Below are 110,709 nucleotides of genomic sequence, written 5' to 3' on the forward strand. Positions count from 1 at the left end.
CCTACATGCAGTTGTGGCATTCAAATACCATAATTTAACAACCGGTTCTCTGCACTAATGATTTCTTCCAAAAACCAGTTCACCAAACTGCTCAAAAGGTTAACAACTGGTTCTCCCGGAGTAGTGCAAACTGGCTGAATCCCACCACTGCCTACTTGGCTTGATGCTTAGATTATTGTATTGTATTATTTTATCCATAGTTCAGTTATTAAATATTGTTTTGAAAGTTATTTATACTGTGGGTATTTATTGTTGAGATTCAACCTACTAACAGATTTTGATTACTATTTTTTAATCAATAAATGGCTGTCACAGAGTAGCGAGAGACCTGTTAGGGATATCAAAGATGATTGTATGGTTTGATATTAGCCCACAACAGAATCACAATTTCTTGGATTTTTGTAGGAATTGAAAGAAACGAATCATGCCTGAACCAGTGACTCTGTACAGCATTAAGAGAATTGGAGAAGATAATTTGGCCTTTGAATCAAATGAGTCACGTAAGCCTTTGAACTCAGAGCATTTCTTGACTTTGTATAGTAATTAGTAAACCTGATTTGTTTGTATCATTCCTTGATTACGGGTTATTGTATGGTCATTGTTTATTACAATAAAATACCATTGACAATAGATTAGATCCTAATTCACAGCGACATAAATCAAATCTTCTCCCTTTTTGTCTATTTAAACAAATGTGTGTTGAATTAAATGGTCATGAAAAGGCTGATTGCTCATTTTTGGCATAAATAATAGTTGTCAACTCTTTTCAGGGGTAGAATAGTGCTCGCACAAAAGAAAACAACAAAACGGATCCACTGATTTTACTAAAACTTAAAAAAAACCCTCTCTCAGCAGCTTTATAAACTTAAATCTTTTACCATCTTTTCCCAGAAGAACACTTCATATTTTGCATGAAAAGTCCATGTCATATGAAGCATATTTTCCCCTTTAAATCAGGTTTGTCAAACTTGTGATGACACATTGTTGTCCAGTGAAATATCACAACCTTTCCCCGCTTTGCTAAAATGGGGGTGGACGTGACCAGCATGTGATGCATCCAGCCTGCGCAGCGCAAGTTTGACAGCCCTGCTTTAAAATCAAAAGTCCTGTACAGGCCCTGTTAGTCACGTAGCAGTACATTGCAGTGGCCCATATATTCACAGTATATAGACTGATTTTGCTTTTTTTAAAAGTGCCATTATCTTTATCAAACATCTAGCCTTTAAGATGTATTATCTTTAAAACTCTTAATGGCTTGGAGTCCAGGTGTTTACTATCCACCTCAGAGATGGTATTCTATTTTCTTTCGGTTTGGTAGCGGGAATGTGCGTGTCTGAGCATGCGCAGAAGATCCTTGATGATGTCTGGGTGGGTGGGCGGAGCCTCGTGCCACAGACACTACCGGTTTACCTGAACCAGTGTGAACCGGCAGCATACCATCCACTGATCCACCTGCCTGGTTACCTAGTGAGGTCAGTAGAGAAGGTCTTTTTAATAGCAGTTAGACTTATATACCGCTTCATAGGGCTTTTAGCGCTCTCTAAGCGGTTTACAGAGTCAGCATATCGCCCCCACAGTCTGGGTCCTCATTTCACCCACCTCGGAAGGATGGAAGGCTGAGTTAACCTTGAGCCGGTGAAATTAGAACCGCTGAACTGCAGATAACCGTCAGCTGTAGTGGCCTTCAGTACTGCACCCTAACCACTGCACCACCTCGGCTCCCTAAGGACCCTCTCCCTTCCCTACTGCCAAAACTAGAAGGGTCCTTCTCCTGAGAAGTTCTCTGGTGGGAGGACACACTCCCTGGGAAGTTGTGTTTGTCCCAATATTCAGGAAGATAGAAAAAAGGCATCTCTTCTAGCAAACGTTTAATAGTTAATGCATTTTAATGTTTAATTTCAACTCCAATTTTTACTATATTAATGTTCTCATTTTGTACATTTTTTAACTCACTGTTAAGTCTTCATGATTATTTTTTTTTAAAAACCAACCAACCAACCAACCAGAAAAGCAGGGTGGAAATCTAAAATAAAATGCTTTATAAAATGGGCAGAGTTAGATGTCTGAGTAGGCAAAGGCAAGATAACCGAAAGCATAAGGGGTTTGCGGAGGCACCAAGCACGGATTTCTGAATTAGGGAAATGTGGAAAGCTAGTTTTCCTCCTATCTCAAAAGTGCTTTTTCAAAAGGCAACTGGATTGTTTTTTCCTTGAGGAAGTAGTTTTCGTCCTACTTGAAGAAGAAGAAGAAGTAGTTTTCCTCCCACTTCTCTTGACAAAAGGTCAAAACTAAAATTGGTGTTGTTCTTCCTCGCACATAAGGAACCAGTTTAGTGAAACAGAACCAAAACTGGAGATGTTTCAATTTGGTCTATTCACCATTTTTACAAAAAGTCATGAGTACAAATGCCAGGGAAATCCTCAATCAAGCACTGCATTGTTTAACGAAAAGATCAATGTAGTGAAAAAAGCCAAAAGCAAGTATATGCGTATAGTGATGGGTAGGAGAAAGAAAAATATCTGACTAAAGATTTCACTTCCATATTAACTTCCATGTATTTCTTCCCCAACAGATAACGGCATCAGCAAAACAAAGTAAGTCAGAGCTCTAGAAGGGTGTAGAAGTGAGACCTGCAAAACATGTTGGATTTGGGGCTTCTAATTCTTCCAGATGTCATCTACTCTGGCTCTTTCCCGGGACATTCCCGCTCATTTTCTCTGCCTCCCTTCTCTCCTCATCCACTCCCTACATCCCTTGGTCTCTGAGCATGCTTATCTCTCAACATTTTTATTCTAAGTTGTTTTGCTCTCTGACAGACTCTTGGATCCTCTGAGCATGTTGGTTCTCACACCTTTTGAAGGTCCTCTGTGATGCATGTGACTTCATTGAGGCATTTTGTGCAATGCAAACAGCCTATTCTAAGGCTTCCCTTAGCTAGGAATAGCCTTCTGAATGTGTCTGCCAGGGGTGTCAAACTCAACGCATCAGGGTTGTGTTTGATCTCAGGGGGGCTGGAAGTGGTCATGGTGGGTGTGGCCAGGGTGGGCATGACCAGGGTGGGCGTAGCTAGCTCGACATCACTCGTTGAGGCTCGTTTTCAGCCGCAACAGCTTCCTGTAGCCCTCTGCTGGCAAAAATGGAGCTCAGAGGGCTGCGAGTGCCCGGCCTGGGCTCCGTTTTCACTGGCAGAGGGCTGCAGGAGGCTGTCACAGCTGAAAACAGCGTGACCCGTCAAAACCGCGTTCCACAAAAGTGCGGTCGACGAAATCGCGTATGTGACGTCATCACAACGCGACAAAAAAGATCGAAAAATTGAAATAAAAATTAAATTACAGCAAGCCGATTCACATAAAGGTAAGCGTTAGGTTAAGGGTTAGGGTTAGGGTTAGGTTAAGGGTTAAGGTTAGGTTTAGAGTGTTAGCGTTACGTTTAGCGTTAGGTTAAGGGTTAGCGTTAGGTTTTTCGTTACGTTAAGGGTTAGGTTTAGGGTTAGGTTTAGGGTTAGGTTAAGGGTTAGGTTTAGGGTTAGGTTTAGGGTTAGGTTTAGGGTTAGGTTTGGGGGGGTTAGGGGAAGGTTTTCGCTTTATTTTTACATTTTTCGATCTTTTTCGTCACGCTGTGATGACGTCACATACGCGCTTTCGTCGACCGCGATTTTGTCGTCCGCGGTTTTGTGGTGGAACCGAAAACAGAGCTCGGGAGGGCCATGCAGAGGCTGATCCTTTGCTGTTCCCAGGGTGGGCCAGATCTAAGCACCCTGCAGGCCTGATGCCGTCCGCAGGCCTTGAGTTTGACACCCCTGGTGTATGCCCTTGCTTCAATCCACTAACTGCAACAAAGCAGCTATTTTGCTCTGCTGTTTAGAAGCTAGAGTCCTGTTGCTCAGCTTCAAAGGAGTGCTTTGTCCAAAGTAAAGTATTCTGTTGGAGATTTGGACAACCCTTCACCTCCTTCCCACTCCTGCCAGTTTTTCCTCTGTGCTCAACCTCCATCAATAATCAGTTTGCCAAGTGTGCTAAACTTGGTCCTGAATCCCACTCTCTTTTGAAGGGGGGGGGGAAAGACCACACTGAAACAGGCTTTCCATTCAATTTAAAGCTTATTCTGAATAAAACCCTCTTTCTTTGTATTTCAAGGCTTTTCAAATAATATTTTTTTAAAGATAATATTCCTTCTGAACTCTAACACACATACACAAACACAAAAGCTGCAGACTATATTTAGAGGAAGGTTATCTGTGGGATTGACTCTGAACAGAACTGGACCATTAATCCTGCTCACGGTGAGAAAAATGTATTGCTTTTTGCAGGAATTTTGGTGGGAAGCATGAAGCCTCTTCAAAGAACAACGCAAAGGAACACAAGTAAGACCATTTTTCTTCTTTTCTAAAAGTGCATTTGCTGATTTCATTCACTCCATTAAGCTTTTTTGGGGGAGGAGGCAGGATGGAATAATGCCAAGAGAATAAAACATTTTAATATGGTAATGCAAAATATTAAATAGTCCTCATACAGATGCCTGAAGAGGTTGGCTTCTGCTTAAAATATCAACCCATTCTTTAGAAAATACTCTTACCCTTTGAATCATAGCCTTTGGACTAATTATCTACCGCATCTTCCTCTTTTCCCTGGAAACAGTTGCCTGCGTGTCCTCATGTAACCATTTAGTATGTCAATCATTTCCCTTATCTACTTCAGGACGAGGCTTACAAAATCCTAATCATAAGGCCACTTTGTTAGATCACTGAGTCCAACCATTGGTTTGCAAAAGCAATAGCTTGACTCCCCTCTGAGAAATTGTTCGGTTCCTGAAGTATTCTTATCACGAAGCAGTCTTTTTTTTCCCAATGTACAAAATATGTCCTCTTGTAATTTAAAAATCTAGTCCTGCAGAAAATCACACAGGATCCTTTTTCAACAAGATCCTTCCCCAGAACTCAGAGTGCTACCATGCAGAGGTGAAATTCAGCAGTTTTCTGACAGGTTCTGGAGAACTGGTAGCAGAAATTTTGAGTAGTTCAGAGAACTGGCAAATACCACCTCCGGCTGGCTCCAGAGTTGGGTGGGAAAGGAGATTTTCCAATATCTTTTCCCCTGGAGTGGGGTGGAAATGGAGATTGTTCAGTATCCTTCCCCTGCCACGACCCCCAAGCCATACCCACAGAACCGATAGTAAAAAAAAAAAAAGTGAATTTCACTACTGCTATCATGTCAGCTCCTCAGCCTTCCTTCCACAGAACCTTATTAGGACTTGTCCTCTATTTTCATTTTGTTGCCTCATTCTGACCCAGTTCTAGTCTGTATTAGTCAGGTTTTTTTTTTTCCAAAAAATACCTGGAGCCCAGATTTAGCGTATTAAATACTGCCCACTTTTATATAACATGGGACAATTAGTCCCCACCATTTGGAAAGTCAGGTTATACGGATGCTTCCTATAGTTCCAGTGTTTCTCCAGCTCTTTCAGATTTGCTCAAGTGCAAGGCAACTGCAGAATCACTTGGGACCACAGTAAGTCCCAGGAGTAGCTAATATGCAAAAAGTTCAAAAAGTAAAGAAGCTGAATAAGAATGTAAAGACATGAATTGGTGATGATTCAGTTGTGAGTTACTAATTAGACCTTTTCAGAGAATTCAAACTTATCTCTTCAGATTAGATCAATTTCCCCAACTTGTTATTTCCCAATTATCTGATACTACAACTCCCATAATTGCCAGCCTATGCAGCCATTAGCAAAATTCCCCTTTGATTTTAATATGCATCAGCAAGGTACTTCCTTCCAATAAATTACGGATATCAGAATAAGGGTGTAAACTCTTTAATATGTTACTACAAAGAGTTGATAGTTCCATCAATTAACTGATGAGATCTGGGCACCTGGGAAAACCGAATTTGTGCAACGATGCTTAGGCTTCTTATTTATGAAGCATATTTCTGTGCTGCTGCAATCAAAATGACTTTCAGCAGATTACAATTTAGAATGTGCATGGTGCAACCATAACACAACAAACACATGATAGTACCATGATGGTGTACCTATGGCATGCGTGCTGGAAGTGGCCCGCAGAGCCATTTCTCTGGGCATGCGAGTCATCTCCCGTTGCTCTTCTGGGTTCCAGAGAGCCAGCCAGCTGGTCTTCACACACGTGGGAGCGCCGTAAACCGGAAGAGCAGCCGCCTGGTGGCATGCGCACCAGCCAGCTGGTCTTTGTGCATGCACATGCCAGAAACTGGAATATCATCTTCCTGGAGTGTGCATGTGTACCAGGCGGCTGCTCTTCCAGTTTCTGGCACGCTAGTGTGTGCACGCTCTCATTTTGGCACTTAGTGCTGAAAAAGTTCGCCAAGGCTATGATAGTACGCAAACCTAAAGATAGCAATGTCAGTCTCAACTTAGGGAAGAGCTCTCGGGAGCAGTTCAGGCTTTACAATTTCCTTAAAACCAATAGTGAGGGAACTAGCAGCCATTTCATGAGGCAGCCATTTAACTGCATCAGGGCTGCCACAGAAAAACAGCGCCTCCTATCTGAGCTCGCGGCAGCCCGCCTGAGCTCTGCCGCGAGCTCAGGCGGGTGAAAGAAAGTGCTTTAGTCAGTGGGGTGTCGCTGGAGAGGAGAGAATGCCTGAGCATTGCATTTATTAAAGAAAAAAGAAAAAAAAGGAAATTTGAAGGAAAAGAGGAGCGTGGGGTGGGGGTGGGGGTGGGGGCCATCAGAAACGGAGAAAGAGAGGAGGAAGAGTGAGCACGACGCTGCAGCTTTAAACAGAATGACAGAGTTGAAGCCTCTAAAAAATGCGCCCTCTACTATGAGACAGGAGAACTGCGTACCTCAACTACCTCGGGATTTTTTTTAGGCTTTTAACCCTTGCTTTAACTCTGCTAAAAAGTCAGACTAGATGAGGCATGCAGTTCTCCTGCCTCATGGTAGAGGGCGCTTTTTAGAGGCTTTTTTAAACAGGCAGTCATTCATGGTGTGGCAGCAGCTAGCTAGCCTAACCTCAGCACTCCCTTTTCCTGTTTACATTTTTTTTTGCTTTTTATGATTGACAGTGGTGAGGCTGTGCCTCCCCTGCCTCCCCTGACTGCACGTAACTGTCCTGTCTAACCTTATGACATTTGTGACATTTTACTTTTTTAAAAAAAATAAAGACACCTTTTGGGAGTTGCAAGATTGGAAGCAAAAAAAGGAAGGAGCTTCTCCATACCCTTCAAAATATTTTAACTGCTGGGTTGATTTGAATGGGAGTCATCTGTGAGGCAAAACGGCTAGTAGGAAAACGTTGTCTTCCATCTTGGGATGTCTGAAGAAGGTCCTGGCGGATCTACTACCAGTAGAAGGAGAGAAACCACGTGTATAATGCCCCTTGTTTTTTCTTTCTTTGAAGGATACCAGACAAGAGAAAACATGAAATTCGAATTGGATTCTTTCAGCTGGTAATAGCATTCCTGGTCGTCATTATTTTTCACATATTATAGCATGTTTCTTGAGACCAAGGCTCACAAACGTTTCTATCTAGTCCCACCAGTTCATCTGTGGCAGAATCTTGTCCAATCAAAAGAGAAACAAAAGTTCAGTTTTCCAAGAGAGCACTCTCTGTTATTATATTTATGAGGGCCACCTTGGTGGAGGTTGAGGCATCAGGCTAGAAATTGGAGTTCTGGTCCCACCTTAGACAAAAAGCTATCTGGGTGTCCTTGGGCCAGTCATTTTCTCTCAGTCCTAAGGAGTCTATGCATAGCAGTTTTGAAAAGCCTCGCCAATGATTTCTCCAGGCAATCTCTGAGAATCAGATACAATTGAACAGGAAGATACATCTATGTTTGTTGTATGCATGTATACACATTTTGCACAGTCTGTTAAGACTGGGTATCTAACTTAAGTTCCTATATCATCAGTTGTGAACCATGGTGTCAAATCAAGGGGGTAGAAGAGGAGAAGGGAAATTCTTAACTTAATCAAACCTCAACATTTACAGGATAAAACCAGACACAAAATAACGACAGGAGTATGGCCTGGAAAGTGGTTTTCAGAATCAAAAGTGACGTCCCAGTCATTTCACCACACAAAATCAAGTTTCTTTTCTTCCCTAAATATTTTACTGGTACTCCTCATTTAGCATCTGCTTCCTTTAGCAACACTTCACAGTTACAACAGTGATGAAAAATCAATCTTCACATTTACAATCTTTTGCAGGCCTTTAAAGCAAAAGAAATCTGAAGATTGTAAGCATAGTTGTGATTTCACTTAACAACAACCACTTCAGTTAGTGACCAAAATTGCATTATTATCTTTACAATTATCTATGCTGGGGGGATTTAAGTGAGAAAGTCCTCTGTTGCAAACTGAAGTTGGGAACAGGGACCTGTTACACCTGAAAGGATGCAATGCTACATTGTTAATAAAAATAATGGATTAGTAATATTGTAAGGTTCCAGCAGTTTCCCCAAGCCACTGAATTGCAGAGAGAGTGAGTATTGAGATAAGGCTTGCAAAAATATCAGCTTTTATTTATGGCCATAGCAAAAGATGGGCAGAGGTAGGTTCCTACCAGTTCGCACCTATTCGGTAGAACCGGTTCGTCAAATCTACCGAACCGGTTAGAAGAGGTTCCACCAGTGGACCCAGAAAGCAGGCCACACCTACAGAAGGGGTTCCAAATTTTTTTCAAACCCACCACTGATCCTTGGATATGATTATTCTACACTATCATGCTCATATTTATAAAACTCAGTGCCTCTGTGAAAGGTAAGGATGACTACTGCGTTTGTGGTGCAATCAGAACATTGTGTGTGTTGAAGTTGTTTTAACGCAAACCAAAGATGCCTTTTAAAAAACAAGTTTACATCATATTCTTATGCATGCCAGTGCTGTGTGTGAGGTAATTTAAGGTGGTTCTGACAAGTGTCGTCGGCATCTTCATATTCGGTCACATGGGCGGCAAGCCACTCCCATCCGGTCACATGGGCAGCAAGCCACTCCCACAAAGGAGGCCACACCCACAGAGTAGGTTCGAATAATTTTTGAAACCCACCACTGAAGCTGGGTGACAAAACTATATCCAAATCATACAAACAAATGCATGTAAGGAATAGCCACTCATCTCAAGAGTGGCTCAGAGTATTATATACATTTTAGACAGATAGAAACAAAGTTTATCCAATCAGAGACAAAGATTTGTTACCAATGTGATCTTTAAAACATTCTTTTGTTCAAGCTCCTGTCTCTGTCTACCTTATCTATGGAGTATTCCTATAGCCTTGTGTAGGGGGTGGCAGACCCCGTTTGCCAAGTTGTTTTTTTGGCAGAATGCTTTAAGGATTTCTGAACCAGGAAAAATCCCTAGTTTGGTTCCTTTATCTATGGGGCCTCATATTCCCGTGTAACAATTTCTTCCATGTTTTCAAGAATGTCCCTAGCTTTGAAGCTAAGAATAGAAGCGAGACGCAGCAGTGAGACAACATTTGCAGTAATGCCATCCAGTATTAAGGTTACAATTTGCTAGGCTAGAAAACAACTGATTTCTGACAGTATACAATAATATAAGCAGAAGCCAATAACAAAGCTTAATTCTTAATAAATGATTTCTAGCAGCATATCTTATCAAACAGCAAATATTGGTTTAATCAGGAACAATTATATAGTAACATAAGCAATTCATAATAAAAGCAAATAGCCAATATTGATTCATATTGATTCATATACCCCTTTAATATAAAAGGAAATGATGTGAAAACTACCGATGAACAAACCCTGCCTCTTATTCCTTACAGTTCAGATTTGCTTCTTCAACTGAGATACTGATGATGCTCTCAGGGGGTATCTGTGCCATTCTTCATGGAACAGCCCAGCCAGCCATGCTGATTGTTTTTGGGATCATGACGGACACATTTATTCAATACGACATTGAAAAACAAGAGCTGAACGACCCAAACAAAGTGTGCATGAATAACACAATAGTTTGGATTAACAGCTCCCATCATCAGAATGTCAGCAACGCATCGATGAGTTGTGGGTGAGTGAGCACAAAAGACAGTATCTTCAGTTTTATCAAATGGCGTCAGCTCAGTTCTTAGGGAGTTTATCCGGTGGGTTATCTAAATCAGCAAACCATTTGGCCTACTTTTGGCAGATAATTATTCCGTTAAACTAAGTGCCAGATTTGCACCCTCTGTGATTAGAGAAATTAATATGTTAAAAACAAAAGTGTCTGACCACATTCCACCTCATTTGGTGTTCAAACAGATCTTGACACTTCCCCAAAGAGAAGAGATATTGCTACTTACTCAAGAGTTGATAAGCGCTTGTGTTTATAATCTACTGCCATCTACACTAGGGTTAAAACTTAGATGAACTATCGACTTTAACAGAAGATCTCAAAAGGTTATGTTGCACAATCACCTTTAAAAGAGTTGGCTATTACCCTGAAATAAAGAGGGAAATCGGCTTGTTCTGTCACTCCCCCCCCCCTCAGTTTCTATTATCTTGCAGAGGAAGTAAGAATAATACATTAAGACTTCAGGGTGTATCCTTTGGGGCTTCAACTTCTAAAGCCACAGTGTAGAAACTGATCATCGCAGAACAACTAGATCCGAGATCCAAAAACCAGAGTAAATGTGAGGTGCATTTCATTAGGCAAAACTTCAAAGGAGTGACTTGATTCAGTGGTGTAATTGAACCATCACATCAAAGCAGTTTGCAAACCAAAGAGTGGCTTTGCAGATTTCTATGCTCCCTGTGGTTGCCATAGATGCTTAGCATATTCCAATTTCATATGCGGAGAAGCTGAAGAAGGGTTGACTAGTAGAATCTAAGTATCTTCTGTGTTTATGGAGATTCTCAGTCATCCAGGTCATGGTTGTCCCAAAAGTGTTTTTTCAAGAGTTTCTGTTTATTCTTTGAAGACCCTTTGCTTCTCATTCAAGAGGCTCTTCTATTCTAGCGCTGAAGAAGCCTCTTGGCTGAGAAGCGAAACGTCTTCAAAGAATAACAAGAAAGTTCAGTTGCTTCTTGAAAAAGCACCTTTCTTCTGTGTTGTTGGAGCCTGAATCTGTGGAGGAGGACGAGCTGGAGCCGATGGAGATCAAAGGGCTGCTTTCGGTGGCTTTGGAGGCATGTGGAAAGGAACAGCCCAGGGCCCCTCAGGATTGGGACAGCTTTTTAGCAGGGAGGAATGGGGGCAGGATGACTGAGAGAGGGCAAGCAGTGGTCATGAGGAGTGGCAGAGCTCAGGCAATCAGCAAGGACTATCCCCTCCTGATCCCTGGGCATGGTAAGTGGAGAGAAGGTGGGAACAGTGCAAGCTGACCAGATGATTTGGGAGGAGAGCGCCCTGCCGCTCTTCACAAGGCACATCTGGGGACTGAGATTTAAGGAGACACTATGGGGAATTGGTAGAGTTTGGTATGCCAGTACAGACATTTGGAGTTTGCAGAATTGCTTGCTTCTTCCTGACTTCGTGGACTCAGTGCTTTGTTCCTTACTTTGTGGACTTGTTGTTTGTTCCTTGTTTCGTGGACTCATTTCCCTGTTCCTTTGCTTTGCTGGACTGCATGCAGCCAGAGGTTGCCGTGTACGTGCACAATTTGCTCTGGGACATGCCAAGAATGTGGGAGTGTTTGGAGAATTTCGGAGAATTAAAGGGAAGTTTGAACTCTCAGCTGGCTGTGTGGCCTTCATGCCTTGTCCCAGGTCATCACATGTATTGTGGTCACCACAAGCCTTCATCTTGCTTTCTCTTGCATTGAACAGATGTTAGAGTGGTCCTGCTTGTTCTGCCCACTTAGCTGTTGGCACTCTGCATATGGGCTCAAGACTGACTAGTACATACTTTTTGAAAGGGATATCCACAACTGTGAAATCAAAACCCTGCCCCTTTTTCCTGTGTTTGTTATAAATGCAAAAGAACGGATGGGGCTTCAGTGGTACCCAACGTCTTGGTTTTTTCATCCACTCCCTGTGGATGCTCTTGTTCTTAGATCAGATTTTGAGTCGAGGCAATTTCAGTCTTTGGAAAAGGGCTGAAAGAATAGCAATGCTAAAATCAAACAGGTTTGCCCTGGAATTGTTTATTGCAAATTTAAATGAAAACATGGCACTATTTGAATCTCTGCTCTTCAGTCTGAACCGAATCAAGTTGATTTGCATGGAGTGATAGTAGTCAAGATGGGGTGTTGGGAGAAGAATGTTCTCTTTCTGCAAGTCTTGAAGACTTGAACACCGGACCCTACGAAATTCAATTTAGACAAAAGTGAAGACCTACACTTAGGTAAGAAAAACCAAAAGTACACATATAAACTGGGTGAAACCAGGCTTAATAAAAGTGACTGTGAGAGGGATCTTTAAGTCTTATGGACAACCAGCTAAATATGAGTTAATAGTGTGAGGCAGCAACCAAAAAAAGCCAATGCAATCCTAAATTGCATTGACAGAGGGATACAATCAAGATCAAGTGAGGCACTCTGCAAAGCCCTAGTAAGACCACACCTAGAGTATTGCATGCAGTTTTGGTCCACATGCTATAAAAAAGATGTTGAGACTCTGGAAAAAGTACAGATAAGAGCAACCAGGATGATTAGGGGAGTGGAGACTAAAGTATATGACGAACGGTTGCAGGAACCGGGCATGGCTAGTCTACTGAAGAGAAGGACCAGGGCAGACATGATAGCAGTGTTCCAATATTTGAGGGGCTGCCACAGAGAAGAGAGGGTCAAGCTATTTTCCAAAGCACCTGAAGGCCGGACAAGGAATAATGGATGGAAACTGAACAAGGAGAGATTCAACCTGGAAATAAGGAGAAATTTTCTGACAGTGAGAACAATCAATCCGTGGAACAGAAGTTGCCTTTGGAAGTTTTGGGAGTTTCATTACATGAGACTTTCAAGAAGAGACAGGACTTCCATTTGTCAGAAATGGTGTAGGGTCTCCTGCTTGAGTGAGGGGTTGGACTAGATGATCTACAAGGTCCCTTCCAACTCTGTTAATCTGTTAAGAATGGAAAATCATTTGGTTGATTTGCTGCCTGAGATAATAGCTGAGAAAATGGCAAGATGGGTTTGGGGAGAAAAAGGTTTTAATTTTTGTCTGTTTTCTGTTGTTCCTTCTATAAAGATGGTAGAGGTTGTCTGTCACTCTTGCCTAAAAAGGAAGTTTAGGAGAGTAACAAAATGAAGGCTGGTACCAAAGATTATGCCTCCCCCACTTCTAAATTAGTCTGGTTGTTCCAGCTTTAGTGGAGATTGTTTAAATGACGGCTTGAAGATGTTTGTAAGAAATTGTTAATATTTGCTGAATATCTTTGTCAATAATAGCACATCAAACTCCGCAGTTTGTTTTATTTTGCAAACAATACAATGTGATTAATAATTAGTTCCCATGGATTTTTTCCCTCTTTTGGCAAATAAGGGACCTTGAGTACGTGAGAGTTGACACAATCTTTTTTGTGTGTACCTCACATAGAAAAGGGACGCCTAGATTACATTAGAGTAGACTTTAGTTTTGCTCTGAGAAAAAGCAGATGTGCTTAATATTTTCATCCTAATTTCCCCAAAACAGAGATTGAAGTAGCTTCAGGCAATTCAGCCTTCTCTGTTTTAGCCTAGAAACATCTATTCTGTCAATTGATTCTTGCAGTAACTTGAATTGGAATTGGATTCTCTCTGAATTGGAAAGTTGCATCTAGAGTTTTTATTGCAGTCAAATGTCAACTCATTCTCATAGATTTAATCAGTTAACCTCTCCTGTGTGCAAAGGCTCATTTGCATACACAGGAGGAAAAGGTTGCTGGGAAGATGCCTTTCTTCCCTTTCTTTTCTGGGAAAAAAAAGGACTGGGAAATGATCAAGGTGGAATTTTTAAAGGAAATCCTTATTTTTCTTTCCCAACATATCTCTTGTAGACATGGCAAGGAAAATTCCTGGCGCTCTATGGCAATAGCCCTTAGACCTGTATACTGCTTCACAGTGCTTTACAGCCCTCTCTAAGCGGTTTACAGAATTAGCCTCTTGGCCCCAACAATCTGGGTTCTCATTTTACCCACTTTGGAAGGATGGAAGGCTGAGTCAACCTTGAACCCCATCAGGATCGAACTGCCCAATTGCCAGCAGGCGGCAGAATTACCCTGCAGTACTGCATTCTAACCATTGCGCTACCACAGCTCATCATGCATGTTGTTTCACACCTTGGGAAAAACTCTACAAGTGTTTTTCTATAGCCTGAAAGAATGACTAGGAAGGTATCGAGACTGACCTCTGGAATACTTGTAGTGTTTTTCCCCAATGTGTAAAACCACATGCACCAGGTACAATGGCAATAGTCTATTGTGCAAGAAATAAGGAAATGGGTGTTTAGGCATAGCTTTATATAATGTATGAGCTTAGATACGCTTTTTCAGTTTTGTTTCTTTTGCAGAAGGGTATTGAATGTTTGTTGTTTGAATGTTTATTTCATTTGTATGCCGCCCTTTTCCCCCGAAGGGGGACTCAGGGCGGCTCACAACTCAAACCAGGGAAGGGGAATATAGACAAATTAACAACAACACAAAACAATACATAATTTAAAACACGCAATAATCATACCATTCGAGATAGGGGCAACGGTTCTTTAGCCCCAGGCCTGTCTGAACAGCCAGGTTTTAAGGGCTTTGCGGAAGGCCTGGAGGGTGGTGAGGGTGCGAATCTCCATGGGGAGTTCGTTCCAGAGGGTCGGAGCAGCCACAGAGAAGGCTCTCCTCCGGGTAGTCGCCAGTCGACACTGGCCGGCGGATGGAATTCGGAGGAGGCCTAGTCTGTGGGATCTAATCGGTCTGGTGGAGGTAATTGGCAGCAGGCGGTCTCTCAAGTACCCAGGCCCAATACCATGATGCTAAAGTTGTTTATAGCTTCTGCTTTGATTTTTGGGAAGTATATGTGTTTGGTAATCCTAATGCTTTATTTTATTGTTTTGGGGAGTCATAAATAAATGTCAGACTTTATATTGACTTGAAATGTGATACAGATAATCCCCTTAGAGCCATTTGTTTAGTGATCGTTTGAAGTTACAATGGCACTGATAAAAATGATTTATCATTGTTTATCAGACTTATAACTGTTGCAGCATCCCCATCGTCACATGATCAAAATGAGGGATGCATGGCAACTGGTGTGTATTTATGACGGTTGCAGTGTCCTGGGTCACGTAATACTCTTTTGTGACCTTCTGACAAATAAAGTCAATCTGGAAGCAAGATTTACTTCACAAACATGTTACTAACTTAACAACTGTAGTGAGTCACTTAACAATGGTGGCAGGAGAGGTCATAAAATGGGGCCAAACTCACTTAATAACTGTCTTGGGTTCAATTGTGGTTGTAAGTCAAGGATTACCTGCATTTAGTGAATCAATTTGCTCTGGTAGTTAGAGGCTAGAACCCAGAAAACCGATATAAGTTCTAATCCAGTAGTGGTATCCTATTTTCTTCACTACCTGTTCAGTAGCGGGAGTGCGCGCACATGCACAGAAGGTCCTTGATGGCGTCTGGGTGGTGGGCGGAGCCTCACACAGCCGCCACTACCGGTTCGCCCAAACCAGTGCAAACCGGCAGCATACCACCTCTGTTTTAATTTTGTTTTAGGCATGAAGCTGGTTGGATGACTTTAGCCCAGTCGTTCTCTCACAGTCCTAGAAATGGTAAACCACTTCCAAAACTGCAGGGATTTGATTAGTTACCAGAGAACAAGACAGACTTGGAGGAATTTAAATAACAAGCAGCTGTGTGAAAAAAGAGTCCCATGCCTGTTAGTAAACTAATCCCCAAGGGTTTTTTTTAAGCATTTCTAGTCTCACCAGGCTCAAGGTTGACTCAGCCTTCCAGCCTTCTGAGGTGGGTAAAATGAGGACACAGATTGTTGGGGGCATATGCTGAGTCTGTAAACCGTTTAGAGAGGGCTGTAAAAGCACTGTGGCTAACATTATTCCGATCAGGCCCCTATGTTTTTTTCATTCTTTCCGTGAGGTTGTCTGAACGCCATTTTTATTCACCAAAAACTGGAGCAGCTGAGCCATTCTGATGCTCTTCCATGGGATTGGTTTAAACCCTTGAATCACAAACAGATGTATTTGTTGTATTTTGCTTTTGGGTCTCCAATTGGATCTGATCATATTTGCATAGGCTAATGAGATTTGGGGCGAACTATTATGCTTTCCTTCCTCTGAATGCAAAGGACCAGCCTGTTGTACCCCTTGCAGAAGTTGCTAGAAGATGCCAAAGCCAGAGTTGTCTGAAAGAAAACCTGGAAGAATCTAAGTGGATTCAGGAGAGAAGAACCTGTTCCTTCCATTACGTTTGAATACATAGCTTACTCTGCTTTTAGTATAGGTCAGGGGTGTCAAACTCAAAAGCCTGCGGGCCGCATCCGGCCCACAGGGTACTTAGATTTGGCTGCCCTGGAAGCAGCAAAGGACTGGCCCGCGAGGCCCACGCATGACCCTCCCCTGCAAAGCTCCATTTTCGCTGGTAGAGGACTAGCAAAACAAATTAAAACCAAGACAAAACAAAAGGAGAATTGTTTCCCATTTTGCCTTTGAGCATCCAAGAAGGGACAGAAAAGGAGAAAGGGAAAGAGGAAAGAAAAATAAAAAGAAGGGAAGATGGGAAGAGAGCAAGGAAGGAAAAAGAAGGAAAGAGGAGAAGGAAGAAGAAAGGAGAATGAAGATGGAAGGAAAAAAGAAGGAAGGAAGGAAGGAAGGAAGGAAGGAAGGAAGAAAGAAAGAAAGAAAAGGAAGGAAGGAGATTATAATGAGAGGGAGGGAGGGTCTGAGGGAAGTCCTGCCTTAGCACTTAGCACCACAGGGGCCCCCAACACGAGTGAGGTCGAGCTGGCCATGTCCCCTGGCCACTCCCCCACTCCCCAAGGTCAAATACAACCCTGATGCAGCCCTCAATGAAATCAAGTTTGACACTCCTGATATAGGTAGTTGAGAAGATGCTCAATTCAATGTATCCTGAAAGACAAAGATGAACAGGGGGCTTCAGGGTTTAATGGTTCATCAGGTTTTTCTTTAGCACTATAGGTGTGGCACTTTTGAGGGATGGGGTGTGGATTTGCTACAACTGTTCCGGAGTTGGTTTAAATTTAAGCTTTTTTTCTTTGAAGGACTAGCTTTGTCTCTTTTAAATCATTGATGCATTAATATGCTGCAGTTAACATTATAATACATTGCTGAGGCTTATTTGGAATGAGGGAGTGTGAGTTGCAAGAGAGCAAACCTTATCAATTGATTGTGAAAGGAAGATCAATCATACTGTTACACAAGCCTCTAGAGGTTTGTTTGGCTATGTTGGTAAGAGGGCATGGCTTACTTAGGTCAAGCCTCACAGATTAGTCATATTCCTTGTGGAAATAAGGACATATGACTAAGGTAAGAACAAGCTCTTTGGTTGTCCTGCTTCTGGAAATGAGGACCGCGACTTAATTTTTATCCCACTCTCCCAAGAACCTGAAGCAACAGTAGACATATTGATAGCTTTATTCATTCCAACATAAGAGAACGTTGAAAGAAAATTATTAAAAGTTAGGAGTCTGTTTGACATAGAGATAACTGCCTAGAACAGAGTCAGATTGAATTTGACATGGGGAGAACTTACTTTTAAAGCCCTACATGGTATCGGACCTGGGTACTTGAGAGACCGCCTCCTGCCAATTACCTCCCACAGATTAGGCCTCCTCCGGGTTCCATCAGCTAGCCAATGTCGACTGTCGACCACCTGGAGGAGGGCCTTCTCTGTGGCAGCTCTGGCCCTCTAAAACGATCTCCCCATGGAGATTCGTACCCTCATCACCCTTCAGGCTTTCTGCAAAGCCATTAAGACCTGGCTGTTCCGGCAGGCCTGGGACTGATGAGTTCCCAGCCCCACTTGAATTGCGTGGCTGTTGCGAGTTTTTTATTCCGTTTTCTGTATTCTGTTTTTTTGTCTTGTTGTTTTCTTTATATTGCCCCCATTCCTTATGGTTTGTTAGCCGCCCTGAGTCTCTCCTGGGAATAGGGCGGCATACAAGTTTAATAAACAATAACGAGAACGAGAAGCCAGTAAAAGGAAGATGGGATCCAGATCTAACCAGGCTGTTTATTGGGGGGGGGGAGATAACCCCTATGCATCCTTATAGTAATAGCACTTATATACTTATTTAACACTTTATAATACATTACTTCACACTCTGGGTGGTTTACAGAGTCAGCATATTGCTCCCAACAATCTAGGTCCTCATTTTACTGACCTCAGAAGGATTGAAGGCTGAGCCAACCTTGAGCTTGTCAGAATCAAACTGCTGACAGTGAGCAGAATTTGTCTGTAATACTGCATTCTAACCACTGTGCCACTATGGCTCCTTATGGGAGAAGCCTAGGAGGAGGAGTTTGGAATGTTACCAGTTCCTAGGTTCCAAGCCCCTTTCCATTCCTTCTGGTCATGTGACCTACAGAGGTCCATCTATTAAGGAAGTTGGGACTTACTCTATTTTCTTTTAGTGATATATCAAAGCCACTCAAACAAAAATTGGTTATCCCTTGACGCTTGAATTGTACACACGACAGGGAGACATTTCCTCTTTGGTTTGAGTTAAACCTAATTTGATTTGCATTGGCCTATCAAGATAGGGTTTGGGCCGAAGAATATGATCTCTATATTCCTCTCTATGCAAATGACCAGCCTCTATTATCTGCTGTAGAATTGCCTATCATTGCCCAAGAAAAGGGAAAAATCCAAAATGGAGCTTTGGTGGGGAAAACATGAGCTGTCTCCACCTGTACTTGTACAATTTGCCACGTTCAGTCTTGCAGAAGTAAGTGTAAGGGCCACCGTAAACTGAAAGAGTGTCTAAAATTATCAAAAGAGAGAAGAATATTTTTTTAAAAAAAAATTGTATAAATGGTTAGTCTATTATTAAAGAAACTCTGGAAGATGCTGGCCTTACTATTTGGGGGGAAAAAGATCGAAGACTAGCAACAATTGTCTCAAAAGTGCTTGTCCAAAAGACAACTGGATTTTCTCATTTTTTATTTTCTTTTCTTTGGAAACCTTTTGCTTCTCATCCAAGAACTGAACTGAAGAAACTTCTTGGATGAGAAACAAAATGTTTTCAAAGAAAAAACCCAAGAAAGTCCAGTGGCCTTTTGGAAAAGCACCTCTGGGACAGCCATGACCTGGATGATTGAGAATCTCCATTGACAAGAAGCAACAATCGTTTAAACAGTTCTCGGAACAGCAAACTATGACTAAATACTAGGCATGTCACGCGTTCCCTTCTGAATACAATACCATAGGTCAGGCAGTTAATGTTTTATTTTATTCTTACTCCAAAATCTGCTTTATCCCTTTGAAAAATAATAGGACAGAGTTATTAAATCTGAAGGCAGAAATGGAAGCTGTGTGCCCCTCTTGTTACAATTCCTCTGCTGCCTTGGCAGCCCTTTCTGGTGTCATTGGCCCAGCCCCTCCATGCCAGTTGCCCCTTCTGTCAGCCAGCCATCTGTCTGCCAAGCTCTCTCTCTCTCTTCTGATGCAGTTCTAAGTTCTCTCAACCAAAGAACTCTTCTTCCTTCTGAGCTAGCTATCACCTACCAGACCTCTTTCACTCTTGCTCCATTTTGGCACTATCTTTCAACCCTGAACCAAATATACCTTTTCCTTTATGCCCTAAGTTGGCACAATCTTTGAACCAGGGGTGGGCTTCAAAAATTGCAGCAATGGGTTCACTGCCCTGTTGCTGGGTAGACATGGTCATGGTGGTTGTGGCCTAGTCAGCCTCCTGCATCACGGCAGGAGGGGGGCATTTTTCGCCCTCCCCAGACTCCGGAGGCTTTCCACGAGCCTCTGGGAGGGCAAAAACTGATTTCCCCAGGCTCCCGGGGCCCTCCAGAAGCTGAAAACAGGCCCGTTTCTGGACTTCCAGAGCTTCCCAAGCCTCCGTGCAAGTCCTGCACTTGCCTGGCATGATGAATGGGCCACGTGGGGGATTCCTGGGAGGGGGGGAAGAGGCAGGATGGCCGTGGCCAACCAGGGGTGGCATTTGGGAGTTTGCCAAACTGAACAGAATCCTAGCTAGAGGCTCACCCAAACCCATGCGAACCCCCAGCAGCCCATCCCTGCTTTGAACTCCAATCCAGGGGTATTTTTCCTCCATGTTAGCTCTCTGCCAAAATGGTGTCACTTCATAATTCTGAGAGGCTGGCATTTGTGTCAGGAAACTCAGCTCTGGTTACAGAGGGAGAAAAAAAACCTCACCAAGGACCTCCCTTTAAATCACGGAAATAGAACAAATCCAGATGGGATCAAGGTCCTATTCCTTCGGATGTGCATGTGGCCTTGATGTACGAAGGGAGGGGTGGGCTTTTGACTTCCCATTTGCTGCGGCCATCTTGAGCATCTCAGGGTCTTCCTGTTATTGCCATTTTGCCACAGCACGCTAACAGTTCAGGGCTAGCTAGATCAGATTGCCGATGGCACCGTGGTGCCCACTTGGCTCATATTTCATTTTTAATCTTTCTGCAGAATGGGGAGCAGTTGAACCGACCTCTCTTTCTGGTGAGGATACGGCTGCCTAACTAACACTAGCAGTTGCTGCTTCAAACAGCAGTTGCTGCCTTTAAAATGGGAATGGCAGGACTTTAAGAATTGTTCCTTTTCTGTGCCTTGCATATTTGGTTTTTCTTTAATTTATTCATTTCCCACTTTTATTGTTTTTTATTTTTTGTAAATAAATCAAGCTGGGGAACATACTTAAATATTCTTTTCTCCCCCTCTTTTCACCACCACCACAACAGCTATCGTCCCTAAGGCAGGACTAGAACTCACAGCCGCCTGGCTTCTAGCTTGGTGCCTTCACCACTAGACCAGACTCACTCTCTGGAATTGTACGATGCTGGGCCACCAGTTCTGCTTTCTCTGCCCTGTACTATGTTGCCAGCTATGTAGATCATCTTGCCACCCCTGAAAGAGTCAGTGATGAGGCACAGCAAAACTTCAGCACCCCATAAAGTATGCCTGTGGCTAGAGGAGGAGCTGACATTGCAACGACACGACGTGTGATCTTGGAGCTCCTAGATCGCAGTCGATACTTTTGCTGCTGGACGGTCCTTTTGGACTTAAGCCATCCTAAAGAGACAGTGACAGGGAAGAATATGTCCTGCTGATCTCAGGGACACTGCAAAGTCCCTGATTGATCCAGGAGAATCTCTTTTTGCCAGTGACAGAAGCAGCCATTGAAGCTGCTGAAGTTGGGACAGCTTTGGAATGGAGGAAATGAAAAGAGAAAGTGTGCCCGTCTGGTGAGGAAATCTTATTATTATAAAAGAGACTACCCCCAAAAAATTAAAGCTAAATTAAATTTGAAAACAGAAGAGAACAAGTGGTGAAATTAAGCTACATTATATAGTGTGTTATCCTTTTTAAAAAAATTTATTTTATGGATGGAACTTTTGCAAATGTTTCCTATTCTTTAAATTGAACAGATTAGTTTTTCTCTTCTATTTTTTATATTCTTTTTTTTATACCTTTGGATTAAAAATCTTTTCCTTATTTTTATAATGCTGGATTGGATGGGGTTTTTTTTGTTCCATTTAAGAATTTTGTTTTCTTTAAGCCTGGAATATAAAGAAGATATAAAAGGAATACAAAGAGGGCTGTAATAACAGAAGGAAAGGAAGTAACACTTGGAGGCTTGAGGCTTGGAAGGCTTGGAAATATTGTCTTTTCTTTTTTCTCTTTGATCATTTGACTTTGCATTTCAAGGTTCCTCAGCTTGTTTACAGAGCGTGATAGTGAGAAGAGCATGGGTTATTTATACAGGTGCTCTTCGGGAGCTTTATTGGCAGCGGGAGTGGAGTGAAAACAAAGCCTTGTCTTGAAAGATTATAAATGAACTTGCTTTAAATTTAATAAAAAGTTTTGAATGTCAGAATGGCAGTGTTTACAAGTTGGAAGAATGGTGCAACATGAAAAAGAAATATTAACATTGCAAAAGATTATGTTTGAGATTCAAAAATTATTAGAAGTAACAGAGAAAATTGAGAAGAGATTGGAGAACATAGATCGCAGAACAGTAAAATTTGATGGAAAAATTGAGGATGTTCATCAAATGAAGAAAGTAGAGGTCAGAGTTCTAAAAACTGAAGGAAAAAAATAAACAAAGAGACAAGAAAATTGTTGATACTGACAGTGAACTGAGTGTGGTTGGAAATGGAAAGAGTGGAATATGGAAAGGGGCGATAGATGGACTGGAGCTCTACCCCAGAAGAAGAAAAGAGAGAAGAATTGAGGGAACTAAGGAGAGAAATTTTGTCAGAAGCACTAGTGATGACCAAAGATAAGCTGATCAAAGAAGCAGATGGAGGGTTTCGAGCTTATACAAGATATGCAATAAGTTGTGAAGAGAAGTCAATACAAAACTTACTAAGGAAATAACCAGAATACTAATGCCACAAATGGCAAGAGACATAAGACTGCACTATTACTGGAAAGACACAGGTTGATGTAATGAAAGCTTATAATAATAAATTAAGTAAAATTTAGTTAAATTTAGAGCATTATGTATAAAATGAAGTGATAATGGATACAGTTAAATAATTGATTGATAATGATAATAATGGATATATATGTATTGGTTTGATAAGAGGAAATTTGATATAAATTGCAAATGGTGACTACGAAAGGAGGTTTAGAAACTGTTATTAAATATAACTAATTTTTAGTTAGAACATGTTATAAAGATATAATGTTACTGGATGATATTGGGAAGAGCTAATGGAATGCCATTATGTGGTTTTGCTTTAAATCTGGAATATTTTATATAAAAGGACATAAAAACAATTATAGTCAAATGAAGGTTGAGATATGATGATAGTAATATATATAAATATATTTGATTTAAAATATATGATTTGATGTGAATTGTAGGTGATAACAGTGGAAGGGATGCACAGAAGTTTTTGTAACCAATTGACACACTTTCTACAATTTGTAATGGAAGATGGTTTTGTGGGTTTTTTTGTGTTTTCTCTGTTTGTGTTTATTCAAAAATTAAAAAAAATCTTTATTAAAAAAAAGTATGCCTCTGGCTATTCTGAGTCCTGCTTAGAAGCTGCTCAGCCTGGCAGTCCATCAAGGCCTGGGGGTGGGGGGGGGGTAGGCAGCATGGAGGTGGGCAGGCTTACCAACCCGCTATACCAACCCTTGTGGTGCCCCAGAAGCGGGAGACCACAGAAGGGGAATTCAAGCTTGTACAGCAGGGGTCAGATCAAACCTGATATCCCAGCAAAGCAAGACAGTTTTGGAAAACTTTCAGCTTAATTTGATTTACAGCTAAAAGCCCAAAGTTTTAGAAAATGTGTGTGTGTGTGTGTGTGTGTCTCCATATCTGTATCTATATCAATGGTGAAATTCAAATTTTTTACTACTGGTTCCCATCCCACTCTGGGGCCAGCCAGATGTGGTATTTGCTGGTTCTCCAAACTACTCAAAATTTCCACTATCTATATCATCGATATCTATATCTATATCTATATCTATATCTATATCTATATCTATATCTATATCTATATCTATATCTATATCTATATCTATATCTATATCTATATCTATATCTATATCTATATCTATATCTATATCTATATCTATATCTATATCTATATCTATATCTATATCTATATCTATATCTATATCATCTATATCATCTATATCTATATCTATATCTATATCTATATCTATATCTATATCTATATCTATATCTATATCTATATCTATATCTATATCTATATCTATATCTATATCTATATCTATATCTATATCTATATCTATATCTATATCTATATCATCTATCTATCTATCTATCTATCTATCTATCTATCTATCTATCTATCTATGTATCTATCTATCATCTATATCTAATATCTCTCTGTCTCTCTCTCTTGCGTGTGTGTGTGTGTGTGTGTAGTCCCTCTTCGGAGAGGGGTGTAGCTAGGCAATGGGGAAGCTGTTTATTTCTCTTTTCTTTTGAATTGTGATAAAAACCATTGAATGTAACCGGTTGAAATTTGTCAGGGTTGATGTCTATTAAAGAGACTTTAATGTCTGCTATTTTCAGCCTATTCTGCCAAAAAACAAAGCAATTTCAGTTGCTTTGAATTTTCCCCCAATAGCCTATGGAGAAATATGGAGGAAAATCTTGATGAGCCTCTCTTCCGTATGCAAATGAGCAATCTGTTCCAGAGGTGGAAGGGAAATGCTGCACAAACTGTAGCCTAAAAGGATGTCAGAGGATGCTGGTATAAATTGAATCACTTTAGAATACAGCAATAAATGGTCAGCAATAGGATAATAGTAAGATTTAGAATACGTCTAGTCTCATTTGTTTTTGTTAGTATTTGGTGGACTAAATCTTGTAAGTGTGGTTTATTGTGTTGTGGGTGGTGGTGGAATAAGTAAGATTGCACTAGATGCAGGTTAGTTTTATTTCTTTTGTAAATACTGTAAGAACAGCTTTATTTCTTCTATTAGATTAGATCCCCTCGAATTTGCTTTCCTCCTTGAGAACATGAGCCCACGGTTTAACACTAGAGCAGGTCAAAACTGATAGTCCCTCAGGGAATAACAGGCCACAGTTTAACATCATCTCGTGCTGCTAAAAATTAAAGCAGCCACAAAGGTTAGGATGCTTTCTTGTTAGACTACAGATGATTTTTCTGAAACTAAAACGCTGAACCTGGAATGAAATCCCTTTGACCTCAATCGTCAAGACTGAAAACATGCCTCCTCTTCTTCCATTACATTTTGTGTCTTCAAATTGAAATGTGTCATGACTGATTTTTGCAAGGAAGAAGGAACCATATTATTTTTCTGCATGGAAATGAGCAGCCTGTTGCATGTAGTGGCCCGCCAGCGAAGCTGGTGACGGACTCGGACGATAAGGAAGTTGGGGAAGAACTTGGGCCAGTTCTGGGGCCTGGGGAAGCCTCGGATGGATGCTCAGTGTTGGACACAGAGATAGAATCAGGGCCGTCCGACATTTCCCAGCCACTGAAGAGGCAGCTGCCTTTGGAGGCTGCTATGAGTGAGAAGGAAGAACAGCTGGGGCCTGTTCCAGATGCACATATGCACAGAGCTGTTAGAAGAGGAGGACAACTGAGGACAAGGAGTCAACTCGGGAAGCAAGGCACACGTGGACGCTGAACAGCCTCTCCCTGGCTGGGGAATAAATAGAAGGAAAGGGGAGTGGTTGTCATAGGAGACAACAGTTCGTATTTCTGCTCATCTTGTTTCGTGCCACAGAAACTGCTTGCCTGAACTTAATTTACAGCCTTTCAGCTGGGAGCTCAGGGCCTGGCAATTATCACAAGGAACTGATAAGCTCTTTTACTGAATTGAAGGACTATTGCCTGGACTTTTCGGGGTGTGAATGCCATTCATTCACAAGAGGTAAATAAAGAGGGTTTTTTTGTGGCAAGGAGCCTGTATCTTGTTTCTGCTAAGGCTGGGCCAGAACATTGCATCTCCAGGAGGGGTTGCTGGTAAGATGTTTGGGTCCCTGTACCTTGAAATGATGGCTGGAATTGTATCAGGGTAGAATCACTGGACAACTGTGTTTCTTTAAGAGCATTTGTTGAGGAGGTAATATACAATTCTTGTTTTTTGCTTATTAAGTTCACTGTGTACTTCTTCAGTAGCAGTTTTGTGCTTGGGATGGGATAGTTGTTTGTTGTCTTGAGTTATAAATGACATCTAATTTTTGTAATGTATTTTGTCTTTTAATGGCCCTGTCATCCCTTGCATCGGGGTGGAGTCGTGGTAACTGAATGGAGCTGAGTGTTAACTGGTCGGATGGCCTTCCTGTCGTCAATGCAGAGTTTGCAGCAGATAGGTTCACATTGTGCCCAGAAAGAGAAATATCTGCCACTACCTAGGATCGAACTCACAGCCTCCTGATTGTGAGGCGAGAGCTCCACCTCTAGGCCACTGCACCATTTTAATTTTTGTAATGTAGGAGTAATTTATTTGTTTCTGCATAAAAAGATGACCTGAAAATCCTTTTCCAGACATCATTGAATATTCTTGGTGTTTCTGCAGGAAGTCCTGACTGGGAGAAAGTTGATGTTCATTTAACTCTATTTGGGAACAAGAGGCCGTGTATATATCATTTTAAGCCAATTTTATTCAGAGGAAAGAGCCATGTCGTAGTGTTTCTGGGGATAAAGGTTGTTGGTATGATTAAGCTGAGCTCCACCAGTTTACTTTATAAGCAATCTTCATTCAGTGGCATTTGTGGTTAGAATGGTGTTGAAAAAGTAGCTTTAAAATGCCTCCCATTTATGATCTTCACAGATCACGTAAAGCAAATAAAAGCTGAAGTAAGATCAGGAGCACGGTTGCAGTTTCACTTAATGACTGTTTTGCTTAATGACCAACTTGCCAGTCCCAATTGTGGTCACTAAACAAGACTATACTACCTCTAAGAGTAATATAGTGTATTGAATGGGAAACATTTGTCCGGTCTTAAATATTTAGTGAAGGAATAGAGGCTGTAATAAACCTGGAACTTTAGAAAGCCAATATTAAGCTCTACCTCATTTATATGCAAATCATCAACCTATTATGGGAGTCCTTGCTGAGAAAATACCAAAGCCAGTGTTGTCGGAAAGAAAAGCTAGAAAGTGGATTTTGGATCTTTTCTTCCTCCATTCTATTTAACTATCCCACTGTTTGAATAGATGGAAGATTTTTTTTATCCCTATATCCTAAAGGAAAGGTGGAGAAAGTATCAACAAGGGATATTAGAAAAAGAAGAGAATTAGTTGTTTTCTGCTTTGGGATCATATCTTAAATAGGGATGGGGTTATTTTTTGGGAAATGGCAGGTTGTACATTAATATACATAGAGATAGAGTGACTTCTTGGAGATGCTTTGATTTCTGTAAGATTACAATTGTGGACTTGCTTTGTTAGCAAAGTGTTGAGGGAAGTCACCACTTCTAGAAGAATGAAGTATTTTGAGAAATATTTTAAAAAGGCAGAATATTATATTTCCCTAAAGGAGAAACATGCTCTTGGAAAGCAGCTCCCACCTTTCTTAATAGCCCCAGCAGTACTGGGCCAGCCTATCTACATGTATGTATGGCCAGCCATACATACCCCTCACTCTCAACTCCAAGTGGTCAGCTGCACCTGGACCATGTGCTATCTACAAGACAAAAGACTTCCAGCTCCAGGGTGATGGGATTAAGACATGACCCTCCAGGACATAATAGGATTAACCCATTACTTGGAAACATTGTATCACGCAGTAAACTTCAACCAAACCTGGGATTCAGACAACCTACAAAATTAGCTATGACCCCTAAAGGTAAAGATAAAGCTTCCCCTCGCACACATGTGCTAGTTATTCCCGACTCTAGGGAGCAGTGTTCATTTCTGTTTCAAAGCCGAAGAGCCAGCGCTGTCCAAAGATGTCTCCATGGTCATGTGGCTGGCATGACTAAACGCCAAAGGAGCAGAACACTGTTACCTTCCCACCAAAGGTGGTTCCTATTTTTCTACTTGCATTTTTACATGCTTTCGAACTGCTATGTTGGCAGAAGCTGGTACAAGTAATGGGAGCTCACTCTGTTATGTGGCACTAGGAATTCAAACCGCTGAACGGCCGACCTTTCTGGTCAACAAGATCAGCATCTTAGCCACTGAGCCACTGCGTCCCTTTTGCTATGACCCCTACAGCAGCCAATAGAATACATGTTTTTGTACAGGAACAGTAAGCTCAAGTGCAAAGCCCAAAAGAAGGTCTGTGTGTATGTGTGTATGTATGTATGTATATATACTAATACACTAATACAAAAAAAAATGTAACAAAAAGGCAACAGTAAAAATATTGGGTTTCTGCCTGGATGGTCTCTTGTGACGAGCCGAAGGACAGAGAATGGAAGTAGTGATCTTCCTCCCACATTTGAGCATACCGGGGGTCGTAAAAATCTTTATATATATATAGCTGGTGTGTGTGTGTATATATATATACACACACACACACATACACACACACATACAAACACACACACATACACACACACATACAAACACACACACAAACACACACACACATACATATCCCTCACTCTCAACTCCAAGTGGTCAGCTACACCTGGACCATGTGCTTGGTGGTTCTGTCACCATTAAACCCTCTGTCCAATCAGCCTCTATTTTTCCAGTGTCTTTATCCTGGGTTGGAACTGAAGCAGATGGATATTTCTTCCAACAGTGTAATAATAGGCAATATCAGGATAGGCCACAAAAGAAATGCAGAGCAGGGGTGGGTTGCTGTCAACATTACTGCTGGTTCCCTTTGCGCACATGCACACTGTGTGTTACTTGTGCATGCGCATTGCCTTTGAATTGTTTTGTACATGCACAGACTATTATAAAATGACAAAAAATATTCTGGCAACAGCATGGGTGACTGGGGAACCAGTTCAGGGACATGGCCAGCCTGCCGTACCTGCTGGTTTGGCGACCCAGTCGCAATCTCCACTACCAGTTCGCCCAAACCGGTGCGAACTGGTAGCAACCCACCTCTGATGCAGAGCTGTATTTCTTCATGGCCCGTGTGTTCACCTTATCCTGATCAAAATTGAAATAGCTGTAGGTGGCATGATGTCTCCTTAATTATACTCAATTGACTATTTTCTTTTTGAATGTAATCTTTGAAGAAGGTTGGTCAGTTTTTGGAACAGAGCCATGCCCTTTCAAATCACACATTTTTTAATGTGAATCTAATTACAACAAAATTTAAAATGAATTTGAATTAATTGACTGCATATTGATTTTCAAGTTCTCAGGTCACCGTACTTACTCGGAAGCATCTTCTCTCCTTGCTGCCCCCAGGAAAGGGAACTGTAAAAATTGCATACCCCCCCCCCCATCTTATTGAATATATGCAAATACTGCCCTTTAATTTGTTAGTGAAATCAGGAGAGTTTTAATTCCTAAAACTGTAACTGCTTAAAACAGTGTCCTACTGTCATCATCCCATAAAGGTCTGAAATTCAAGAGTGTATAAATTTTCTGTAGCCTTAGGAAAGTGCCTGCTTTCACAGTGCAATCACTGGCATATGGTAATGCATATGGGTAATGCATGTTATTGGATATTTGGCATTTAAAAGCATCCTTGTCAGTATTGCCGTTTGAAATTAAAGCACTTTAAAAAAGAAAGAATTCTGATTATTTTTCCTGCTTTGCTCTTTATTTTTAAATAAATCACCCTTTAATGCTGGTGCGGAGTTACAGAAACAGAAAATGGATGGCTCCGTTTTGACAAACTGTCTATTAAAGTCATTTTATTTTTTCATTCTACGCTCATGCTGTGAATTATTCTGCCCTCCGTGGATTCATGAATGATCTTTGAGCAATCAATTCAGCTCCTGTAGTTGGTCCTAAGACAATTCCAGTTGCCGCACTATTCGTTCAGCCAATTTGATCCGTACATTTCAATTGATTCGCTAAAATGATAAACCTTAAAGGTAAAGGTGAAGGTTCCCCTCGCACATATGTGCTAGTCATTCCCGACTCTAGGGGGCAGTGCTCATCTCCATTTCAAAGCCAAAGAGCCAGTGCTGTCCGAAGACGTCTCCATGGTCATGTGGCTAGCATGACTAAATGCCGAAGGCGCACAGAATGTTGTTATCTTCCTACCAAAGGTGGTTCCTATTTTTCTACTTCCATTTTTACATGCTTTTGAACTTCTAGGTTGGCAGAAGCTGAGACAAGCTCACTCCGTTACACGGCGCTAGGGATTTGACCCACTGAACTGCTGATCAACAAGCTCAGCGTCTTAGCTGAGATAAGAGCCGAGATGGCGCAGTGGGTAGAGTGCAGTACTGCAGGCCATTTCTGCTGACTGCTAGCTGCAGTTCGGCAGTTCAAATCTCACCGGCTCAAGGTTGACTCAGCCTTCCATCCTTCCGAGGTGGGTAAAATGAGGACCTAGATTGTGGGGGCAATATGCTGACTCTGTAAACCGCTTAGAGAGGGCTGAAAGCCCTATGAAGCGGTATATAAGTCTAACTGCTATTGCTATTAGCCACTGAGCCACCGCATCCCTTGTAAACCTTAGAATATAACCTTGGAATTCCAAAATTATATCCTTTGCTTATATTTATTTAACCCCAAATAAAATGGGCTTTTCATGGGGCTTGGCTCTTGAGATGTTTCGGTCCTGATTAATTTTTCTTCTTTTCTTCATAGGTTGCTGGATATTGAAAGTCAAATGATCTATTTTGCAAGTTCCTATGCAGGAACAGGATTTGCTGTTCTGGTGCTTGGATACCTCCAAGTCAGTATTTACTTCTAGTCCTTCATTTCCCACCCCACTCCAGAAGAAAAGTCAGTTACCGTATTTATCAAAGTTTAAGACGCACCCCTTTCCCCTTCAAAAAAGAGGCTGAAAATCTGGGTGCGTTTTATACACTTAATACAGCATTTTTTTGCCTCCCCAAACCCTGCCTCCTTCATCAAAATGGCCGCGCATAGCTTTTAAGAGGTTTTCAGAGTGTTCCTGAGGGTTGGGGGAGGGCAGAAATGAGCAAAAAATGGGCAATTTTTTGCTCAATTTTGCTCCCCCAGCCCCCAGGAGCACTCCATAAGCCTCCTAAAGGCCTTGCATGCCACTGTTTTTGGGGGGAAACAGGCCCGTTTTCACGAAAAACAGGCCCTTTTTGCTCATTTTTGTCCTCCTTCCCGAGCACCCTACAAGCCTCCTAAAGGCTATTCATGCCCTTTTTTTTGGAAAAAAATCTTGGCCCGTTTTCGTGAAAAACAGGACATTTTGGGGAGGTCTGCAGAGTGCAAAAAAACGGTTTTTTAAAAAATTTGCCCCTACAAAATCTTTGTGGAAATAGGAATTACATGACTTCTACGTTTTGATCAGGGACAATTTTTTGTACTGCCTTGGAACTAATATCAGCTTTGGGGCTGAGGTGACTGAATAGACCAGGGGTGTCAAGCTGGATTTCTTTGTGGGCTGGATTGTTCTGACTTTGGCTTCCCAAGAGCATGAAACTGACTCCTCATCCTGATAAAACCTCTTTTATTTAGGTTAAAGGGAATTCCTCTCCAGCGAAGTTCCGGCCAACAATCTTTCACAATTACAGATTTTTATCAGGCTTGGAGAGCTGCCAGGCCGATATCTTCCAAACGCCATACTGTAGCAGCAATTACTTGGCAAGAAGTCAGGAACAGATCTTCACCCTAATGAATTGAACTTATTGTCTCCTGTAAACTCTCCTCCCCTTTCGCTTCTCTTTATTCACTATGGGAGGGGCCATTCACTGTCCACCTGTGCCTTTACTCCCGAGTCGGCCCTTGTTCCTTAGCTGTTCCCTTCTCCTGGCAGCTCTGTGCATGCGCACATCGAGAACAGGCTCCAGCTGTTCTTCTGCCCCACTGATATTCGACTCCAAAGGCAGCTGATAACTGTCTGCACTGGCTCCATCTCTGCCTCCAATGGCGAGCGCTCATCAGAGCCTTCCCCAGACTCTAGGATTGGCCCAACCTCCTCACTGTCTGAGTCTGGTGGGCCACAACATAGATCAACATTGTAGTTCTTCGCTGGCTGGGGGAGAATATAGACATATACAGCCTCCTGCAACACTCTGCCAGTCAAAATGGGGCACGAGGGGCTTTTTACCACCCCCGCATGCCCTGTTTTCAGCCTGAATGTCATCCTGCAGCACAAAATGGCCCCATTTTCGCTGGCAGAGTGCTGCAGGAGGCCGTCCAGCCTGAAAATGGGGCACTGTTTTCACTAGCAGAGACACCACAGGCCAGTTCTTTGCTATTTCTAGGCCAGCCCCATGGGCCAGATTTAAGCACCCAGTGGGCCAGATACGGCCTGCTGACTTTGAGTTTGACATCCCTGGAATAGACATTACTTTTCTTATAAAACACAGGGATCCATTGCAGGCCAAAAAAGATCCTTCAACATAATCTATCTATGCAGTTGAAAGAAAAAAGTCAAATTGAAAAGGAATAACGTGATGAAGAAAAACATTGTAAGGAGTTGGTCCTTGTTACGACACTTCATTTAATGGGCATTATGATATCACTGCAAAAATTGGCTTACCACCGGTTGCAAGATAATGGTAGCAGAAGGCATAAAATCAGCGCTAAGAATACTGAGATTATGATTATTTTCCATTTATATTACTGCCCAATCAGTTTGGCATTGTTTTTCAGTAATCAAGGAAAGTTTATCCATCTTCTAATAGTGTTTCTCCACCCCATCCCGCTCTTTTTGTTGTTGTTGTCAGATCTGTTTGTGGGTAATGTCAGCTGCTCATCAGACCCAACAGATCCGAAAAGCCTATTTTAGGAAAATCATGAGGATGGACATAGGCTGGTTTGATTGTACATCAGTGGGGGAACTCAATACACGGATTTCTGAGTGAGTAACCTGAGATAGCCACTGACAGGACTACATGCCAATAAACAGTCTCTGGAAAGTCAGGGAAGGTTTTAAAAAATTATTTCTGTTGATGTTGATAGGGCCAGCCCTGCCATTACCACCTGCTTGAGAGGCCCTGTTTCTTGCCAATATTTCACAGGACCATTGAGATGTCAATCTGTGTGTGTGTGTGTGTGTGTGTGTGTGTGTGTGTGTGTGTTTGTGTGTTTCAGCATAACTCTGGAATGCCTTGAGCAATTTCAACCAAACAGATGACTTACTCTCTGGAAAAAATACTGTGTGGGGTAAAACACCCCTAAAACCCCTCAGGGTGTGTGTTCTGTTAAGATACAGCCTGTTGTGCCTTAAAATAGCTTCTACTGTACTGCCATAAAATGGCTTCCACTGTATAGCACAGTGGAGTTGCCATGATAACTGCTTCACAGTATTCCACAAGGGAGCTCCCTCTGGTAAGGGGGAAAATCCAACATTAGAAATTAGGTTTGATCTGTACATTTCCCCCCTATAAATAAATACCCAGGCAACACCAGGTTATTGGATAGTGTGTAATAAAAATAGAGACAACCCTAGATCTGGCAGAAAGTGGTCAAATCACATGGAGCTAATCTGTTTTGCTAGATGGTCAAAAATATCTGAGAAGCGTCCATTTGGCCAGAAGAAATATGATCCTTTCAACCTCTCTCCCGCCCCCCCCCCAATCCTGTCAGAATTAATCTTTCATAGAAAATTCCAGCAGGGCAAAATACTTGGAAATGTATAAGCCCTTCTGCCTGCACCGAGTTTAAGGTTAATCTTATATGCAGGAAACAAACTCCTCAGATAAAAGAGTGATCAAATGAATAACTACCACCATACATCATCCTCGTCCACATCCCTTCCCCCCCGCCCCCGTGAAAAAGGAGCGATGATCATTTTGTGCGCATTGGGAATTGCAATGAAGGCCCAATGGATCTGCTGCTTCAACTTTTCTTGTTCTCCACAGTGACGTTAATAAAATAAACGATGCTATTGCTGATCAAGTCGCAATCTTTATCCAGCGCTTCACCACCTTTGTTTGTGGATTCCTGCTAGGATTTGTCAGAGGCTGGAAGCTGACCTTGGTTATTATTGCAGTCAGTCCTCTAATTGGCATCGGAGCTGGCATAATTGGCCTGGTATGGAAGAATGTCCTTACTTATTGAAAGAGCTTACTTAAAGGGATTTGGGGATATGTGGTGGTGGTGGTGGGGAGATTCCCCCAATTAAGGGAAGTTGGGGAAAGATTTCTAAGTTATGGACCATTTCAGGAAGTGCCTTGGTAACCCTCCATCATACCATTTACTACTGCTTTTTTAAAAAAGTTAGCAGCCATTTCTTTGGCACAATTTCCTAGCAGTAATTTTTGTTGTTCCTTATAAGAACTGATAGGTGGGGCACCTCAAGGAACCATTGATTTGCCATTTCTTTATTCCGGAGAAGGAAGAAAGCAAGGAAGAACTGACCCCAAATCATTTAGCGCAGGGGTCTCCAAACTTTGCCACTTTCAGACCTGTGGACTTCAACTCCCAGAATTCCTCAGCCAGTTGGCTGAGGAATTCTGGAAGTTGAAGTCCACAGGTCTTAAGGTGGCCAGGGTTCAGTGGTGGGATGCAGGTGGTACGTCCCGGCATGGGTGTACCGGAGCCTGCCCGGAGCACTGGATACCATTCAGGTATGATGCTCCAGAGGTCCCACCCGCCCGCCCGAGCTCCTTACTGGTCTTTTAAGTCTTCGGGGATTCTGTGCATGCGCACGGCATGTACAGCACCTGTGGGATGCTCCGCTGAGCAGCTGGAACATTGCAGAGGCTCGTGGAGATGCTAAGACGCATGCACACGCTGCACACGTCCATGTGGACTCTTCCAGGCCCATTCAAACTGTACTGGTTGGAACGGGATCCGGAACCCATCACTGCCAAGGTTGGAGACCCCTGATTTAGTGAACCTCAGGCCTAGGGCAGGACTAGAACTCACAGTCTCTTGGTTTCTAATCTAGAGCCTGAACCACCACTGGCTTCCATATGCATACAACATTTTCTTTTGTTTCATGCAACCAAGGGAGAGAACTCTTGATGTATGACAGCTTATATTACAGAAGGTGGAGTCACCTTTCAAGGACCTCACGACTCTTTGCTGCTTCATACGTCAATGCGGAGTCAGTGTTTCTTGTTTAATCAACATGGTCATCACCTTGAATTTTTGTCTCTGCAAAGGCAAGCTTTTAACTTATCTCAGCTGTACTTACACAGAAGTTTTCCACGAAGCCAGAAGGCTGGAGAAAAACTTCCTAACAAGCAGATTCTCCAAAGGCACAAAATAGGGTGCTGATGTTTCATTAATTAAGTAATTTAGTTAGACCAGTGGGTTTTTTTAAAAAAAGTAAAACCTGGCCACTTAGAACCTCTCAGAATGGGAGTGAAAGTTCACCCATCTTAAACTGGCCAAGTCTGAAATACGCCGAGTTAGATTTTGGCCTGTACAACACCAACCTTTAAAAAGTGACTTTGTGCCACATTCATTCTTCTTGTTTTTGTTGTGTTAAAGTCTGTGGCAAAGTTGACAGGTCTAGAATTAAAGGCTTATGCAAAAGCTGGGGCCATCGCTGATGAAGTGCTCTCATCGATCCGAACTGTGTCTGCATTTGGAGGAGAGAAAAAAGAAGTTGAAAGGTTGGTTGCATTATATATCAAGTTTGTTTCTGAGCACCAAAGAAGTCAGCTGAATTGAAACAGGCCATGATTGCTTAAGGGCTAAACATGAATATTTATTGTGACAATTGAAAACAAGCTCTTTCTAGCAGTAATAGACTAAAGCTGTGTCTAGGAAGACACTGTGTTTTTATTCTAGTTTCTTGTGCTAGATGCATGAAATGGAAAGGCTTCCTCAGATTTAGCTGCTTTGATTGTACCAGTAATATTATACAGTTGGCCAAGTATTAGATAGGTGAGTATTAGTGATGGGATTCAATAATTTTTACTACCGGTTCTGTAGGCGTGGCTTGGTGGGCATGGCAGAGGGAAGACTACTGCAAAATCCCCATTTCCTCCCAATCAGCTGGGACTCAGGAGAAAGAGAATAGATGGGGGCGGGGCCAGTCAGAGGTGGTATTTACCAGTTCTCCAAACTACTGAACATTTCCGCAACTGGTTCTCCAGAACTGGTCAGAACCTGCTGAATACCACCTCTGGTGAGCATGTGTGCTACCTGTCACACAGCCTTCTTAATTAGACTAGCATCAGATGTGATGGTAATTATTCTTTTGTTGCCAGTATCAAAATTTTCTTAGCTCACCTGGAATCCGCCGAAAACCAACTTGTGCTTTGCCTCATGTGTGGTGCGGACCTAGAAAGCAGCTTTAATCTACATGAATCCTGTGGTGCCCTTAATTCGCTCTTTTGCAAAGTGGATGGCTTCATCCATTATGCTTTTGTAAGAACATGGAGTTAGTTAGCTTTGAATAATGCAACAGCCATTAGGGAAACATCTACTTAGCCCAGAAAGATAGGAGAGTGTGTGGGAGAAACTCAACTCTCCTCTGTCTTGACTTTCTTTGTGATAAGTGTGAATGAGAAATAATCTCTCCCAGACTTACTTTATTGTTATCTCTCTATATAAAAGGCAAATACCTTTCACTCATCACAAAACCTGCAGAACCATAAAGCCTACAAACTTGAAATTTGGCACGTATGTTCCTTTTGACTTCTAGATGCTCACCAAGAAAGGATTTTTTAAAATGACCATCAGATCATTAGAATTTCTTATACATTAATTAACACACTTTGATGCTAAGGAGTTCTACTCCCCCTCCCCACCTGAAAAGAACTCTGCTCCAACTGCCAGTTACCTTATATTAACATGTTCTGATGCTAAGGAGTTAGACATTCTACTCCTGTTTCCAACCTGAAAAGAATTCTGTTCCAACTGCCAATTGCCTCACATACCGTTACCTCAGTTCAAACTGGCAGATGTTCCACATCTTCACTCAGGAGCGGTCTGAGGTTCCTTACAGTACTAAACGTCGGTATCTCACCAAAATGTCCACTTATGGATCTGCTTCCGGACTCAAGGCAGCAAGAATGATGTTCTCTTATATGTTTCAATCACCAACCACCACTGAGCCAATTTATCCTGCATAGCCCAATCACATGGTTTCATCATGAAGCATGGGTATCCAGCTAGTATAATGTAATAACAAAGTAGAATGGTAGGCCTAGTAGAAAGTAGGCCTTATGGTGTCTGGTTCCTACCTGGCCCATAGTGCTAAGCCAGAGGTGGGGAACTATGGACCCTTCATGACTTGTGGACTTCAACTCCCAGAATTCCTGAGCTGGAAGTTGAAGTCCATAAGTCATAAAAGGGCCATAGTTCCCCACCCGTGTGCTAGGCAATGGGTATTTGACCATAGTTTTTGATTAATATGTGCAACAAATAAGGTGGTAAACCAAAGGCTAGTAACCACAATGGCTGAGCATATGCTAAACCAAAATTAAACAGATCACATTATGACTTAGCCTCATATCAGATGTGGGTTGCTGCCGGTTCAGCCTGGATCAGCTGAACCGGTAGTAGCAGTGGTGGGAGGCTCTGCCCACCCACCTGGACTCTTCTGCGCATGCGCAGAAGTGTTGCGCGTTTGAGGGAGCACACCCGAACCGGTAGTAAAAAAAATTAGCAACTCAGCTCTGCCTCATATGCAAACCTAGTTACTGATTGGTCAGCAAATCATCAGAATTTAGGCAAGGTGTCAAGGTTCCAAATAGCATCCAAAAGTACACCAGAGTCCAAGGCAAAAAGTATTGCTCAAAGTTCCAATTTATTAAGAGAGCCATGTTGGCACATCTGGGAAAACCTGAATCTGAAAGCTTCCCAGTTTTCCCCACCAGTTGAAAGTTCAGGATCTTGCCCCCACACCCACAAGTCCATCCCATGGTCCAATCTTCCACTGCCATGCACGGTCAGGTGCAGAAGTGAAAAGACAAAGGATGACCTTGGCTTTCTAGAAAGAATTTTGTTATGGCTACATAGCATCCAACTCCGTACAATCTCCCCTCCCATTTTCCCACAATAGAAAATGCATAGTAGAATAATAGAAAGTGTGGCAGGCCAAAGATCCCCCCAAAAAAGATGGCTGCAGGCCGGACACAAGGTTCTTTCCCAGCCTTTCTTGGAAATGCAGAGAATGGGCTATGACACCACATGACAAGCAGTTTTCCTATAAAATATCCCAGTACTTATTTTTCAGCAATGAACTCTAGCAAGTGATCCTTCATTTGAATCAATCAGAAATTGTGTTTTTTTTAATGTCCTCTTTTTTATTTTTCTTTCTTTTTACAGATACAACAAAAATCTGGTGTTTGCTCAAAACTGGGGGATCAGAAAGGGAATCATAATGGGATTTTTCACAGGTTACATTTGGTGCATCATTTTCCTGTGCTATGCGCTGGCCTTCTGGTACGGCTCAAAACTTGTCCTTGAAGACAAGGAATACTCTGCTGGCACCCTTTTGCAGGCGAGTGCTTTCTACATCTTTTCCTGTACTTCGCGCAGAGTCATTTAGATATGGGGAGAGTCGGCAACACTCTCTGGAGCCAATATTTTATAAACTGAATATTTTTTTAAAAAAAATGGTAGACCTCTGTAGATATCACTGAGATAGCCATTTGCTTGGACCCCCCAAAATACGAGAAGAAACCCATCCATGTAGGTTTTCCTATTTTTTTTCTTCCTGCCGCAGTGTCCAGTGTTTCCAAAAAGGATTGGTGACAAGCCAAAATGAAGTGAAATTTGTAGAGCATAGATATTGCAGAACCTTTCTGCTGACACCCGGTATGGGTTGGATCTAAGCCCTGAAGAAACCAAGTCAGTTTCACTCTTTAGAATGTGGCTCTGGTAGGGATGAGTCCCTGCAGCAAAATGTTACAGCGCAACATGCCACTGTTGGCAGACTCTTTCCATTTTAATGCTATGCAAATCACTAAAAGCACTGTCCCCTTTGGGGACAGAAATGAGCCATCTCTTTTCCAGCTGTAAAAGCAGCTGTGCCTTTTGTAAAGTCCATGCAGCTGCTTCAGAAGTGATTCCCAGATGCTCTCATGCAGAACCAGTTGACTTCAAGCAAATACTTCTTTCTCCAACCTTACTTAAATCCATATCCTTTTTGCCATTGGTTCTTCTCATCCCTGCTGACCAGTAGCCTTCCGTGCTTGCTAAGCCTTTCTACTGTAAATACATCTGTTTTTTTGAGTTGGGGAGGTGTTTCTTTCTTTTTCTGAAGATGCGTTTGAATTTCTGTAGGCCTTGCAATTTAAGCTGATTAATGCTTCCGTGTTGTGTAGTGATACACAACAGACTCAGTAAATTAGCTTATTAAAATAACAGAATAGGATGGGACCTTGGAGATCTTCTAGTCCAATCCCCTATTCAAGCAGGAGACCCTATACCAGGGATGTCAAACTTGCGACCCACATGTCAGATGCATCACACACTGGCCACCCCCACCCCCATTTTAGCAAAGGAAGAAAAGTCGTGATTTGTCATTTGACGACAACATGACACAGCAAGTTTGACACCCCTGCCCTATACTATTTCAGACAGGTGATTGTCGAATCTCTTCTTAAAAACCTCAAGTGATGGAGCACCAGAGGAGGGTTGCTGCCGGTTCAGTCCAGAACGGGCAAAATGGTAGTAGTGGTGGCGGGAGGTTCCGCCCACCCACCTGGACGCGCATGCGCGCATCCATAAGCGAACTGGTAGTAAAAATAATAGAAACCCACCACTGTGGCGCACCCGCAATTTCTGGAGACAAGTTGGTCCAGGGATTAATTATTCTGTCCGGGAACGTTCCTTAGTTCTAGATTAATACATAGAATAATACAATTCATACTCTCTTAATACATACCAAGTATTTTCTAGACCTCTAAAACTTGGCTTTGAATTAACAGTCCAGTCCAGAGGTGGATTGTTTCCGTTTCAGCCCGATTTGGCCGAACTGATAGTGGCAGTGGTAAGAAGCTCCACCCACCTCTCTGCCCGTGCAAGAGAGTACTCATGCGCATGAGCGAACCAGTATTATGGTACAAACCCAACACTGGTCCAATCCCAGACTTGAAAATTGAAATAGCTTCCTTAGGTTGGAAGGTAAAAGAATCACTCTATCCCTTTAATTCTATTCCTATTCCTACCTTCCGATAGAGAGGAAGAGGATCCTTGATGTTATTTCTCAAAAGAACAAAGTATTTTATCTGCCTTCTACTGTTTTGGGGCATCTATAGCTACCGATTGTAATTTAGTACTGGCGTGCAGAAACTAATTCTCTCCCCCCCCACTTTATCCTTCTCAGGTTTTTCTCGGCGTCCTAATAGGTGCCTTAAATCTTGGTCAAGCGGCCCCTTGCTTGGAAGCCTTTGCAACAGGTCGAGGGGCTGCCACAAATATATTTGAGACAATAGATGAAGTAAGTAACCACTGATTTGCTTTGGGAGAGTTTCAAGGAATGTAAGCTTAACTTTTGCCAAGAATGCAAATGAGAAATATTACAGTGATTAAAAGAAATTGATTGCAAGTTAAAGCAAACCAGTATCCTGCCTTGGTATTTACAAAGAGTGCAGTCATCCAAGTGACATTCCTAAGTGATTTTTCTTATGAATATTCAGCTTCTCACTGCCTGCCCCACTCTGTCTGTCAAAGAGGGCTATACTTTATAAGGTACCTGATCATCAAGAAAGGCAGTGAGACAATTTTGCAAATTAAGTGGTTTCAGGAACTCAGTCATTCTGGGCCCTCGGGCGTGTGATTATAAGAAAGAAAAGGAGGCCAGAAGCTCGGGGAAGGAAATGAATATGTATAGCACTGCCAAGCCTTCAGAATTTTGCAAGGACAAAAAAAATAAAACACTCATTAAATCTTTCCCACAATAATTCTGCAGATGCCAACAAGCTATGGCTGCAAAAGCCAATAATATTCCATTAGTTTTATTCCTTGCTTTGCCAAAAAATAAGAGTGGAATGCATATAAATAGACAACTCTGTATGTTGAACAAAGCCAGCGTGGATGGGTGGTTAAGGCATCAGGCTTGAAATTAGGAGGCCATGAGTTCAAGTCATGCCCGGGGCACAAAGCCAGCTGGGTGACTTTTCGGCCACTCATTCTTGCTCAGCTCTAGGGAAAAAGCCAGGACGAATCATTTCCCAAAATTCTTGCCAAGAAAACTGCAGGCATTAGACCAGGCAGTTAGAAACTGACCTGAAGGCAGGGGTGAAATGCTACCGGTTCACACCAGTAGGGACCATTGTCATTTCTTCTGTGAACCAGTAGTAACAAAAAAGGTTCCCAGGATTGTGCAGCTCAGCTGTGAGCTGTGAGATCGTTGGAAGCTTTCCTCCCCCCCCCCTTTTTAAAGCAAGCATTTATCCCTGCTGGTTCAGGCGGATAGGCAGGAAAAAATGCTTTAAAAGTGGGGGAGGGAGGTTCTATGACAATCAGCTGTGCTGTGTGATCGTGGGAACCTCTATTTTTTCACTAATTAAAGCATTTTTACTATCTATTCGCCCGAACCGGTAAAGCATTAAAAAATGCTTTAAAAAGTGTGGGGGGGGGAGGGGGAGATTCCCACAATTGCACGACACAGCTCAACCTTTCCCCCCACTTCTTAAAGCATTTTTTACTACCGGTTCAGGCAAATAGGTAGTAAAAAATGCTTTAAACATTTTAAAAAGTTGGCCACGCCCACCCAGTCACATGACACCCCCATCAAGCCACGACCCCACCAAGCCATGCACAGAGAACTGGTGACAAAATTTTTTACATTTCACCACTGCTTGAAGGCATCAAAAGAAAAGAAAACAATATAAAGAATAGCAATAGCAGTTAGACTTATATACCGCTTCATAGGGCTTTCAGCCCTCTCTAAGCGGTTTACAGAGTCAGCATATCGCCCCCACAGTCTGGGTCCTCATTTCACCCACCTCGGAAGGATGGAAGGCTGAGTCAACCTTGAGCCGGTGAGATTAGAACCGCTGAACTGCAGATAACAGTCAGCTGAAGTGGCCTGCTGTAGTGCACCCTAACCACTGCGCCTTCTCGGCTCTTATAAACACACTTACTGAGCTGTTGATTTAAGCAAGTCTCTTCTACACTGGAACACACAACCCACATTCTCGGGTGTAAGGCTTTGAGATGATTGGCCCCTCCCATAAGACATAAAGAGGAGCAAACAGATGTGAGCCTTTGCAGGAAGCAATTTTGTTCGTTCTGGTCGGTTTAAACTCTGAAGCTCCGTTTGACTCTATGCTCCGTTTGACCTTGCAAAACTAATGGACAATTAGGTCTTTGGCAGTGTTTCAAGGGAGATAAAGGTGGGTGCTTATCAGCCTTACCCTGAAAGACTGTGCAGATTTCTGTCAGACTCTTTATAAACATAATTCACAGCCGTTGAAATAAAAAGAGAGTTTTTGGGACTAAGCGTGTGTCTCAGGAAGCCTAGAACAAAAATAGGAGGGGTAAGTCCTGTGTGTGCCACCTTTTCTTCCTGAAGGAAAGGCAGGATATAAACTAGCAAGACAATTGCTTGTATTTTCTAAATGTTCTTCTGGTGCCATAAACGGATGGTGCAAATCAGTGTTTCCCAACCTTACCGCTTGAAGATGTGTCCCATAATTTCTCAGCCAGCCAGGGTGAGGCTGGGCCCTGGATGTTTCATTTAGGGTTTCAACACTTTGACACTTTCCTTAACTAGGAACTAGGTGGTCCACCCAAACATTCATGGAAATGTTAAGTAATGTTAAGCAAGCTGGGGGTGGAAATCAATAAGAGATGGAATTATCACAAGGGCAGTTCAAGGGAGGAAAGATAAATCCTTCACATAGAGATGTGAAACTAGCTACTGAAAGAAAGCAGCTTCAGAAAAAGCAAATTGAGTGATCTGATTAATTCTACCCCAGAAACCTAAAATTGACTGTATGTCAGAAGATGGCTACAAACTGGATAAAGTCCGAGGTGAAATTGAATTCCATAATGTAACCTTCCATTATCCATCCAGGCCCGATGTTAAGGTAAGAACTCAGAGGTTCTATTCTGCAGCATTATCATAATTTCCAGATTTATTTTGGGTACCTAGCTAGGCCTTTTCAAACACCATGCCATTTTCTTTCTTTCTTTCTTTCTTTCTTTCTTTCTTTCTTTCTTTCTTTCTTTCTTTCTTTCTTTCTTTCTTATCCAGATTTTAGATAATCTCAGCATGGTTATCAAGCCAGGTGAAACCACCGCCTTTGTTGGTCCAAGCGGAGCAGGGAAAAGTACCACAATTCAGCTGATCCAACGCTTCTACGACCCTACAGAAGGCATGGTGAGGCTTTGACCTAACTCTAATATATTTCTTTCTTTGGGAAAATCGTGAAAAAACCTATCAATGCTTGCTACATAATTATGTTTGCAATTTACTATGAAGCCATGCTCTTAGCCTCCTAAACAACCGTTCTTTGGACTCAGAGAGCAAAATAACATTTATTTACTTACTTACTTATCAAACTAAAATGGCCACCTAAAATGGCCACCTAAAATGGCCACCTATCTCAAATAGTGATTCTAGCCAGCTCATAATAATCAATACAAACCAGAGGTGGGTTCCTACTGGTTCGGACCGGTTTGGCCGAGTAGGTAGTAACTTGGCCTGCTACGTCCCTGAACCGGTTCTATTGGTGGCCATCTTGATTTTCGGTTCTGTGCATCTGCAGAAAAATCTTCATTGCAAAAATGTACATTTTTTTCATTGTCTGACGTTGTGCACATGCGCAGACCTTTTTAGGTACAAATGCGCACGCGCATGGAACAAATTTTTTTGTGTGCCGAACTGGGAGTAATGTTGGCAGCAACCCACCCCTAATACAAACAGAGATACAAACAGATATAGAAACCAAACCATCTTTCCCATCAGATGTCAGACCAAACAGCTTCCTCACTCAACCTCCATCCTAGCCCAACGCTTGATAGGAAGAGTCATCTCTTCATGGCTTTCTGAATGCTAAAAGGGTAGAGGACCCTTGAGTCTCATAGAACAGGGGTTATTCCAAAGAATAGGCACAGCTGCTGAGAAGATATGCCTCTCAGGTCCCATCAAATGACAATATTTAAGGGACTGGAACGTACCCCCCCCACTCTACCAAATCTCGTAGTTGGGCAAATCACCTCAGGGACTTGAAACATGTCAAAGAGGACTGAGGCCACATTCAGATTTATTTGAGAGAATGCCAGGGTTTCAAAACTGGGAAAAATGGAATTTTTAAATATATGTATAGAATACATTCTGTAAATAGGCTATTTGATAAAATGGGAAATGTATCTTGACAGGTAGTTCTGTCAGGGCTCAGAGCAGTTAAATTTAATACTTTGCAGTAAGCTTCATGAACCTCATTAGGTCAAAATTTGCCTAACTCTGATTTTGTTGAGGAAGTTAGCTGGGTACCCATACTTCATTAGGATAAAATGAAGAAAAAAATCCATTATGATGTGCTCCAGGACATGGCACAAGCCATCTGTGCAAAAATATTTTAAACTTCTTTTCATCATCTTTTAATATCCAATCCACCTAGGTAAATGATATTATTAAGTAACATTATCTCACAGGCTGCATCTGAATTAAAATATCCACTAAAAGAACATTCATCTCTGGAAAATTCAGAATTGGTTTGCACAGCCGCCCTAAATACCGGTACCTAGTATTGTATCATTGCTCATTTCATTTCGTTTCATTGCTAACCAACTCTCACATATAGTATTAAAAAATTAAGTAGATGGTTTGTTGTGTTAAAGACAACAACTGGGGTTTTTCAGCATATCGATACAATGATCAGAATTCAAATAATTGAGAAGCTAATGCCATGTGTCCAAAAAGACCTTATATTATCACCTCCCTGCAAGGGATACTCAGATGCTGTAGAACAAATGAGGTTTGAAACCAAGAGATGAGATAAAAAGAAAATTATGGAAAATTAATTATCTAAGACAGGGGTGTCCAACTCAAGGCCCGGGGGCCGGATCCAACCTGCGGGGTAGTTAGATCTGGTCCACAGGGCCACCCTGGAAACAGTAAAGGACTGGCCCATGATACTTCTGCCAGAGAAAATGGAGCTCGGGGGGGGGGGGATGTATTCACCCCCATTCCACCCCGTTTCTGCTGGCAGAGAGTTGCAGGAGGATGTTGTAGCCAGAAATGGAGTTCATGAGGGCCATGGACAGCCCCCGAGCTCCATTTTCACTGGCGGAGAGTTGCAGGAAGCCATTGCAGCTGAAAACGGAGCTCGGGAACCCGTTTTCACTGGCAGAACACTTGGGCCACCACAGGGCATCCCTGATACGAATGATGTGAAACTGATCATGCCCCCCCCCCGGCCCACCCAAGGCCAATCCAACCCTCATGCGGTCCTCAATGAAATTGAGTTTGACACCCCTGATCTAAGCTAAGCCTCAACAGCTGTTCTTCCAGGCATTGTATGTAGGTATTAGACACGAAACTGGGAGCACAATGGAGTACGGTGCTGCTGTTTTAAGAAGCAGCTTCCTGTTAAGAGAGGAAGATGTTGACTTGAAGGTACAGGTGACCATAATTTTTACCTATGAACTGTTATTGTGCAGGTTACCCTAGATGGACATGACATTCGTTCCCTTAACATTCAGTGGCTGCGTTCTTTGATGGGAGTGGTGGAACAAGAACCGGTCCTGTTTTCCACCACTATAGCAGAAAACATCTCCTACGGCCGGGAAGATGCCACTATGGAAGACATCGTCAGAGCAGCCAAAGAAGCCAATGCCTACAATTTTATCATGGATCTGCCTCTGGTAAAAGGAACTTCATCTTATGCCTTCTCAATCCTTTTCCAAGACTGTCTCTTACACCACATCTGTGTAGTTTGAGAACATTAAATCATGGGTGGGCAACATGTTGTCCACTATGCCAAAGGTGCTTTTTTCAAGAGGCAACTGGGCTTTCTGGTTTTTCTTTGAAGAGGTTTCGCTTCTTATCCAAGAAGCTTCTTCAGCTTTGACTGGATGGTGGGGAATGGAAGGATTGTCCCAAAGGTGCTTTAGCCATCCAATCAGAGATGAAGAAGGAAATGTCTTCAAAGAAAAACCAGAAAGCCCAGTTGCCTCTTGTGAAAAAAATACCTTTGGGAAAACCATGACCTGGATGACTGAGAATCTTCATAGACATGTTGTCCTCTAGTGTCAAAGCAACCATGGCCCTCGATGTTACTTTCATTAAATGATCACTTCTAAGAAATGACCAGCATCTCAAGACCTTCTTAAATCTTAAGAACTCTTACCTACAATCTCATGTAAGTTCAGGTGAGAGGGGGTAAACTTTTATCATCCATATCCATATTACTAGATTTTTACTAAGGGTTTGCGGGTAGAAGGAGTCATATAATATCATGCCAGGCTGAAATGATTGTTCAGCCCTGCATTAATTTAAGATAAAAACCCACCATTCTGCAAGACTTTTATCGTTTTCCTAGCTGTTGCTGGGGAACTTAAAAGTTGTTGCTAGGCAATTAAAAAGGGAAAATTAGGTAGGGTGATAGATTACCATACAATAGCAATAGCACTTAGACTTATATACCGCTTCATAGTGCTTTACAGACCTATCTAGGTGGTTTACAGAGTCAGTCTATTGCTCCCAACACTCTGGGTCCTCATTTTAACCACCTCGGAAGGATGGAAGGCTGAGTCAACCTTGAGCCTGGTGAGATTTGAACTGCCGAACTGCAGCTAGCAGTCAGCTGAAGTAGCCTGCAGTACTGCACTCTAACCACTGAGCCACCTTGGCTCTGGTTGTCCTCAACTTACAACTATTCATGTAATGACCATTCAAAGTAACAGCCCTGAAAAAAGTGATTTGTGACTGGTTCTGCACTTACAACTGTCATAGTGCATTCATGGTCACGTGAACAGAATTTAGGAGCTGGGCAACCAAGATGTACTTATGATGCTTGCAGCATGCCAAGGTCATGTGACGGCCATTTGGGACCTTCCAGCTTCCAATAAGCAAAGTCAATGGGGGAATCTGGACTTGCTTAATGACATGATTCACTGAACAACTGCAGTGATTCACTTAATAACCGTGGCAGAAAAAAGGTTGTAAAATTGGGTATGGCTCACTTGCTTAGCAATGAAAATGTTGGTCATAAGTGGAGAACTGCTTGTAGGTGGCTAATAGTTGGCAATTCTCACTGTAATGATCATGTGTGTATCTAGTGGAACTTATCAGATCATTTCTGTTTAATAGCTTTGCACAGCACGCCATTCGGTGTGCTTCATCTTATCCCTTCTGGACCTGGGGTAAAGGATGGTAGAAAAGACGTTGCTTCTGGCAAAGGAATAGTGGTGATCCAGTCTTCTACCCCTGAGATTTTTCCTTGAAAAGCTCTTAAAGGAGATTAAAAGGAGAAAAAATTAAGGAGGAAAAAAATTCTTTTAGAATCATAATCTGTATGTGGATATGCAGATAAGGTTATGCTTTATCATGCATGCATAACATGAGTTAGAGTTATTGGTATTTTTTCCATGCAAATCGAAGATATATATCCTCAGTTTATACATATACACTATATTGCCAAAAGTATTCGCTCACCCATCCAAATAATCAGAATCAGGTGTTCCAATCACTTCCATGGCCACAGGTGTATAAAATCAAGTACCTAGGCATGCAGATTGTTTTTACAAACATTTGTGAAAGAATGGGTCGTCCAGCGTGGAAGTGTGATAGGATGCCACCTGTGCAACAAATCCAGTTGTGAAATTTCCTCACGCCTAAATATTCCACAGTCAACTGTCAGCTGTATTATAAGAACGTGGAAGTGTTTGGGAACGACAGCAACTCAGCCACGAAGTGGTAGGCCACGTAAACTCATCCAATATCAGTGTGTGACCTCACAAATGCGCTTCTGGAAGAATGGTCAAAAATTCCCATAACACACTCCTAAACCTTGTGGACAGCCTTCCCAGAAGAGTTGAAGCTGTTTTAGCTGCAAAGGGTGGACCAACGTCATATTGAACCCTATGGATTAGGAATGGGATGTCACTTACAGTAAATTCATATGCGAATAAAGGCAGTGAGCGAATACTTTTGGCAATATAGTGTATATGCATAGATGCTTGCATCTGCAATCATATATATACTGTATGCATGCTTGAATTTGGGCAAATAAGCATGCTACTGAAAATGAATTCCAGTAGTCGATAGTACCTTCAGATCTCATACACAATACATATGTCAAAACTCATTGTGATTGTTTTCAGGAATGATTTCTTAGGAGTTATAAGTATAAGTATAATCTTTATTGTCATTGTACTTAAATACAACGAAATTGGTTAGACTTGATCTAAATCAGCACCTTATCTTAGACCAGCCTTTGATGCTTTCCATAGATACAGGTAGTCCTCGACTTATAACCTTTCATGTAGTGACCAAAGTTACTGAAACAAGCGACTTAAGACTGTCTTTTGCATTTCCAACTGTTGCAGCATCCCCATGGTAATGTGATCAAAACTCAGGTGTTTGTCAACTGGTGTGTCTTTATGATGGTTGCAGGGCCCCGGAGTCATGTGATCACCTTTCCTGATGAGCAAAGTCAATGGGAAAGCTGGACTGACTTTACAATCGTGTTACTAACTTAACCACCGCAGTTATTCACTTAACAACCATGGCAAGACAGATTGTGAAACTCACTTAAGAACTGTCTTGCTTAGCAACATAAATCCTGAGCACAATTGTGGTTGTAAGTCGAGGACCACCAGTATTGGACTTAACCCCTGGGGTTCCCATAACCTCTAGACAGTGAGCATAATAGTGAGGGATTAATGGGAGATGAAGCCCAGTCTGGCTAGAGCCGTGATGGCAAACCTATGGCACCGGTGGCACGCGGAGCCATATCTGAGGGCACACAAGGGGTTGCCCTGTGTCAGCTTCATTGTGCATGCACACACTGGCCAGCTTGTTTTCAGGCTTCCAGAGGGCAGGGGAGGCCATTTTCGCCCTCCCCAGGCTTTAGGAAAGCCTCTGGATCCTGTGGATGGCGAAAAACAGGCGCAACGGGCCCAAGTTTGGAAAACGAGCCGTTTCCGGCCTCCCCAGGCTTCAGGAAAGCCATGCATGCATGCGCAGGGGCAGCCGGTGGGGTTGCACACGTATGCACAGGTGGGCACAATGGGGGGTATTTAATTATGGGTGTGGACACGTGCATGCACTTTTGGCACCTGAGGGGGAAAAAAGGTTCACCATCACTGAGCTAGAGAGTGGCAGTTGGGAAGCCCTTTTCCTCTAGTATCCAAGAGTCATACAATTGTGGCCCAACAACCTCTTTTTTTTCCTGACTTGACCCCATATTTTGCTTTTATCCTGCCCCCCAGACCTGGAGTGATCTTAGTCCCTCCATCCTGGCCCCATCCAAGCAGCCTCACAGAGGGTGACATCAATTAGGCTTATAGAAAAGGCCTCTGACTGGCCGTGGCCTGAAGCAGAGGCAGGGTAGAGATTAATAAATCTCATGCCAGGATAATTTTCTTCCAAGTCAAAGATTTGAAGAGCAGGACCAGCTAAAGCGGGGGGGGGAGCCCTTAGGACCCGTGTTTTCCCATTCCGCAAGGGTTGTTACAGGATTGGCAGCAGGCTTCCCTCGCTCTATTCTTGGGCAAAACTTGCTGCCACATCCTTGGTTCATGAAACACATGGAGCAAAGATCCTTCTTGTCCACCCCATCTTTGACCAGGAGGCCAATGTCCCAGGTATCCCAGGGCTGCTTCTCCGTCTTATCCCCTTCAACATAATAGTCATGATTGAAGGGTGGGGAACGATGGCCCCTTTGTGATTCGAGGACATCAACTTTCAGAGTTGACGTCCACAAGTCATAAAGGGGGCATCGTTCCCCACCTCTGACCTAAGGGAACTGAGATGAAGGTGCTTTGTAACTTTTTGCTCTTTCCACGATTTCAGCAATTTGACACCCTTGTCGGAGAAGGTGGTGGCCAAATGAGCGGAGGCCAGAAGCAGCGAATTGCCATTGCTCGGGCTTTAGTTCGAAACCCCAAAATCCTGTTGCTGGACATGGCGACATCAGCGCTGGACAATGAAAGTGAGGCTACTGTGCAAAAGACACTTTCCAAGGTTGGCAATGTTATTTTATGTATTTATGTTATTTTTATTTTTTATTTTTTATTAACAAACATGTAAAATACACACACACAAAACCTAGACGTACACCACATTTACACAATACAATACGAACAGGAGCTTCCTGTTCTTTCTAATATCAATTATCAATCGATACCGCTCACCTTATATTATTTCCCCTTCTATTATATTTCATTTGGATTTCACCATTCTTAACCCTCTTATTTTACTCATAACTATTATTTTTTGAGTTTTGTTATATTCCTTCATTGATCCTGGTTTCTTTCCTCCATCCACCTATACCATTTATCCCATATCTGGTAGAATTCTGATTCCTCTTTTTCCTGGATTGCTTTTGTTAGTTTGTCCATTTCAGCACAATCCATAACCTTTCTTATTATTTCATCTTCGCTTGGAATTAATTTGTTTTTCCATTTCTGGGCAAAGGCAATCCTTGCCGCCATAATTATATGTAATATTAAATACTGAATTTATTTTTTATATTTCACAGTCATTATTCCTAATAAAAAAATTTCAGGTTTCCATTCTATTTTAACATCTGTTATTACCTCTAGCCACTTTTTGATCCTTTTCCAAAAAAATTTAGCCTCCTCATAGGTCCACCATAAATGGTAATATGTTCTGTGTATTGATTCGCATTTCCAACATTTGGGGGAGGTATTTGTTAAGATTTTAGCTAACCTTGTTGGTGCCAGGTGCCATCTGTAAAACATTTTGTACTGGTTTTCCTTGTATGCAACTGATAGTGTCATTTTTAAGTTTGCTCCCCAAAAATTTTCCCATTTGTCTAATTAAATATTATAGCCAAAGTTCTGTGCCCATTTTATCATTTGTTGTTTCACAATTTCCTCTTCCATTTTATACTTCAGGAGGAATTTGTATAGTCTCCCTATTATCTTTCTATCTGAGCTTTGAATAATTTTATCCAATTCATGTGGTTCTGTTTCAATGTCATATAATTTAGTATCTTTATTGTATTGAGTTTTGATTTGGAGGTAAGTTAGCCAGTCAACTTTCATGTTCTAATCTGCCAATTCTTCAATTGTTTTTAAATTTCCCTGTCTATCAATTAAGTCTCTGTATCTTAGCATTTTGTTCTAGTCTATAAAATTTGGGTGAGTCGTCCTTTCTATCGGTGATACCCAATTCGAGATTTTCACATAGTGGATTTTTTTATTTTGAGCCATTTTTGCAATAATGCTCTTCTGATTAAATGATTTTGAAGGTATTTGTGTCTTTTATTTTTATCATCCCATAGGAAAGTATGCCAGCCTGCTTGCAAATCATGGCCTTCTAAGGTCAAAATTCTTTTATTCTTTAGCTCTATCCAATCCTTCACCAATGTTATTGTTACTGCTGATGCGTATAAATCCCAATTTGGTAATGCTAAGCCTCCCCTCTCCTTGTATTTATGTTATTTTATGTATTATGTATGGCCTCTTTTACAAACAGAGGTGATTCTTTTCCCTGGTTTTTAACAACAGCTCTGGGATATAACATTAGGATTAACATGGTAAACTGGTTGGAGTCTCGGATGAGGAGTAGGAATTTCTTTCTGACTTTTCCATCCGCCACGTAGGCAGATGTTGGCCAATTTCCTACAGTGCACTAAGCATGTGGTTTGCCTAGCTTTGTCTTTGCATCAGTGATGAAATTCATTTTTTTTTTTTACTACCGGTTCTGTGGGTGTGGCTTGGTGGGCGTGGGAGGGGAAGGATACTGCAAAATATCCATTCCCACCCCACTCTGGGGCCAACCAGGGGTGGTATTTGCCAGTTCTCTGAACTATTCAAAATTTCCACTACCTCTCCAGAACCTGTCAGAACCTGCTGGATTTCCCCCCCTTCTTTGCATGCTATATGAATTCAGATAACATCATCATCTTTTAATGACCCCATAATCCCTTGTGGGGTGGAGTATGGGCAACTGAATGGAGCTGAGTGCTTACTGCCCTTCCTATCGCCAATGCAGAGTTATACATGGCAGATATAATCTCACCGTGCCCAGAGAGAAAAATACCTGCCTCTTCCTAGGATCGAACTCACAGCCTCCTGATTGTGAGGCAAGAGCTCTACCTCTAGGCCACCGCACCACTGTATGAATCCAGACATCATGTTTTGTAAATATGATTTATAGCTTAGTTAAGTTTGTGATGACAACTATTCTGTTTTATTCAATTTAAATGATCGTTTAGCATAATCGATGAATTTGAGCCCTCTTTTAATTGTGGTAGAGGATGCAGTGGCTCAGTGGCTAAAACGCTGAGCTTGTTGATCAGAAAGATTGGCAGTTCGGCAGTTCGAATCCCTAGTGCCCCCGTAATGGAATGAGCTCCCGCTACTTGTCCCAGCTTCTGCCAACCTAGCAGTTCGAAACATGTAAAAATGCAAGTAGAAAAATAGGAACCACCTTTGGTGGGAAGGTAACAGCATTCTGTGCACCTTTGGCATTTAGTCATGCCGGCCACATGACCACGGAGATGTCTTCGGACAGCGCTGGCTCTTCGGCTTTGAAACGGAGATGAGCAATGCCCCCTAGAGTCGGGAACGACTGGCATATATGTGTGAGGGGAACTTTTACTTTTACCTTACTTTAATTGTAGTGATGGTAAACCTTCAGAGAGAGTAAACCTGTAGAGAGGCAGCTTTACAGTATTTCATCTAAAGACTTTTGGGAACAACAGCATAAAATGAACATGGTAGATTTTCTTTAGATTTTGCCTTATCTCCAATGCACACAAGCTGTTGATCGCTACAATCTTCCTTTGAAATAAACACGGCAGCTCTTGCGAACAGAAGGGCCTGTGGGCATGCTGGAACTCCATAAAATTTTGTTTAAAAATAATGACAGAGGTATATTTCTTTTTTTAGAATAACAGAGTTGGAAGGGACCTTGGAGGTCTTCTAGTCCAATCCCCTGCTCAGACAGGAAACGCTATGCCATTTCAGAGAAACGGTTATCCAACATCTTCTTAAAAACTTTCAGTGTTAGAGCATTCACAACTTCTGGAGGCAAGCTATTCCACTGATTAATTGTTCTCACTGTCAGCAAATTTTTCCTTAGTTCTAAGTTGCTCCTCTCCTTGATTAGTTTCCACCCATTGCTTCTTGTCCTGCCCTTAGGTGTTTTGGAGAATAGTTTGACTCCCTTTTCTTTGTGGCAACCCCTGAGATATTGGAACACTTCTATCATGCCTCCCCTCATCCTTCTTTTCATAGAACAAGATATACCCAGTTCCTGCAACTGTTTTTTATATCTTTTAGCCTCCAGTCTCCTAACCATCTTTGTTGCTCTTCCCTGCACTCTTTCTAGAGTCTCAACATCTTTTTTACATCGTGGCGACCAAAACTGGATGCAGTGTTCCAAGTGTGGTCCTACCTTACATTTCAAAAAATTTAAACCTCACATGCATTCACTGTCCATCAGATGGGCTTGCAGTTTTCAGAGAACTAGGTTTCAGTAAGAATGGGTGGCAGGACAGTATCTGAAGCTTCAGAGATGCTGGCAAAAAGTATGTAGAGCTATTCAGATCAGTTCACTTGATGGTTTTTTTTTCACACCCTGCATTAGCGGGGCAAGCACTCTGGCCCATTCAGGTTTTGCAATCAGATTTTTCTCTAAAACCTTCTTCTGTTTTCATCTATAGCTTTGCTTAAGGTAAGGAAACTCTGTGCAGTTTCCTACTAATGTACACATTTGTTACAGATTTGCTGGAAAATTGAATGCTGCTCTCTGTAGCAACTACCTTTGATCTCCTGAAGCTTCTGCAAGCCTCATTTTCAAAAGAGGGTTGGCTGAGAAACGGAAGGAGAGTATCAGTATAGGGAAAGAAGTAGTCCTTTACTTCCTCTACAGCTTTTGTATTGAAGAGTTTTTATCATTTTGAAAAAAGGACAGATATATTTGCCTCCTTTGTCTGCTACAGTTCCATCAAATTACTCTCTAAGTTACGTCCTGGAAATACTTGATTATTGTTGTTTAAAATACATTTCAAAAATTGGCGTGCAAATGCTGAACACGCAGACCTTGTTTTTCTAAAAACATTCTTCGTTTGAACCCGATATGAGGCAGTGTTTCAAAACTGCAATCACCCAGAAACAGCTGTGTTATTAAGAAAGAAGGGTAGAATACTCCGTGTGGATTTAATTGGGGATTCAGTAAGACTGCTTATTTTATTTTATTTTAAACATGATTAATTCATTCGCACCTATCCAGGTGGACTTCTCTGTTAACTGATTTTCCAACTTTATGGAAACTTAAATTCTGAAACAGATATAGGTAAACAACAGAGGAAAATTAGGTTGAAATTAGCAGGGGGAAGGGAAGACTACGGGATTGCTTTATCTTCTTACAACGAAAATGTAGAGGAAGATTTGGCAATAACCGTTTCTGTAGCCTCCAACCTCCAAAAACTGTACTGTGGAAGTCTTTTTTTTTTGCAGTGTCATCTTCCTTCTGTAGATCACAGAGCCTTTAAATGATAGGAAAAACTGTGCCCCAGCAACCATGGAAGGTGCCCATCTCAGCACTGAGTAATACAAGGTTCCCAAACAGGGATCTGTGTGAATGAATGTCCTTGCTCACACCTCCCTTGGAATTCTTGGGGATTTGAACCAGTGGTGAAATTCAAACTTTTTCCCTACCAGTTCTGTGGGCATGGCTTGGTGGTCATGTGGCTGGGGTGTGTGGCTTGGTCATGTGACCGCGTGGGTGTGGCTTGGTGGTCATGTGACTGGTTGGCCTTTGTTTGGTTGTCATGGCCTGGTGATTATGTGACTGGGGTGTGTGGCTTAGTGGTCATGTGACCAGGTGGGTGTGACTTGGTGGTCATGTGACCAGGTGGGTGTGGCTTGGTGGTCATGTGACTGGGTGGGCATGGCTTGGTGCAACAAGCAAGAATCTTACAAAGTCACAGTGAGCTCAAAAACAAACTATCACACTTTACAGAAAAATAACACAAAAGCTACACAACTGACTCACACCCAATCTCACACATGATCAGCTGTGCCAATCAACTGTGCCATGCGATGGTCTGAACCTTTTTTTTACTTCTTTAAAGCATTTTTACTATCAGTTCAGGAAAATAGGAAGTAGGAAAATGCTTTTAAAAAGTAAAAAAAAAAGTTTCCAACAAACAGCTGATTGTCAGAACCTTTTAAAAACTTTTTAAAAGCATATTTTTTTACTACTGGTTTGTGCGAGTTGGCCCGAACCAGTAGCATTTCACTCTGATTTGAACACCAGCTATTGTTTTCTAGCTATTGCAGCTATTTTATGACTGAGCATGGGTGTCACAAGGCTGTGATGGCAAATGTCATCTGGTACATTAGCCATTGTATTCTGCACACATCGAAGCTTCTGGATAGTACCACATCTGGTGTACTGTGAAGCCCACATTCCCACATCCTGGATTTGCTCTTTCAGGGGAAATGCCTTCCTACCTCATTGCCAGAGAACGAATGAACAATTCCCGTCAACGCTAGGACTTTGGTTCAGAGAATAACACAGTTCAAGTATTCGGGCCACAAAGGTTTATTGTAGATATTTTGCTTTTATTAACAGTAACTTTTAATATGTGACATGGCCAGTGGAGGTTTCAATTTTTTTTAGAACCTCTTCTGTAGGTGTGGCCTGCTTTGTGGGAGTGGCTTGCCAGCCATGTGACTGGATGGGATTGGCTTGCCAGCTTTCTGACCGAGTAGGAGTGGCTTGTCAGTCATGTGACTGGGTGTGCGTGGCCAACTTGTAAAATGTGGTGAAACTCACTTAACAACGCTCTTGTTTAGCAACCAAAATGTTGGCTCAGAAACTCTGGCATTTGAAGCATGCGAGTTTTAAAGCTGTCAAGTTACAAGACCCTTGCACCCCTAACTCTTTAGAAAAAAAATCCCCAGGGGTGTTCAAACTTGACAGACTTGTGGACTTCAACTCCCAGAATTCCTCCTCTCGCTCTTCATCTTGATGATGTGTGGACGGGTGGGGGGAGGGAGCTGGAACCGGTTCTAAACGGCCCTGTAGATTTGTGGAACCTCTTCTATAGAAGAGGTTAGAACTGGCAGGAACCCACCCCTGGACATGGCACATCAGTCCCCATGTCGCTTTGAGGAATCTTTTGACATTTATATACAGCATCCAGACTTGTAGAGAGAAACCAATCAGTTAAGGTTAATTCCATCCTCTGGGGTAGGGGTGGATTCTGGCAGCCCCTACTGCCGGTTCTCTCGTGGTTGCACAGAGTGTGCATGCTTGATACGTGTGGTGCGTGCATGCGCAATACTATAAAAAGGCTTCTGCGCATGCACAGAAACAAGATGGCAGTGCGTATGGCACCACTGGGAGAACTGGTTCGGGGAGGGAGGTGGCAGACCTGGGTCACTACTAGTTCCAACGACCCATGCCACCAAACCACTACCAATTTGGCTGAACCAGGCTGAACTGGTAGGAACCCACCACTGCTCTGGGGTGACAGAAGCATAGGCTGAGCTTTCATGAATGGTGCACCTCCAAAATTCTTCCTTTCATCGCTGTAGGCTCGTTTTGGCCGCACCGCAATCTCCATAGCTCATCGCTTGTCCTCAGTGAAATCTGCTGACGTCATTATTGGGTTTGAGCATGGAAGAGCTGTGGAAAGAGGAAAACACGAAGAGCTGATCGAACGGAAAGGAGTGTATTTCACACTAGTAACGTTGCAAACCCAAGGCGACAAGGCCCTTATGGAAACATCAATGCAAAGCAAGTACCTGATTCTGTATCTTTGATGTTCCTCACTCAAAGAATTAACTTTCTATTAATGAAGCTTAAGTTTTATTCTTATTTTTTGGGGGGTTCCACAGAGAATTAGACTTTGCATATTTCATAACCAAGGAAGCTGTCCACTTTAGGTTCAAACAATTTCTTCCTGTACTGTATTCGATATTATTTACTCTGATATTATTATTCAATTGTATCACAGCGGCCAGTTGTTTCGCCGGATTTGGCATTGGTTACTAGTCGGGCCCCACCCAGGGGCCTAGGATGTCGTAACGTATTTTCGTAATATGCGTGCAGATCCAAGCAGTGCGGCTTTTTGCATTTGACTGATGGTGATTTTGTCAATTTTTAACTGTTTTAAATGTAATTCCAGTGCTTTTGGAATAGCACCCAGTGTGCCATAATAATTATAATAATACTCTGATATTATTATTATTATTATTATTATTATTATTATTATTATTATTATTATTATTATTATTTTTATTTATTTATTTATTTATTTGTCTTGTATGCCGCCCACTCCCGGAGGACTCCGGGTGGCTTACAAAAGACAAGGGAAAGGGGGGAACAAGACAAAGACAACATATTAAAAACAAAACCAACATTCACAATTTCTATGGAGGTAGATGCTTCTCAGCTCCCCCCAGCCTGCTGGAACAGCCAGGACTTGGTGGCTTTGCGGAAGGCCGGGAGGGTAGTAAGGATCTGGATCTCAACAGGGAGATCATTCCAGAGGGCTGGAGCTGCAACAGAGAAGGCTCTCCCCTGGAGAGTCGCCAGCCGACATTGGCTGGCAGATGGAATCTGGAGGAGACCCAACCTGTGCGATCTAATTGGTCTGAGAGAAGTAATCGGCAGGAGGCGGTCTCTCAGGTACCCAGGTCTGATGCCATGTAGGGCTTTATAGGTAGCGACCAGCACCTTGAAGCGGATTCGGAGACTAATAGGTAGCCAGTGCAGCTCGCGGAGGATAGGTGTAACATGGGTTTATTAACTCTCTCAAGGGACTTAAAAGCCTCCCATTTTTCTTTAATTGAAGATGCCTAGAGCTGAAACTTTAGCTTTGTGCATGTAACACATGGCTCTACTACTATGCAACAAGCCCTATAAAGAATTGATACAGCGATTTGTAGAAACATACAGATACCTTCAGGCAGAGTTTGCTGCATATGTCCAGTAACAAAATCCATGAAATAGTTCTTCTAAAGCATTTTTTTGTCTTCATCTAATGTTCCGAAAAGTGCTTCCCTTCCCAACAGGAATAGCATTTAGACTTATATATTGCTCCATCATGCTTTACAGCCCTCTCTAAGTGGTTTACAGAGTCAGCATGTTTTCCTCAACAATCTTGGTCATCATTTTAGCGCTCTCGGAAGGATGGGAGGCTCAGTCAACCTTGAGCTGATCAGGATCGAACTCCTGGCAATCAGCTGAATTAGCCTGCAATAGTCATTCTAATCACTGTGCCCCCAAAGCTGCCTTTGTCCAATGATAACCCATCTCCAACTACTTACATTTATAGTGCAGGATCTGGTTGGTGCAGAGGCTCACAAGGCAGACTGACTGCTGCTAACAACTACCTGTTCATTAGCATCCCTAGCAGCACCTTAGAACCATCTGCTCAGGGTTCCTCCTTGTGTGTTGAAATTTATTATCAGCTATGTCATTGGAAAAGGGCTTTATTTAACAATATCAAAGATAGATTGCAGAGAAGAGCAACAAAGATGATGAGGGGACTGGAGGCTAAAACATATGAAGAACGGTTGCAGGAATTGGGTATGTCTAATGAAAAGAAGGACCAGGGGAGACATGATAGCAGTGTTCCAATATCTCAGGGACTGCCACAAAGAAGAGGGAGTCAAGCTATTCTCCAAAGCACCTGAGGGTAGAACAAGAAGCAATGGGTGGAAACTAATCAAGGAGACTTAGAACTGAGGAGAAATTTCCTGACAGTTAGAACAATTAATTAGTGGAACCAACTTGCCTCCAGAAGCTGTGAATGCTCCAACAGTGGAAGTTCTTAAGAAGATGTTGGACAACCATTTTTCTGAAGTGGTGTAGGGTTTCCTGCCTAGGCAGGGGGTTGGACTAGAAGACCTCCAAGGTCCCTTCCAACTCTGCTATTCTATTCTAAAACAGGCAAATTTGCCAGGCTGTTCCATTTTAGAATGGAGGAAAAAAGCTTTCTCCATTTAAAATATTTTTGTCCCAGAGTAAGTGGCATTGGATTAACTTTCCTCTTGACTTTCTTGTGGTGAGTTGGTCATGATAGCTTGGTAAAGGGGTGGGCTCAAATAGACCCAACTGGCTTCTTGCAACATGAAATGATGCAACCAAGAACAGCATTTCCTTGCACCTGGTGAGGAGCTAGATGACCGGCTCCGGGGTTTCACACAATTGTAAGTGCATGGGACAATTGGTCTCTTTAACACTCCTTTGCAAAGTTCAGCGTTGCTGTAGGTTATGAAAATTCCCGCATGGAGAAGAGATGAGATGCCAAATGAGCAGAGCTTAAGAAGGGGCCTTATCAACTGTTTAAATGATCAGAGAAGAATGACAAGGCTTGAAATGCAAGTGTTAAGTACTGTACATAAATGTTCGGTCTATGGAGCTTCTCAGTCATCCAGGTTCTGGTTGTCCCAAAAGGTGCTTTTTCAGGAGGCAACTGGACTTTTTTCTTTCTTTTTTTTTAAAAAAAGGCATTTCTGTTCTGCCCTCACTACACATTAGTCTGTCTCAGTGGTGGGTTTCAAAAATTTTTCGAACCTACTCTGTGGGTGTGGCCTCCTTTGTGGGAGTGGCTTGCCAGCCATGTGACCTGGTGGGAGTGGCTTGCCGGCCATGTGTGTGTTCTCTCTCTCTCCTCTCTCTCTCTCTCCTTCCTTTTGTTTTTCTGTCCCTTTTTCCTTCTTTTCTTTCATCTCTCTCTCACTTTTTCTTTCTTTTTTTATTTCTTCCTTTCTTTCTCTTTCTTTCTCTGTGTGAGTCTGTCGGTATGTGTGTGTGTGTGTCAGTGGTGGGTTTCAAAAATTTTTGGAACCTCTTCTGTAGGTGTGGCCTGCTTTCTGGGTCCACTGGTAGAACCTATTCTAATCGGTTCGGTAGATTTGACGAACTGGTTCTACCGAACTGGTGTGAACTGGTAGGAACCCACCTCTGGTCTGTCTGCAGCTCAACATGCAGCTAAACCCACCTATCCTCCAATAAAACAGACCGTGTGGATCTGAATGTTTTATTGAAAGAACAGGATTTGGTGAAACTAGGAAAAATAGGGATACATATATAGAGACCCAAATACAAGATAGGCAGTATTGAGTTACTGCTGAACATAACAATGAATAAATACAAGCAAATTAAATCTCACAGCATGTGGGTTTGTCCTTAATCTGTACCACAGATTTAAGATGAAATTTTTCTTTGTGCTTCTGCCTTCTCCAAATGCTAAAGGAAATGGAGTCTGGCTTCCCAGCGTGCACTCGGTTTGAGAGTGCGGGCTGATGGGTAAAATGGGTGGGGTCAGCTTCAAATAATATACTTGGTATTTGTCTCTCAACCACTAGATGGGACTAGAGAGCAACAACAGTATATAAAAATCGCATGTAAGGGCATATTTATCCCTCTGGCCACTAGATGGGGCTAGAGAACAACAACAGTGTATAAAAGTTATATGCCGGGGCATGACAGTTTCCAAGAAGCTTCTTCATCTCTAACCCGATGATGGTCAGGTGAACCCACCTTCCAGTCAGAGCTGAAGAAGCTTCTTGGATAAGAAGCTAAATGTCTTCAAAATAAAATAAAAAACAAGAAAGTCCAGTTGCCTCCTGAAAAAAGCACGTTCAGTCTTATAACAGATGTGCTTGATGTTCATGTAACGTGACCATATATTTCTCTCTCTCTCTCTTGGATTCTCTTACCTTTGATTGTTGTCATGAATCTTCTATTATTGTATTTACAGCAATACTTGAAAAAAGGCAGCCTTTCAGCAGGGGAAGCTATCAAGCAAGCTTACGGTAAGCCTGATCGATCTAAAGTAATCTTTGAATTTAAACAAGAACATATGGCAAAAAAACATTTGATAACACCTACCTGTGTGAAGGTTCGAAACCATTAGAAAAGGAAGTAGATCCACACCGATGGCTATAAATAATGTAGTGTTGAAATTCTCTTTGTTCTTTACAAGTGCTGAAGCAGAAGCTTCTGGTTCTGAATAAAGATAATATTGGTAATAATGGATCCCCTCCCTTCCATTTGATGATATTGTTGAAGGGGATGTCAGGTGTGGAGTTCAGTCTTATTTTGCAGAAAATACTATCCCAAGAAAAGTGTCTGGTTTTTCCCTACCCACATCCTGCATTTCCTTTGAATTCTTCTTGGACCATCGGAAAGGAAAAAGGAAAGGAATTGGAAAAATACTAGATCTAGGACAGTGTTTCTCAACCTTGGCAACTTGAAGATCAGGGGTGGGTTTCTCGCCCCGTTCCAACCGGATCGGTTGGAACGAGGCTGGGGGTGTCCTCGCGCACGCACGCAGCGCGCGCGTGCACGCATGCAGCGCGCGCGTGCACGCATGCAGCACACGCATGCGTACTAGCGTCTGCGCGATGCTCCAGCTGCTCCTGGAGGATCGCGCAGGCGCTGTATGCGTTCTGCGCATGCGTGGAAAGCGCAGAATTCGTAAAAAACGGGTAAGGAGCGGGCGCAGGTGTGCGGGCGCGCGCGGGCGCAGGTGTGCGGGCGCGCGCGGGCGCGGGGGGGCGTCGCCGTTCCCGGAAGTTACTTACTTCCGGGTTCTGCAACCAACCGGATCGCAGGGACCGGTGCGAACCGGTCGAAACCCACCGCTGTTGAAGATGTCTGGACTTCAACTCCAAGAATTCCCCAGCCAGCATTCGCTGGCTGGGGAATTCTGGGACTTGAAGTCCAGACATCTTCAAGTTGCCAAGGTTGAGAAACACTGATCTAGGACATATAAGGATGAAAAAATGACAGTATATAACCTATATATTGGCATTGCCTTGAAAGCAAACAAAAATATTGTAGATCAGAAATCCTTTTATATTTTCAACGATCAAAATAACTCAAATTATATCATGTTTTAGACACCCCAATTCTAAAGATTTTTAAAAAAAGTTAATTTATTTGGGGGAATCTGAAAGTTTTATTTTGGGATGATGGAGCCCTGGCCCAAGAAATGGTAGAGAGTGTGATGTCTTCTCCCCCTGGATATGGTAACCTGACCTTCTCAATTTCCCTACACACCTAGACAACGGGGATTTTAGAGGGGTTTTTTTTAAACCCTCTCTTAAGCTGCAGTTGTGTGAGAGACATGGAACTTTAAAAAAATCATTTATACCAATATCATGAATTCAGGCCATAAATATTAAGACTGTGTGCACTATGTATAATTAGTATTAGTATTTAATAAATTTATAGGCCGCCCAATCCCGAAGGACTCCGGGCAGCTTACAGAAAATACATTTTTTTAAAAATAAAGAATTAAAAAAGACAGAGAAAGACAGATTAAAAACCACATCATGCACTCAATCTAGTCGGGGCTGGACCTCAGTCATGAGGTCAACAGCCCCAGGCCTGCCAGAACAGCCAGGTTTGATAGCCTTTCGGAAGGCCATGAGAGTGGGCAGGGTCCAGATCTCTGGGGGTAGTTCATTCCATAGGGTTGGAGCGGCTACAGAGAAGGCCCTCCCCTGGGGAGCCGCCAGCCGACATTGTCTGGTTGGTTAATAGTGAAAGGGGAAGGTACTTTGGATCTTTTGTAGATGCAGTACCTCCATTTTTTTTTCTTTTTTAGGAAAGGTCCCTTACTTTATCCGGGTTTCTGCGCAAAACTGGGGTGGGGGGGAATTGGGGATTGCTGCCATACCAAGTAGATTCCTCAGGAATATTAACCTTTTTTTTTGGCCTTGAGGAATTTTTGTCACTTAATTGGGTGAAAATGAGATACTCTGGATCTCTGGATAGCAATAGCAATAGCACTTAGGCCAAGATTTATATACCGCCTCGTAGTGCCTTTACAGCCCTCTCTAAGTGGTTTATAGAGTCAGCCTATTGCCCCCAACAATCCGGGTCCTCATTTTACCCACCTCAGAAGGCTGGAAGGCTGAGTCAACCTTGAGCTGGTGAGAATGGAACTGCCAAACTGCTGGCAGCCGGCAGTCAGCGGAAGTAGCCTACAGTGCTGCATTCTAACCGCTGTGCCACCACGGCTCTTAGCTGATGACTTAAAATGAACCATGAATCTCAAGTATCAGATGCAATTAGAATAACAGTGGCATCAGAACAAAGCTCATGGTGGCATTTCATATTATATAATAAAATTGTACGATGAATGCATCATTTCCTGAACTCCCGAGACAGACAAGAGTGTGATTGGACTTTTCTCTGTTTTGTAGAGCATCTCTTCGACAGCGTTCCAGATCTCAGTTGTCCAACCTAGTCCCGGACCATCCAGGATCAATTGTAGGATCTTATTCAGAGCACAAATGTAGCCTATCTCACTATGAAGAAGATGGAGGACCATTTGAAGAAGATGGAAGACCATTTATCAAGGTCAGTCAGAGTCACCGCACGACCAAGAGAAGCTTCTGTTTTATGTTCCTTGGGTCGCTTCTCATCTCATGACACCACACCTGGCCTCAGTGATACTTTTGTTGGGATCAAATGATTGCAAGTCGCTCTTCTGGAGGCCTCCAATGAAGAGTCTTTGGAAAATGTAATTGGTTCAAACGTAGCAATGACAAGATTATTTGAGCGTTACAGGTTGGGATAAAATATCACCCTGTTCCTGTAAGTGCTGCAATGACTATTAATTTGACTGTAAAGGGGCTGTGGTGATATTAAAGGTCTGCATTAGGTTGGTTCCAGGAAGCTGGGTGGGGAAGCACAAAGAAAAGGCTTTCTTGGTGGCTGCACTTAAACGGGGAGGGGGGGGCTCTTGCCAAAATCCATGTTGATAACCTCGCCTTTGTTAGAAATACTGCCAGGTGATTCCCTCAAAATCTAAAGATCTATAATGAAGCAGAGATGTCTGCTGGTCTGCAGGCTTTCATAAAAACAATGAAAGCAGCATTGTGCCACTATCTCACATCCTCACCCTTTTATGTATGTGTGTGGGAGATGACCCCGTGTGCAGAAAAGAGGCAAAGGCTTTGCATCATAATGTTGCAAGCTGCTTTCCTTATTTCTCCTCTCCTTTGGATTTCATCCTGAGGAAAAATTGCAGGGTGGGGGGGAGGGCGGTGATGAAGAGCCATTTGCTTTTTTCCTCGGGTAGTAACAGTCATGAATACTAATGTTTCTCTCTTTCCTTTTCCAAAGGAACGGATTCATGAAAAGGTTGAGGAAGAAGTCGCACCTGCTAACGTGACCAGGATTTTGAAGTACAACGCTCCAGAATGGCACTATATGGTGCTCGGATCTCTTGGGGCAGGCGTCAATGGGGCAGTCAACCCTCTCTATGCCTTGCTCTTCAGTCAAATTCTTGGAGTAGGTCCAATGACTAGTGTCCTTTGCTTTGTAATAAATGATACTGAGCATCCTATGTTGTGCAGGAAATGGTGTGCAATGGGCTGACATAACAATTTCCTTTCTGTTATTTTCTCTCTTTCTCTCTCTCTCTCTCTCTCTCTCCCTCCCTCACTCCCTTACTCGCTCCCTCTCCCTCCCTCTCCCCTGAAGATTTCAGAAAATTTTTGCAAGCCTTTACTGCATGAATTCACACATCGCTGTAAGCTATAAAGTGGTTTCTTTGGTTTGTGCTATAGTCCTGTAGTTTGTAAACTGTGGCCTACCGCTTAGGGTGAAGCTGGAATGTTGCCTAACATGTGGCTTATCTAAAAAGCCACTGTTTAAAAAATGTACCTTGATGCAATGGGGAAGTCTAACTGCTGTGCCTGCGTATAAACAAAGACACGTTCTGAAGAAAAGTTTCAGACTGGTTCTCCAAGCAGGCCCTGTTATCCTGCCAGCAGTATTTTAGAGAAAGAAGGAAAAGACAATGTGACTGTTTCATTAATGAGCTCCAGATCAAAATGAGTCTCTGGAATGTAGCTGGCAATTCAAAATTCTGTGGAAAAGCCCATGTTTATCTGAAGGCTAGTTTTCCTGTCAGTTTTGCTTTTAGCACACGAGGAAGCAATCCTACCTCTCATCTCAACACAATTCAGCAGTTTCCCCCCCATCTGTCTGCACAAAGATGTTAGAGATGCTATTTTGGGGGGAGAGGCAAGACACACATGTGGCAAAACCTGTATGATTAGAGCTCCTAGCACTTTCTTTTTTCCTTTAAAGTTTTTGAAAGGGGGAGATTAGACATGGTTTTTATTTTATTATTATTTTTATTTTATTATTTTATTTTATTTTTATTATTTTATTTTATTATTTCATTTTATTATTTTATTTTATTATTTTATTTTATTATTTTATTTTATTATTTTATTTTATTTTATTATTTTATTTTATTTATTTCTATTTTATTTATTTTTATTTTATTTTATTATTTTATTTTATTATTATATTTTATTTTATTATTTTATTTTATTTTATTTTATTTTATTTTATTTTATTATTTTATTTTATTTTATTATTTTACTTTATTTATTTTATTTTATTTTATTTATTTTATTTTATTTTATTTTGTTTTGTTTTGTTTTGTTTTGTTTTGTTTTATTTTATTTTATTTTATTTTATTTTATTTTATTTATTTTATTATTTTATTTTATTATTTTATTATTTTATTATTTTATTATTTTATTATTTTATTATTTTATTATTTTATTATTTTATTATTTTATTATTTTATTATTTTATTATTTTATTATTTTATTATTTTATTATTTTATTATTTTATTTTATTTTCCCTAGTGAGTAAATGGGCAGGAGGGGAGTAAATGGCAAATTAGGAGCCCCTGTGGTGCAGTGGTTAGAATGTAGCATTGCAGGCAGACTCTGCCCATAGCCTGGAGTTCGATCCTGACTGGGTTCAAGGTTGATTCAGTCTTCCATCCTTCTGAGGTTGGTAAAACGAGGACCAAGATTGATGGGGGCAATATGCTGACTCTGTAAACAACTCAGAGAGGGCTGTAAAACACTATGGTATATAAGTCCATTGTATATAATGGACTTATATACCTTATATAACAAGTATATAAGTCCATTGCTTTTGCTAAATGTCTCCACTTAACTTGATGGGAATTCAGGGACAATTTTATTCCTATGGGTGACAAAGAAAAGGGGGGCAGATTGACCTAATCACCCTGCTGGATTTTCTTCTGACGAATCATTAAGTGTTAAACTTTTAAAGGGCTTATGACTTTCTGATTCTTTCTACTGCGGTCTCTTACTCCTCTTCAGAGCTGCATGGCTTTATCTGATCCAGCATTACTTTCTTTGAACTTACTGTTCTGACCTAGGCTTCCCGAGAGGGTGAAGCCAACTCCTTATCCTGACAAAAACCATTTTTATTAATTTACTGTGAATTCTGCTCATTCACATTCAGCAAAGTCTTTCCAGGGAGGATTTACAGGCACATACCTTATCTGGCTTGGAGAGCTGACAGGCCGATATCTGCAAAACCTGGCAAGGAGTCTAAGAGAGTCACGGACCAATTAAGTGAACTAATTGCCATTTGCTCCTCTTTTATTTCCTCTGGGAGGGGCCATTCATCGTCCACCTATGGCCTTACTCCCAAGTTGACCTCTGTTCTTTAGTTGTTCCCTTCATCTGGCAACTCTGCGCATGCGCACACTGGGAACAGCATCCAGCTGTTCTTCTGCCTCACTGAAGTCTGACTCCAAAGACAGCTGATAACTGTCAGACGGCCTTGGCCCCATCACTACCTCCAACACAGAGCCTTCCCCAGAATCCAGGACTGGCCCATGTTCCTCCCCAACCTCCTCACTATCCGAATCTGCTGCCAGCTCTGCTGGCTGCTGGCAGGCCAAAACACTTACTAATAATACCTGCCTTCTCAACAGATGCACTTTTCTTCTGGTGTATTTCATAAGGAGTGGAGTGGGCGCAGTGTTAGATTTCCTAGAACCACAGCAATGGTTCAACAAACTTTCAGTGTTAACACTGGATATATCTAGGATGGGATAATATGCTGTAAGAAAGATGCCCTCCAACTGGGAAGGGGTCAGAGAGGAACAAACAAGATAGTTACTAGCATGGAAGGAGCATGGTGGCTCACATGGTTAGGATGCTGGGTTGGAGGTTAGCAAGCCCATGTTCAAGACCCAGCTGCTGCCGTGGGGGTGAGCTCTCATCCTTTGCTGCAGCTCCTGCTGGGTACATGGAAGGAGCCCCCATCTGGGCATCTTCCGCCAACAGTGGTATCCCTGGCTAATATTTTCAACCTGGAATTCCCTCGAGTGACTAGCATGGAAAATGTTAATACTCAGATTCTGCTCTCTGGCATTCATTCCTTTACACCCAATGATGTGGCCAGCTCTGTTTACGAACCATTTCAAATGCCTTGCTGAAATGAACAATGATTAGACTACACAAGCATGTGCTTTTTCTACATCGCTGTGCCCTTTGGCCTAAATGCAAATTGAAAACTCATCATGTGCTTTCGACGGCACAAACTTAACATTGAATCTTACCGAATTTCCTTTTCTTTCCTCAAGACCTTCTCTGTGACTGATGAAGAAGAGCAAAGAGCTCAGATCAACGGTGTCTGCTTGCTCTTTGTGGTTGTTGGACTCGTATCGTTTTTCACCCAGTTCTTGCAGGTGATGACAACCAAATAACATTCTCAGCCTGAGGGTGCCATTCACGGGTGAAATGCAGCAGGTTCTGACAAGTTCCGGAGAACTGGTAGCGGAAATTTTGAGTAGTTCGGGGAACCAGTAGCGGAAATTTTGAGTAGTTCAGATAACCAGCAAATGCCTCCTCTAGCTCGCCCTAGAGTGGGGTGGGAATGGAGATTTTGCAGTATCCTTCCACTGCCATTCCCACCAAGCCACGCCCACCAAGCCACACTTCCCCCTCCCAAACCACGCTACGCCCACCAAGCCACGCCCACAGAACCGATAGTAAAAAAAAATGAATTTCACCACTGGTGTCATTCTCTTGCTACTCTCTCCCTGCCCTCCCCCCTCCCTTGTTTTTTTTTTTCTTTTTTGTACATGTGGACGGATGCTTAGTTTTATACTTGTTAAAAATCCTTTGCAGGGCTATACGTTTGCAAAGGCGGGAGAATTGCTGACACGGCGCCTAAGGAAAATTGGCTTCCAAGCGATGTTAGGCCAAGAAATTGGTTGGTTTGACGACCATAGAAACAGCCCAGGGGCCTTGACTACGAGACTAGCAACTGATGCCTCTCAAGTTCAAGGGGTAAGAGATTTTATTTAATAGTCGTTTCCCAAACCATCCAATATGGTTTGCTTCAGAATGAAGGAAAATAATAATTGTTGCTGGCAACTGTGTGTGTTTTGGTAACCTGATAAAGGAAGAGTATACAATTTGAGTCCCTCCTGGGGCCGTGGACACAACCTCCAGTGTAGTTGTAATATTCCCAATGATTTATAATTATTAATGGGATAAAATAAGAAGCTTTCAAGGCATTATTAATACAAGATATGCAGATCTCTGAAGCATCTAAAGCCCACTTCTCGTTGCAGCTATAAATCTGTATCTTCATTATAACCTTTTCATCAGCCAGTGGAAGGCTTTGTTTGATTTATTCTGATTTATTTTATTAAACCTTTCTTGCCTGTTCTTCTGCGGCAAATGCCGCTGCTCAAAGCAACTTTATAACATTTAAAATGATGATTTCATCAAAACAATCATGTAAAACAACGAGAGGAGACAAGGCTAGCCATTAAAACCCCATTGTAAAATTATTATCTGCCCCTCCAAGGCCACAAAACAGTCTTCTAACAACCGGGTGGAAAAATGAATGAGGAAAAAGATCAGCTGGTAATTTTGGGAGCAATACTTTCTATAATATAAGGCCTTTGTCTTCGCTCATTCATTCACACCGAGGCTCCCTAAACAGTTTGTCTATTGCAGTGTCTCTCAACCTTGGCAACTGGAAGATGTGTGGACTTCAGCTCTGTTGAGGTCTACTGGAATTTATCCTCCCTGACAGGAGAACTTTACAGCCTTTTCAGGGAAAGAAAAAAAACCACATTTTCCTTAATCATCTTCTATAGAACACACATAGGGAAACCCACATTTTTCTCCTTTGAAGCTCCACTTCTGGTCTGAAGTTGGGAGCAAGACATTCTGTTTACATGCAAGGAAATAGAACAACTATGTGAGTAGACCAAAGTAGTTTATTGTTGACCGCTTCTTGATTCAGTAAGAGTATTACCAGACTGACTATATTCTCTCAGGAACAGACAGATAAAGGCTTCAGTAGTCTGGCCTTTGCCAATTCCTCCCATGGAGTGATTCCAAGCTAGACTAGCTTTTTACTCTAGCTGATGATTCTACCACCGTAAAGGAGACTTTGGACCAATTTTGTCTTTGCTACTCCTCTTGTGCAAGACTATGGTTTTCCCAGTTGCAATGTATGGTCTTGAAAGTTGGACCATAAGAAAGGCTGAGTACCAAAGAATGGAGGCCTTTGAACTATGGTGCTGGAGAAGACTCCTGCGAGTCCCTTGGACTGCAAAGCAATCAAACCAGTCAGTCCTAGAGGAGATCAACCCTGACTGTCCTTTAGAAGGCCAGACCCTGAAGATGAAACTCAAGTACTTTGGCCACCTAATGAGAAGGAAGGACTCCCTGGAGAAGAGCCTAATGCTGGGAAAGATTGAGAGCAAAAGAAGAAGGGGATGATAGGGAATGAGGTGGCTGGATGGAGTCACCGAAGCAGTCAGCATGAGCTTAAATGCACAGAAGCATCTGGGTAGGTGGGTGGGACCTCCCGCCGCTGCCACTATCGGTTCGACCGAAGTGGGGCGAACCGGGAGCAGCCCACCTTTGAACTGAGCCCAAAATTGTTAAGTGAATGTCTTCCATTTTACCACTTTTCTTGCCACATTTGTTAAGTGAATCACTGCAGTTGCAGTTGCTAAATTAGTAACATGGTTGTTAAGAGGATCTGGCTTCTCCATTGACTTTGCTTGTCAGATGGGCGCAAAATGACTCCTGAGCACTGCAAATATGAGTACATTGTCAAGCATCGGAACGTAAATCGTGTGACTATTAGAATGGGTGCCATGATCCTAAGTGTGAAAAACGGCCATGAGTCACTATTTTCAGCGCCGTTGTCACTTTGAATGGTCACAAAATGAACTGGACTTCCTGTACATAGGTGAGAAAAATAAAAAGAGATAGCAGTAGGTCAGATGGAAGCCATGATCTTTTCATTCTTCCACCGTTTTCTACTAATGGCGCCTCTATGCTTTTCATGAGAGAATAAGGCCAGCCTAAGATACTCCAAGATGGCTGCCAAAATGGCTCACTCCCGTCCATGTAAAGAAATGGAGTGACTTTCAATGCCAGTGTCTGAGTAACAGAATGGAGTAAGGCAGATGGTGGGACATACACACCCCTGTCCTGAAATATTGTGTTGCCTCTCTGAGCTCTCCGGCATCTGCTGCAGAGAGCCAAGCCTGGTCAGAGAGAAGCTTTGGGTGATTGACTGATTGATCTCCTTTCTTTCCTAGGCAACCGGCACGCAGATAGGCATGATTGTGAATTCCTTCACCAATATTGGAGTGTCCATTATTATCGCTTTCTACTTCAGCTGGAAACTCAGCTTAGTCATAACCTGCTTCTTGCCTTTCTTGGCCTTGTCGGGAATGGTTCAGTCTCGAATGCTGACAGGCTTTGCATCTCAGGACAAGAAAGCAATGGAAGCTACCGGAAGGGTAATGGGCTTTATTTCTGTTTTACTCTTAAGACTGAGTGAGACGATGAATAACTGCTTGAGGAATTGCCTTGGTTAGGTAATTGTATCTATATCTCTCCCTCTCCCCCCTCTCTAGATCTATCTATCTATCTATCTATCTATCTATCTATCTATCTATCTATCTATCTATCTATCTATCTATCTATCATCTATCTATCTATCTATCATCTATCTATCTATCTATCTATCTATCTATCTATCATCTATCTATCTATCATCTATATCATCTATCTATCTATCTATCTATCATCTATATTGGTCTTATTGTATTCGGGTCTTTTCCCATGTAAGATTGAGATTGTCTTGGCAACATTTCGGTGAAGTCCCACTCGCCATCTTCAGGCTGGTGTTTTCAGCTTGGTGCTTGTGTGAGTAAAGCATGGTCGGAGCTGCTGTCTTTCTATAAATCTTGGTGGGGTGTGCGTGTGGAGTGCTGGCTTTGTTGCTGTAAGTGGGTTGATTGGTAAATGGAGTTGATGTTTGTAGATTGGCCGGCTGTTTCGTATCATCCTCTGTGGGGCTGAGCTGCTGGCTGTGTGTCCGTTGTTCTTTTGAGTTGTAATGACCTGGGTGGTGGTTGGGGCTCATTTGTTGACTAGGGCTGGTTTCCAGATGTTTGGTAGGCGGGAGGTATCATCACGTTTATTCATGTTGTGGGGGTGTTTCTCTATTTCAATAGCTTTCATAATTATTATCGAAATAGAGAAACATCCCCACAACATGAATAAACGTGATGATACCTCCCGCCTACCAGACCTCTGGAAACTAGCCCTAGTCAATAAACAAGTCCCAGCCACAAAAACCAACACAGGACCCAGAACAACACAGGACACCATCAGCAATCACCAATCATTATTGAAATAATGGATGTTCACGGATTTTAATTTCTGAAGGTATACATATACAGTGCAAGTTGTCCTTGACTTACGACCACAATTAAGCCCAACATTTCCTTTGCTAAGCAAGACAGTTGTTAAGTGAGTTTTGCCCCATTTTCCAACCTTTCTTGCCAAAGGGGTTAAGTGAATCACTGAAATTGTTAAGTTAGTCACACTGTCATTAAATCTGTTTTCTCCATGGACTGTGCTTGTCGGAAGGTTGCAAAAGAGAATGACAGGACCCCCGGAACACTGCAACCGTCTTAAATATGAGACAGTTGCCAAGCATCTGAATTCTGATCACATGACCATGGGGATACTAAGTGTGAGGACTGATCATAAGTCTCTTTTTTCAGTGCCATTGTAACTTCAAAGAATCACTAATTAAACTGTTGTAAGTTGAGGAGCTTCTGTAGTTACATTGAGGTAATTATTGACTGAGAAACAGTTTGGTCTAATAGTTAAGATATAGAAACCAGGAAAGGGTGAGGTCTGCACTTGCCTTAGACATGAAAGCTTGGGCCAGTCCCTTTCTCTCAGTCCTATAAAGAAAGCAGTGGTAAATCACCCAAAATATTGCCAAGAAAACAACAGGGACATGTCAATTTAGGGGGGCAAGACTAACATAAACAAACAAAAAAACCACCTCACTTAAGTCTTGGAGCCTTTGATACCTGTATATAAAATTTTTTGTTTTTTCATTTTCATAATATATAACCCCATGTATACTATTACAGAGCCAACATTGTATTGTATTATTAAATGTTCACATCAATTCATCTTACCATGAACTCCCCAAAACAATTATTGGCTCTTCTGCTCACCATACACCATATCTGTACCTTATCTATCCCTTTCTTCTCCCTCTCTCCTCCTCCTTCTCCCTCCCTTCTTTCTTCCCTCTGTCATCCTTCTCTACTTCCCCTTCCTCTTCTCCTCTCTCCCCTTTCCACTCCTCCTTTCTCTCCTCCTCTTCCTCCCACCCGCCCTCTCTCTTATCCCTCTCTTCTTCCCTTACCTCTCTCCTCTACTTCCCACTCTTCATCTCATTTACTTGGTGTATTTCAGCTTCTGAGCGAGCTCCATTTTATGTTGATGGTATTTATAATTTCTTTTCAGTATATATATTTAATTTTAACATATATCTTCCTCCTCCTTTTTTAAAAGAATAGAACAAAAAAGTAAACATACCTAGTCATTGTGCTTTTAAATACCAACCCATGTCTTAGGATCTTGTCATTTGCACATTTATTTTGAATAGTGGAACCAAATATTGGGTGAATGTGATTGGCACATTTTCTACAGTTTCTTCATCTAAAGTTCCTATTCCTTTCTTACTGCTGCTTCAAGGAAATGCAGAGAGGTGCCATGTTTGTGCCCTTCAATACATCCTTTTGCCTTGCAAGCAGAGGTGGATTCCTACCAGTTTGGACTTGTTCAGCCGAGTTGATAGTAACTCGTCCTGTCACAGCTCTGAACCAGTTCTATCGGTGGCACTATATGCGCCACCATCTTGGTTTTTGCTTCTGCCCATGTGTACTGCGCAGGCATGCATAGCGCACATCAAGCACACATGCACAAAGCACGTCCCTGAGCGAATCGGCAGTAGCAGCAGCCGGAACCCACCCCTGCTTGCAAGTGTGAAGTCCTGCATAGTCCTGATAAAGGAGTCCCTGCAGATTTTACTTGCAAATATTTACTTTGCCAACTAGAGGAGGCAGTGCCCATCTCTCTTTCAAGGCCATTGAGCCAGCACTGTCCGAAGACATTTCCGTGGTCATGTGGCCAGCACGGCATCGCAGAGTGCTGTTACCTTCCCATCAAAATGGTACCTATTTATCTATTCGCATTTGCATGCTTTTGAACTGCTAGGTTGGCAAGGAGGGAGCTCACCCTATCATGTGGCCCTTGGGTCTTGAACCCCGGCTGCCGGCTTTCCAGCTGAAAAGCCCAATGTCTTAACCACTGAGCCACCGTGCCACCATAGTCCTGGATAGTCACAAATAAATTCATGTTCTCCAATATTCTTCTTGGATGAGAGAATGTCTAGATCTCAGTGAAAGAGGCAGTACCTGAATGGTGTTTGGATCTAAATGTTCCCACATTAATCATTTGTTGCTGGTTAGATGCCATCCTCATTAGCATTTCCAGCGTAGGCAATATGTGCATTAAATAAAGAATACCAAGGCTTGCAATTCTGGGGCTATATGTTATGTAGATGGCATATGACTCTCACCTTCTCCCATATACAAGTCAAGGAGTCTCTTGTGCAAATCCATGTTGTTGTTTTGTTCTTCTTCCTAGAGGAAGCTAAAGGCCTAAGTGTTTCTTGTTTAGCATTTTCCTTCTTTTCTTTTAATGCTGCATTAGGTTGGTTCCAGGAAGTCTGCGCCATCTGAGCAATTAAAAAGAGAGAGAAAAAGAGAATCACTAAATTGGACAAAATGCCGTCTTTCCGCTCATCTATTTTTAAATTCATTTTTAGCAGCATTACAATTAACATTTATTGAGAAAACAGTTATTAACTGTAATGTTATAGCTAAATGAAATAGCTTTAAAATGATATCATTTCCCGCCTGTCCCCACTGATAAAGATGATCTCCACATACCCACGTACAATATTTGCAAGGGAGGTAAAAAAAAGTTTTTGAACTCAAAGGCTTCGAACGCTTTCAAAATGTAAGAGCTAATCTATCCATTTTTATTGTATTTATTGATCGCATTTAGAAACTACCCGTCTCCTTGACAGAGAGATCCTGGGTGATGTACAAATGTTTCGAAACATGAAAACCGAATTCTAACTAGGGCAAGAATGATGAAAAATTTAGGTTTGAAATTCAAAATAGTTTGAGACACTTTGCTGCCAAGGTTTCCATTTTGAAAGTAGAGTGATTTTTGCCACAAATCGTGTGCCACTAGATAACTTCTTTCATGCACTCTTTATGCTGAAAAAAACTGTTAGGAATAATCCCGTGTTGTGAAGAAAAGATGGTCGTTGGCAGAACTAGAACAATTTTCAACCTATTGAGTCTTCCACTTACGAACACTTGTTTAGTGTCCTTTCAAAGTTATGAGGGCAGTGAAAATAGTGACTTCTGACCATTTTTCACAGTTACGCAGGGTTCAGCATCACATGATCAAAATTCAGGTTCCTGGCAACTTCTTAGTGCCATGAGATCACCATTTGTAACAGGTGGGATTCAGCAGCTTCTGACCAGTACTGGAGGACTGATAGCGGAAATTTTGAGTAGTTCAGAGAACCGGCAAATACCACCTCTGGCTGGCCCCACCCCATCTAGTCTCTGCCTCCCAAGTCCCAGCTGATCAGAAGGAAATGGGGTTTTTGCAGTATCCTTTCCCTGGAGTGGGGAGGGAATGGAGATTTTACAGTATCCTTCCCCTGCCATGCCCACCAAGCCATGCCCACAGAACCAGTAGTAAAATTTATTGAATCCCACCACTGATTTGTAACCTGCCCAGCTGGCTTCTGACAAGCAAAGTCAGTGGGGGAAGCCAGATTTGTTTAATGACTACTTGATTCCCTTAACAACTGCAGTGATTCGCTTAGCAACAGTGGGGAAAAAAGGTTGTAAGGTGCGGCAAAACTCACTTAACAGCTGCCTTGCTGAGTAATGGATATTTGGGATGCAACTGTGGCCGTAAGTCGAGGACCACCTATAAAGGTATATTCCTAGAGGCAGGAATTTTAACCATTGCTCAGCTTAATAAGGATACATGTCTTGTCTACCATAAGATCTGGATGTAATTTTATTTTGGTCCTTGCTCCTTCCTTCTTTTTTCTGTGTTATACAATAGAATGGTTAAAAACTATATCCTGAATTCCAAAAGATATATTTGTTCTCAGACAAATGTGGTACCAGCCAAAGTTCTGGGAAATGGCTGTCTAACTTATGTTCAGTTTATTGTACTTCAGCTGTGGTGGGATTCAATTTTTTTTACTGCCAGTTCTGTGGGCGTGGCTTAGTGGGTATGGTGTGGCGGCTTGGTGGGCATGGCAGGGAAGGGATACTGTAAAATCTCCATTCCCTCCCCACTCCAGGGGAAGGTTACTGCAAAATCCCATTTCCTCCAGATCAGCTGGGACTCAGGAGGCAGAGAATAGATGGGGGCGGGGCCAGTTAGAGGTGGTATTTACCGGTTCTCCAGACTACTCAAAATTTCTGCTACCGGTTCTCCAGAACTGATCGGAACCTGCTGAATACCACCTCTGACTTCAGCATAAGGATACAAAGAAGGGAAAGGGGTTTGGAGAGCACCTTTATGACCCTGGGTCCTAGTTTAGATGTTCTGAAAATGCAAATGATATAAAAAACAACACCTTTGTGAGCCTGAAAGAGCAGCCATGCTCCTGGCTAATGTGAACAACTTGAGCACAGAACGAGTAGGGCGAGTCAGCCACAGCTTGACAAAGTTACGTGCGGATAAACAAGGTGTGCCTGTAATTCAGATGAAAGAATTCGTGCCACATGCTACCAATTACAATAATAGTTTTGACCCAAATAGGGAAACTCATCTCCGGAATAATTATAGTTCGAGACTGAATTCAGTTCTGGCTACAGCTGAAGAGTAGGTCTGGCCTCTTCATGGGAGGCCAACCAATGAAGGGTAGTAGATCAGAATTGGAAATCAGGTTTTAGGACAGTGTTTCTCAACCTTGGTGACTTTAAGTCCTGTGGACTTCAACTCCCAGAATCCCCCAGCCAGCTATGCTGGCTGGGGGATTCTGGGAGTTGACGTTCACAGGACTTAAAGTCACCAAGGTTGAGAAACACTGTTTTAGGAGAAGCAAAGAGTTTAGGCTGAAACGTTCCCCATATCTATTCAGTAAAACAGTTGCTCAATCTAAGGAAATGGTAAGACTGGTGTTGCAATCCCAACATGTGACAGGACGAGGTGGAAGGGAAACATGTTTAAAGATATGGGGAATGTTCTCACGAACAGTTATATAATATAATTTAAATATGAATTCAGATGACATCAAATACCAGATTTTCCCTGCTCCTGGCCCTGCCCACTTCTTTGACCTAAACTTATCTATTTTTTTATAGTTATTCTCACACAAGGAAGGGGGGGAGGGAGAGAGGGAGGAGAAAGAAGGAAAGGAAGGAAGGAAAAAAGAGAGAAAGAAGGAAAGAAAGAGAAAGAAATAAAGAAAGGGAAGAGAAGGAAAAAGAGAGAGTGAAAAGAATGAAGGAAAGAAGAAAGGAAGAGAAAGAGGAAGGAAAGAAGGAAGAAGAGAAAAAGAAAGAAAGGAAGAAAGGAAGGAAAAAAGAGAAAGGGAGGAAGGAGAGGGGGGAAGAAAGAAAAAGAAATTAAGAGAAAGAAAAGAGAGGAAGGAAACAAAGAAGGAAGGAAGAGAGAGAGGAAGGAAAGAAGGAAGAAGAGAAAAAAAGGAAAGGAAGAAAGGAAAGAAAAAAGATAAAGAAAGGTAGAAAGGAAAAAAGAGGGAAAGAAGGAAAGAAAGAGAAAGAAATAAAGAACGGGAAGAGAGAGAAAAAGAGAGAGTGAAAGGAAGGAAGGAAGGAAGGAAGGAAGAGAGGAAGGAAAGAAGGAAAAAGAGAAAAAGAAGGAAAGGAAGAAAGGAAGGAAAAAGGAGAAAGAAAGGAAGGAAGGAGAGGAAGGAAGGAAGGAAGGAAGAAAGAAAGAAAGAAAGAAAGAAAGAATATCTCCATTATCGTTTGCGGTTAGCAGGCTTACATTACAGCTGGAAGGTATCTTAAACATATTATTCTTCTAGAGTTGCCAAGAGGCAGATTCTTGGAGACAAAGGAACAATAAATTAATTAGCATTTAGCCTGGTGTTCCATAGAGACCATCTGAGCCAGCTGTGGATGGTTTGCTGTCTGCTTTGGATTTGCCGATTCCTACTTCGGATGTCATGCAACCCCTGCTTTACTATGTAAAAATCCTAATTCTGTAGTTCTCTAAAGTGGGTATAATCATTCACAACCTTTCTATAATCCTTAACAGATTTTTCTTTTTCTTTGGGAATCAGATTTCCAACGAAGCCCTTGCAAATATTAGGACCATAGCTGGGATTGGAAGGGAGAAAACTTTTATCGAGGCTTATGAGAAGCAGCTAGAAGTCCCCTACACAGCGGCTATTAAAAAAGCGAACGTTTATGGAGTTTGTTATGGCTTTGCCCAGTGTGTTTTGTTCATAGCCAATTCTGTCTCTTACCGATACGGAGGATTTTTAGTCGAAAAGGAAGGACTTCACTACAGCTACGTATTTAGGTAAGAAACCATTCCCCCCCCCCTTACAGAGGTACCATTTCTTCAAACACCACAGAATCTATGAATTCTCATATGGTTACAGACAAATATCTGACTGGGAAAGCTAAACAATGTTCAAAAAGATGAAGAGGGGAGGATATAAAATATTGTGATCACTAAATCAAGAATGGTCCTCCATGTCAGGAATTATTTTACAAAGATGTGCAAATAGAATAAAATAGCAGAGTTGGAAGGGACCTTGGAGGTCTTCTAGTCCAACCCCCTGCCTAAGCAGGAAACCCTATACCATTTCAGACAAATGGCTATCCAACATCTTCTTAAAGACTTCCAGTGTTGGGGCATTCACAACTTCTGGTGGCAAGTTGTTCCACTGATTAATTGTTCTAACTGTCAGCAAATTTCTCCTTAGTTCTAGGTTGCTTCTCTCCTTGATTAGTTTCCACCTGTTGCTTCTTGAACTACCCTCAGGTGCCTTGGAGAATAGTTTGACTCCCTCTTCTTTGTGGCAGCCCCTGAGATACTAGAACACTGCTATCATGTCTCCCCGGTCCTTCTTTTCATTAAACTAGACATATCCAGTTTATATGTTTTAGCCTCCAGTGCCCTAATCATCTTGGTTGCTCTTCTCTGCACTCTTTCTAGAGTCTCAACCAGAGATGGTATTCAGCTGGTTCTCTCCGGTTCGAGTGAACCGGTAGCTGTGGCTGTGGTAGGCTCCACCCACCTGCCCCAACATAATGTGTGACCTTCTGTGCATGCGCAGAAGGCGGTGCGTATGGCAGAAGGCAGTGCATGTGAGTGAAGTGAGTGAGTGCGTGCACCCGCTCACTCACATTTGCAAACCAGTAGGGAAAGTAAGTAAATCTCACCACTGGTCTCAACTTCGTTTTTACACCGTAGCGACCAAAATTGGATGCAGAAGTGTGGCCTTACCAATGCGCCAATATGTAATTTAAAATCAAATTCTGAAGACTAGGCAAAAAAGGGAGGGAGGCTCTAATTTTTACTTGTCAGCTTCTCAGTTCCAATTTGCTGATCCTGGATGGCAACCCAACCAGAGGCTTTTCAGCTGATTCAACAAGGCTTTTTTTATATGTATGTATGTATGTATGTATGTATGTATGTATGTATGTATGTATGTATGTATTTTGTGTCACAACCCCTGGTATGCCTCCCTTTATTTATTTATCAGCACAAATGCAACACGTATGTATGTATGTATGTATGTATGTATGTATGTATGTATGTATGTATACACACACACACAAAGTGTCCTGCAAACTGAGACATGTCTTTTCCAATTTCAGGGTGATTTCCTCCATTGTTACTAGCGGAACCGCTTTGGGAAGAGCGTCCTCTTATACTCCAAATTATGCCAAGGCTAAAATAGCAGCCGCCCGTTTTTTTCAGCTGGTGGATCGGATTCCCCGAATCAGTGCATACAGTGACGCCGGAGAAAAATGGGTAAGAAAATAATTGCTGTTATTCGAATCACATAATTGTAGGATTGGAAAGCTGCAAAGGTCAGGCAGTCCCCTGCCGTCCTCGAGCAAACGAGATTACAGTGTGCTGTGTAATCTGTGCCAGGAAATGAAGGGGAAAAGAGCAAAGTGTCCTGGCATCTCTCTGGTGGGCACAATGTCAGCTCAGTGTTGAGCAAATAATACATATTTAGACAATAGTGAGGCACTCTGGTGCCAAGGTTGGATGGTATAATATTTGCTCTTAGACACTGTGATTATGGCTTGACTCTTTCAGTCCTGTTCTTTATATCCCAGAAGACATAATATCCACGGAGAACTGCTTGGTGTAATAGTTAAGGTGCTAGATCAGGAGCAGGAAGTGTCAGATTCTAATCCACCCTTGGGCACAGTAACCAGCTGCATGACTGTGGGGCAGACATCATGTCTCAAACTTGGATAGGGAAGTCAAAAAACACCTATTTGCACTGGAAACGTATGCAGCCACAGTGGCACAATGGTTAGAGTGCAGTACTGCAGGCTACTTCTGCTGCCTGTCAGCTGCCTGTAATTTGGCGGTTTGAATCTCACCGGCTCATGGTTGAGCCTTCCATCCTTCCGAAGTGGGTAAAATGAGGATCCAAATTGTTTGGGCCAATATGCTGACTCTGTAAACTGCTTAAAGAGGGCTTTAAAGCACTTTGAAGTGGTATATAAGTCTAAGTGCTATTGCTATTACAATATTTGATAATAATAGCCATGGCAACTGATAATGTTTTTTTTTAATGAAAGTTCTGGATAATTTTTGCTTCCCAATGCCTGTCTGGTCCCTTATCAAAATCTGCCTACTTGTTTCCAATTTTATTCTAGTCCTCCCATTAGAGAACGTCTTAAGTCACTTTCAGATGGGATTGTCCTCAAAACACCAGGAGAATTCATGCAACGATTATAGTCAACCAGTAAACCAAATTAGCAACGTTGTGCACAAGCAATAAAACCAAAACTGAAGTACAGGGAGTCCTCAGTTAACAACTGCTCTGTTTAGTGACCATTCAAACTTAACGATCATGCTGAAACAGTAGCTGTACAACCAGTCCTTGAACTTACGACTGTTGTAACATCCTTATGTCATGTGACCAAAATTCAGGCGCTTCACAATTGCCGCTTCATATTTGTGATGGTCACAGCGTCCTGCGGTTACATCGTCACTATTTGCAACCTTCACAGCTGTCTCCTGACAAACAAAGTCATTGTGGAAGTCAGGCAGAAAGTCGCAAGTGGCGGTCTAATGACGTTAAAGGATTCGCTTAACAACTGTATCAGAACTGATGTTATAAATTGAGCACGGTTGCATGATGTTTCCCTTAAGGATTGAATTGTTCGATGATGGAGTTGCTCGCCCCAGTTGCAGTCATTGTGTGAGGATGACCTGTAGCCGAAAATAGCCAATAAACCTAAAAATATCCTGTGCAAATGTCTTTATTTTGTAGGTCAGGATTATAGATTTCCTTTCAGTGATTCTGAATCAGGGCAGAAAGAAGCGGTAGTTATGTGGGGGGGGGGGGTTACCTTGTAATCTGATAAATCTGCCGGAAGCAATGTTTCATTGTGCCTCTGGTTGGGAGTACTGGCGGAATTAGCCTCCCAGCTCAGTTGCCCCATCATCAAAATGGGGGAGAGATCAGTATCTAGAGGACAGAAACAGCTATTTTACCTCTATTAATTCCCACCACACCCATACACCTGTGGTGGGTTTCAATTTTTTTTAGAACCTCTTCTGTAGGTGTGGCCTGCTTTGTGGGAGTGGCTTGCCAGCCAGGTGACCGGGTGGGAGTGGCCCACTTGTAAAATGTGGTGAAACTCACTTAACAATGCTCTTGCTTAGCAACCAAAATGTTGGCTCAGAAACTCTGGCATTGAAGTGTGCAAGTCTTAAAGCTTGTACCCCTAACCCTTTAGAAAACCCCCCAGGGATGTTCTAACTTGACAGCTTTAAGACTTTAAGGTGTAGATAGGACTCTTAGAGGCAGGTGGGGTGATTGGTGAGCCAGCCAATCAGGGAGCGGTGGGCGGGTCAAGCGTGGTGCGCACAGGCGGGGGGAGGGAGCTGGAACCAGTTCTAAATGGCATGGTAGATTTGTGGAACCTATTCTATAGAAGAGGTTAGAACTGGCAGGAACCCATCCCTGACATGGTTCACTGACAAAAGGGCGACCGACAAAAGCATGCCCAACTAAACCGCAGTGACAAAACCGCGAGTTCTGAACCGCGCCAATGAATGAGCATTGAATCGCGCCGACAGAAGGGCGCTGTAAACCTAAACCTAAACATAACATTAACCCTAACCCTAAATGTAACACTAACCCTAACCCTAACCCTAAACGTAATGCTAACCCTAATCCTAATCCTAACCCTAACCCTAAACCTTAACCCTAAACCTAACCCTTACCTTAACTTAAATCGCCCTTCTGTTGACGCGCTGTTGTATATCGCCCTTCTGTCGACGCGCTGTTGTCGGCGCGTTGATGACGTCGCGGTTTTAACGACACGGTTTTGTCGGTGTGCTTTTGTCGTGTGCGCTTTTGTTGGGTCACGCCCTGACACACACTCATCATTAAAGCAGTCTCAGGGGATGGGAGTTTTTCTGTGCTCCACTTTCAAAGTGCGCTTTTCCTTGTTGCGTTGTTTTGAATGCCCCGGGCTTCAGCCCTTCAATTGGTTACAAGTTAACCCCAACAGTTCATTCTCTATTTTGCAGCCCTCAAAATGCACGCACGCACACACACACACACACACACACACACCACACTTTAATTAAACCAATGCTTTCCATGCTCCATAGACCACTTTCATGGCAACCTTTTGCTATTATACACATTATAATGGATGCCAGCAGTAATGGTTGCTGTAAGGGTTAGGGTTTCCAAACAGTGAGATGTACCTCCCCTCTGGGAGGAGGTTTCAGAGTATTTCTAGCAGGAATTCTGCCAGATTCTGTAACCGCTTTGTTCCCTATTCCATCCGTCTGGTAAACTCTCAGGATTCTTTTTTCTTACCATGTACATGCATAGAGCTGAACTAGACTGTGTTGTTTCCCTGTGTCATGTGAGTATGTGGGTATATGCATATTTGTTTGTTTGTCATGTTTATGTAGTGTATATTGGAGGTGGTAAAAAAAAAGGTGGTGACCCTTTGAGAGTTGTATGCAACTAAATTTCATTTTAATGTATGCCGATTAGTGTACATTTAAAGCAGTGGTGGGATACGACCCGTACACTCCGGTATGGGTGTACCGGTGCCTGATGGGAGCACCAGTTATTGTTCTGGTATGGTGCTCCAGAGGGCTCACCTGCCCGCCCGTTCTCCTTACTGGTATTTGAGCCAATTGGGGCTTCCGCACATGCGCACAGAGCGTACAACGCCTGTGCAATGCTCCGCCAAGCAGCTGGAGCATCACGGAGCATTCCAGGCAGTAAGTACGCATGCGCTGCTGCGCGCATGCCTGTGGTAGACCCCTGGCCCTGTTGCATCATACCAGTTGTACCGGGATCTTGAACCCACCACTGATTTAAAGTGACAATAAAGCTATTCTATTCTATTCTATTCCAGAATAGAAATGACAATCATTAGCTTCCTAAGAGTCATTTGCAAATTCTGAAGCAGGATTTTCTTTTCGTTGTTGTATAATCAGGATAATTTCCATGGAAGAATTGAATTTATCAACTGTAAGTTCACATATCCATCTCGTTCTGATACCCAAGTGCTAAATGGCCTCTCGGTGTCTGTGAATTCCGGGCAGACCCTTGCCTTCGTTGGAAGCAGCGGATGTGGGAAAAGCACCTGTGTTCAACTTCTGGAGAGGTTTTATGATCCTGATGAAGGAGAAGTGGTAAATAGCCTTTGTTGCTTTGATGACATAAAAGTACTAATAACTGAATATGCAATTCAGTCGTCATATATCAGCTGTACGTTCCATGACCTAGACTGGTGCTTCTCAACCTTGGCAACTTTAAGACCTGTGGACTTCAACTCCCAGAATTCCCCAGCTGTCCACAGGTCAAAAGTTGCCAAGGTTTAAAAACACTGCTCTGCAGATTAACAATGCCTCTTTTTTTTTTAAAGGCTATTTGAAATCCTTGTAATAATCCTTTTAATTCCTTATAAATACGCATTCCCATCAATCAATTTCTCAGTGCAGGTTCCTTTGCAATAATAAAGATTTGCAAATTAATTTATATATAAATAAATACATTACCTGTTTCATATAGATGCCTGTTTCATTTTTAGGGATTCTGGGCAGCTTACAGTAAAAGAAATGAAATACATAAAATACACTGTATAAAAAGCAAATAAAAATAAAACATGTAGTAACCATGAAGAAAAGAACACTATGTATGTTCACCCCTTATAAAGTTACTTATAAAATAATAAAGGCATGATAAAAATTAAGTCAATCAAAAAATAAAACCAACAGGGGTGGGATTCAAAAATTGCAGCAACGGGTTCGCTGCCCCATTGCTGGGTGGGCGTGGCCATGGTTGGCGTGGCCTTATTGGCCTCCTGCACCACAGCAGTGGGGAGGGGCATTTTTCTCCATCTCCAGGCTCTGGAGGCTCCTCAAGCCTCCGGGAGGGCGAAAACTCTTCCCCTGGGCTCCAGAGGCCCTCCAGAGGCCAGAAACAGGCCTGTTTCTGGACTTCCAGAACCTACAGAAGGCCCTTTCCCCCACTCCTCGGGCCTCTGCGTGGGCCCTGCACTTACCTGGCATGATGAACAGGCCGTATGGAGACTCCTGGGAGGGGTGGCGTGGGAGGGGAGCAGCAAGGAGAGTGGGAGGGATCAGCCAGGAGTGGGATTTGGGGGTTCGCCAAACCACGCAGAATCTTTCCTAGAGGATTGCTCAAACCCGTGCGAACCCCCAGCAGCCCATCTCTGAGAACCAATCACCCACACAACCAAGAAGTCTATGTCATGCCCAAGGCCCCAGATTCAGGCACAAAGCTACATTTTTTTTTAAGGTCTTACAAAAAGCCAACAGGGATAAGACCAATCTAATCTCTCTCTTTCTGGGTCCTGCCAGCCAACACTCTCTAGCACATGGTACCCAGAGTATGTTCTTTGTGCCAGATTTGGTGGAAGCAGTTGGGGAGAGATGGTCCTATAAATAACCTAGTCTTTTTTGGGGGGGGGGGGTTGCTTTGATTTTTTAAACTTCTCATTGTACAATCCTGATATTTCCCAATGACTTTCCATCCAAGCACTAAATAGATCTAATCTAGTTTAACTCTTTGAAGATCAGGTAGGCTGGCCGAGGATTGGCGTGGGATGATAGATTGCATAGAATAGATTTCACATGTCAATATTTGGTTTTGCTTCTCCCACATAGATCATGTAGGTAAATTCAGCAGAGACCAGTGGTGGGTTGCAGGCGGTACGCCCCGGTACAGTGTAGTGGAGCCTGCCCGGAGCATTGGATACCATTCCGGTACAGTGCTCTGGAAGGCCCACCCACCTGCCTGAGCTCCTTACCAGTCTTTGAAGTCTTTGAAGTGCACGGCATGTACTGCGTCTGCGCGATGCTCCGCTGAGCAGCTGGAGTGTCGCGGAGGCTCATGGAGGGGCTAAGATGCATGTGCGTGCACTATGTACCGGTTGGAATGGGATCCGGAACCCACCACTGGCGGAGACCTTCAAATATCTTTAATTCCAGAATTAGACATGGGTGTCCACAGGGGGCAAATGCCAAAACAAGTGTCGTGTGCATGCATGCATGGTTGTGCCACATCACTCATTTTATCATTGTGACAAAAACCCTGAGATTCTGCAGGACTCTTAGCTTGCAAATGTATTTTTTACGGATGAACAGCCATGCAATTCCTTACACACATTGTGGTGCTTAAATTGCACACATGTCAGCAAATACAAGCAAAGGTTTGAAAAAGAAATCTTAATTTTGTAACCAAAGACGTTTGGTGTGTTTTGTGTTTTTGATGTACAGCTGATAGATGGCCGTGACACCCGGCAAGTAAACATCCACTATCTTAGATCTAAAATAGGAATAGTTTCTCAGGAGCCTGTGCTGTTTGACTGTAGCATTGCCGACAACATTAAATACGGTGATAACAGCAGAGAAATATCTATGGATGAAGTGATAACAGCTGCCAAGAAAGCCCAATTGCACGAATTTGTGATGTCACTCCCCCAAGTAAGTGCCATTTTTAAAACACTATGTTATAGAAAGAAGAACTGGTATGAACATTCTCTCCACTGTTGATTTAACATATTGCTCGGTGGCTAAGACGCTGAGTTTGTCAATCAGAAAGTTCGGCACTTCGGCAGTTCGAATCCCTAGCGCCGCATAATGGATGGAGTGAGCTTCCGTTACTTGTCCCAGCTTCTGCCAACCTAGCCGTTCGAAAGCATGTAAAAATGCAAGTAGAAAAATAGGAACCACCTTTGGTGGGAAGGTAACAATGTTCCGTGTGCCTTTGGCGTTCAGTCACGCAGGCCACATGACCACGGAGAGGTCTGAAGAAGAGTGTTGGCTCTTTGGCTTTGAAATGGAGGTGAGCGCCGCCCTCTAGAGTCGGGAACGACAAGCACATATGTGCAAGGGGAACCTTTACCTTTATTTTATTTTGTTTGTTAGAAAACGGAGAGTAGTTCGCCCTCGGCTTTCATTCCTTCTATTGTGAATTGTTTGACTTTCTCACCTATAGATCTATATCTATGATAACCTAATTCAGGAGTCCCCAATCCCCAGTCTGTGGACCGGCACTGGGCTACCGCATGTCAGAAACTGGGCCACACAAACAAGTGTATTTGCAGGGTACAGAAAGAACATGAAACCATGCCCCCTCCAGTTCGCGGAAAAACCTCTCTCCACGGAAGTAGTCCCTTGGTGCCCAAAAAGTTGGGGAACACTGGCCTAATTTACTGTCCCAGTTAGATTTGCTCACTTCTTTAGAATCCTGGAATCCCCTTGAGAATATCTGCAGCGTTTCTCTTGCTTGTTTCTTAATTGACTAATCGCTACTGGAAAGATGACCAAAAATCCAGCCACTGAATCACAAGTTCCAAAAATGTGTTCTCAGAACTATGAAAGAATTGTTACATTCCAACTGCATGCCTTAATCATCATGTCTTTTGAAGTGTGTTCATGAAGAGTAGGAAGCCACGCTCTTAGCTTAATCTCTCAAGGGGTTGTTGTGAGGATAACATGGGAACCAAAATCCTGTCTCCTGTCTGTTGTGATTGGTGGGATAAAAATATCTTGTTAATAAAGCAAAGGAGCCCTTTAGCTGACAGAATTTAAAGCTATGTGCCTTTTTCATGGTTTCCCACTGAAGAATTAATCGGGACAAACTGTGCTTAACTTTGGACCTCAGTTAAGGCCATGTTGTGAACTGCATGATCTATCTTCAGCCCTGGGGTCTCCGGGTGGTCTCCCATCCAAGCAGTAACCAGGCCTGATTTGCTTCACTATTCCCAAGATCAGCTAGCTGGTGTCACTTGCTGTGACTATAGAATCTCTGTGACTGTAGAGTCTTTTGGATAACATTTACCCTAGTTAAGCCAAAGCTCATTCTATCTAATAATATAAGTCCATTCATTTTCTTTTTAAAAAATCACTCAGAGACTTTTCATGGCTTACTTATAAAGCATTCCGCTAAAAATACCCAGTTTCAATAGAAAAAAATCAACACAGAATTACAGTAATAATAACACACGGACTTTTTTCAGTTTGCTTCTTAATTGAAGGTTGCTCTGCCCATAAAAAAGGGACGCAGTGGCTCAGTGGCTAAAACGCTGAGCTTGTCAATCATAAGGTAGGCAGTTCAGCAGTTCGAATCCCTAGTGCTGTGTAACAGAATGAGCTCTCATTACTTGTCCCAGCTTCTGCCAACCTACCTGTTCAAAAATACGTAAAACAATGCAAGTAGAAAAATAGGAACCACTTTGGTGGAAAGGTAACAGCGCTCCGTGCACCTTCAATGTTGAGTCGTGCTGGCCACATGACCATGGAGACATCTTTGGAAAGTGCTGGCTCTTCGGCTTAGAAATGGAGATGAGCACTGCCCGTAGAGCTGGAAATGACTAGCACAGATGTGTGGGGGAAACTTTATCTTTACCTGCCCATAAAATAAAAGAATGTTAGAATAAAAGCGATGAAGTAGCTTCATTTTCTCACCCTCCCTAATTGTATTTTTGTTCTTATGGTAAACAAAATCAGCGAGCCAATAAATATTGGGGGGGGGTTGTTTTTTGCAGCAATATGAAACCAATGTTGGGTCTCAGGGGTCCCTACTGTCTCGAGGGCAAAAGCAGCGCATTGCCATTGCACGAGCCATCGTTCGAGATCCTAAGATCTTGTTACTGGATGAAGCAACGTCTGCACTGGATACAGAAAGTGAACAGGTAAATGAACCTAGAGAAAGAAATGCTGAATATCAAGAGGCAAAAACAATTCCCTTTTATTATGTTATTCATTTATAGTTATTCACGCCCACAAAGCCACGCCCACAGAAACGGTAGTAAAAAATTTGAATCTCACCACTGGACTAGAACTCACGGTCTCCTGGTTTTTAGGCCAGCACTTCTATTCAGTACTATACCAAACGGGCTCTAAAATAATATTACTGTGTTTCCCTGAAATTATGACATGTCCTGATAATAAGGCCATGCCACATTTTTCTGGTGGGCAAAAATATAAGCCCTCCCCCGCAAATAAGCCCCCTGGACAACCCCCCCACTTCTGGCCAGGCAGAGTGCCGCTCACCAACCTAGCGGTATCCCGAAGGTGCCAAGCCGCGGGAACCGGGGGGGGAGGCAAAGGTGATCGCGTTGCTTAGCACCTTCGGGATACTGCTAGGTTGGTGAGTGGCTCTGTGCCCAACTGAAGAGGGGGGTTGCTGGGCAGCTGCTCTCTTGCGAGCAGGCTGCCTCGTGGGCGAATGGCTGTGTTGTGCTGTCGCAGCACCGCAACACAGCAGCCATGAAGTGACCACACTCATGAGCAGCCACCCGACAAACCCCCTTTCTAGCTGGACACAGCGCCATTCACTGACCTAAGGGAGACAATTAGTTCAGTCCTGCATTCTTGCCAAGTATTGTGGCATCTGTAAGATGTCGGCTTGGCTACTCTCGAAGCCTGACAAAGGTTGGTAATTGTGAACTAACTTGTAGGCCGGAACTTTGCTGGAGAGGAATTCACTGTACATTAAATAAAAGGGGTTTATTGGAACGAAGACTCAGCTTCGTGTTGCTGGGGAAGCCTAGGTCAGCACAACAACTAAACTTAGTTGATGAACGCCTTTCCCAAAACAAAGTGACCTAGAGAGACCAATTGGCTGTGTTCATATTCATATAACCCTGTCGTGATGACCATGTCATGACTCCTGCTCTTTCTCTTTCTCCACTTTCCCCTTCAGACTGTGCAAGCTGCCCTGGACAAAGCTCGAGAAGGCAGGACCTGCATCGTCATTGCGCACCGCTTGTCCACCATTCAGAATTCGGACATCATCGCTGTCATGTCTCAGGGAGTCATCATTGAGAAGGGCACTCATGAAGAACTGATGGCCCGGGAAGGGGCGTACTATAAACTGGTCACCACGGGGGCACCCATTAGCTGAGCCTCTGCACTCCCTGGGGGAGGGGGGGGGTTGTGTTCATTTTCTTAAGGGACGTGCTAAAACCATTATGAACGTATCAACCAGCAAAAGACGGCTGTGCTGTGATATGGAATGATGCACCTCTGTGGGCACAACCACTTTAATTGAGAAAGTGAAGCCCTGGAGGCCGGCTTTTGACTGAGCTGTCCTCTCTCAAACCACTGCAACTGTTGTGAAGAAAATGGCAGCCATCTTCTGGAGAAGTGAGATTACACATGAAGAAGGCTCAGGAAACTTTTCAATAATGAAGTGCCCATAGGTTATTTTTATATCTATTTCCATTGCTCCCGAATTTGCAATACCAAAGAAGCCTAATGAACTTCGTTGTGGATCCAGAGGGAGGCTTCATTCAACATTCAGTGCAAATGGTGGTGGCATTGAGCTGTATTTCCTTACTGCTCCATCATCATCATCATCATCATCATCATCGCACCCTCAATGATTCTGGTTGGTTCCCAACAGCCAAAGAAATGACAATGAAACCAATAAAAATGAATAAAATAAAATAAAAGATGGCAAGGGAGATAAAATGAGGGATCTCTCTCTCCCTTACCAAAGACCTCCCTTACCAAAGATCCTGATCCTCCTAGCTTCTAAACAACAGTAGAGTAGGGGACCATCCACATCTTGGAGGACTCTCGCTCCAGAGGGCAGGTGCTGCAACAGAGAAGGATGTATTCACCATTGTGATGGGGAAATACGAGACACTGATTCTTACATCCATAAAAGAGCAATATTGAAACCTGACTCTGCGAATCTCTAGGGACTCCCTTATGTACAGTATATAATGTCTTCTGTGTGTAATGGTTCTCTGCATGGTGTTAAAAGCACTTTGGCCAGATTACAAAATACAATTATTCTATTCACTGCCAGTGAGACATTTAGCCATTGCAATTTCCCAAAGGGTCGCCATTTTCTTTTGCAGGGAAAAAAAAAACTCTTTACAAAATAATACATTTATTAATGTATATTACTGTCCGCTAATCCAACACCTACAACAAATAGACTGAATGCATCTCACTTCTTAGATGAGTGTCCCATTAAAGGGTATTTGATAGAGAAAGCCTGATTACTGTATATAGGACAGAAACAAACAACAGCGGGGAAAAGAATAAAAACTCAGAGAATTAGGCAGCAATTCAGGCCTGCTACTTTTAACGTGCACGGAGAAATTCAACGGGAGATTAAACCATGCTTGAAAAATAATGTAAGCAGGGGGTAAAGACTGTTATTAAATCAAGCAGTTGTACTTTATTGAATCCCTTTATCCAAAGCAGCTGAATCAACTTTGTCAGTGGATTCCTAAGGGGCCTTTTGCAGTCTTGCTGCCTTACATCCTTCAACGGGAGATCCTTACAAACCAGGCCAAAAACATTTCCATACAAGAACCTGTACTCTACTGCTGGAGTTCATTCTCTAGTGGCTGAAGTTTCTTTGTCAAAGTTGCCTTATCTCAAAACAGGACGGGACAACTCGCCGTGGCCAACTTGGCACAGGACCACGCGTGGGACAATTCAATAATTCATTTAATTATTTAAAATATTGTAAAAAAATCATTTTGGTTTTTATTTTGTCCCTCCTTTTGCAGGCTTTTTAAAAAAAATGATTCTGTTTCTTCAATATTAGTGTAAATCTTGTTCCGCAGCGAGTTGGCCGTGGCAAGTTGTCCTGCGGCAAATTGGCTGCAGTGAATTGGCTGCAGCAAGTTGTCCTAAACCCAGGACCAAGCCATGCTCCGTGCTAAACCCTGTCCTTGTGTAGACCCATAAACCAGAGGAAAACTGGAAAATCAACAGGGCTGTTTCTATCAGTGCTGTAGAAATTGGAATGCCGGGTGGTGGTGGGGGCGTGCTGGAAGTTCGCATGGGTTTGGGCGATCCTCTAGCTAGGATTCTCCCCAGTTGGCAAACCCCCAAATGCCACCCCTGGCTGGCCCTGCCCAGCCCTCCCCTCCCAGGAGTCTCCATGTGGCCTGTTCATCATGCCCCAGGTAAGGGCAGGGATCTCGGGGAGGGGGGAAAACGGGCCTACCGGATGTTCCGGAAGTCTGGAAACAGGCCGGTTTCCAGCCTCTGGAGCCCGGGTGAAGCATTTTCGCCTCCACGGAGGCTGAAGCAAAGCTTCCGGAGCATGAGGAGGGTGAAAAAAGCCCCCGCCACGCACTGTGGTGCAGGAGGCCGACTAAACCACACCCACCATGGGACACGCACACCCAGCAATGAGGCAGCGAACCCATTGCTGCAATTTTTGAAGCCCACCCCTGTTGGAATCTTGTGAATAAAGAGGCTTGAAATAACTGATAAAGGCAAATACTCCTTGGAGGTGAGGAAGGTGGCTTGTTCCTAGATTACCCTAACCCTGGGCTCCATTTTTGCTGGCAGAGGGCTGCAGGAAGCAGTTGAGGTCAAAAATAGGGCCTGAGGGGCTTTGCATGCCCCTTCAGCTCTGTTTTCACTGGCAGAGGGCTAGCAAAACAAACTAAAAATAAAACAAAAGGAGAAACGTTTCCCTTTTTGCATTTGAACATGCATAAGGTGACCAGACGTCCTGATTTTGGTGGGACAGTCCCTCTTTTGAACAATTTGTCCTGCGTCCCACGGTGTTTTAAAAAAGTCCTGTTTTTTTTTTTTTAAGCACAAAAGGAAAAATCTGCAAAAATTCACGGGGAGCCCCGGGGATTGTTCCTTGCAAAGCATCATGGTTGCAGAGAATGCAAATGAAGGTGCTTATCTCCCCGCCTGGCTCCATGTGCTTGTATTCAAATCGGAGCCACGCTGAGTCCCATTCAGAAGGCGGAGGGATGCTGTGCTTTTTTTTTTGTTTTACCTATGTTCTCACAACCATGCAAAGGTGGGTTTTGTGCTACAAGGATCTTTCTTTCCTTCTTTCCCTGTCTGCGGTTCCGATTACAGTCATCCTTTGCTTCAGATTAAAGCACCGTTTCTCATTCCTTGCAAAACTGGGGAAACGGCAGGGCCGCCGCCCTCCCCTCTTTCCTTGCAGCACCCTCGGTTGCAAAATGTTCCCCTGCTTTGGTTTATATGTTCGCAGCAATGCGATCCAACAAATAGGAAAGTTTTAATAAGATCTTCTGACTTTATTTGGTCTCTGCTGCCCCCCCACCCCCAACCCCGTTAGCCCTTGGGTTTTGTCCCCTCCCAAGGAGAGAGTGGGAAGGAGAGGAAGGAACGAGGGAGGGGGGAAGGAAAAGAAGAAGGTAGGGGGGAAGAAGATGGAAGGAGAAAAGATGGAAGGAAGGAGAAAGAATAGAAGGAAGAAGGAGGAAGGAGAAGGAGGAAGGTGGAAGAAGAAAGGAAGGAAGAAAAGAGTAAGGGGGAGAAAAGAAGGAAGGAGGTAGGAAGAGAAGGGGAAGAGAGGGAAAGAGCAGAAAGACAAAGAAGATGAAGTTGATAGGCAAGAGGAAGGAAGAAGGAAGGAAGGAAGAAAGAAAAAGGGAGGGAGAGAGGAAAGAAGAAAAGATGGAACTAGAAAGGAAAGAAGGGAGGGAGGGAGGAAAGGGGAAGACAGGGAAAGAGCAGAAAGAAGGTAGAAGGTAGATAGGCAGAAGGAAGGAAAAAGGAAGAAATAGGAAGGAGGTGAAGGTGAAAGGATGGAAGGAGGATGGAACAGAAGCGAAGGGGAAGAGAGAGATGGAAAGAGCAGAAAGACAGAGAAGGTAGATAGGCAAAAGAAAGGAAGCTGAAAGAATGGAAGGAGGAAGGAAGAGAAAAGGAGGAAGGAAGTGAGTGAGGAAAGAAGAGAGGATGGAACGAGAAAAGAAGGAAGAGAGGGAAAGAGCAGAAGATGGATAAGGTGAAGGTAGATAAGCAAGAGGAATGAAGGAAGAAGGAAGGATGGAAGGAGGAAGGAAAAAGAAGGGAGGGAAGGAGGAAGGAAAGAAGAAAATAATGGAAGAAGAAAGGAAGAGAAGGGGAAGAACAGAAAAATAAAGAAGAAAGGGAGGAAGGAGGGAAGGTGAAAGGATGGAAGGAGGAAGGAAGGGAAGGGGAAGAGAGATCTAAAGAGCAGAAAGACAGAAGGTAGATAGGCAAGAGGAAGGAAGGAAGGAGAAAAAATGGAAAGGGAGGAAGGCTAGAAGGAAGAAAGAGGGAGGGAGGGAGGGAAGGAAGGAAGGTGGAAGGAAGGAAGGGGTACTTCCACTTGTAGGCCTGGGACTGAATGCAGGAGGAGTCTCTCCATAGGATCAGCTGCTCCTCTGATCATGGTCTATGAAAATGTTGCTGCCTGCCTGATGCAAATTTAGACAGACGGTGCTTTGGGCTGCCCCTCAAATCCCCCCTTTACTCCTCCCCCTGTAGAATTCAGTCCCCTGAGTTTTACCTTTGGGGGGCATCTAAATTAAGGTGACCAGACATCCCGCTTTTGAACAATTTGTCCCGCATCCCGCGGTGCTTTAAAGAAGTCTGGATTTTTTTTAAAAAAATTAATCAAGAACACCCCATCCCCAGTCAATGGTGTCCCTCTTTACCAATGTTAAAATCTGGTCACCTTAAGCATGCAAGAAGGGACAGGAAAAGAGAAAGGGAAAGAGGTAAAACAAAGAAAAAGAAGGAAAGATGGGAAGAGAGCAAGGAAGGAAAAAGAAGGAAAGAGGGGAAGGGAGAAGAAAGGACAATGGAAGAGGAAAGGAAAAAGAAGAGAAGGAGGGAGGGAAGGAAGGAAGGAAATAATAATGAGAGTGAGGGAGGGTCTGAGGGAAGTCCTGCCTTAGCACTTGGCTACCACAAATGCCCCCGACACAAGTGACATCAAGCTGACCATGGCTACCTCAGCCTCCCCCCCGCAGGTCAAACACAACCCCAATGCGGCCCTCAATCAAATCGAGTTTGACACCCCTGTCTTAGGCAGAGCAAAAGTAAGTTTCTCCAGCTTTTTTCGCAAAGTTTCTGAAGGCTAACCCTATCTAAGCAAAGCAATGGTCCTGACCTTGAACGGCCCTTACAAGCTCAGACAATTGAACACATTTGATGGTCTAGAGGGGTACAAGTCACAGTCGAAGCTTAGCTGGATGCTGCCTTAAGTGAAAGGGTTTAAACCAACATTAATTATAGGGATTATCATCAGCTGGAACATCTCCTCTTGTACCCCTTTAAATATTACTTGATAACTCCCAAATCTTCCTACCTGCGGCAACACTTTGCCACCTCACTGGGAAACATTTGTGTAGCCAAAAAAGGAATATTAAATTAAAAACTAGAATCCCCTTGGGTGGCTATTAGCCATTTATTGAGAGGAGCATTAACGGGGAACAATCACTGGGATTGCAACTTACACAATTCAACAGTAGTTCCTAAATTCCTTGCTCCAAGCTAGAACTCCCCATGCATTGCAAATAGTTCACAAGGTGACATTCTAACACTTGTGGAGTGTTTCCTCCTTTGCTTCAAGCAGCAAAACAGCAGGGGCTGGTTTTGTCTCTCGCGCATTGAAGGCTCGGCATCCTGTAGCCTCGTTTAAAAGGGTGGACTGATGATGTCAGCTATCCCTTCAAACCTTCTTGCCGATGAATTAAATCCAGAAAGATTGTACACGTAACCATTGTTTTGGGTTGTTTGGTCTATGTATTCATTTAATATTGATTCAGCCGCATTCAGGAGCTGAACATTGTTAAACTATGGCATTCAGAATGTGAGGCTATTGAAGAGATGTTTAATATATAAACTCGGGGTGGGCTTCAAAAATTTCAGCAACAGGTTCTCTGCCCGGTTGCTGGGTGGGCGTGGCCATGGTGGGTGTGGCCTAGTTGGCCTCCTGCTCCATGGCGTTGGGACTGATTTCACTCTCCCCAGGCCCTTACCTTGCATCTAAAATGGGCCGCGTGGAGACTCCAGGGAGGGGCGGGGGTGGGAGAGGTGGGGTGGGGTGGGAGGGGCCATCTAGGATTGGGATTTGGAGGTTCTCCAAACTGGCCATAACGTTAACTACAGCCGAACCTGTAGCAGCCCACCCATGTATAAACTCTATTTCTATTTTCCATTGTACAGTTTGGAGAAGCAAGGGAGAACACTAAAATACAGGTAGGATTTTTAAAGAAAAAAAATAGCTGCAAAATATGGACCATTAGAATAAGCTTCCTGAAAAATCAGGAAGTGCAATTCTTACCGAAGCAATTACTTTGCTTCATATAATAAAAATAATAATAATAATATGAAGACTATGTTTACAGTCACCGTTGGGATAGACCACACTTTGTTTTCCTACCAAAATAGATCAGAGGTGGGTTCCTACCGGTTTGGACTGGTTCGGCCAAACAGGTCGTTACTTGGCAGCCTGGGTCACTGGAACTGGCAACGACCCAGGCCTGCCATGCCCCCAACCTGTTCTCCTATGATGGCACCATCTTCTTTTTTTGGTTCTATGCATGCACAGAACAATTTCATTGCAAAATTTATTTATTTATTCACTTTTTAAGGTTTTTGCAACCCTTTTTATTTGCAAATGTGCATGCACTTGGAGCGCACCGAACTGGCAGGAATGCCAGCAGCAACCCACCCCTGAAACAGATGATTTCCAAACAAAATGCTCCAGAAGAGGAAACATTTTTCAGCAGTCATAAAGTGGCTGCTGTATGCCATTTTGATTAATTTCACTTTGATGACAGGCATTTTTTGGTTAAACAAAATGCTTTTTTAAAAAAAATGTAGAAATCAACAACATTCTAAAAGATCTGAACTTAGCACAGCCCCATTCTATATTATATGAAGTTTCCAAAGATTCAAAAAACTGCCTTACTATTGAAATAAAAAGATGTGCTTACTGATCATTCTCATTCATGTCACCTTTGCCCCAATCGCTTAAGATGGAACAGTTATTCCAAATCCTCTAATACCTGATAATAATTGGAGACAAGTCTTGTAAAGTCTGCAGTCTTTCTGGAAATGCCAAATTATGATCATTCCATAGCGAACATAGCTACCTGAAATAGTTAAAAACTAGTAAGATTGAGTGCCTCAGATAAGTTCCATTCCCTTTGCTCTACTTAATTAGTAGAACTAAAAGCCTGTAGTAGAAATTATTGAAGTAATACATTGTGCATTTATATCCTTGGTAGCAGATTCATTGCAAAGCACTTTTAAGTTTAAGAAATAAGAGTGTGTTTTCTTGTTGGTTGGTGATGTCACTAGTTGAGAGACAAATGTTAAGATTTCTTGCCCTTCTTTCATGCTATCTACTGCTCACTTAGAGCTTTGCAGCCAGATTTTGCAGCCCAATTTTCACCCAAGATCTAACACTTCTAATTAATTAATTCTAACTTGCACTCTTCTAATTAATTTCACCTGCTGCTATACCGGCTGGGAGAAATACATTAATAATTGCTCCCAGCAGAAGTAATTGAAGCTTTGTATTTTTATTCCAAATTAAAAATTGCCAATATGACCACATTCGTCACTTAGTTCAACCGTGCCTTTAAAGTGTGAGCGCCAAGAGTAAGAAAGTATAAGCAGTAAGGAAGAGGTTTGAAGCTGGCTGTTCCCAAATGTTATTTGATTGACACAAGACATTATTTAAAACATTTATTTTCTTCTTCTTCTTCTTCTTCTTCTTCTTCTTCTTCTTCTTCTTCTTCTTCTTCTTCTTCCTCCTCCTCCTCCTCCTCCTCCTCCTCCTCTTCCTCTCCTTCTCCTCCTCCTCCTCCTCCTCCTCCTCCCTAGCATATTCCTGCAAGTGCAGAGTCTGCTTTTCAGATCATTGAGCTCTACTTTGGATAGTCAGCTGCATCTCCAGGGCGCAGGCCTGTGGCTTACATACTGTATCTTTGTTCATGGTGTCTTGCTATCTCTGTTTGGGGTGCCCGTGAGGTTGCTGGCCACTGACTTCTAGTTGGTAGGCTGTCTTGGCAATGGTGGAAGGTGCTGCTCTCTGGATATGTCCATACCAGCAGAGTCAGCCTTCTCTGTTGTTGAATGATGTCATTTGTAATGTGGTCAAGGATGGAGGTGCCCAATATCTAACAGAGCATCTGCATTTCCATGGCATGGAGAGAGCTTTCAGTCTCTGTTGCTGCTGTCCAGTATTCAGTGCCCTACAGTGCAACAGGGTAAGTGGTTGTCTTGTAAATCTTAGATTTAAGATGGGTTGGCATTTGTCTGTCACATAACACACCAGTGAGTTCTCGCCAACGCATCCAGGCGTTTATTTATTTGCTGCTTCCCACTAAAAATGTTGAGATTTTAAAAAAAAAAATCAAATAATGAAAATATTAGGTTAAAATACTGGGAAAAAAATAAGAGGATTAAAATATTATATATATATATATATATATATATATATATATATATATATATATATATATATATATATATATATATATATATATATATATATATATATATATATATATATATATATATATGTTATATTTATGCTGATAAATAAATAAAGGGAGACTAGTATAGATCTATTTCAAGCTATTTAGCTCTCATCAGCTAGCCATACCCAAGTTTGGGAATCGAACCTGTATATATATATATATATATATATATATATATATATATATATATATATATATATATATATATATATATATATATATATATATATATATATACATACATACATACATACAGACACACACACACACACACACACACACACACACACACATATATATATATATGTGTGTATGTGTGTTTTATTTGTGCTGATAAATAAATAAAGGGAGACTAGTATAGATCTATTTCAAGCTATTTAGCTTAAATAGATCTATACTAGTCTCCCTTTATTTATTTATCAGCACAAATAAAAAACACAAATATAACAAAGGCAACAGTAAAAATATTGGGTTTCTGTCGTGATGGACTCTTGTGACGAGCCGATTGACAGATGATGGAAGCAGTTAGCTTCCTCCCATAATTGGGGCTTACCACGGGTTGTGACACTATATATATAAGCGATGAAATAAGAAAGAGTCAGTGATAATGTAAAAGCAGCAATAACGTATGTTTATCAGTGTGTGAGTCACCAAAAAACATATGTACCAGACGGCAGCTATATAAATTGAATGAATGAATAAATGCATGCTATCAACCTATTAGTCAAAAGCCAGGGAAGGGCGGGGGGGAGTCTTTGCTTACTGCTAAGAAGATAATGAGAAGGGCACCAGGCATGCCTTCTTGATGAGGACATCCCAAAGCTGAAGGAGACATTACTGAAAAGTCTTGCTCTTGGATAGTCATTTAATCAGTATGAGAGGATAACTGGAACAGCCTGAATACACTGTATGCTTCACCCAGACGAGGCACTGTTAAATGGAAAGGGGGAGGGGAAGAAGGGAAAAACAGAAAAGAAAATATTAAATATATAAGTATACAGCCAAAAGCAAGATATAATGGGGGGGGGGGAATATAGCTAGGAAAGATTAGAGAAGGTAAGGGAATAAGAAATGATATCAAATTATATTTGGGTCAGCGGAAATACCATCCCAAGGAAATATAAACTGAGGCCAGAAAGAGACACCTACAATAATAGAAAAAAAGAGAGAGAAAGGAAGAGAACATGAAAGGAAGATGGGGGAAAGAAGAAAGAGGCAAGGTGAGGAGGATGGAAGGGAGAGGAATAGAAGGAGAGAGGGTAGGAAGGGGAAGAGGAGGAACAGGAGAAAGGCAAGGGAAGAAGAAAGGGGAAGGTGAGGAAGAAGGAAGAAAGTAGAGAAGGGAGGGAGGGAGAAAAGAAAGGGAAAATGAGGTGGTGTTACAACAGGAAGTTGGGATGGTAAATAAAGCAACCCAAATTGTATATTATAACCTATTAAATAAAATAATAAATGTATAAGAATGATAAATGTATAGAAGAATAACAACTATGCGAATGTATACCGTATTTTCACGACTATAAGCCGCACTGAAAATCCTAAAATTTGATCAAAAACCGGCAGTGCGGCTTATAACCCGGTGCGCTTTATATATGGAGCAGTTTCCCTCCCCAGCGCCCAGGCTTTCTTCTCCGTTCGCGCCTCCTGTCCCTTCCACCGTCTGAGCAGTTTCCCTCCCCAGCGCCCAGGCTTTCTTCTCCGTTCGCGCCTCCCGTCCCTTCCACCGTCTGAGCAGTTTCCCTCCCCAGCGCCCAGGCTTTCTTCTCCGTTCGCGCCTCCCGTCCCTTCCACCGTCTGAGCAGTTTCCCTCCCCAGCGCCCAGGCTTTCTTCTCCGTTCGCGCCTCCCGTCCCTTCCACCGTCTGAGCAGTTTCCCTCCCCAGCGCCCAGGCTTTCTTCTCCGTTCGCGCCTCCCGTCCCTTCCACCGTCTGAGCAGTTTTCCTCCCCAGCGCCCAGGCTTTCTCCTCCGATTGGTTTTAATGGGGAGGTCCGATGGAATAGCACTTAATGGGAGAAGGATTAATAGTTTCTCGGGTTCAAGAGCCGAGGTGGCGCAGTGGTTAAAATGCAGCACTGCAGGCTACTGCTAGAGCAGCAGTTCAGCGGTTCAAATCTCACCGGCTCAGGGTTGACTCAGCCTTCCATCCTTCCGAGGTGGGTAAAATGAGGACCCAGATTGTTGGGGGCAATATGCTGACTCTCTGTAAACCGCTTAGAGAGAGCTGAAAGCCCTATGAAGCGGTATATAAGTCTACTGCTATTGCTATTCAAGCTGCGGATTCTAACTTTCACAAAGGGAACTAAAGCTGAGCAGGTAATTGCTTTATTAAAGCCGATTCAGTTCGTGGGAGATATTTGGTGCGCTTCTTTGAAAATCTCCCTCCCAATTCTGCCCAACGCCTCCCCGACCTTACTGGACGAACGGGGGGGGGGTGTATCATGTAGTGCGGAGTGCGAGGAGTGGCAGGTTGCGATTTCGTTAGTAATTGCAAAAAAAACGTGCGGCTTATAACCCGGTGCACTTTATATATGGAAAAAGTTTGAAAAATTAACGTTAACTGATACTGCGGCTTATAATCTGGTGCAGCTTATGGTCGTGAAAATACGGTACTTAAAATGCTATGTAAGAGAATAAAAAAATTTAAAAAAACTTTCTCAAAAAAAAATACACTGTATGCTTCTTCTGACCAAGGCTTGCTCAAATATGTCATACAGAAAAGAGCTAGAAGGGATCTTGGAGGTCCTCTAGACCAACCACTTGCTCAAGCAAGAGACCCTTCAGAGCTGAAGAAGCTTCCTGGATGAGAAGCAAAACGTCTTCAAAGAAAAAGCAGAAAGTCCAGTTGCCTTCTGGAAAAAAAAAAGCACCTTTGGGATTATGGCTTGGATGACTGAGAGTCTCCATAGACAAGAGAGCCTATACCATTTCAGACAAGTGGTTGTCCTGTCTCTTCTTAAAAGCCTCCAATGATGAAGAACACACAACTTCTGAAGGCAAATTGTTCTCACTGGTTGACTGTTCTCACTGTTAGGACATTTCTTCTTAATTCTAAGATGCTTCTCTCCTTGATTAGTTTCTATCCATTGCTTTTTGTCCTGCCTTCAGGTGCTTTGGAAAATAAGTTCACTCGCTCTTCTTTGTGCCAACCCCTGAGATATTGGAACACTGCTATCATGTCACTCCTAGTCTTCCTTTTCTCTAGACTAGCTACACTCAATTTCTGCAATTGTTCTTCATACGTTTAAATTTGCTGACCCTTAATCATCTTAGCTGCTGTTTTCTGCACTTTTCCCAGCATCTCAACATCTTTTTTTATAATATGGTAACCCAAACAGGATGCTAATCAAGTTTTGATGGTTCCCTCTCTTCTTTGTGGCGTAGTGCAGTGTTTCTCAACCGTAGCATCTTCAAAATACGTGGATGTCCACTTCTCGAATTCTGAGAGTGGAAGTCCACTTATCTTTAAACCGCCAAGGTTGAGAAAGATTGTCCTAGAGGCTGTTGTCACAGAGCCGTTTTTGCAACGGCGTGTTGTAAGAGGCAAAAAAAATATATGTAACTTTTGTTGGGTTAATTTCTTTTCTGTCGTAATTGCTGAGCTCACCCAAAGTGATAAGCCTGTTTGGTAATGAACAAGGTGACAGAGTCTGTCATCTTTGTCCTGCCACACTTTCTATTATTCTGTTATGTATTTTTGGTTGTGGCTACATAGTATGTAACTCCTTACAATCCCCCCTCCCATGTTCTCACAATAGAAAATACATAGTAGGATAATAGAAAGTGTGGCAGGCCAAAGATTCGAAAGAAAAAATGGCTGCAGGCCTGACACAAGGTTCTATTTTTGCATAGCCCCCAAACACAACAAACCCTCCTTTATTAGGAGCTCCAGCAACCCCAGCAAAATGTCTCTCTCTCACACACACAGCAGGCTAACAAGTCTGTCTGGCAGGGAGATGAATAGTTGCGTGCCACACCTATTCATCTCTTCCCCTGCCTTTTATCCCCAGAGCTAGGGTGGGGCTTCACTAGCAGCGGTGGCTTTTCCGTCCCAAGGATCAGCCCACAGATTTCTACTGCTCTCCTCTCCTCTGCCTTCTGCACATCCACACATCAGGCACTGGACCCAGCTGTTCCTCCTCTTATTCATCAGCCACTTCCAGACATGGGGGTCGTTGACTCTCCATCTGAGAGCTGATGGGTGGCCCTTTTCTGTTGCAGCTCCGACCCTGTGGAACGACCTCCCCGTCGAGATCCGTACCCTCACCACCATCCAGACCTTCCGCACAGCCCTCAAGACCTGGCTCTCCCATCAGGTCTGGGGATAGGTTCCCAATTTACCCGCCCGAGTGTTGACTGTTGAATGCAAGTTGTGTTTTTATTATTTTCTTTCTTTTGTTCACATATTGTTTGTCTTTGATATTGCACCCCCTTCCCTTTGATTGTAAGCCGCCCTGAGTCCCCTCAGGGAAAAGGGCGGCCTATAAATCTTAATAAAATGACTAAAAAAAAAAAAAAAGGCTCCGTCTCTGTCTCTATCTCTCTCTACCAGCTCCATTCTCTCTTCCCCCTCAGAGCTCCCAGGTTGCCTTGATGCTGATCCTGATTCCCACTCCTCCTCCTCTGAGTTGGCTGCTGGAGGGGCCTGCAGCCCACAGGCCACAATAGATTAACTCCTTCTTGGCTCTGCCTGCAAGCAGAAGCAGCTACAGAAACCAGTCATTTGCTAGCCCTGGAGAGCATTAGGTCTGTTTTATCTCTTGCATTGCAAGCTAAGATTTGGAATTCTTGGCTTAAAAGTCTTGTTAGAGGGAATGAGATGCCAAGAGGTTTTGGACATGGAATCACAGCTGAGATCTTTGTTCCTGGAAACACTTCCAATTACAGGTCTGCTTGGGAAAACCCATTGGCTCATAATTGAGATGCCAAGTGGGTCAACAATCTAGAGTTATTTTTAGTGCAAATGCAGCCATTATTAGACAAAAAAGAGAGAATGATAGAATAATATATTTTCTGTTATTTTCCTGTCAATATATATCTAACACTTTGCAGACTACAAGAATTGTATGAGACAAGAACATGAACAAAAAGAATTTGAGCAATAACCAAAGAACAGTCTTCATGCGGTGATAATCCTAGTCCTCCATTGTGTTCTGAATTCAGAATGTCCTTCTATTAGCATTAATTCACATTTTCAGAGTCAATTACGTCTACCTCTATTGTCCTAGGTCCATTGGGGAGAGTTCCGAATTGTTGAAATGAAGTTTAATTTAGCATACATCCATTTCTTTTTTACTTGCTTGCTTTATGTTTGTTCCCCTATTTAACTTTTACAGTTATTATTTTGTTTCTTTAACTTTACAAATGCACATTGCTCTGGAATTGCGTTCGACAATGCAATAGTGGAGAGATATTTATAATGTGGGTGACAGTAGAGGTGAAACGTGGTCGATGGTAACGATACAGATAATTATTTAAGAGAAGAATAGAAAGTTATAAACAACAAGCTTTTAAAAAATAATAAAGGATCTTCTTTGTTGCTTCTCTGCTTTTCAAGAGATAAATAGGTTGGAGGTTTTGCACATTCAGCTCTAGCCAGCATACCATTTTTAGTGTTCAGGGTCTAAAGAGGGTTTCTGTTACCTAACTGAGAATGTCCCAGTTACTATAGTTATCTCTTTCTTCCATGCTCCTCTAGGTTTACTGTTCATTCTTCTTCTTCTTCTTCTTGTGCCATATCCATCATTGGACATTAGTGATCATGGTGGCAATCCTATTTTTCTCAACAGCTGCATGAAAAAAGTGCTGCTGAGTTTTGTCCAAACCAGTCCCTTAAGTTTTGAAGCCATGATGTTCTTCTTCTGCCTGGACCTTGTTTGCCTTCAATTTTTTCCTGGAGGATTAAGTGAAGGATGCCATATTTTTCTGGGTGTCACATCACATGTCCAAAATATTCTAACTTTTACTTTTTAATGGCTTTGATGATTTCCCCTTGCTTTCCCAGGCGGTTTATCACCTCCTGATTTGTGATTTTATCCACCCAACTTATACGTAACAGCCGTCTGTAAATCCACATTTCAAATGCTTCTAGTCTCTTCAAGTGGTTTTCTGTCAGAGACCAACTCTCTACTCCGTAGAGAAAAGATGTAACATCTGACAACCCTAATTTTTAGTCTTAGGCTTATGTCGTGACTACAGAAGACCTTTTTCATTTTGAAGAATGCGGTTCGAGCTTTCTCTATCCTTGTCTTTACTTCACTGATCATGTCCCAGCTTTCATTTACTGTTCATTGGTTATTTCTATTAGCTATGCTGTTTTATGACACAGAGTTATATTTTAGTTTATTCATTCAGAAAATAAATGACCTGGAATATTCATCAATTGTTTGGAAAGCAAGTAAAACTAGTTGGATAACATTTTCTTAAGTGTAGGCCGTTTAATATACTGGGGGGGGTAGAATGCTTTTAAGGAAACCATTTACTGTCTTACTTAGAGTATTTACTATTTTACTTGATAGGTTTTAATTCTACTTTCAAAACCCTTAAAAGGGATTACCGGTATATATTTGTTGATTTTTAAAAATATCAAATATATTTTAAATATATTTTAAAAATATATTTTAAAAATATATATTTTAAAATTTACTTTCTCTCTCTCTCTTTCTCTCTCTCTCTCTCTCTCTCTCTCTCTCTCTCTCTCTCTCTCTCTCTCTCTCTCTCTCACACACACACACACACACACACACACACACACACACACACACACACACATTTAAAAAATTCCACCAGATGGCAGCATCTATCAACTTTGATTGATTCCCCAAAAGATAGGCTGATTCTCCCAGTTGATTCTCTCTTTGAGATCACCTGGGTCTGGGATCCTGCCAGAGCATTCAGACAGGATGCCCACCAGGCAGAACAGGTATCACCTTGACTAACTCACATCAGCATTCCATCTGCAGCTTTCAGCATCCATTAAATCCCTGTTACTCCTATTGATTTAATGTTAACCCACCTTGCAGAAGCAGCAAAAACCTGAAAGAGCTTTTTCAACCCACCTCACTGGGTAGTTGTTGTGGAGAAAATAGGAGGGTTTAAGTGTTGTTGTGTTTAAGAGTTATTGGAAAAATAATAAAGATGGAATGCAAGTAAGTAAAGAAACACATAAAAAATGTTAGGTAGTTGTTTGCAGACAAAACAAACCCACGTTTTTTGCAGATCTGCACCCAGAAATCAAGCCCTCTGTGGCATGAATATCAAGGGCCAAGGAAATGAGGAAATCTGGCCAGTTCAAATGAATATAAAGGTTTATTGCAAGCTTAAGCCTTCTACAAGAATCTGAACTACTAACAGTCCAGGCAAATCAGTGGTAGAAAAGAGTCAATGGAACTCAAGGTGGGCTGGACTTAGAGCTCTTGGGAACACAAAGGGACTCGAGACTGATAATGTGTTTGACCCCTCCCTCAGGCCCAGCCTGGTCATCTCCTACAATGAACCCAATGTGCCCCAAGTGTTACGTTCCGGCGTTCACTGTGCATACAAACAGAGATTCAGTTTGTTTGGTAAAAAACTTTTATCTCTATCTAACAAACTACATGATAACCAGCATTAAATGACAATGATACAAAGATATTCAAATCCAAGTCAGTTCTAACCAAGTTAACACCATCACCCATAAATATAAATATAAATATAAATATAAATATAAATATAAATATAAATATAAATATAAATATAAATATAAATATAAATATAAATATAAATATAAATATAAATATAAATATAAATATAAATATAAATATAAATATAAATATAAATATAAATATAAATATAAATATAAATATAAATATAAATATAAATATAAATATAAATATAAATATAAATATAAATATAAATATAAATATAAATATAAATATAAATATAAATATAAATATAAATATACCATTACCCCACCCAGCTCCACCCAGATGACACCCACCCACCATCACCCATCACCATGACCCACAACCTCAGCCACACCCCCACTCAGTGTCATCATAGCCTCTTTCCTGGTTAGCCGCATCCGAGCAAAAGAGTTACATCAGAGTAGGCAGTTGCACCCGAGTAGAAGGTGTTGAGGACTCAGAAAGTCCTCGACTTATGACCTGGCGGCTAGCAACCAGCCAAGCCGTGCCCTGATTGGCTAAGGCACGGCTTGGCTGATAGCTGTCAAGCAGGAAAGCGGCCTGCGCTCAGCCAAGTCACGCCTTAGCCAATTAGGGCGCGGCTTGGCTGGTTGCTGGCCACCAGGTGGTAAGTCGAGGACTTTCCGAGTCCTCAACAGAAGAGTTACATCAGAGTAGGCAGTTGCACCTGAGTAGAAGAGCCACATGCAGCTACAGGCTCAATCAACATCAGAGAGGCAACATCAACTTGGCAGCATTAGTGGCGTGTAAGCATAGCCAAGCGGGCATGGTGATGGACAGAGTCCCCCTGGATGGCAGCCTGAGGGCTGACACCAAGATTTACATCAACACTTTTCCTCCCATAGTTTCAACTCCATGGCCTTGTCGGAAGAAATGTCCTTCTGGGTTCAGTTCCAAGTGGGGAAAAAGACACTGGAAACATGGAGGCTGCTTGGACAGATGGTTTAATGGTGGACAGGATCACATGGCCTGAGGTCCTGAACAGAAATGGGGGGTTACATGCTTCCAGATGTTGGGTGAAGAAGAGAATAGAGAGCGAGATGCTGAAAGTTTCTGCCCTTTCTGGCTTTTGAACCCGAGCTTGCATTCTGATTGGCTGTCAGACTCCCATGAGGACATGCAGGGGCAACTCTCTAGGCTGTGCTTTGAGTCCAAGTTTGGTTGAGCATTGCTTCTTCCCAGGTGCCTTCTAGTGAGCTGGGTAAAGGGCTAATACTATCATGCCTTAATCCCATCACGCTGGAGCTGAAGGGGGATCTTTGTTATGTAGAATGGACTGGCTCAGACCTTTAATGGCCCATTGACAAAGGTGGAGGCTATTAAGAGTGGGTCTGTTTCCTAACTAAAAACATGTTTCTCCATTTCTGACCCAGGGAACTATAATATTCTGCCTTTTCAATATTTCCTGGGATATTTCATTCTTCTAGGAGAGGGGTGGGTGCTAATTTCTTACAGCCTTTTGGGTGTTCTTGTACCAACCTCAAACGCACCATATTTACACAGTGCCGTGGCATTGTGGTTCTCCTCTTGCCAGCTTCAGCCCTCACACACACAGTGCAAGGCCAAAATAGACCTAAAACCTGGTAGTACAGGCTGAAAAAATGTCAATTTCTGTTTCTGAACTAAGAGAATCCCTTTTTGATGTCCGATATTTGATGTCCAATAGCCTTCTGTCGCCAGGTGTCCTTCTGACTTGCTGGCCAGCAACTCCCACCTGTATGGAAGTGCTCTCAGTGATCACGCAGGTTGTGTTGCACTCACAGAGATACGTACGCCACTTCCAATGAGCTCATTAATGATTTTCCATAAAGGGTCACCCACTGCCCTGCTTGGATAAATTAAATATCCCAGCAGTGCTCCTGATTCATTCCAGAGCTTTATAAATGTGCAATGCTTGGTGAGGAAGAATGGAAAGAAAGCATGCTCCACTGAACTTTAAGCCAAAGTGGCATTTTTGCTTTTCTCTGCTGATTTCTTATTTAAACCACTTAACTCTGGATTTGGGTCACAGCTGCACTCTGAGCACAGCAGTTCCTGGAGTTGCCCATAATGTGCCTGAGATCTGGTCCCTGCATGAATATAGCTAATTTAAAACTAATTAAACCAGCATATGCAATCGCTCTACATTTTCTCCCCCTCTGATGTGTATTCATTTGCATTTGCAAGAAGTGAATTTTATCCTTCAAGTACGTTGTTCTTTTTGGGGGGGGGGGCTCTTCCCCACCTTAAGCATTTCCTCTAGGCTTGCACAGTTGAACCTTGTCCAATTATATCTTTTGCCCCTTCACTGTCGAATTTATTTTAAGAGTTGTACTACAGTCCTCTTCTCTAGTAACCCTGCGTGGGATGGGATAGGATACGTTTAAATCTTTACGGATCAACATGAAAAATACCACACCTTAATTGCATTGCCAGGTCATTGCTAATGAGCTACATTTTCAGCAAATGCAAAAACAAAAAGAAAAAAACCCTTGCAATTTTATTTTTTTAGACATATATAGTAGAAAAATGGCAGCTTGAATCAAATTCTATATTTTTTCAGACATCAATCCTCTGAAAATGTGTCATCATGTTTAAAAACAGCCAAACACAGCGGATCCTCAACTGGGGGGCCCACAGACCAGTACTGGTCCATGACCTGTTAGGAACTGGGCCACACATCTGGAGCGCAGTGGTGGGAGAGTGAGCAAAAGAGAAACCATTCCCCCCCCCCCAGGCAGTCAGTGGGAAAATTATCTTCTGTGAAACGGATCCCTGGTACCAAACAGGTTTAGGACCGCTGCCCCAAAGAATGAGCTGGCTCTTAGCAAAGTAGTTGTGGCTGTTAACAATCTTGAGTAGCGAATAAGGAAGATGGAGATCAAAAACATGACAGATGAAAAGGACTGAAAAATGTTTTAGTCCAGAATATCAAAGTAACATTTAGAAATACTGTAGTTTAGGCAGATTCCTCTTTATTTCAATGAACTGGGAGAAGTACAACACAATCCAATTTGCAAAATTCTGTTACTATAGCGACTCTCAAATTTTTTTTAGCTTCCCTGGGGAGTTGATTTTCTGGTCTGGTTTACTTAATGGGGCTGAGAGAAACCAGATTGGGAATGAAAGGGCCACAAATAATTATTTTATCCAGGAGTATTTTATTTTGTCTGCTAGAAAAAGGAGATGCATATGCGTGATTTACATGCCAGCATGACTTGATTGTGTTCTGGTCTAGGCTTCCCGAGACAGTAAAAATCACACCTTTATCTCCCTTGAAACAATGCCAAAGACCTAATCGCCAATTAGTTTGGCAAGGCCAAACGGAACACAGAGTCAAAGGGAGCTTCAGAGTTTAAACCGACCAGAACGAACAAAGTTGCAAAAGCTCATGTCCGTTTGCTCCTCTTTTATGTCTTATGAGAGAGGCCAATCATCTCCAAGCCTTACTCCCGAGTCATCCCTTTTGTCTTAACTGTTCTTGCCTTCTGGCAGCTCTGCACATGCGCGCACTGGGAACAGGCACCCCCTGTTCCTGTCTCGTTGATGTCAGGCTCCGGAGGCAGCATATAACTACCAGATGGCCTTGGCCCCTTCTGCCTCCCCAGACTCCAGGACTGGCCCATGTTCCTTCCCAACCTCCTTACTGTCCGACTCTGCTGCCAGTTCCGCTGGCTGCCGGTGGACCAAAACAGCTTGGTCTCATATATCTTGATTTTGACCATCTATTTATTGTAGACTTGGCTACTGAAATGTCTTGAATTGGTGCCAGGTACCTCATCTCCCAAGCTCCTTCTTCCCAACCTTAGCCCCGGGTATCGACAAAAATAAAGTCCAAAAGATTCCTTGTCCCTTTAAAGGCTAAATGTCTCCACCTTGTCAAATGAATGGAATGAATTCCTGACTGTTAAGATTTCTATGAGTACCTACGATTTACAGGGAGATCAAAGAAAGAGGAGGAAAGAGGAGCTGCTGAAAATACATAAGATTCTTCTAGAAAGAAGAAGCAAAATTGCAGTGATAATGCTCATCAATAAAATATTGGTTTCTTCCGCAGTGATTATTTGATGGTGATCAAATATAAAAGCACTCACTTTCTGTTTCTTTTTGCTTTAACTCTAAATTAGAATTATTATCATCCATTAGATGGCTTGTTGAAAACGATAATTTCCCCTTGCCTGAATATCTGATTTTAAAACACACACAAACTAAATTATATCATTAAACACATTTTCCATAGTCAAACGTCTATAATAGGTTTTAGGTTTTTTTATTAAAACGTTCGGTTGATTACTGGTCTTTTCTGCATTGAAGGAAACACGAACCTTAAAAGCTTTTCCTTTTATATAAAATATCAATTGCTAATTGCTGAACTCATTACATATACTTTTTAAAGGATCAATAACTTTTTGCAGTTGGTAAGGTGCTACCCATTCAGATTGCGTGCTCACAATTTCACTGTTTGCTAGACCAATTCCCGAAAACAGCTCGTCTGTCTGGAATCCGCACTGTATATCGGACATTAACACAATCGAGCGAGTCCAGAGGTATTTCACCAAAAGAGTCCTCCACTCCTCTACTCACAACAGAATACCTTATGCCACCAGGCTCGAAATTTTGGGCTTGGACAATCTAGAACTACACCGCATGTGGTCTGACCTAAGCATAGTACACAAAATTATCTGCTACAACATCCTATCTGTCTACGACTACTTCAGCTTCACTGCAATAATACACGAGCACACAATAGATACAAACTCAAGGTAAACCGCTCCAAATTTGATCGCAGAAAATACGACTTCAGCAACAGAGTGGTCAATGCCTGGAATACACTACCTGACTCGGTTGTTACATCCTCAAACCCCCATACCTTTAAACTCTCTACTGTTGACCTCACCCCATTTCTAAGAGTTCAGTAGGGACGTGCATAAGCACACCAGCATGCCTACCATCCCTGTCCTACCGTCCCGATTTATTTGTACCCATTTCCTGTGTTCGTATTCATGTTTATTCTTATTCCTGTTACATGAGTGACAAACTAAATAAATAAAGATTCACCAAAATCAATTAAACACAGTTCTCTTTTCAGTTGCAGAGATGTTTTATTGTCTAGTTTGGTAAAACCTTAAGGACTGAAAGATACTTACCGTTAAGCTTGTTAAATCCTGCTTTATGTGACTCAAACAGAAGCATCTTGAAATGTTGTCACTGCTTCTGATTGAAGGAAAAGCATTTTGTGTTCTAACTAGAATCAGGTCATCAACTGGGCTTCTGATACTTAGACTACAACACGTTGTCATTTGTGCTGGTCAGTTAAGTTAAGTTCTCATAAGAGAAATGAATGACATTTGGGATTAGGTTCCACAAGGAGGTTTTGGCCCATGCAGGCATGCAGCTAACATCCGCCTGCACTCTTTAAAGCAGCTGCAACTTTCCTCAAGAATAAGGCCCTCAAACAGATGCTGTGTTTCTGCTCCTGCTTTCTCCAAAGCACATTTTGGAGGTTTTTTTAATAGTAATTTTATTAAAAATTACCATTATAGTGATAGAAACTTAGAAAATAAAAAAATATTGAAAAAAATAGAGGGTGCAGAAATGAAAATAGAATCAAAAGAAAAAATAAAGAGCTAGTAAAGAAAAATAAAAATAAATACTACTTCTTCATTACAAGTATAAACAATTTTAGTAGCTTATCATCAGCTCTTAAAATATCATAAATGATCTGTTTTTCCCATATCCAATCTCTCTTCTATAAAGAAACCCTTAAATCCACATCATTTCAATCCTGATCAGCAAAAAATTCATTAAGGGTTACCAGAAACAACATATCTGTTTTAACATTGGTCAAATAAACCAACTTCATATTCTTTGCCTTTACTTTTCACATTCTACATCATTAGTCCCTTTGAACAATGTCCTACAATTTGTTGTTGTTTTCCATTCATTTTTGTCTTGTCTGTTCCCACAAAATTGTTCAAAGCCTATTTTGTAAATTTAGAGTAGGAAAATTATCCAAGTCACTCTCTTTGTTTATTATTTCCATATACCTTTTAATTATTAAAACAGGAGCACGAGGAGTTGCGTGGTTAGGACATTGGCTTGACAAGCAGCAAGCTCGTGTTCAAGAGTTCTGCTCTGGGGTG

General features: G+C 42.3%; 1 protein-coding gene across 1 annotated transcript; it reads left to right on the top strand.

Annotated features, from left to right (window-relative positions):
• The first annotated feature begins 416 nt into the window (after positions 1 to 416).
• ABCB11 (ATP binding cassette subfamily B member 11) lies at positions 417 to 89,054 on the top strand. The gene is made up of 28 exons (XM_087709426.1): positions 417 to 500; positions 2,573 to 2,594; positions 4,310 to 4,363; positions 7,383 to 7,431; positions 9,769 to 10,010; positions 30,251 to 30,338; positions 32,314 to 32,447; positions 33,451 to 33,622; positions 35,030 to 35,154; positions 37,820 to 37,994; positions 39,825 to 39,938; positions 42,424 to 42,534; positions 42,702 to 42,827; positions 45,113 to 45,316; positions 49,470 to 49,640; positions 56,198 to 56,399; positions 60,376 to 60,430; positions 62,831 to 62,987; positions 63,756 to 63,923; positions 67,067 to 67,171; positions 67,614 to 67,775; positions 70,061 to 70,264; positions 77,200 to 77,441; positions 78,749 to 78,905; positions 82,593 to 82,790; positions 84,900 to 85,106; positions 87,173 to 87,319; positions 88,333 to 89,054. Exons 1-28 carry the CDS (start codon positions 425 to 427, stop codon positions 88,531 to 88,533), a joined length of 4,068 nt encoding a protein of 1,355 aa, XP_087565552.1. The 5' UTR covers positions 417 to 424; the 3' UTR covers positions 88,534 to 89,054.
• The last annotated feature ends 21,655 nt before the right edge of the window (positions 89,055 to 110,709 follow it).

Source organism: Thamnophis sirtalis, unplaced genomic scaffold, assembly GCF_051295495.1.
Source record: "Thamnophis sirtalis isolate CommonGarterSnake01/CBP01778 unplaced genomic scaffold, rThaSir2_p1.2 scaffold_1, whole genome shotgun sequence".
Lineage (NCBI taxonomy): Eukaryota > Metazoa > Chordata > Lepidosauria > Squamata > Natricidae > Thamnophis > Thamnophis sirtalis.

Coding starts and splice junctions, on each gene's coding strand:
- ABCB11 (XM_087709426.1), top strand. CDS start 425: ATGCCTGAACCAGTGACTCTGTACAGCATTAAGAGAATTGGAGAAGAT. Junction 33,623..35,029: donor GAGCTGGCATAATTGGCCTG/GTATGGAAGAAT, acceptor GTTGTGTTAAAG/TCTGTGGCAAAGTTGACAGG. Junction 45,317..49,469: donor TTATCATGGATCTGCCTCTG/GTAAAAGGAACT, acceptor CCACGATTTCAG/CAATTTGACACCCTTGTCGG.